The sequence below is a fragment of the Manihot esculenta genome, chromosome 6, assembly GCF_001659605.2.
Source record: "Manihot esculenta cultivar AM560-2 chromosome 6, M.esculenta_v8, whole genome shotgun sequence".
Classification (NCBI taxonomy): Eukaryota; Viridiplantae; Streptophyta; class Magnoliopsida; order Malpighiales; family Euphorbiaceae; genus Manihot; species Manihot esculenta.
Window position 1 is genome coordinate 814,181 of NC_035166.2, and position 129,964 is coordinate 944,144.

General features: G+C 30.4%; 13 protein-coding genes and 1 long non-coding RNA gene across 24 annotated transcripts; 7 read left to right on the forward strand and 7 right to left on the reverse strand.

Annotated features, from left to right (window-relative positions):
• The first annotated feature begins 21,128 nt into the window (after window positions 1-21,128).
• On the forward strand, window positions 21,129-24,167 carry LOC110617756 (probable inactive receptor kinase At1g48480). The gene is made up of 2 exons (XM_021760740.2): window positions 21,129-22,724; window positions 23,264-24,167. Exons 1-2 carry the CDS (start codon window positions 21,368-21,370, stop codon window positions 23,887-23,889), a joined length of 1,983 nt encoding a protein of 660 aa, XP_021616432.1. The 5' UTR covers window positions 21,129-21,367; the 3' UTR covers window positions 23,890-24,167.
• A 10,062-nt stretch (window positions 24,168-34,229) lies between these two features.
• Window positions 34,230-39,740, forward strand: LOC110616586 (vacuolar protein sorting-associated protein 20 homolog 1). Of its 2 annotated transcripts, none has more exons than XM_021759010.2 (6): window positions 34,230-34,602; window positions 37,096-37,248; window positions 37,522-37,674; window positions 38,492-38,575; window positions 39,212-39,353; window positions 39,449-39,740. In XM_021759010.2, the coding sequence occupies exons 1-6, from the start codon at window positions 34,501-34,503 to the stop codon at window positions 39,472-39,474; spliced, it is 660 nt and encodes a 219-aa protein (XP_021614702.1). In that variant the 5' UTR covers window positions 34,230-34,500; the 3' UTR covers window positions 39,475-39,740. The 2 variants fall into 2 exon arrangements, with proteins under 2 accessions (XP_021614702.1, XP_021614701.1); XM_021759009.2 differs by having other exon boundaries at window positions 34,231-34,602; window positions 39,212-39,359.
• Window positions 39,741-40,392: 652 nt separating this feature from the next.
• Window positions 40,393-42,671, reverse strand: LOC110617308 (CBL-interacting serine/threonine-protein kinase 25). The gene is made up of 2 exons (XM_043957458.1): window positions 42,018-42,671; window positions 40,393-40,468 (listed from the first exon to the last, which is right to left on the reverse strand). The coding sequence occupies exons 1-2, from the start codon at window positions 42,521-42,523 to the stop codon at window positions 40,393-40,395; spliced, it is 582 nt and encodes a 193-aa protein (XP_043813393.1). The 5' UTR covers window positions 42,524-42,671.
• A 2,896-nt stretch (window positions 42,672-45,567) lies between these two features.
• On the forward strand, window positions 45,568-51,012 carry LOC110616480 (protein TIFY 6B). 3 transcript variants are annotated; one of them, XM_021758848.2, is made up of 8 exons: window positions 45,601-45,921; window positions 46,016-46,192; window positions 48,315-48,514; window positions 49,203-49,507; window positions 49,612-49,702; window positions 49,780-50,083; window positions 50,210-50,270; window positions 50,623-51,012. In XM_021758848.2, exons 3-8 carry the CDS (start codon window positions 48,320-48,322, stop codon window positions 50,738-50,740), a joined length of 1,074 nt encoding a protein of 357 aa, XP_021614540.1. In that variant the 5' UTR covers window positions 45,601-45,921; window positions 46,016-46,192; window positions 48,315-48,319; the 3' UTR covers window positions 50,741-51,012. The 3 variants fall into 3 exon arrangements, with proteins under 3 accessions (XP_021614539.1, XP_021614540.1, XP_043813851.1); XM_021758847.2 differs by lacking the exon at window positions 46,016-46,192 and having other exon boundaries at window positions 45,568-45,921; XM_043957916.1 differs by lacking the exons at window positions 45,601-45,921; window positions 46,016-46,192 and adding an exon at window positions 46,226-46,486.
• A 1,685-nt stretch (window positions 51,013-52,697) lies between these two features.
• Window positions 52,698-57,730, forward strand: LOC110617569 (TPR repeat-containing thioredoxin TDX). Of its 2 annotated transcripts, none has more exons than XM_021760443.2 (10): window positions 52,698-52,984; window positions 53,074-53,107; window positions 54,280-54,423; window positions 54,527-54,614; window positions 54,971-55,051; window positions 55,176-55,240; window positions 55,378-55,518; window positions 55,589-55,702; window positions 56,970-57,000; window positions 57,252-57,730. In XM_021760443.2, exons 1-10 carry the CDS (start codon window positions 52,875-52,877, stop codon window positions 57,584-57,586), a joined length of 1,143 nt encoding a protein of 380 aa, XP_021616135.1. In that variant the 5' UTR covers window positions 52,698-52,874; the 3' UTR covers window positions 57,587-57,730. The 2 variants fall into 2 exon arrangements, with proteins under 2 accessions (XP_021616135.1, XP_043813497.1); XM_043957562.1 differs by having other exon boundaries at window positions 52,880-52,984; window positions 54,267-54,423.
• Window positions 57,731-62,804: 5,074 nt separating this feature from the next.
• Window positions 62,805-66,375, reverse strand: LOC110616977 (ABC transporter G family member STR). The gene is made up of 4 exons (XM_021759529.2): window positions 65,734-66,375; window positions 65,448-65,627; window positions 64,978-65,246; window positions 62,805-64,549 (listed from the first exon to the last, which is right to left on the reverse strand). Exons 1-4 carry the CDS (start codon window positions 66,091-66,093, stop codon window positions 62,905-62,907), a joined length of 2,454 nt encoding a protein of 817 aa, XP_021615221.1. The 5' UTR covers window positions 66,094-66,375; the 3' UTR covers window positions 62,805-62,904.
• A 1,010-nt stretch (window positions 66,376-67,385) lies between these two features.
• On the forward strand, window positions 67,386-69,861 carry LOC110617310 (non-specific lipid transfer protein GPI-anchored 3). Its single transcript, XM_021760027.1, has 2 exons — window positions 67,386-67,788; window positions 69,725-69,861. The coding sequence occupies exons 1-2, from the start codon at window positions 67,386-67,388 to the stop codon at window positions 69,859-69,861; spliced, it is 540 nt and encodes a 179-aa protein (XP_021615719.1).
• A 1,440-nt stretch (window positions 69,862-71,301) lies between these two features.
• On the forward strand, window positions 71,302-76,160 carry LOC110618169 (surfeit locus protein 1). 2 transcript variants are annotated; one of them, XM_043957190.1, is made up of 8 exons: window positions 71,302-71,394; window positions 71,425-71,483; window positions 71,970-72,198; window positions 72,351-72,466; window positions 73,526-73,764; window positions 74,643-74,817; window positions 74,903-75,186; window positions 75,660-76,160. In XM_043957190.1, the coding sequence occupies exons 3-8, from the start codon at window positions 71,991-71,993 to the stop codon at window positions 75,727-75,729; spliced, it is 1,092 nt and encodes a 363-aa protein (XP_043813125.1). In that variant the 5' UTR covers window positions 71,302-71,394; window positions 71,425-71,483; window positions 71,970-71,990; the 3' UTR covers window positions 75,730-76,160. The 2 variants fall into 2 exon arrangements, with proteins under 2 accessions (XP_043813125.1, XP_021616944.1); XM_021761252.2 differs by having other exon boundaries at window positions 71,302-71,483.
• A 614-nt stretch (window positions 76,161-76,774) lies between these two features.
• Window positions 76,775-90,253, reverse strand: LOC110617711. Of its 5 annotated transcripts, none has more exons than XM_021760677.2 (11): window positions 89,561-90,253; window positions 88,703-88,960; window positions 84,920-85,162; window positions 84,592-84,741; window positions 83,189-84,432; window positions 80,302-80,375; window positions 80,118-80,199; window positions 79,918-80,043; window positions 79,662-79,765; window positions 78,094-78,251; window positions 76,775-77,259 (listed from the first exon to the last, which is right to left on the reverse strand). In XM_021760677.2, the coding sequence occupies exons 1-11, from the start codon at window positions 90,005-90,007 to the stop codon at window positions 77,020-77,022; spliced, it is 3,126 nt and encodes a 1,041-aa protein (XP_021616369.1). In that variant the 5' UTR covers window positions 90,008-90,253; the 3' UTR covers window positions 76,775-77,019. The 5 variants fall into 5 exon arrangements, 3 of the variants coding, with proteins under 3 accessions (XP_021616369.1, XP_021616368.1, XP_021616370.1); XM_021760676.2 differs by having other exon boundaries at window positions 84,920-85,180; XM_021760678.2 differs by lacking the exon at window positions 76,775-77,259 and having other exon boundaries at window positions 78,114-78,251; window positions 79,662-79,755; window positions 84,920-85,180; window positions 89,561-90,252.
• Window positions 90,254-94,590: 4,337 nt separating this feature from the next.
• On the reverse strand, window positions 94,591-99,297 carry LOC110618106. The gene is made up of 7 exons (XM_021761155.2): window positions 99,258-99,297; window positions 98,947-99,049; window positions 98,745-98,864; window positions 96,900-97,060; window positions 96,637-96,726; window positions 96,152-96,310; window positions 94,591-94,844 (listed from the first exon to the last, which is right to left on the reverse strand). Exons 3-7 carry the CDS (start codon window positions 98,860-98,862, stop codon window positions 94,746-94,748), a joined length of 627 nt encoding a protein of 208 aa, XP_021616847.1. The 5' UTR covers window positions 98,863-98,864; window positions 98,947-99,049; window positions 99,258-99,297; the 3' UTR covers window positions 94,591-94,745.
• Window positions 99,298-102,675: 3,378 nt separating this feature from the next.
• Window positions 102,676-103,516, forward strand: LOC110616448. The gene is made up of 2 exons (XM_021758793.2): window positions 102,676-102,938; window positions 102,985-103,516. Exons 1-2 carry the CDS (start codon window positions 102,828-102,830, stop codon window positions 103,414-103,416), a joined length of 543 nt encoding a protein of 180 aa, XP_021614485.1. The 5' UTR covers window positions 102,676-102,827; the 3' UTR covers window positions 103,417-103,516.
• A 699-nt stretch (window positions 103,517-104,215) lies between these two features.
• On the reverse strand, window positions 104,216-105,145 carry LOC110617747 (uncharacterized protein At3g17950). The gene is made up of 2 exons (XM_021760729.2): window positions 104,933-105,145; window positions 104,216-104,846 (listed from the first exon to the last, which is right to left on the reverse strand). The coding sequence occupies exons 1-2, from the start codon at window positions 105,014-105,016 to the stop codon at window positions 104,328-104,330; spliced, it is 603 nt and encodes a 200-aa protein (XP_021616421.1). The 5' UTR covers window positions 105,017-105,145; the 3' UTR covers window positions 104,216-104,327.
• A 3,676-nt stretch (window positions 105,146-108,821) lies between these two features.
• Window positions 108,822-113,129, reverse strand: LOC110616725. 2 transcript variants are annotated; one of them, XM_021759201.2, is made up of 4 exons: window positions 112,812-113,129; window positions 110,069-110,520; window positions 109,769-109,994; window positions 108,822-109,602 (listed from the first exon to the last, which is right to left on the reverse strand). In XM_021759201.2, exons 2-4 carry the CDS (start codon window positions 110,504-110,506, stop codon window positions 109,094-109,096), a joined length of 1,173 nt encoding a protein of 390 aa, XP_021614893.1. In that variant the 5' UTR covers window positions 110,507-110,520; window positions 112,812-113,129; the 3' UTR covers window positions 108,822-109,093. The 2 variants fall into 2 exon arrangements, with proteins under 2 accessions (XP_021614893.1, XP_021614892.1); XM_021759200.2 differs by having other exon boundaries at window positions 110,069-110,525.
• Window positions 113,130-117,333: 4,204 nt separating this feature from the next.
• LOC122723900 lies at window positions 117,334-118,526 on the reverse strand. Its single transcript, XR_006351071.1, has 2 exons — window positions 118,326-118,526; window positions 117,334-118,260 (listed from the first exon to the last, which is right to left on the reverse strand). It is a non-coding gene; the product is annotated as an uncharacterized LOC122723900 (long non-coding RNA).
• Window positions 118,527-129,964: the final 11,438 nt, after the last annotated feature.

Genomic DNA, 129,964 nt, shown 5'->3' on the forward strand with positions numbered 1-129,964 from the left:
AAGTGGATCCGGAGTTCAACTCATCAGAGCTCGCAGATATGGTTAGATCAGCTCGGAAAAAAGCAGGACAGAGCTCAATTGGTTAAAATTATAAGGCGAGCAATCTAAAGTATTTCACACATGATAAAGGAAGAACAGCTTGAGTATGAGAGCGGAACAAGAACTTCATTAAAAGAAAAGTACATTACAGCACGTTACACAGGCCTACATTACAGAATGGAAGACCACCCTTAAAGGATTTAAATATCCGGATACTTCATCATCTACGATTATCACCTACCCTACTATTCTAGTCTTCAGTTTGGAGGACTTCTCGCAGCTCGGAATGTGAGTTTTTCAGAAAAGGCCAAGATCTGTCCCGCTATTATAGGGGAACTGAACAAGTTGATTCCCATAAGCATTTCTCACTGTCCCCCTGGGCAAACGTTCGGTTACCCGAATGTGATGCACGGTACATTCGAACAAGCTCAGATATTGTATGCCGGCCGTGCACCACACATGAAAAACATAAGTCTTCGGGCTATGGCCCCGAAGAGATCGCGAAGTACACATTCGAAGAAATCGCTGGAGACTTGACTGAGTGCAGCAGATCTCAGTCCCACGTAATACTGGTACTTCACACCAAAGGGAATAATAATACTGGTACTTCACACCAAAAGGAACAACAAGCTGAGCGCCGGCACCACTCCCATTTATATCAAAAGAGGACAACAGGGGCATCGAGGAAATTCCCTTTTTCTCTGCGGAAAAAGGTGAAGTTAGAGCGAACCCCTCAATAGCCCAGAACTTCTTTGGAGCCCGGACAACAAGCAGAGGAGGAGGCCGGCCAGACGACCTGGGTAAAGCAGTTTCAGCAGCTTGCCGAATGGTCCCACCCTTCGACTGCCATACCAGAAGGATCTTCAATGCACCATCCAGACGCCTTAGAGGTAACATCAAATTTTCAAGAATTTTGAACTGACCCATTTTTATTTCAGGAACTGCAAAAAGTTTCAAAACAGAGACAAGTCAGAAACAGTTCTCCCTTAAGATGATAAGAGCAAAATCAAAGCAAACCTCTGGGGCACAAGGCAATCTGTTTGAAAAAGGCGTCGAATAGACCTGCCACAGATAAAACAAGAATTTCTCATTTCAACAGAAGGCTCAAGAATGAAGAAAAGCTGGCACTGATATATACTCGGAGCCTGAGGACTTAGCACGAGGCAGAGCTACACTAGACTCTAAGCCAGTGATGTCAGATTCTTAAAAGATATTCACGGGAAAGGAAAGAAAGGAGATGTCCAGATAATGATGACGAAAAAAGCAAAGGCGGCAGAGGACAAGAAGAATAGAAAAAAGACAGAAAGAGAAAAGAGCAAATAGAATTCAGAAACTGCGCAACGACTGAAAGATGAAAGGATGTTATTAAGGCACCTGAACCCGAACAGACGCGATCATAAAAGTTCTTGGTATTCACCCCCTCGGCAGTTGGAGCAATAACCGCCGAGAAGGTGAAGGGGCAATTGATGACCGCTGGATTCCTTCTTCCCTGGCCAGGGGCTTGACCACAGCCCAAAGCCCATGACGTAGAGGCCCACACACCTGATGTACATAACAAGCCTGGCTCATCCAACCCTCAAGGCCGGGCTCGACCCATCCTCTTCACTCAGGCTTAGCGTCCGGCCCAACTCCCGGCCCAGCCCAGGATCCAGAAAAATATTCACTAGGCAGCCTGGCAGATCCGCTTGAACGTACGCACGAGGAGAATCAGAAGCCGTTACGCATGGAGCAGGCGGCTGATACCCTAGTACCTCCGAATCTGCATGGCAGAGACGCGTGGTCCAATCCTGGAGAGACCTTTACACGTCACCAGCGAGCAAGACAATGTATAAAAGAGGAGTCCCCTCCTCAGAAAGCTAAGGCCTTATTCAGTAATACAAAACCCTTGTAAAACCCTATTCTATTGGATCTCAGATCATCAGTATCCATTATGCCTTCCTGAATAACCTAATAAAGCACATTGTGAAGCTCTTTCACTAAATTTATCTTTATGGGAAGTATTAATGACATAAGCAAGGCAACCAATCACTCTAAAAGTGTATAAATAGGTGGAGTGTTATAAAATATTTTATAAAAACAAACCCATCCTAACTATTGCATGAGCATTCTATTTATCAAGTAAGTTGTAGCAAGGAAATATTCTGCCCAAAAATGTTTGGAAAAACTAGATTGAAACCTTATGGCTCTAGCTATCTCTAACAAATGTCTTTGTTTTCTTTCTATAATACCATTTTGTTGTGGTATGTAGGGATATGATCTTTGGTGAATTATGCCAAGAGATGTTATTAGATCAATGCATTTATTACTTAAGAATTCAGTTCCATTGTCAATTCTAATAGTTTTGACTTGAATGTCAAACTGAGTGTTCACCATTCTAAAGAAGCATTGTGAAACAGTAAAGCATTAAATTTTATCTTTAATCATGAAAGTTCAAGTGGCTCCTGTGTAATCATCCACAATGGTAACAAAGTATTTTTTTCTCCTAAAAGAGATTTTATTCCATAGGGACCCCATATATCAACATGAATGAGTTTAAAAGCAATCAAAGATTTAGAGTCACTATGGCCAAAGGCAATTTTGTTTGTTTTGCTAAAAGGCATACCAAACAATGGAATTGTGCAACATTTTCTTATCCTTTAATATGTTTCAGTTTACCCCAAGATGCATTTCCTAGTCTAAAATGCAACAATTTCTTATTTAATTGATGTGTACTAGAACATATTGTACTCTCTTTATTCAAGTTTGCATGTATTTCAAAGAGTAGCATTTACAGAGATATGTCCAATGTCATTTAGGACACTAAATATTACACTAGTAGATAAACTTGACCTATCAACTTTATACAGTCTTGCCAGCATCTTTCCTAATGCAATGACTTCCTTAGTCTGCTGGCCTTGGAATAGACAGTAGCTAGGATAGAAAATAAGTTTCATGTTGGTGGTTCTGAGCAATTTACTTATAGACAACAAATTGTAATGAAAGCTTGACACAAATAAAGTATCATGTAATGAGAGTTTAGGATGTAAAGATATAAGACTAGACTGAAAGACTTTAGTAAAGGATTTATTTGGCATGTGAACAGTGACATTCTGTGTCAAAAGAATAAAAGAGTGAAACATAGATATAGAAGGACACATATGATCAGTGGCTCCTTATCAATTATCCATATATCATTCCCAGAAATTTTAGTGCATGAATTATTAAGAGTGAAACTTACCAACAAAGGAAGCAAAGCTATGACTGGAGGTGTTTCTAGTCTATTGTATTGAATTAATACTAGTAACAGCAGTACATTTTCCCTTGACCAACTTGTGTACCTCTTGTTGAAGAGAATTCAATATACTACTGATTTCTTCAAAATTATAAGATCCCTCAAGACATTCTAGAGGTGTGTCAAATTCATTTAAACTCTCAATATTGCCCATAATCTTAGTATTGTTCCCCTTTAACGGTTTATTGTTCTGACCACTAGTTTTATTTTTAGTCTTAAACCAATCTGGATAGCCTATTAACTTGAAGCAGCCTTTTCTGGTATGACCATCCATGTCACAGTAAGAAAAATGTCTTTTTCTAATGTCATGTCATTTTCTAAATCTTTGAGATTAGGATGTGGTTTGATGTTTATTTAAAAGAACTAAAGATTCATTCATAGTAGGTACAATTCTTAGGACTTGCTTTTTAGACTCAAATTTCAAGACCATGGAATAGGCCTTGTTCACAGAAGGTAAAGGATCCTACATAGGAATCCTATCCTTGACACGATCAAAAGAATCATTCAAGTCAATGAGAAATTGCATCAATTTGTTTCTATTGTGAATCTTGTCTATCTTTTTAGTCATGTCACAGGTATATGGAGGTAAAATCTCCATAAATCCTAACTTATCCCAAAGGACTTTCAGTTTGGTGTAGTAAACAGAAACTGAGAGATTTTCTTGTGACACGGAGTTAATATTTCTCTGTAGCTGGTATATTTGAGTCCTCTTTCGAAACTGAGATCGTGCCGTCTACAAACCCTAATTTTTGTTTGGCATCGAACACTATTCGAATCGCTCTACTCCAAGATCTGAAGTTGGTGCCAACAAGACATGTAATAACTAAAATCATACTTAGATGATTGAAACTTTGTAGAGAGAAAGGATCTCCAGCATTCTGGTCCCACTGCTCTTTCCTCATAGCAATCGTTCAGTTTTTACGAGAGATTCCTTCGGTCTGGTTATCCATGCTCAGATAAGTCTCACAACGAAGGAAAGAAAAGTTTAGAACAAGATCTGAGAAGAAAAGAACGGCGTAGATCTAGCAGGTACATCTGACCCGCTCTGATACCATGTACAAAATAGTTGAGAGAGAAGAGTGAAGAAGAAAAATGATTATCATATATCTCAAAGTAAGAAAGAGATGTATATATATATACAATTACCGATAGCCCTAAACATCAAAAGCAAATACAAAACAGTATCGTATATAGCTGAAGAAGAAAAATGATTCTCATGCATCTCAAAGTAAGAAAGAGATATATTTATATATAACAATGACCGATAGCCCTAAACACGTGAGTAGGGTTTCATCATAAGCTAATACAAAATGATATCCTGTATAGTTGAATAAATAAAACACAAACAATCAAACAAAACATTGTCATATAATTAGTCTTCACAGGAACTATGCCTTCTTTCTACTCTACAAATTGACGTAGCTTTTGCTTTTACTTTAACAACCATCTCGGCTTCTGAAAATGGGCTATGGCTTATCTTGGTTTCCTTTCGTCTTTAATGGTTTTTCTTCTGCTAAGGGTGAGTTTGTTGTAAGAGGAGTCTGTAGATTCCCACCCTCTGTAGTTGTCAACGCTTTCTTCGGGGATCTCAATCTTCAGCCGATTGCTCTTGCAACACTTGGGGGTTCTTAGACCTTGGAATTTCGGATTGTTTCCTCCACCGGTTGAAGCCCCCAAAATATTAGGTAATGGGCTTTTGGATGGGTTTTTTTTTTTTTGGGCCTTATTGTGATGGTGTTCGACATAATGAAGATCTCTATCTTTAGGGGAAAAAAATAATAAAAAAATATGCCATCTTAACATTTAAACCCTCAACAAGCTAAACCCTCGATGGCCCCTGTTCTTCACGTGAAGCCTGCAACTGCAGCAAAAGTGAGAGAGGCTGTCAACTTGAAAGATGAAACCAGCATACGCAATGTCAGACAGGCAGAGATTCTTCCTCTACCAATCAACACCTATGGTGTCACTCTTCTCTTGCTCTCTCCTCAGCTCACTCGGCAGCTTTCCTCGAAAGAAAAACTCTCTCAGAAATCTTCTTCTTTTGCTCACTCTCACACAGCTCCCTTTGAAGCAGACGTTCTCTCCTCTCTTTCATCTCATTGCAGGTTCTTAATTCTGTCCATATCCTCTTCTCTCCATATTTCTCTCTTTATAGACTTCTCCTACAGCGTGATGCAAAATTTTAGTCATTGTAAAATTCTTAAATATGTGTATTTTTTTTTCTCAAAATCATGTAAAAAGGATTTTTAATAAAAAAAAAAAGCACGTACAATTTTTTGATAATATGTGCAAAAATACGTAGATTTTAGTGAAATTATATATAAAAATTAGGATATATGAAAAAGTAAATTATTCACTGGTACACACCTGCATGTTAATTAATGCTTTTAATGATTTTCCTATCATTTTCTGAAAAATTCTTGTTTGGATATTTCTACATTCAACTAACTAACTTTAAATTATTAATGTCTCGTAATTTTTATTATTATTTTTTATTATTTTAAATTTATTATTTATTTTCTTTTATATATATTATAATAATATATAAACATGACCATAGGCTGATTTCGAAACCCAAACTGATGGTTCATCAATTTAAAACTATTTAAGATAATTTTTCTTTTTTAATCATTTTGATCCAGTTATGATTTCATTTTTTTACTGTTTTGATTTTTGTTTTAATTAAATTTAAATTATAAATGGCTAATCTGATTTTTACTTTTTAAAAAAATTAAAAATAAAAAACTTAAATAAAATGTATAAAAACAAATATAAGTCTTAAATATTATTAAATATATTATTTATTAAATAAATAAATTATAAAATATACTATTTATATATATATAAAATAAAATAATATATCTATAATATATAAAATAAAGTATTATACGTACGAAAGTATCGTACATATGAAAGTATCGTACGTACGAAAGTGTTAGAGTCGCTTTTTACGCCAGGCGCCCATTTAATTTTTTTTTAGCGCGTATGTGGACAGAATTGCTAAGTGATTGGGTTTGCTACACTTTATCACATCATATTATTGGACTGAATTTTTTTTTAGTGGGATCTGAACTTATGGACGACTCAGCACTGAATTTTTTTTTAATCGGACCTGGACTTATGGACAACTCAACCTATTTTTTATGTCTGAATCAGAACTCGAAATACTGAATCGGATGATTGAGAAAGATTTCGAATGCTCTGAATCACCGTTATTTTTTTAAATTTGGCTTTATTCAGAGTCATTAATATTATAATATAAAAAAATAGATAATAATTTTAAAATGATGCAGCATGATTTGTAAAGAGATGAATTTAGGTGAATTTCTTTACCCACGCGTGGATAAGAGGTGAAATATTAGGATGTGTTTGGCTGCATTTTTGTTTAAGATAATGCAGGAAGCTAATCTGGCATCATTAATTAAGGCCTGGCCTGAAAGTGATCACAACTAGTCACTGCTGCATTCTTCTGACATTTGCTTATCCAGTTTGAAGAACAGAATAATTAATGAGAAAGAGAGAGAGAGCCATACAAATGTTATTATTGACTGGTTCAGGCTGAGTACTATGTTATTAATGATTACTGTTCAAACTAGAAATTGGTTGACAGTTTTACTTGTTCCTTGAAAGGAAATGATTATTACAATCATTATCAATGCTATTATTTTATATATTTTTATTTTAATATTTTTATTTACTAAATATTTCAATTTTAATAATAATTTAATAAAAATTTAAATTTTAAAAAATATTATTTTTAAATACTTAAATTTTAAAAATATTATTTTTAAACACTTAAATTTTTTTTAAAAAAAATCTACTTTTAAAATACACCTTCAAAACTATAGATTTAATTATGAATTTAAAAAAAATTACTTTTTAATATAATTTTAAAATTATAAACTTAATGAAATTATATTTAAAGGTAATATTTTTTAAAAAAAATTTATATATTTATTAGATTAAAATTAAAATTAAAGTGTTTGATAATAAAAAAAATTAAAATATAAATATGTAAATATGCATTTAGAATATTATCTTTAAAGTCTCAAGTTGAGTTTTCTTTTTTTGTTTTTTTTAAAAGATAAGAACGTTATCATTAAAGAAACCATAAAGGTCCCAAAAAATATAAGTTAGGCTCAAGACATTCATCAAAATAATACAAGTCTTATGACTCGTAAAGATAAAAGCTATCTAATATCGAAAATCCTAAAAACCTAAAAAATACATGACCCTAGTGGCGGAGCCAGAAACTTCCCTTTGGTAGGGCACCACCGGCTGCAACTGCACTGCTGCGACACCACCGGCTGCGCCGCTGCGGCACCTTCATTCCCCTTCAAAACATTTTTCGGTCACCGGTACGGCACGTGCCCCCTTGCCGTACCCTCCCTCCGCCCCTGCATGATCCGAACGTAGATTCGGACAAACACAATATGTATGCCATTCCCCTCCTCTGGTCCTCCGAGGGCCTCTGACCAAGGGATGCTACTAAGAAGGTTGGAATTAAAAAAACTTTAGCTAAAGTCATATAAAACTCACTGAAAACTAGGAAGCTAACTATTAGTAAAGCGCATAACATAAGTCAACTAGACCAAAAGAAGACAGTAACATTAGATCAAGACTCCTGTAGAGAAAACTTGACTTCAGAGAAAGGAAAGAGAAGCAACTTCCACAATCCCCTCAATCAATCACGGTGAGAGTTACCAAACATAAACTCTAGATCTGAAAGAGGCAATGATATGGACATTGACACAACTTTCATCATCCATGGAGTTCACTTGAAATGCTTAAATCTGAAGGTAAAATAGAAAATCAAAATACTTAAAAACCACAACTGACATAACCAAAGAAGGCTTCCTCAATGATGCTCAGCCTCTCAACATGAATGGTTACCATGAATTTTTTATTTATTTATTTTTTAAAAAAATAGGCCGTTGATAGTTGTTACTATTATTTAATAGTTACTAATTTTTTTGACATATTTTGCATGTATCTTTGCTTGTTATAAAATTATTTATTTTTAATAATTTTAAAAATATTAAGATAATTAATTTTAAATATCATTAAAAAATAAAATAAAATTCTATTAATATTATTTACGAGTATAATAAATTTCAAAGTAATAGTAAAAAAATAACCTATAAACTAAAAAAAAATTACCAATTTCAACTCTTTTAGATGGTGAGTACTATTTTTTCAAATTTATTATTTCTAAAAGTATTATGAAGTGTTTTTCTGAAAAATTCTTTTTTTTTCCTTTAAAATGATGATAATATAAGATTTCATAGTACAAATTCCTTAGAGTGTAACTCAAATCTGTATTAAATTTATATAAAAAAATAAAAAAAATAATTAGATATAATAATTTTTTAAAAATTTCTATATATAAGAGTGATATAAAAATAAAAATTAATTTATAAAAATAATGACAGAGTTAATATGATCCTAAAATATGATTGATCTAATCTAATATAGAGATAGTAGAGATTATATAAATTATAAAAATTACGGTCAATAAATGTTATCATATTTTATAATTAAATTTAAATAAAATAATTAATTTAAAATTTAAAATAATAATAATTATTTTTTAATCAATCAAAATAAAAATAATTTATAAATATAATTATGACTATTTTAAACAATTTTATCATTTACTTTTAGCTATTTTTATACAGTGTATAAATTATATGTAAAATAAAAAAATATATTTATATAAATTTATTAATAATAATAATTTAATTAATATTTAATTAAATTATTTTATTTTATTTCTAAGTATAATATTTCAACTAATTTGTATATTTTTATATATGACTTTTTTGTTAATTCATTATTTTTATTTCAAAAAAATAATTCAACTTACAGTAAAATTTTAATAATTAAAAATTCAATGTTAAAAATATCTTCTATAATAAAATTTAATAAAAATTTTTAAATAATAACAAATTATAATTACTTTTTGAAAAAAATTAATTTAAAAATGTTAACAGAATTTTTCTATCATAAAATTTAATCAAAATGTCAAGATATTTCTTCAATCAATTCATTTAAATAAAATATAATATAATTAAATCTAAAAATTTGAAATAATAATAAAATTTTAATTAACAAAACATCATAGAAGAGATTGTTTAAGAAGTCTTAATATTCTTTTTTTTTTCATTTTTATATATAATATAAATTATTTTTGTCTACCTTTACTTACTAAATTAAATAGCCGTTGGGTAAGAAATATCCATTAACTATCAATTTCCCTCAATTTAGGAGATCCATGTCGACAAACAACTATCAAATCACGTTCTTATGATTTAGAAATTAAAAAATAATAGTAATAATTTGCTGAGCTGATCAGTTTTCATTTTAAATTAAAAAAATTAATTGAATTAAATTAATTTAAAATTTTATTTATTTATTTATTTATTTTAATTTTTAATTTTAAGATTTTAATTATTTTAATTTAATTTAATTTTAATAAAAATTTAAAAAAATTAAAATCAAACCGATTAAAAATAATAATATATTATTTTCTATAATATATAAAAATTATATTATAATCAAATTTAAAATATTTTAATTAAATTTTAAAATATTAAAAATAAAATATAAAAAATAAAAAATTTATTAAAAAGTTTCATCAATAAAATTAAATCGAACCGAATTAAATTAGATTAATTCGATCTAAATAAATTTCTGTTTAAAATTGATTTTTTTTATTTTTATAAATATAAAAATCTTAACTTTCAATATATTTGATTCGATTTGATTTTAAACAAAACTGATCGAATGCTCACCTAATTAAATATCGCCTTGAATCATATTCCTAATATCTACTATTCCATAACAAGGACATCAAACAAATTTGCAAAGACAACTCAAGCTACACAAAGGAAGACCTTGAGCTTTCAACTTATTTTATGAAAAAAAAAACCTTAGATGATATTATAAAAAAAATTTGAATTATAATTAAATTATGTTTTAATACAATTTAAAATTAATTTTTTAATCAATATATTTAAGATAATTACAAAGAATCATTTTCCTTCCATGTCAACATCTTTCCTTTTTTTTTTTTTGAAAATGCCAATATTCTAATTTTAATTATGAAAAATATATTCTAGCTAAACTTTAAAAAAAAAAAAAGAGTAATAGCATATCTGGTGAAGTGTGGTGGAAATAAAAAGATGAAAAATTTAAGCATACAAGAAATCAAACCATATATTTTCTTGCAGTAGTCCATCAGTGCAAGAAAATTTGGGAATGCAAGAAATCAAAATGAGCTGGTAGCTGAACTATTCTTGTTTTCTTCTTTTTTTTCTTTTAGCTTAGGCAAACTTTAATTTCTTCCTAAATTCTTGCAATTCTTAAATTGACCCAAATCATGGTTTGGTTTGAATTTTAGAATTAATTTAGCCTAAGGCTCCATTTATCTCATAAAAAATATTTTTCAAAAAAATATATTTTTTGATGTTTGGAACACTACAACATTAAATTAACAGAAAATATTTTTTTAATTATTGAATCTATCAGTTTGAAAAAAGAATAATGTATTTTTTATAACTACTCCTCTCATTGAGTTACTTTCTGAATAAATTAAATTTGACTTAAATTTAAGTCTAATATTATAATTTTCTATCCATGTTAACCCTTTCATAAATGAATTTTTTTTATTGTTAATTTCATATTTAAAATGAAAAAAATCTAGTTTTTAAATTAAAAATTTTATATTTTTAAAAAAATAAAATATGCATATAATTGTCTAATTGAATTAACTTATTTATAGTAAATAATTTATTCTAAATCATATATATACTAAAAAGAAAAGAAAAGAAAAGTGTACATATTAAAAAATTACAAAAAAATGTTCACGCGCAAGAGGAACTGCATGATGACATGATGGGAGAAAAGCAAAAAACTAACTTTTCCAACTAAACAAACAGCTCAAAAAAAAAAAAAACAGCTAATTTATGTAATAATTAACTGGTGGTCGTTGTTGTTTGGGATTTGTCTAAACTAAAGTTTCATGCCTTTCAAGAAATATAATTTCCCTTTGCTCATTTTCTTACCTAAATTTCCAACTTAATTATTTAACCATTTGTTTTTATCAATTTTTTATAATTAAAAAATTATTTTTTTATAATTAAAAAATTAATTTTTTAAGTTAAAATATCTTAAAATAATTTAATTTATTTAAAATTTTTATAATTAAAATATAATAAAATTATTTTTTTATTAAATCATTATGTTCGATATCATATTGGATCTGACTGGTTCGAAATGGAGCTGCAATCAGACCTAAATCAAACCAACTTTTCAACAAAATTTTTTCATTCTCAAGTTTGACTAGCTTCTTCTAAATACCCTTAAAGAATATATTAAACTTGATCTTGACAAACATATTCAATATTATTTTAATAAATAACAATTCAAAAACCAAACTATTTAATATTTTAAAATTTAAAAATTAAAATTTACAATAATTGTGTAAGTTTGACCGAAAAATAAAATATTTTTTTTTTTTATTTTTTTTTTTTATTATCTGTTGGTGATGTTTAACCACTTTTCTATTATAGTGTCATATATTTTTATCACTCAAATTCATATGTACGAATGCATTAAAATTCTTCTCCATATCAAACGGTCATTTAATTTTTTCGCCCATTAAAATTCAGATGCATGTGCGCATATAATTTATCCAACCCAATTTTCACCACTGGATTGAAATTTGTAGCGTAGGAGAAAGATAGGATAGGTCTGAGTCTGTACTTCTCTTATGAACTTGGCCCGACTCCAGACGTAAGAAGTAGCTGTCATCACCATTCAAATCTTAAAATTATATAAGAATTTTTTTAAAAAATTAATAATCATACAGCGCTGAAACCTACTTCATTTAATAAAAAATTAAAATTTTAAAATTTATAGGTTTTATTTAAATAATTTAATATATTAATAAAATAAAATAAAATCTTAGATTCCATTACAAAATATTTTCTTTTGTCATTTTTCTTTTATTTTTTAATTATTACAACTTACAAGACCTGTCCTTGCTCTGATTGGTCCGACTTGGACTTGAAAACTGATGATCGAAACAACCAGACTTCACCATTTCTCCAATAATTTTTTTCTTTTTTTATTTTTTTAATTAGAAAAAGAATCATTCTTAACTATTAATTTATGATTTAATTTAATTTTATCAACTATCAGTTTATACTCATTTACTTTAGTCTATATATATCAGAAAATATTTTAATATTAAAATAATAATATAAAATAAACACATATATTTTTTATTTTAAATTTTAAAATTTTAATTTTTTATTTTAATTCTGTGAAATTAAATATTTATCAGTCAAAATATTTCTTTTTTAATTTAATAAAATTAAAATATCAAAACTACACTATTAGTCTATGAGAAATTTATGGATATAAATATTAATTTTAGTATAATTTAATGATTAAACAATACTATATATTTTAATTATTTTAAAAATAACAAAAAATTATATAGAAAAACTTTTAATTTGATAAAGTCAAAATACATAAACTAAATTATTGAGTATGAAAAAAGTAATTTATCCATTTAGATTTTAATGGTTAAAAGAACTATTTAATCATACCTTTTTTTATTAAAACACATTAAACTTAACACATTAAATTTAATTTTGAAATAAAAAATAATTTTAAAATTAAAATCGAAACATATTAAATTAATTTTAAAATAATTTTGAGTATCACATCATTTTTCTTTGACCACTATGATATTTTTTTATATATTAAACTTTAAAAAATATATAATATATTTTTTAATAAAATATTTATGTGAAACAAATTGAGCCTAAAATAACAACTTCTTTTATTTTTAATCTCAGAAAAATATATTTACATCTAATTCAACAATTAAATTTAAACAATAAAATTTAATAATTTTTTTTCCAATATAACATTGGTTTATGTTAGATAATACATAACAATGGTAAAAAAAAGTAGATCATTTCTTTCGCCCTTCGCAATGGACAAAACACGCTCTTAATGGTCAATGATCATTCATTCCACCCTTCGCAATGGACAAAACACACCCTTAATGATCAATGAAGTGGATCTCAAAAATTTGAATATTGAGCAAATACTCTAATACTTCAGAAGGTTGCAGGTTACTTTTGAGCAATGTAAAGCTCAGGAGGAGGCGTGGTTCATGGCCCCTAAGGGAAGGGAGGAAGTCTCTGTTGATAACTTTTGAGCAATGTAAAGCTCGGGAGGATGCATCACTCATGGCTCCCAAGGAAGGGAGTAAGTCTCCGTTGATACCTCAAGGTCTCGGACAGGGACAATCCAAATGCAGTCCAAAGGGAATGACAAGTTCGGGGAAGAGGAGTCATCAGACGATGCTCCAAAGGACGTCGGCTGGAAGCTAGTACGGGCTGCTCCAAGGTTCCAGGGATGACAGAAAGAGGATAAAAAGACAAGTTGAAAACAAGACCAAAAACCGAAGAAGTAAGGATATGAAGGAGATATCAAAGGTTACTTAGTCTCTTAAAGAAGGGACGATCGAGGTAAGTATAAGAATTACACTCCACTGAATGACTCACGGACACATATTTTAGTGTGGATTAGGAGAAATGACAAGGGAGTTAGATGGCCTCCTAAACTTAACCCTAAGAAAGCTGGAAGGCGAGATAAGACCAACTACTGCCATTTTTATGAAGACCATGGACATACAATGGAGAAGTGCTAGCATCTGAAATGCAAGATCGAGAGGTTAATAACAAACGACACACTTTGAAAGTTTATCAGAAAGAGTAAAAGATATAGGAGGCCCGAGCTTGAGGTAACAATTTCCAAAACCACTCCTGATAGTGAACCTGTGGATGTTATTCATGTAATTGCAGAAGGACCAAATGTTAATAGGGGTGGCAATAAGGAGAGTGTCACAAATGTTTAGATCTTGGGTCAAACTCCAAGTTTTGAAATTGATGAAGATAGACGATTGATTCTTTTATTTTATCCTTAAAAAAATATTTGTGATTTATAAAACTATTATAAAATTAAGATCCATTCTTCAAGTTTTTTTTATATAGCAAAATAAAAAACGTTAGATGGATGAAAGCGTAGAGACAAGAATAAAGGTTATAAGGGGAGTTCCGGTAGACCATCCGAGTGTTAGTCCCACTAAAAGGCCACAAAGCCATTTGGGCATTGGTCCTGCATAACAAGGCATCTCATGCCAGGCCACAAGGCAACTTCAGTCAAGCCATAATCGGAACGTTGGACTGTGAAAGCAAACAAAGAAAGGCCATAAGGTAGTCGCCAAGCCATAATCTGGGCGTTGGACCGTGAAAACAAATAAAGAAAAGCCATAAGGCAATTGCTAAGCTAAAAGATCGAGCGTTGATCCCATTAAACCAAGCCACAAGGCGGGTCATGCAAGGCTAGAAGACCGAATGTTAGTCCCGCTAAATAAGACCATAAATCAGAAATCCATCAAGCCAGAAGACCGGATATTAGTCCCACTAAAATAAAGCTATAAGTTGGGAATCTGTTAGGCCAGAAGATCGGATGTTAGTCCCATAAAATAAGGCCATAAGTCGAAAATCTATCAAGAAAAAATACTGAGTGTTAGACCCACTAAACAAGGCCAGGAGTCGAGAATTCGCCAGGTCAAATCACAATGTGGGTTCTGTCAAACCATAATCTGAGCGTCGGTCCCACTCATCAAGACCACAAAACAGGTTACGTTAGGCCAGGTCATAAGGCGGGTTTCGCTAGACCACAATTCGAGCCAGAAGACTGGGTGTTAATCCCACTAAACAAGGCCATAAGTCAGAAATCTACTAGGCCAGAAGACTGTATGTTAGTCCCAACAAATAAAAGTCTCAAGGCCACAAGGTGGGTATATGTCAGGCCGACCAACCGGGTGATAGTCTCGCTTCATAAAAAGTTTCTAAGGCATTTGATGCTAGGTCTCAAGATGGGTATACGACAGACCGAACAGTCGGGCTTTAGTCTCATTTCACAAAAAGTTTCAAAGGCATTTCATGCTTAAGCCGTAAGATGGGTATACGCTAGGACGACTAGCAAGGTGTTAGCCCCGCTTCACAAGAAGTTTGTAGCGCATTTCATGTTAGGCCTCAAGGCGGGAATATGGCAGGCCGAGCGAAAGTTTGTCTGGGCTGAAAAAATACACGAAATCCTATCAGGGCTGAAAAAGATCGAGGAGCTCGCACATAATAGAGAATGGCCAGAAGCTCGTCAGGGCTAGAAAAGGCTAAGGAGCTTGCACGAGTTAGAGAATGCTCGAAAGCTCGTCAGGACTGAAAAATGCACGGAAACCTATTAGGGTTGGAAAAGCCCAAGCAGCTCGCAAGGTTTAAGAATACTTGGAATCTTGTGAGGGATGAAAAAACACACGGAAACTTGTCAGGGCTGAAAAAATACACGGAAGCCCATCAGGGTTGGAAAAAGCCAAGGAACTCGCAGGGGCTAGACAACCTCGGAAGCTCAACAGGGCAAGAAAGTGCTAAGAAGCTAGTCAAGACCAGAGAATGCTCGGAAGCTCAACAGGGCTAAAGAATGCCTGAAAGCTCAGTAGGGCTAGAGAATACCTGGAAGATCGCCAGGGCTATTAGGACAAGAGAAAGCCTGGAAACCCTCCAAGGCGTTACTATATCGCTCGGATTAATTTTGGCCAGGCACTGGATAAGATCGGGTACTTGACTAGTCGGCAGCATAAGTAATAAGAAAGTAAGGACATCGTGCGCTTAGTCCGGATAGAGGTTGGTTTGGTTCGACGAATTAAACTAAGGTCGCACGATCAATATGTTTTATACACTAGAACTATGACATATTTTGTGACCAAACCACTATGAAAGGTAAAGCGATGCGTGTATGAAAGGCCAACCTAAACAAAGCCACGTGCTCCAGATCATGAATACAACTATCACCTTCGAATCTAAAGAATAGAAGACCAGTAAGGGGACCTCTGATGCTACACAACAATCACCCAAAGCAGGCAGTGAGCTGTCACTATAAGACAGGGTCATGTGGTAAGGATCTGATAAACTAATACTCGGTCCGACCCATAGAAATGGAGGTCTGAACGACCATAGTGCTCGAAACCAAGAGAAAAGAAGACCCGGGTGACTCAGGTCGGTCTTGGGGCAAGTCAGCCTCAGGTTGGTTCTGTTTTTCAGGACTCGCCCTCTCAGCTACAGGGCGAGACTCCACAAAGAAGTTATCATTAACAACTATAATCCAGCAGATCCACTTTATGCCTATAATTACTGGATCTACGACTAATTAGCCGACGAGATCCCTTATCAAGCAGTCAGCCATGTTTTCACCGAATTATTAGAAAATGCTATATTTATCTATTTATCTCTATTTTCTTATAGTATAAAAGGAGAACGATTACAAAAGCAAATATACGCTATTCTCTCACATAACTTCTCTTGAATTCTAAATATTATACTCGACCTTTTCTTTAACTTACTGATTTGAGTGTCGAAATGGCTACCGTAAGTGTCAACCCTCTCACATTATTTATCTTGCAGATGGACTAATCACAGCACAATTACGTTAAACAAATCGGAGCAACAAATCGGAGCGCACCTCCATTTTGACCATAATATCAATTTAGTTTCAACAATACCAATATTATTACACTAAGAATTAATATTATTAAACTATTTTTGAAATTAATGGTTTTGTTTTCAGTGAAACATGATAGCAATTTAAAATCTGACATTGCTTAAAATTATAACAATAAATCTTCAAAGAAAAAAAGATAAATTTTATTTTTTTATGCAACACCCACTTATATTATTGCATTAAAAATTAAAATTTAATGCTATTAAACTATTTTAAAATTAGTAGATGTTATTTTTTAATGCACATAAAATATTAAAAAATAAATAACTATTTAAAAACTCTAATTAAAAATGAATAAAAAAGTCTACGGTATGAACGAACTAATTTTTTTGGTGATAAAATATAAAATTGGTGTGACATGATAATCAATCAAAATAAATTATAAATGATTTAAAATATAAAATTGATGTCATATTATAATTAACCAAAGTAAATTACAAAAGGTAATTATAAGAGATAATTATAAGATAAGGTCACGTGCCAATGATCTGATACGTAGATATATGGTCTCACTTATAAATAAAAAGACTTGAACACTGTAGTATTCCACTTAAACTCATCATCTCTTGAACAGGACGAGATTTCACATAAAATTATCCTTAGTGAATACAATTTAATAGATCTCTATTACACCTATAATCGCGAGATCTCTTATTTACTAGCCGATACCAGTTGAATTTTTAAGAGATTTGATAACCAACTCCATCTTTTTACGGTATAAAAGCTAATAAATACAAAAATTAAGGTACACATACTTACACAACTATTTTTAAGTTCTAAAAAATTCATTATATTCATCAATTTTATCAATTTATCGACTTGAATGTCTGAATGACTATTATAGATATCAACCACTTCACGTTTTCTGTCTTGCACATTGACCTATCATAGTTCAACTCTGTTTCAACCACATCAAAAATTATAAAAAGGAATATTTTTTAAAGAAAAAATGAAATTTGTTTATCAAGTAAACAATTTATTTGTATATTTAATTTTAATTTTAATTACATCACATGCCATAATTATTCAAAAATGATTTACGTATTTGGGGAAAGATGATGGCAAAATTTGTAAGGTGACATTGTTTTAAAATAGATACCTTTTGCCAAGCTTTACTTTTAGCTCAGCTTTATAAAAAGTTGCTCTAACAATGAGTAAGGCTTAGAATTATAGAGATATTGATGATTAAGCATAATGAGTGTTTCCTTTTAATTTTCTGTATGCTATCATAACTAATTTTAGGTTAATTTTAACTATTTTTCCTCAATTTATTATTTTATATATTTAAACTGTAGCCACAAAATCACTCCATCCGCTCCACCACGTATAATAAAGTAATAATTTATTTATTTTTAACAACAAATAAAAAAATACTAGAGTTATAATTATATTAAATATAAAAAAATTATTTATTAAAATATATTATTTTAATAATTTTAATTTACTATACAACTATTATTTTAGTAGTATTTAGATAATAATTTCACTGATTATTATTAAGATATCGTTGCATAAACTTTAAATTTTAGTACCATTAAGTAGTTATATCTAGACATGGTCAGATTCGATTTGAATCGTGAATCAGACCAATCAAATTAGAAATCAAATTGATTAATTGATTTTGATTTTTAAACTAGATCGGAACTTTAGAATAGGGGTTGGTTACAATCCTCTCTTGTGAATCGGAATCGGTTGGTTTAAATCAGTGGTTCGGTTTAATTTTGATTATTTTTTTATTTTTAACATAAATTATTTTATAAAATTATGCTATTTAAAATTGATGCATAACCAAGTTAAATTAGTAAATAATTAAATTTATTTTTATTTTTAAGTTATAAAAATATTACATTTCAATATAATATTATTATTTTTTATCATATAAGTGGGTATATTTTATATAATTTATTTATTTAATAAAATATATATTCAATAATATTTAAGATTTATATTTATTCTTTTACATTTTATTTAAATTTTTTATTTATAATTTTTTTTCAAATCAAAATTGGTTCAATTGTTTATAATTTGAATTGAATTAAAACTGGAACTAGAACCATGAAAAACTGAAATTGGAAGTTGTTGGAATGTAGCTGAGCGACCGAAAGTTTATAGAACCGTAAGACCTCAGCAAAGAACGGGTCAATGGGAAATCGAAGACTCGCCTACAACTGCTGCTCTTCGTAGATTATAATAGTATCATCTGCAGAGATCTGGTCATTCACGCGAACGCTCGAGGAAGAAGTAAAGACACATAAAATCTCTCAAAAAATTTGGTATTTATCGTAAAGATGATCTACTTCTTACTCCATTAATATGGAAGAAACGTTGCTGATCAGACTGTCCTCGCTTTCATGAGCCATTCTTAATGGAACAATGGGTGCATGGACATAGATGGAGCCGTTAGAGAATGAGCTTGAGGTGGAACTATCATCGAAAGCAAGAGAAGAATAGAAAGTATTCTTATTCATCTTAAAAAGAAAAAGAAATAGGAATTACCGTGAAAACTAGAAAATGTAAATGAAAATTAGGAGTGACCAAGTCTTTTACGAAAGTAAAGACGATAATTACGAGCAAAAGTAATATTTATGGAAGAAGGAGTGCCCTTATACGATGGTTTTGATGGTAGAATTTAAAGACGACACGATAAACATGGCAATTATCATTAATGTACAAGAGCACACGAAGCAATGCAAATAGCGAAAGGTAAATCTAAGTTAGCCATGTGATCTAGATTGTGAAGACAACTGTCACATTCGAATCTGAAGAATCGAAGACCAATGGGAGAAATGCTACACAAGAATCACAAAAAATGAGTCATGAGCTATCACCATAAGACAGAGTCACGTGATAAGAGTCTGATACACGGTCCTATCAGAATAAAAGACGACTCGGACACTGTTGCACTCTGTTCTTCATCAAGACTTTTCCTATTTAGGAAAAGCCGAGTTTTTTCATAAAGTTACATTAGTAGACACAATCTAATAAACTCACGTCCCTCTTATGATTACGGAATTACCGATCGCTTAGCTGAAAGAATCCCTTATCAACGAGTCGGCCACATCATTGTCGAATTTCTAGAAAATACTATAATTAATACACCTCCTTACATTATAAAAGTTAATAATCATAGAGACAAATGTATACAATTCTAATATAACTAATTTTGTATTATAAATTATTCCTTATATTTGTCTTATTCTTCAGTTTACTAACTTAAGCGTCCAAGTCAACCACCTCACTCTTTCTTTCTTGCGTGAGATCAACCATAACAGAACTCTATTTCGGTCATATTATCAACATAGTTTCAGAAACATTAAATAAAATTAAATAAAAATATTATTTCATTGATGGAGATAAAAAAATTTTAATAAATTTTTAAAATTATAGAATTAACTTATAATGTAATATTCAAGAAACTAATTAAATAATAATCTCTCTAAAAAGTAAAGTAAAATGTGTTAAATTAAATAATTAAAATAAATATAAGATTGAATTAAAAATTTTACCTTAAAAAATAGAGATAGAAATATTATATCCTAAAGCCCAGAAGACCAAAAATAATCATAGCCACAGCTCCCAACTGTCATTGTTGCTTTTGCAGTAAACGATAAATAAAGAAAAAGAAAATAAAATAAAGGAGAAGGTGAAGAGTTTTTTTTTAAAAAGACATAAAAAAACAATATATTAATTAATTAATTAATTAATCTATCAATTTATAGAAAAGATAAAAAGGACAGAGTTAGTTGTGGTGTCCACTTGTTAATCTTTTATAACATAAAAACATACAGCTAGGGCTTGCTCCTTTCCCCACTCTTATCTCACAACCCTAATTAAATGTTCTAATTTATAATTTTTAAATATAATATAATTTAAAATGTCAAACATAAAATTGAATTAAAAAAATATTTATATTAAAAAATTTAATCCTTTTTACCTAAAATTAATCAAGAACTAAAAAATCATAGAGATTAAAAATATTAATTCTAAAACATCACCAAGGAATTTTATGAATAACTTAGGAATTTCAATTATCTCTGAAGTTGATTTTTTTTTTAAAAAAATTAAATTATATAAATTAATTATAAAAAATAACATTTTTTTCCAATTTTCATATAAAAAATATATTATTATTATTATTATTATTATTTACCTTAGTACTTGGGCATGGCATGCACTCATTGAGTTCTTTTCCTTTTTTGGCCTTTTTCTTTTATCTTTCTCTTTCTTTCAGGTTTCTTATACACTTCATCACACTCTCTCTAACCTTACTCTGTCTCTTCTCTTCCATTGCTGTTCTTTGTTCTTCGTTCTTGTTCTTCTTCTTGTCTCTCTTCGGACAATGTCTATTGGCTAGCCTCAAAAGTTCTATTTTTTTTCTATTACAATCCAACCCTTTTCCTCAGACATCACAAAATGTTTCTAAAAAATCTTTTCTTTTTCTTATTTTTTGTCTTAATCTTCCTCCCTTCCTCAAAACCAGATCTCGCCGCCGACCGCTCTGCTCTTCTTCTTCTTCGCTCCTCTGTCGGCGGCCGCACTCTCTTCTGGAACATATCCCAGTCCACCCCTTGTTCTTGGGCTGGCGTTGGCTGCCAGGGTAATCGTGTTACTGTCCTCCGCCTCCCTGGAGTGGCCCTTTCTGGTCAACTTCCTACTGGCATTTTCTCTAACCTTACTCAGCTTCGTACTCTCAGTCTCCGTCTCAATGCTCTCTCTGGTCAGTTGCCTTCAGATCTCGTTGCTTGTACCAATCTCAGGAACCTCTACTTGCAAGGAAATATGTTCTCCGGTGAGATCCCTGAGTTTCTCTTTACTTTGCATGATCTTGTGCGGCTTAATCTGGGTGAGAACAACTTCACCGGTGGGATCTCCATGGGTTTTGGAAATTTTACCAGGTTGAGAACTTTGTACCTGGAGAACAACCGGTTATCTGGGTCAATTCCGGATTTGAAGATGGAAAAGTTGGAGCAATTCAATGTGTCAAATAATCTGTTGAATGGCTCTATACCTGAAAGGTTTCGGGCTTTTGACTCCACTTCTTATCTGGGTAATTCTCTATGTGGTAAACCTCTTGATTCTTGTGCTACTGATGCAAATGGTACTGTGGTGGTGCCCAGTTCACCAACTGAAGACGCAGGCAATGCCGGTAAAAAGAAGAAGCTCTCCGGTGGTGCTATTGCGGGTATTGTGATTGGATCTGTAGTTGCGTTATTCTTGCTTCTTTTGATTTTGATGCTCTTGTGCCGAAAGAAGGGTAGCCAGAAATCAAGATCCATTGACATAGCGTCGATTAAGCAGCAAGATTTGGCACTTCCAGGAGATAAACCTATTGGGGAGGTGGAGACTGGTAGTGGACACGGTAATGGTAATGGATACTCAGTTGCTGCTGCTGCAGCGGCAGCAATGGTGGGGAATGGAAAAGGCGGAGGAGGGGAAGTGAACGGAGCTGGAGCTAAAAAGTTGGTGTTTTTCGGCAAAGCTTCAAAGGTGTTTGATTTGGAAGACTTGTTGAGAGCTTCGGCGGAGGTTTTGGGAAAAGGAACATTTGGAACTGCGTATAAGGCAGTGTTGGAGATGGGAACAGTGGTGGCTGTGAAAAGGTTAAAGGATGTGACCATTTCAGACAGAGAATTCAAGGAGAAGATTGAAATGGTGGGAGCCATGGATCATGAGAGTTTGGTCCCCTTAAGAGCTTACTATTACAGCAGGGATGAGAAGCTTCTTGTTTATGATTACATGCCTATGGGAAGCTTATCTGCTCTTTTGCATGGTGAGTATTTCTTAGTTTTTCCCTTTTTGTTTCATATCATGTTCAGCTTTTCTATTTGGTGAATGATTGTGGAGATCTCTGTTGTAATTATCTCTTCAATCTGAATTCCTCTGGCCATGCAATGATGGACTGATATAGATTTTGTAATTCTTTTGAATTATGTCTAAGGAGCCTTCTGAGTCTTTTGCCCATGGATTTGTTTAAATCGGCTTGTTTCTTGTGGAACAATGTGGGTTTTGCTGAATGTGTAGAGGTCAATGTAATTTGTCATTTCTTGTTTGATATTTTCTTGAAACTCACTAATGGGTAACTTCAAATATTCCCTTTAGGTGGAGTTATCTAGTTGTGTTCTTGCATTGATTTAATTGTCATGGAATTCACATTGTCTTATTTACATCAATGTTTTGTTGAACTATTCTTTTCATGCTTTGTTTTCTGTAGTTTTGGTCTGTTAGATGACAGTTTTGGCTTGATTCTTTACATTTTGCTTCATTAAATTTATTTTCACCATTGTTCTTTCTCGTAATCCTTGACCACAGGGAACAAAGGAGCTGGTAGGACTCCTTTGAGCTGGGAAATTAGATGTGGTATTGCCCTTGGAGCAGCCCGTGGCATCCAATACCTACACTCTCAAGGTCCTAATGTCTCCCATGGAAACATCAAATCATCCAATATACTTCTCACTCAATCCTATGAAGCTCGAGTATCTGATTTTGGTCTTGCTCACCTTGTTGGTTCTTCCTCTACACCAAACCGAGTTGCTGGCTATCGAGCACCGGAGGTGACTGATCCTCGCAGAGTTTCCCAGAAAGCTGATGTTTATAGCTTTGGTGTGTTGCTATTAGAGCTGCTGACTGGAAAGCCCCCGACCCATGCCCTTTTGAATGAGGAAGGTGTAGACCTTCCTAGATGGGTTCAGTCCATAGTTCGAGAGGAATGGACTTCAGAAGTGTTCGATCTTGAGCTCCTCCGCTACCAAAATGTCCAAGAGGAGATGGTTCAGCTCTTGCAGCTTGGAATAGATTGTGCAGCCCAATACCCTGATAATCGTCCATCAATGTCTGAAGTAACTAGACAGATTGAGGAGTTAAGCCTATGCAGCCTACGGGAAGATCAAGATCAACAGCCAGATATAGTTGATGCGGATGATAACTCTTCGCGATGAGTAGGCTGCATCAGCATCACTCCAAGGATTGTAAAAGGATCTTCATTGCTTTGTTTATGCCCGTAATTATCATGTTTAATCCTGCTCTTGATTCTAGTTCGATATGGGGCTTATCTTCTTTAATTAGAAGCCAACTATCATATTTTTTTTTCTCCTTTTCCATTGTACTAGCTTTCCTTTTCTTTCCTTTTCTTTCTTTTTCATTAATACTTTGAGGAAGATATCTGCTGTATTTGTTCTTGTTGGGTGGTTGTAATTATTACTTTGTTTTTTTTTTCTCCCCTGCTTTTGATGCTACTTTTCATCTGTTTAGATGGAAATGCTTTAGTTGCTTTGAATTGTTGCTTGTGATCTGTTAAGCTTTTCTTTATTGCAAGAAAAAAAAATTGTTAAGATTTTTCTGTCTGTTTACTCATTTATATTAGAAAATTAGCTATGCAGACATGTATGCATGATTAAAATTAAGGATGATGAAACATTCTTAATTGCAACCAAGAACAAGTTTGACATGTTTTGAATTTGAAATCTCAGCTGATGTTTTAAGCAGGCATTTCTGGTGGATATTTCAGAAGTGGGATTCTTTAAATTTTTTTTTTTTTTGTCAAATTTTGAAAAAAAAAAAAAGAGTGGAAGTTTGTGTTCTGAGGTGGATGGTGAAAGCTTTAAGGTGGTGGACCTAACTGTTGGATATAAATAAAAAGTGGGGTCAGCTGTAAAAGGTAGATAATTCTGATATTGTGGTCCAATGTGGAAATTGGCACTTGGCATCCTAAGGCTCAAGGATTTGGATCTTTCTCACATAATTTTTTCTTTTTTTTAAAAAATTATTAATTCATCATTTAATTTTGAAATTTACATTAACATATTTTTAAAATTTTAAAAAATTGATTAATTAGTTATTTTATTAATTTTAACTATTAAATTTTTTATAATAAAAAAATTATTAAATTCATAATTTTATAAAAATATCTACAAATTAATTTCTTTTGCATTGATTTCCTGACTTTTTTTATAAATTTTAACGATTAAATAAATAGAGTTAATTTTTAAAATTTAAAAATATTTTAATATATTTTTTAAAATTGAAATATTAATTAATAATTTTCTCCATACTATAAAAATAAAAACAATAATTTTTTAAATATTTATTAATTAATCTATCATATTCAAAATATTTAAATTTTTTTATAATATTTAATGTTTAAAAATTAATAGAGAGATAATTTTTAAAATATTTTAATATAAATTTTAAAGTTAATGAATAAATTAATAAGTTTTATTAAGTAATATTTAAAAAAAAAAGAAATTGATAAAATGGCAGAAAAGTGGTAAATAGGCAAATTTCCAACATGGGATTTGTGTGGTGGTGTACTATTTTGTCAATTATTGAAAAAATGTTGATATATCACAGAATAAATACAAATATTTTATTCATATAATACTCAGATAGAACTTGGCAAAAGCTTAAAGGACTAATATTAGCAAATTATAGATGTGGTTGGAATTGGGTTGCTTTTGAATTAGCTCACTCTCCATTCTTCACTTTCAAATTTGGGTCAAACCCTGAATGTGGGTCCCGCTGATGTGAATTTGCTTTTATATAAAAAATAATAATTTTATGGGAAAATTACTTCTTATTCCCTGAGGTTTAACGTAATTAACACTTCTGTCCTTCTATTTTGGCGACCCAATACTTAAGTCCCTCACTTTTTCTTCCGTTCAAATTCGTAGTCCTTCCGTCCATTTAAACCGTTTGGTCAAAGAGTCAAAAGTGAGAGGTGATAATTTTTTTCAGAAATACCTTTCTCTTAATGTGAAATTTCTTTTTTTTTTTCTCTTTCATGTTTTCTCCAGTTGCAGAAGAAGAAGAAGAAGAAGAAAAAGAAGAAGTTGCAAAAAAGGTAGGAAGAAGAAGAAGAAGAAGAAGAAGAAGAAGAAGAAGAAGAAGAAGAAGAAGAAGAAGAAGAATAAGAAGAAAAAGAAGAAGAAGAAGAAGGAGAAAGAAGAAGAAGGAGAAAGAAGAAGAATAAGAAGAAGTTGCAGAAAAGGGTAGGAAGAAGAAGAAGGAGAAGAAGAAGAGGAGACATTTGGGTTTGGGTTTAGTGAGGGTTAATTTTGTCAATTCACGTGTCCCAAACGGCTATTTTGGACGGAATGACTACGAATTTGGACAGAAAATAAAGTGAGGGACTTAAGTGTTGAGTCGCCAAAATAGATGGACAGAAGTGTTAATTACGTTAAATCTCAGGGACTAAAAAATAATTTTTTCTAATTTTAATAATGTTTAAATTAAATATTGATGCTAAATTGTATTAAATTAATAGCGCAAATAAAAAAATCATGTGGGATTTTTCTTCAAAACTTATTATTTATTTTAGAATTTATAATTTAATTTTATTTTAAAGAATTCCACATTAATATAATATATTACTGTTTACTAAAAGTAAAATACTATATATACTATTTTAATATAAACTTAAATCATATATCTTTAAATGAACTAAAAATAATAAAAAAATCAATAAAATAATTTTTTTTATATTTTTTTAAAAATTGATTAAAACATATATAATTGAATTAATTAAATAAATAAATTTAATATTATTAAACTAATTTTTATGTATGAAAAATTATTATTTATTTTTTGTCTTACAAAATAAATATAATGAGATATCTCTATAGTTTTAAAAAAGGCTTAAATGTTTCTTTTATCAATTTTATTCTAACTTAAAAATTTTGTGTCAATTTTCACTATAATTAAAATTGAGATTGGAGTTGCTGTTATGGTAATTAACATGACATAAATATTAATATTTTAATTATTATGGCTGATGTGGTTAAAAATTTTATAATAAAAAAAATTTAAAACTTTTCGATTTTTATTAATTATAATCTAATTTTAAAATTTTGTTTGAAGTATAATTTAATTTCAAAGTTTTATTTTAAGTACATGCAGTTGATTAATTTTTAATCTAAACTAGTCAAAATTAATAATTTATTACTTAATATATTAAAATTTAATTAATTTATTTATTTATATATATTATACTAAATAAAATAAATAAATATAATAATTTATCACCTTATGTATTATTTATATTAGTATAATTTAATTATATTATAATATTTTTTATTATTTATTTTATTTATATTAGTTTTATTTCGATTTTATATTAGTATTTTAAATGGTGTACATGTGGTCTGTGCATTTAAGTAATGGTTGAAATTCACTTACGTGGGTTTTACTATTATTAAAATTATCAGTAATACTTCTTAAAAAATACACACAAAATATAAAAAATAATACTAAATAAAAATAATAAAAAGGATAAATAGCTATTATCATTTATTAGAAAATATTAAAAAGCAATATATTAAATTTCACATCAATTTGGATCCAAAAATCTTCAACACTCTTCAATATTCATAAAATATATTACGAAATAATTATTGAAATTTAATAAAAATATGCCTTAATCCCTACTTAAAAATTAAATTAAATTTTTTATGTCAATTAATCTAAAACCTTTAAGTCTTTATCCTATTTTCTTATTTAATTTAAAAAACTTTATAGCAGGCCCATTTTTTTAAAAAAATTATATAATTTTAAATTTTAAATTAATTTTGGTGGGAGTTTGTCTCATTCTAAGTAGGGGTGAGTATTCGGTCGGTTCGATTTAAAATCGAACCGAATTGAATAAATCAAAAACCGAAATTTTAGTGTTTATAAAAATCAAACCGAATCGATTTTGGTCAGAAACCGAATTGAATCGAACAGATCTGATTCGGTTCGATTTGGTTCGATTTGATCGGTTTCAATTTTTAATAATTTTTTTATTTTTTACACTTTATTTTTAATATTTTAAAATTTAATTAAAATATTTTAATTTTAATATGATTTAATTTCTCTATATTATTAAAAAAATATATTATTATCACTAATCGGTTCGGTTCGATTTTTTTTATTTTTTCTGATCAAAATCGAACTAAACTGAAATAACCGAAATTTTTAAAATTAAAAATTGAATCGAACCAAAATATATAAAAAACCGAATCAAATTTTTAAATCAATTCGATTCGATCAATTTTCTCGATTTAAACTAAATACTGCTCGCCTGAATTCTAAGTGTTCATTCAATTGGAATTTTTTATTTAAATTTATCACATAATTAATTCACATGTAAGCTCTGGCTAAAGAAGCCTTCGAAAAAACAAAAAAAAACTCTAGCTAAAGAACTATAACTAACCATATTTAATTCCAGTTAAATTAGTTTTAACCAATTATAATAAACTAAAATAGTTTGAATAAAAAAATATATAATTATAATTGATATGACGATTACCTATTAATTTGTCATTACTTATCAAAGAATAATAAAAAGGGTAAACTGCAATTTAGTCCCTCTGATTTAGTGAAATGTAACCTTTCATCCTTTTGTTTTAAAAAACCTTCAATTTAGTCACTGTGATTTTTAAAAACTATGCCATTGGTCCCTCCCGTTAGATTTTCAGTTAAATCACCGTTAATTTTAATTAAAAAACTAAAATATCCATAACAGCTTCTTCACTCCTGACCTCACCTATTTCCTCCCAAATGGCCACTTCAGTATTCAGGTCCACCACCAAGTGAACCCCATTGCGAAATCCTCTTCTTCCAATCGATTGTTTTCTGCTTGTATTTTTAATTCTCCACGTGTCAATATCCAGTGTACTTTGGGGTATTGCAGAAGAGCTATGTCGTGGAGGAGAGCGACGAGGAAATTGAGGATAAGGAAGGTCCACAAGCAGAGCCTGAAGAGGAAGAAGAGGAGATGGTGATAGTTTTCTTAGCTTGGGATTGGTGTGTACTCGCTTGTTTTGATTGTTTAATTTTGGGTGTACATGATATTTTACAGCTACTGTTTACATCAAAATGAAGAAACCCAATGCTGTCATTCGGGATGCCAATGCTGCTCTTGAGATTGTTGCATTCATTAGCTTATTTGCATAGCTGCTTGCATGAAATCAAACACAGAAGGAGGAGGAGGAGGAGGAGGAGGAGGAGGTCGGGAAGAAGAAGAAGAAGAAGAAGAAGAAGAAGAAGAAGAAGAAGAAGAAGAAGAAGAAGAAGAAGAAGGAGGAGGAGGAGGAGGAGATCGGGAAGGAGAAGAAGAAAAAGCAGAAGAGAAAGGAGAGAGAATGGATATTTTAGTGTTTTTAATTAAAACTAACGGTGATTTAACTGAAAATCTAACGGGAGGGACTAATGACATAGTTTTTAAAAATCACAGTGACTAAATTAAAAGTTTTTTAAAACAGATGGACGAAAGGTTGCATTTCACTAAATCAGAGAGACTAAATTACAGTTTATCCTAATAAAAAATCACAATTATACTGTTTAATTTCTCCTTAATATTCCAAATACTCTTAACATATCTACCCAACCATCCATCCTTTAATATTAGAATGAATATATTTGGTTTAAATTAAAATAATTAATCGAATCATATCAATTTAAAATTTAAATTCGGTTTATTTTTTAATCTAATTTAATTTTAATTTTAAAAAATTTTAATTATTTTATATATTTAATAATTAAAATTAATATAAAAATTAATTAATTATTTTCTTAAAATTTTAAAAATATTTTATATATATTTAAAAATTAAATAATTAATTAATAAATTTTCGTGTAAAGTAAAAGCTACATAATAATTTTCCCTAAAAAAATCATAAGATCTATGCTACTCAAGTTATATTAAAGAATGATCTGAACTAAAACAAATTTTAACTTGGTAACAGTTAGCTTGACATTGATTTTCTAACTAAACGTCAATGATAGAAATGAAGCTCTCAAGTTTGATAAACATGTTACAATCAACTGAAACTGGAAACATAGGAATGTGAACAGAGCACAGTAAGAATCCATTACCTATAATGATACAGAGCACACATCCCAAAGCAGTTCCAATCTTTCAGCTTTTCTTCTATTTCTGCAAGAGGGAGATATTAAATTAGATTGCCATAGGCCCAAATCTAACCAAAAGATGGAACCGATAAGCTGACTAGACATATTATCGAACACGTAAAGGGCATACTAACAACATTCGCAATCATGCATCCTCCAAAAGCCCAAATTGATCCCACAACACATAAAAATCAATTTGTGCTCGTCATAGTGGTGTTAATTATGTGTTTTAATTTTAAATATATTTTCTTATGCATTAAATTGACAAGTTTTACTCCATAATTAAGTTAAAAAATATCAGAATTACTTGATTTTATAAAAATTACTTTCACATAGAATTTAAGAGTTTTGATATATTATTTAAATTATTATATATTTCAGGCATTAAAGGTTAATTCATGTATAGATTTAATTAATTAACCACTTTAAGAAGAGGAAAAATCAACCTTGATCAATAATAATAAGTAAATTATTTAAATCAAATCAATTAATTTTTTAACATAAACGAATATACTAATTATTATTTGTATTAATTTAATTAAATAATTATGTATTTACTTAAATTAATTAGTAATATGTTGTTTTCATAAAAGATTCAATAGACTTCTTAAATTTTTAAAAAGGCAATAATAGATGTGGTGTTCCTCGAAAATAGAAAAAAATTGAAAATAAAAATTAAGATAAAAAAATTAAAAATAAATCTCACAATTTTAAATAAACCTTAATTTGATTAACTTTCAATATAAAAAGTTTATTTAACCTCTAATAGGGGTGTAAATGAATCAAACCGTTCGTGAGCTATTCGAGGTTCAATTCGATAAAAACTCGACCGAGCTCGACTCGATTTCTAAACGAGTCAAGGTCGAACTTAATTTTTAGGCTCGTTTGGTAAACGAGCCAAACTTGAGCTCCATAGTATTCGGCTCGTTAAGGCTCGTGAGCTCGGCTCGTTTCTGAGTTCATGAGCAGGCTCGCGAATAGGCTCGTGAACAGTCTCGTTAAGCAAACTGAAATTACTATCATAAGAGAAATAAACTCAAACTCTGCATATACTTTAATGAGCCAAATCTAAATTTTTTAAAATTCAGCTCTATATAGTTTAGTTACACTCTTAAACTTGCATATATTTGGATCATTGAGATTTAAAAACTCATCTTTATAAGTTTACATGCTAATTTGTAGATATACTTATTTAACTAAAATTATTTTAGTTTTAAACTTATTAGTTTTAAACTAAAATTCATTATACATGTAAATAAATTAAATTACTCGTGAACTATTCGAGACTCAACTCGATTAAAGCTTGACTCAGCTCGATAAAAGCTCGTTTGCTAAACGAGCCAAGCTTGAGCTTCTTAATACTCGGCTTGAGTTCGATATGAGTAAAGCTTGAAGTCGGCTCGAGCTCGAAAAAATTTTAACGAACCAAGCTTGAGCTCTTCAAAACTCGGCTCGGCTCGGTTCGTTTACACCCCTAACCTCTAAGAATCATAATAAAATTGTAGAAAAATAAAAAAAGAAGGAGAAGAGAAGTTCGGCCAAAGAGGAACCGAAAGAGAGTATAGAGATGATGAGAAGAGATGATAGATACCTTTCCTACTTCTAAATCAGCCTTTATATAGATTTTTTCCAAGCAAAAATATAATTATTCACAATAAAAAAGTAAAATAAATCTACTATTCCTATAATAACTCTTATCATAATCCTAATCTAATTGTGTTTGCAGCAATCTAAAACAGTTTTGAACTCTGTACCGCTGGCAAAATACAAATCTTGCAATTTATCCGTTGGGCTTGGGTCACAGCCTTGGAGAAGGTTGTAACTTCCAGTCACAAAAATATCTAAAACAACCTTTTTTGTTTCATTCTCTTATTTTCAGCTCAAAGTCTGGCTAAAATCAAAATATAAATAAAAAGCAATTATCAATATCTAAGTTATAGCAAAATTATGGAATTTAATATAGAAAAATGGTGAATTTTGCAACTCATCAGCAGAAGGCCTAGAGTAGGATTGTCAAGGAGCGAAGGTGCCCAAATTAGCGCTAAGGCTAGGAGCTGAATGCTAGGCGGCCAGGATGATCCCACCTCCGCGCTCATAGGAGCAGGTGTAGAGAGGGCAACATCAGGAAGTACAAAAATCGGTGCAGAAGCAGAAGCATCCAGAATAGAAGACTCGGGCCAAATGCTAGCCAACTCTTTTGTCGTAGGCTGGGGTGGAGGAGGAAGCATGACCACCTTTTTCGTATTGCAGGCACGCTTGGTAGAGGGACTAGTAGCCCCAACAACAACCTTGTCTTTGCCTTTGCAGCAGCACATGCCGCCTCAACAAATTTGTTTTGAGACCCAGCCATATCTACAAAGAAGGGAAAAGTAAGTAAGCAAGATAGCTCGAAATATGAAAATGGCAGAAAAAGAGGTACCCTGATCTTGAGGTAGGGAGGGCCTTCCCCAAGGTTAGGTAGGCCGGGCGGGTGAGGACCCCGAGTCTGGCTTGCTTGCAGATGACTCTACCAAGATAAAATGACATTCCTCACCATCAAGGTGATGCACATTTTCTCTGGGGCTTTAGCCATCGTTAAGAGAAAGGCTAAAGTCTCATCCTCCTTCCTCCTCGGGTGGACCCATTCTTCTTCAATTTCACCCAGTAATTCCAGTTTGTTTGGAGATGCCCAAAACCCCTCGGCGTCCGGTGATAGAGGATAAACATTTTATTTTTCTACCTCTTCAGGGAGGAAGGTATCTGATCAAACATGGTTACGTGTTTTTGACCACTGAAGTATCAAAACTCCTCGCTCTTGTGGGTACATAGCTGGTATAATTGGGAGAAAAGCGCAACGCTCGGTTAGATGTAATTGTATGAGACAGACGAACTGAAAAGCCACCAAAATTCTCCAGCTAGTAGGATGAAGTTGGGCAACTGAAAGCTTGTGGAACCTAAGGACATCCACAAAAACATGAGTCTTTAGGAAATCGGAGACCCGCCTTTAATTGCTCCTTAAAAACAATTATTGTATCCTCAACAGGAATCAAGTCACTCATGCGGACATCTGGAGAAGGAGCAAAGAGGCGAAAAGACTCCCGAGAAATATGGTAAGCATCATAGAGATAGTCTACATCATACTCCGAGAGGACAGATGGAGTCTCACTCAGTAGCTACCTTCATTTCCCGGAGCATCCCTCAACGGAACGATGGGGCTGGTGCTCGGATGGGCCATTAGAGGAGGAGTTGGAGGAAGAACCCTCGCTAGGGGAATAAGAAGTATTTCTCTTCATATTGAAGAAAAGGAAAACGAAAATTACCATAAGGAGTACGAGTTCGTGAGGAGTAAAAACAGAGAAGAAGTTGCAAAACAGTTTTCTCTGAAAGCAAAGGATCACAAGAGGTAGCAAAAAAGGAACTGAGGGAAAACGAAGGACTTTTATAAGACGACTTTGATGGTTGGCTTTAAATGTGGTACAATAAGCAGTGCAGTTATCATGGAAAGGCTAAATAAGCAAAACGATGTGAAAAGCATAAAGTCAATATCAGGAGACCATGTACCCTAAACCTCGAGAGCAGCTATCCCTTTGAATATGAAGAATCAAAAACCAGGGGGACCTCTGATGCTACATGACAATTGTCCAAAAGCAAGCCATGAGCTGTCACTACAAGGCACAGAGCCACGTGACATGAATCCGATAAGTAGGAAACGCGGTCCAACCTGAGGAAAGGAAAACTCGGACACCTAAACACTCGGTTCATCATCGAAGGCCCACTCTTCCCTCAACAGGGCGTGTCTAGGCACGAAGTTACCGTCACCAAATACAGCTCAACATATCTCCATTACACGTGTAATTACTGGATCACTAACCTATTAGCTAGCGACATTCCTTATTGAGTAATCGACTCGCAGGATTATTGGAAAATTCTATATTCATCTATATCATCTTACAGTATAAAAAGAGAACAATTACAGAGATAAAAGATATACTATTCTCTAACACAAAAGTTTTAAGCAATTAATCGTCTTCTCTTAACTCTTCAACATACTAAATTGAGCGTCAAAGTGACTGTTGTGAACACCCACCGCTACCTCACACTTCTTATAAGTTCTAACCAATAATAACACCGTTAATTTCAGCCACATCATCAATATAATATTAGCAACACCAATAATTATATTGAAGAATTTTCTCTAAATGCATTGTTGAAAAATCTATGTCGGACTAAGTTTAGAAGCTATTTTTTAATATATATATTTTTAGATATTTCCAAAGAAAATTGTTTGAGTAAACTGTTTAATTATTTCTAATTCTTTTATAATTGAAATATACTAAATTTAATAAAAAATACGTTTTAATAATTTTTTTCAAATACTTTTTAATAAGCTTCAATCGAAGTAAATTTCCCGTAAACTAGCACTAATTATTGAGTAGTATTTAGCTTTCCAAAGTACAGGCTTTATTCCTCTCCTTCTCCTTCCTCCTCCGTCTGCGTAGTGTAAAGCATTGCTTGTTAGAGGAAGCGAGGAACCCTTCAATTGAGAAAGAGTATCGGTGCAGACAACGTCACAAGTGAAAGAGTTTTGGAGTTTGACCTAGGGTTTGCTCTGTGTTTCCCTTAATTTTCTTTGATAAGGGATAGGATCATAAACTCTTTGTTTGTTAATTGTTAACGGGGAAGAGATGGGGAACGTGTTTGTGAAGAAGCCAAAGATCACAGATGTGGATCGGGCAATTCTCTCTCTCAAGACCCAGCGGCGGAAGCTTGCACAGTATCAACAAAAGGTTATACTCTTTCACTTTAATTTTTGGATTTCTTTTTAAGGATTAATTAGGTTTTTCAATTTGTTGGTTTTTCGAATGTTGAATTTTTTGGTTTATTTGTTTATTATTTGCTTGGTTGTTGTCTTTGGAGAAATTGGAGTTAATTGAATAGAAAGAGGAATGAAATGTGATCATTTGTGGTAAACCTTTCTTATGCTCTTTTTGTTTATTTTGCATGTTCTTCAGTTCTATTCAGAGTATAGAGAGGTTAAGATGATTAAAGCAGAGGAATTTTGGAGTTTTGGGCGACTTTATCAACTGGAGATGTGGATTTAGAGAGTTTCTTCTTTTTTGTTTTTTTTCTCAGGATTACTAACCTGTCTAGTGAGGAATATGTAGATGTGGAAGCTTACAAGATTATCATAATTCCAGTCAATTATGGGAATTCTGAGCTATGAAATCTTTGGTAGGGGCTGAGGATTAATGTATTATAGGAAATATTTTCTTATTACTACTGGCCTATTATGATGATGAAAAAAAGGAGAGGGAAGCAGAAGCTTTGGGAGAAAAATGCTTGGTAATTCCCCTCAAGCCAATTGGGTATATATACTACTTATAAGAATACATACTAGGTAAGACTATAAATTAATTCCTAATTATAGTATAATCATATTCCAATCATATCACATAATCATATCCCTAATTATGTGCACAATCACGACAAATCTAGGCCACAGAAAGTATTTCAACACACTGCTTATAAGAGTTCTGCAAGGTAGAGATCAGTCTTACCTAGTTCATAGTTCCCTTTGGTTCATGTGACGGGTATGGGTACAAGATACAATTCTTTCCCACGAATGGGATATGTAGGGGGTAGGCTTATTTGGAACCCTATTTGGGGTCGCAGTACAGTAGATTACATTAATTAGGATTGTTAGTTTACTGTATATATCAGAAATTAGTTGAGCAATAGAATGCAAAGTATTTGTCTTTAAAAAAAGAGCAGAATACAACTTACATGGAAAAACTTTAAGTAAACAGAAACCTATGTTAATTAAATAAACTTGGCTGAATATATATTTGCACCCCTATACTAATTGAGATCACCTATTGAACACCTGAACCAAAAATTGTAACCTATTCAACACTTGAAATTATAAAAATAAAAATAAAAAAATTAAATACAAATTAGTCATGTTATTGATAATTTATCAGAGAAAAGTAAAAATTGATTATGCATATTGTTTTTGCTAACTATACTATTAATTTTTATAAATTGATAGTGTTAGACAAGTATACTTTATTGTTTTGTGAAATTTAGAGTCTAGTCAATAAAATTTTGAGTACAGTTAACAATAAGATGAACTATTTTTGACTTTTTTTTTCTTTTATAAATCATCAATGATATGGTTAGTTTGTAATTGTTACAATTTTTTGTAAGTTTAGGGGTTCAATAAGTTATAATTTTAGTTCAGGTGTTTAATAAACTAATATGAAATAGTACAGGGGTATAAGTATATATTTGGCGAAATAAACTTTGTAGATAAACATATAGAGTTGGGGTAACTATAATCCATAAATCATTAACTAAATTTCCTATTTAAATAAAATAAGCGTATTGCAGAGATAAAAATTTGGACTGGTAATTTCTCATGTTTTGGTACACAAATGTACCCCATGTTCTGGATTGTGCATTCTGGAATACCATTTGGAGGGGGTTCAACCTATTAGGTAACATTGGTAGAGACAAAATAAAAGGTAGATCAAAGAGTATGCTTGTCTATATGAGTAATTTTTATATGAGTGGCATGAGGATTCTTGCATATCAAACTTGCCTTGTCTATGCTTCCATTCACTTTGGGTTTTCCTTGACCCAGCTTGTGCTCCAGACAGAGTTTGAGGGGGGAAAACCCTAATTTGGATTTTACAGCATTTCTTGATTCCATTGTCGAAACTTGAAAGCTTCAAAGAAGTTTGAAGTCTCAACAATAGCTACATTGCACCTTTCATATGTCTTGGTGGTTTGGATTTAAATACTAGCAAATTGAGTCGATTTCCTTGACAGAAATTGAAGAAGAATATAGTGACCTTCCTCATCTTGCTAATTTCAAAAGGCATTCTCATATACCTAAATGTCCCTGTGGATGACAATCTTGTTTTTCTTCAACTTGTAAATTCTATAACCTTTAGAGTAATTTCTGTAGAAAGCTCCATTCCAACCCCTTCCCAAAAATTATCTCCAATGAAATACATTTAGATCTGGTGTCTGGAAGAAGATAAGTCATGATGAAAAGGTTTTCTGGCATAAAGCTATGTCACATGCTACAGATGGAAAAATATTCGGTAAAGTGGCAAAATCTTGATGATTCAAGGTTTGCATGAATGCTTGCTTTCAAGATCTAAACAAGTCATGATATTTTATTATAACAGTTGGTCCTCAAGGATTCATTCTTTCTAATTATTGCAATATGTAACATATCATGCTAATGCTTCTATCTTCTCTACTTTTTCCAGCTTGAAGAAGTTATTGAAGCAGAAAAGCAAGCTGCTAAAGATTTGATTCGTCAAAAGAGAAAAGATAGGGCATTACTGGCATTGAAGAAGAAGAAAACGCAAGAAGAATTGTTGAAGCAAGTAGATACTTGGCTTATTAATGTTGAGCAACAAGTAAGTAATGATATGACGAATGCAGTTCAGGTCATTCCTTTTTGTTTTATATATTGTTTTTCGTTTCTCTTCCTTTCCCCATATGCTTCTGATTATCAACAAGAATGCAATATTACCTTCCTTTTTGAAAACTCTACAATTCGATTAGGGAGTTTTAGTTCGTTGAAATTAACAACATTTGCCAAGTAGCATTTTTTGTGTTACAAAGATCTTGTTCTTGTTTGGTAGCATTTCTCTACATGCTCCATTAAATCCACAATCATTTTGGTTCAGTTGGCAGATATTGAACTGGCCAGCAAGCAGAAAGCTGTGTTTGAGAGTTTAAAAGCTGGTAGTGATGTAGTCAAGGCAATACAAAGTGAGATCAACTTAGATGATGTCCAGAAGCTAATGGATGATAGTGCTGAAGCTAAAGCTTATCAAGATGTAAGTTTGATATTATATCTGATTGTTGTTGACATTATTGTTGGATTCCACTTTTTTGTTGGAATCCTTTATCTGACAGGCTTTTAACATACTATTATTTGCTCCTAATTATATAAATTTTAATGAGCAGTACATGTGTATATATGTATACATGTATGCAAATTCTTCAGTCCAAAAACATGTTGCGTTTTTTTAACTACCCCAAAATGTGCAAGTGAACCCCTCTTGTTTTATTTTCTTCAGTTATTTTGAACAATTGTTTTATTCAGTTCAGTCTAAAAATATGATAAAGCATCAGTTGGAGTTTCATGTCTAGCTAAACAGTGACATGGCTACCAACACAAAAACTATTGCTGACATGGAAGATGGTGTAACAATTTATTTAAGCAAGTAGGAATGCCAACATCAGCAGAACCCCAAATAACATTGCTTTTGGCATCAACCTACCTGTTCTTCTTCAGCTCATCTAATCTACATGATCCTTCCACAAATCACTTTGTTCCTGCAAATTTCTTCAATCCTCCAAATTTGCAGGAACAAACAGATTTGTGTAGATTTTCTGGAGATGATAATTAGTGGATGTGTGTGTAACTAACAACTAAGCAAGTAGTAGTCTGACATCTCCTTAACTCCATAATACTGTGCTTTGGACATCAAGCTCCCTGTTGTTATTTAGTCCATTTAATCTAATATAGAAGTAATAGGAGCTTTTATCTTCAGTGGCTCCAAGCTTTCATCGCTCCACTATTCAGTTCATTTCTTTTTTTCTTTTTAAAAATTTTTGATATAAGATTCTGAATTTGTAATGGATTTGAAGGAAATAAATGCCATCTTGGGGGAGAAATTATCAGCAGAAGATGAAGAAGAGATCTTAGCTGAATTCGAGAACTTGGAAACTCAGGTACGAGTAACTTCAATTTCAGCAACTGTTTCACAGTTTCTTTTAAGAAAAAATTTTCATTGAACTGCCTCCTGTTCCTTTGTTTTAGGAATTAATGTTGCTAAAGCCATTTATTCGATATTTAAGGGTTTGTTGAATATATCGGTATATAAGGAATATTATCCTACATGCTTAATTCTCTGTCAATCACTTTTGCTGGTTCGTTTATCAAAGGACCATAAGCACATTTTTGTTTATATGTTAATATTAGTGTAGAGATGTTGTGCAGTGGGTTTTAGTATGAGACCCACTTGGTCGGTTTTGATAAGAGTTAGCTGATATAGGATAGCTTTGATGCACTAAACTTTAAATTTATCTGAAAACTAGAAAGGATAGGAATTTATATGGACGACTACGTGAGCTAAGGAATGTTATTGGTGATTGCAATAAGATGATAAAGTCATAGTTTCTGGGGTGCTTGGACTTTGGAGTGCTTGAACTTGCACATTCTGGATTTTTTTATCAGTTGTTTTCTTGTTTGCTGCAAAGATGTGTGTTTTGTTTTATTTTGCAACATTTTGACTGTTAAAGGTCAGGAGTGTGATTCCTTTCCCTATCTTATTTAAACTTATCTAAGCAGAAATTTTTGCTTTTTAGATCACTGTTGAAGACATGCCATCTGTGCCATCGAAGGAAACTGAGGAAGACCTGGGTCTTCCTGATGTACCAACCAAACCACCAGTTGTTGCTGCAGTTAAAAATGATGCTAATATTGCTTCAGCTGAAGCTTCCCGAAAGAGTAAAGGTCTCTCTCTCTCTCTCTCTCTCTCTCTCTCTGATGTTGATTTTAAGATGTTAAAAGAACTCAATAACCTGATGATTTTTGTAATACAGTTATGGAGGAACCATTGCCTGCTTGATTGTGGATTACACTTTAATCAATGCTGAAATTACATTGAGCTGCTGGTCATTCTTCATTTGCTATCTTACTCCAGGTGGTGTTGTGTATACGTATTCTTACCAATTCTTCAATGTAATGGAATTTTGCAATTGTGTGCATGCTATTTTTTTTTAGATTTTGAATCACAATTATACTTTTGACTGTTTATATCAGTAAAATTGTCATATGTTGCCTATTTATATATCAGTAAATTAGAAATCCAAAGCAATGGAACTTTTTCTCTCATTTATGTTTCTTGACTGCTATATTTATTGTATTGGCTGGCTCATAACTAATTCTATGGGCACAGTATGTTAGTGAAATACTGAGCAAATAAATTTCACATTCTAGTAGGAGTTAAAGAACTCTGGCTATACTAAATGAGTTTGAGCTAGAATTCTTAGAAGCAATCTAATATTTCATAGAGTTTGAGTTTGTGTGAAGAGTGCGTAGGGATCAAGTTTCAGTTTGGTTGAAGAATTAGCTGATCAAGCTTCTATTGATCTGAACTTTTTACATTCAATAACAGTTATATTAAAGATTTTGATCAGTTTTCTTTGTTCGTAGTATAATTGCCAGCTTCTTTATCAATGTAAGTGCCACCTGTGTTCACTTTTATTTTACAATACAAATATCAAGGCATTGTGCAGGTGATTTTAAGCTGAGTTCAAAATCAGATTATGTGCTACAAGTTCTGTAGCCATTTGTTTCAATTTAATTAACTGGTGAATGGGCACAACTCTGTTAGAGGTTATCACTTACTACTCTCATGGTCATCTCTGTATGTTTTGAGGGTTTTTTTTTTCTTTTTTTTCTTTCTTTCTTGGGAGTCGAAGTGATTTTAACAAAGTGAAATTTCTGATATTTTGGATTTCACTTCTAGCTCTATGGCCTTTGTCTAAATTTTGTCAGCTAAGGAATCTCTCTTTAGTTTTGTCTCTCTGAGCTTATATTGATTTTTCACTATTCCAGGCCTGGTTACATTGAGCAGAAGTCCAAATTAGCTCTTAAATTTTTCATTAAGGTCTGATTCAACTCCAATTTCATCTTATTGCCTCAGTAAATTCTGCAACTTTATTACATAATGAAATATTATTTTTATAAGGGCAATTGACTTTAAAAAATTAAACGTTTGTGTTTAAAATGTTTCAATTTTGGATAATTTAGTTTAAAATTAAAAAGTTTGCATAAATTTATCCCATTATGAAATTACAATTGGGAGAGTGTTTTTTTATTACAAAGCACTAAGGTGATTTTTTTTTTCATTATTAAATGAGACACATGAAGGATAATTGATCTTAAAAAGTCAAATATTTATATGTTTGAATGATTTTATTTACTTTTGGTAATTTAATTTAAAATTAAAATATTTCCATAAATTTTATTTAAATTAAAAATAAAACAAATAAAAAAAGAGTGGTTTTGCTTGTGGTATTTTTTTATTATTATTAAATATGAAATTCATTTAATATTTAGATAAATCTTCTTAACGAGTATTAAAATAAAAAAAAAATTACTATATAATTTTGTGATGTAAGAAAATTTATTAATTTTTAAAATTCTATTAATTAATTATTTTATTAATTTTAATTGTTAAATATTATTAAAAAATTTAAAATATAGAGAAATTAATTAATTAAAATTTACATATTCAACTGATAAATTTTTTTATTATATATATATAAAGATTAAATAGTAAAATAATTAATAACTAAAATTAATAAATTTTTTAAATGAAAAATAAAAAAATTATGTGATAAATTTTTTTATATCATAAGAATTAAATAAAATTTTTTAAATAAAATTATTTTAATTAATTAAAAAGTATATTAAATCCATCTCATTCCTCACTTTATTTTTCTGAATCTCTTGATTTTCTTTTATATTTACAAATTGCAAATTCTAAAAACTTCCCTCAATTAATAAAAATAAAAAAAATCATCCAATTAAAAAATTTTGGTTAACAAGCAATACAAAATAAATTTGATGATGGATGGATGAAATATAGAACCCAATAAGATGAGAAGAAATTATTTTTGTCTAACCATATGAATTTCTAAATTTAAGAACTTGAGAAGTAGAGCTGATAATTGTGAGGATGTGGGTCACTGAAACGACGAGAACTTAACCTTTTTTATAATAATAAAATATTAATTTTTAATTTCAAAGAAATTATTTATTATATTTAATTAAAATAAAAATTATTTTTTAATATTTAAAATTACAATAATAATATTTTTTTAAGTTAAATTTTATATTTAGAAAAAAAAATAAATTGAATTTATTTAAACTTGGGAAAATTACTTTGTAGTCCCTGAGGTTTAACATAATTAATACTTTTGTCCTTCTATTTTGGCGATCCAACACTTAAGTCCCTCACTTTCTCTTCCGTCCAAATTCATAGTCCTTCCGTCCATTTAAACCGTTTGGTCAAAGAGTCAAAGGTGAGATGTGATAATTTTTTCCAAAAATACCCTTCTTTCAATGTGAAATTTCAGAAGAAGAAGAAGAAGAAGAAGTTGCGTATGAAGAAGCCCGTCGATGCGTAAGTGTTCCAGCAAGGCTGATAGCCTAAAATCAGAGATTTTGAGATCTCCATTTTCATCTAATAACAGATTCTCCGGCTTCAAGTCTCGATGACAAACGCCTCTGCTATGGCAAAAATCGAATGCGCTGGTGAGCTGTTGAAAATACTTACGAGCAACATCCTCTTTGAGCTTCCCCTTAGCAACCTTAGCGAAGAGCTCGCCGCCGCGGACGTATTCCATAACGAAGAAGATCTTGGATTTTGTAGCTAACACTTCTTTGAGCTCAACAATATTTGGGTGTGGAACTAATCTCAGAACAGAGATTTCTCTTTTGATCTGCTCCATCATCCCTTCCTTCTTCACTTGATTTTTATTGATAACTTTGATAGCTATGCTTTCTCCAGTTGCGAGGTTTTTGCCATAGTACACCTTGGCAAAAGTCCCCATCCCCAATAGCCTTCCCATCTCATACTTGTCAAACAGAACATGCCTCTCTTCCATGGCTGAAACCAACTTCTTCTTCTTCTCCTTCTTCCAAATCAGAAATGAGACATTTTGTGAATCAATATGGGAGCTGAGTGGGAGCTCAGTTTACAGAACTAGAAGAAGAAGAAGAAGAAGAAGAAAGAAGAAGAAGAAGAAGAAGAAGAAGAAGAAGAAGAAGAAGAAGAAGAAGAGGGTTAATTTTGTCAATTCACGTGTCCCAAACGACTATTTTGGATGGAAGGACTACGAATTTGGATAGAAAAGAAAATGAGAGACTTAAGTGTTGGGTCGCCAAAATAGAAGGACAGAAGTGTTAATTACGTTAAATCTCAGGGACTACAAAGTAATTTTCCCTTTAAACTTTAATGAAAAGTTGAATAGCTTCCAATAAACAAGTCAATAGAGTGAGGTGGAGCTTACACATCAAATCCATTTTCCAAATTTTGTTAGATTAAATGGTGGTAGGTCCCATTCATGATTAAGCATTTTAAATATTTTTTCAAATTATTTTTTTTAATTTGATTATTTTTTTTTATTGATTCTTCGTATCTAAATTGGTGATTTCTCTGTTCAAGTTGGCTTTATATTTTTTTCTTCTTCCCTGTCAACAAATCATGCATGTCACACGTGTTTAGATTTTTATAATTTTTAATCTAAAATACATATTTCTCATAAATTTATTATCTTTTATTATAGGCTTGGTGGTTGTATTGTAAAATTTTTATATTTTTAAAGTATATTAATTTTTTAAATTAATTTAAAATTTATTAATAAATATTTTATATTTTATATTTAATATCAATTAAATTCAAGTTAAACGTAGGCAGTAAAGGCCAGACAGGTAGGCTCAGATAAACCAAGTTGGCATAATGACGTGGCCGACTTAGTGGAATGTATTTTTAACAAAGTCAAGTGATACTTATTTTCCTTAACAAACTACAATAATTAAAATAGGTTTAATTTTTATGTTTTTTAAATAAAATTTTATTTTTAAGGAAAATTGTTATTTAATTTTTATGATATGATAAAATTTACTAATATATAAATAAATAAATTATATATAATATATAATATATAATATATAATATATAAATAAATAAAATAAATTATATAAATAAATGTCATATTAATTTAATATATTATATATATATGTAATTTTTATATTTATTTAATTTCTATTTAATATAAGTATTTTCCGGTTCCCTTTCTCTTGTCAAATTGGAGGCCATTCAATTTATTAAATATTCATTTTCCTTCTTTTTATAAAGCATATGCTTAAGGTAGGGTCAATTTTTCTGTCTCTTTTTTGTGCATATTATCTTGGACAAAAGCATTTGCCTTTTTCATCACATGCACCTTTTTTTATTATAATACATATTTTTATTTTATAATTCATTTTCTTAAATATTTTTATTATAATATTTTATTTTATTTAAATAAATTTCTTACACAAATTTTATTTCCTTTTAAATGAAAACATTTTTAAAGATAAATAATTTTTTAAAATAAAAATTAAAAAATTAAATTATTGTAAATTTCTTTATTTCAAATATATGGATGAGATTAAACTCTTCATAGACTTATCTTTTAATAACATGATTTTTTTTCCAAAAGAAAAAATCAATAATAAATTTAAATTGTCCCACTCTTTAAGGCTCAACCCCGAGGAGTGCGGACCCCACCAATCAATAATAATGCATGGCCATTGGCCGCTTCAATACACCACGGGCTATACCATCGAGCGTGTTGCAGCGTCACATTTCGTTTTCATTTAAATTAATTATATATTTATTATAAAAAAATACTATTTAATTCTTTAAATATAAAAAAATTGACTAATTAATTTTTTAATTTTAAAAAATAACATTTTAAAAAATTTATTAATTAATATTTTTATTAATTTTAACTATTAAATATTATAAAAAATCTAAAATATTATTAATATGAATAAACTAATTAATAAATTTTTTAAAAATTTAATGAATTAATTAATAAATTTTTTAAAATTATAAAGATTAAATAATAAAATATTTAATAATAAAATTAATAACAACATTAATTAATAAATTATTTATTATAAAAACTAATACTATAACACTTAAAAATTCGTATAATTAATCATTTTTTTGAAAGCATATAATTAATTATTTATAAATAAAAAAATATTAATTAAATTTTTATGCATAAATATATATCATCAACACTCACAAGTGGTCCCCACTCAAAAGAGGTCCCCAGCTCCCAACTTACAAAACGACGTCACATAATAAATTGAGAAAGGGTGGGCCACCACTGCATCGACCAATTGCAAATAAGGATGGCAATCGGCAGGTGCAATTGATAACTAGTCTATTCGATTTTAATATCTGAATTTATTTTAAAATCAATTAATATTTATTCAAATAAATATAAATCTAAAAAATATTTAAAATTTATATAATTAAAGGACACTACAATTTACAAGTAATTTATAATTTCTGAAAACAGCTACAGAAAATAAATATTTCGCACGTGAAATGGTCATTTCAATGAAGACTCACGAGGGATGCCACGTGTCAACGAAACTATCACTGAATCTACCTGTCTGCCTTCTTCAACCAGGGTGCACCACCGAGTATTGCAGTTGTCTCGCGCACGTGCTTTTTATCTACAACACGCGATTCTTTCACTAAATTATTTTAGTAAAAATTATAGTTGAGAAATATTTTTTAATGCATTAAATAATAAAATAAACTATAATTTACCTTGTACAGTTAAATAAATCGATATATTAATCTTTATATTTCTAAAAATTAATTATTTTATTATTATAATTTTCTAAATTAACAAATTAATTTTTACTATAAAATATAATTAAATCCTTATTATTGTATTATTTATTTAACATTAATTTATTATTTATATTTAATTATAATTTTTAATTTTTTTAATATCTAAATTTTTATACTGTAAAATTTTAAAATTTTGACTACTATTTATAATTTTGAATAATTAATTGTTAAAATTATAAGGATGAAAGAGTATGCATATTAAAATAAAATAAAATATATGATAATTTTTGCCGCTCATCCTTCCTTCCTTCGTTCATATCCTTTCCTTCCCTTTTTAGTTTTCATTTTCAACAAAACAAACGTGGTCTCTCTCTCTCTCTCTCGTTTGCTTTCTCTGCTTAAAGAAGTAAGAATCATCTTTCTTTGAGGTCTGTTGAAAAGCTCCTAGGCAAGAGGAAACTCATACGAGAAAAGCAGAGAAAAAAGAGAAAAACTGGGCTCTCGCTTTCGAGTAAGATTATTAGCTTTGTGGGTTTTCGTTCACTCACATGATGGAGAGGGATTTTCTTGGTCTGGGCTCGAAAAACTTTCCGGTTACTGTGAAAGAGGAGGTCACAGTCACTGATGGCTATAAGGAATCGGGTATGCTTTTGTATTTTAATTTCTTCTTATACTTTTTGTTCTTTGTTCTGTTTGTTGCTTTGACAGTTTTGTATTACTGGTTTCTTTTTGGAAGCTTCATATTCTGTCGAATTCTATAGCCTGAAATGCTGTTTTGAGTTTTGGCTCGTTTGGTTGCTGAGAAAGTGCGAGAAAAGAAAAAGACAAAATTCTTGACTTTTACTGAACTTGGGGTTCCTGTCATGGTAGCTATTGAGTTTAATTTAACTCATGGGTTGAGTTCCAAGTTGAGGTGGGTTTGGTTTTTCTGTTTCTTTTTGCAACTACTGGGATTTCTGAAACTTCAACATTTAAACTGGTTTTCATTTCATTTTCTGGTTCTGTCTTTTGTTTATTTTTCTAATAAACCAAGCATGGGTTAAGGATAGTTTCTTCCACAAGAAACCTTGATGATAATATATATTTTTAATTCAAATAAAGACAGATCTTATGCACAAGCTATGATTTCTTTATTGCAAACAAGCAAGCCTAGGATACTTTATGCATGTGAGTTAACATAGGAGAATGGTATGGAATGGCAATGGAGGTTAGCTTTTAACTTCTTAATTTTGATATCTTATTTTAAGAGGAAAAGGAAGTTTTCGTGTGGGTTTTATATTTAAATCTATTATATATAGGTTGAAAAGTTTAATCTATTGATCTCTTAGCATCTACTTTTGTTAATCCTAAGTAAGGGATTAAGAATTATTGTAAATGCTTCACATTCAATCATTTCACTTTTATTGTTGTTTATTATTTTTTCTAACTTTTCAAATATTGTGTTATTAATTACATTTTATTTCATTCCCTTTGTTCTCATCTTTGCATTTCACCACCCTGCTCAACCTTATATATATATATATATATATATTTTTAAAAGAAATAGAGAATTTTGAAAGAGATGTAAGGATTAAATTCTGGTCTCATATATTTTGAGGTAAACCAGATTAATGAGATGAGAGACTATGTTATTGGGGTGGGTACCCATGAGTCAGTTGGTCAAACCGATTGGAGGTTTTGTTATATAGAACTTTTTTTTCTGCTTCAAAAATATTATACTAGCTGTTAGATTTTTTTTTTCTCTTTCTGGTGATGTTTATATATTTATATCTTAAAATTCCTGCTTTTGACTTTCAAGCTCTATTGTGTTGAGATAAGATAACGTTTCTCTAACATGCCATGAGCTAGTCCTGGAATTTAAAAAATGGGTGATGTTGAGTTGCCTTTATAAAAAGAAATATTGATCTTCTGAATGGTAGTGCATGACAGATATAACAATGCATACTGCTAATAAAGTATTTGGCCCACCACAGAAAGAAAACATTACTATAATATCTAACGTGAGAAACGAAATTTAGAAAAGGAAATTTATATATTAAAAGGTACAATATGATTAAATTATGCTCTTATTACAAGGACTCTTAATATTTTAGTATTTGTTTTGTTTTAGAATTTTCAAATGTGCTTGTTCTGAATTGTAGTGCTTGGACAGGTGAAACCAACAACTCTTAAATGGGATAAAAAATTAATCACCATCATCATGTTTTAGAAATCCAGGTTTCTGAGGTCATTAGTTAGTTAGTTGTATTCTTATTGGATTCAAAAAAGATAATAGTATACAGTTTCCATTTGACACTCGGTTATTTTTTCGTTTTTGGCCTTTGACCGAGTGTTCAACCATATTCATTTTACGGTACACAGACTTTCGGGGTTCATGGCTGCCCCTCTCGATAATGCCGTCTCCAGTCTCAGTTATTAAACTGATTTGGCAAAGTCATCACGAATTACTATTTTATTCTATTGTATGGTAAAAGCTTGAGACTTTTAGCTCTTCTGCAGCTTGAAACTCTCTTTTATTTACTTTTATTTTTTTTGGGGTGGTGGGGTTGGAGGTTTGCTAAGGGGAGAACTGTGGACATTGTGTAGCTCATTTGGACCAAGAAAAAATAATAACCATAGGGATTTTCATTTTTTAAATATCTTCATGGAAAGGTGGTACAAGAGGAACAGAGTTTTTAAATCTGTACTGATAAGAATCTTCAGAAATATTTTAATCTCTCTTTAATAGTTCTAGTGTTTGCAAGTTCTTGAATTAAACTTTAGATTTGTCTCTATATAATTAATTGTAAACTATATCAATATTCTTTATGGCATCTAATAATCTTTTGTTTGCCAGATGCCAATTTCCTATTTGGTTCTTTATTTTGAGGCATTTAAATAATCTGTCAAAATATTTTATGGACTCAAGGTGATTCATTAATGTATTTTTGTATGCATGTGCTATGTTTTTATTTATTTTTAATTAGTCTTTCCAGATCTTAAGGTTTAATAGAATCACGGAAACAACTAATTTCCAGTTTCCTTTGATTTTGCAGTTCCAATGAGAGGTTCAGCAATGCAGTGGTCTTTCTCAAACAAGGTTTCTGCCATTCCTCAAATTTTGTCATTTAAGTCTGGTGTGGAAGAAAAGCCAAGAAAGCCTACTCATGATCGCATAGCTTCCTCTGGTTTTATTCCCATTTCAACTGCTGATGCTTTTGATTCTAACCACAAGTCATATAATAGCATGGTTCAGGTTAGTCATTGCTACTATGTGACTCGTTTATTTGGCTTACTTGTATGGTAATTGAAATTTCAAAGAAAAAGTAATAGAAGGATAACATATGCTAATCCGTTTTTCCATATTATCCTTAATAATTGATTATATACTTAATTTCTTCATTTTAACAATTCATGGAAGTTAGTTTAACTTAGTTCAATGGTTAAAGGTCAGATATTTCCAAATGAAATCTTAAAAGGTTTGATTATTTTTTTGATGAAGGGAAACAAGATATAAATACATTGATTACTTTCCTCTTTCTCCTTTGTTTCAAACGTTAATTATCATTTCAGAAAACTATTTAAACACAAATTTTACTGTGAAATTATGTGATTTGAATCGTTGTAAAACTTTTATTTAGAAAGATTCATTTTACAATAAAAGAATTAAATGCATTTTTATAAGTTCATACTCGATTTTATTTTATTTTTATAAATTCCACTATTCAACAAATTTTTTACTTCCATATTGGTGAAAATGAACTTCAACTTTAAGAGGAATGAGTTGTTAAGTTGATGGTTATTACATTATGCAGCCCTGGCTGTGTGTTGAAGTTGATAAATATGTCAATATGAAGTAAAGGGTTAACATTGTTAAACCTCAAGATATGCTTCCTTCTGTTTTTGAACTAATTTCTGCATCATTTTCCATCTAATAATTGCAGAAAAATATGACCCTTGATAAACAAGGCGCAAGACAATACACAATGACTGCATATGCTGCGCAACATGTTGATTCGCACCTGTTCCATCACTCCCAGCAAACGAGGATATTCCCAGTCACCAACCATCAAAATCAAACAATTACCATTTCTCTGAGCAATCCTGTTTTGCAGTCCCATCTTGCTTCCGTTGGGAACAATGTGGGTGGTAATTCAATGAACTCACAATCTCTTGCAGGAGTTCCAAGCATAAGCCCTGTTTCTCTTCATCCCACTCCAAGTTCTATTGTTGGTACCACTAATCTTAGGTATCTCCTTATCTAATACTTTTGCATGCCTTTTTAATTTTTTTATCAATCAATATGCTAATGATGACTGGAATTGATAATGTGATATTGGTTTTCATCCGTAGAAATGGTCCAAAACCCTCTGGGACTCCTGCTCAATTGACCATATTTTATGGTGGTTCTGTGTGTGTTTATGATGATGTTTCTCCTGAGAAGGTAACAATTCTGTATGCTTTCTCAACCATTTGTTTAAAGTGTTGGCTTCTTTTGTTAATTGTCAACTCTCTGTACAGGCTCAGGCCATTATGCTATTGGCAGGAAATGGGTCTTCAATAACTCAGAATAAGGCAGTCTCCTCAGCTCAAGTGCAGGCACCAATCCGTAGCCCTTCTGCTGGTGATGGTTTTATTGTGAACAGAATCTATGCTTCAGCTCCATGCTTAGGCCTTCCAAGCCCCATTTCTGTGACCTCAAGTAGTGCCAACGATTTGGCAACAGGTAAACCAGTTGGAGCATTAGTGTCCGCAAATAACCATATTGAAAGCACAAAGACAGTTAGTTCAGTAGGATCTGGTTCTGCAACTATGATTCCAGCAGGTTGTCTCTAAGTCTGAGCTTATCTGTTACTAATAAAATTCTAAAGTTTTTCTTTTTTGAAGGATTATTGAGTTCATCAATCATGCATATTATGCCATTATAACAATATTATCATTGGATTTGCAGTGGCTGTACCTCAGGCTCGTAAAGCATCATTGGCTCGGTTTCTAGAGAAGCGCAAGGAAAGGTATGTAGTGGTGTCTTTCAATTTGATGGAAGTAATTTGAATTTTAGATAGAACCATCCTTAACTGTTATGAATTGGGTTTTAATTTATATGCAATATATGGATTGTGACCCTGAAGGTGAGTTCATGCTTTTAGGATTTGGATTGCTGTGGGACATGAAATACTGTTGTATGTTTATTTCGTTTCATAATTTGTAGTTTCAATTCTATCTGATATGAGCCGGTGCCTAACTTGCATGGCGACTACTCCATCTTCTATGATGGATCTTTGTAGATTATGGCTGATAAGCTTGTTTGTTTTTCGCCGGTCTCAACTAAAGTTTCTCAGCTTAAATTTATGTGTGTGCATTTAGGGTGATGAATACATTGCCATACAACGTGAGCAAGAAATCTCCAGACTGCAGTAGTGCCACTCAATGTGATAGTGTGAGTTATTCCATCAATTCTCTATCTTCTCCCAGCCATCAATAAGCAGTTAAGGACTGAGAAGATTCAAATTCAGTACCGTGCACTCTAAAATATAAGGGAAGAGAGATCTTCATCTACGTCTATTTTGTTCTTAATTGTAAGTTAAGTTCTTTTTGCTTAAAATTTTTAGGTTTCCTCAATTTTTTGAAATTTAACTTAAAATATATGTTGTAAAAGTATTATTTATTATTATTCTCTTTTTTTTTTCACATTGGAAGATGCTTTTGTCCCATTATTTCTATTCATAGAAAATAGAAATCTTTGTCTTTCTAGTTGATGATGCCTTTTCAACTTAGTAATTGCTTGAGTGGAGGCTTCTTATATGCTAATATTTCAGTAGTTGAATGCATACCTCATTATCCAAGAGGTCAATGATTCAAATAACATCCTCAATCCTTTAAGGCTCAATTCTATTGTATTTGTATAGAACCATGCTTGTCGCCAATATGGGTTTATGTATAAAACAGCTGCAATGGTGAATAGCACTATGGCATAAGAAATTAGAAAACTCACATAGAAAGCTTCCATGTCCATAAAACCACCATCTTCTTTATCACCCTCTAGAACTCTTGGCATGACTTGTGAAGAAAAGCAACTTTTTGAAACTGGAGGTCCACAAAGGAAAGGGTTTCCCTCATAGCTACTGTCGTCAAATGTCCGGAATTGTGCAACCATCTCTGTTTTCTTGCCAGATAAGTTGTTGTGTGCTACATTGAAGACGACTAGAAAATTTAACTGAATGAGCTGAGAGATGTTGCCATTCAAGTTGTTGTGGGAAAGATCCAAGCTCTCAATTTGCTTCAAGTTTGAAAATGATTGTGGAATCGATCCCAGCAAGCTGTAATAGCAGCAATTCCTGGCCTTGCAAATGGTTGTTGGAAAGAATAAGCCCCATTACTGGAACACATCCAACGATCATGTCTTGGGGTATTTTGCCAGATAGTCAATTGTTAGACAAGTCTAAAATACCCAGTTTCCCCATTTTGCCAAATGATAAAGGAATTTTTATAAAATTATATAAAAATAAATTGTTTAAGTTAAAAAGAATAATTCTTTAATTTCAAATAAAAAATAAAATAAATTAAATTTTTAAGAAATTATTGAGTACAAATGGAGGATTAATAGTCCTTAATTTCAGGCTAGTTAAGAGGCAATTTCAATCTCAGATCCTTAGAAAATTTCATTTTGAATACTCTCTAGGCGATACTCTATGGCCAAAACCTCTCTTAATACTAATGACTTGTCAAGAATACATTAAATTAATAAATATTTTATATTAAAATAGAAATATTTATATCATTTTTCACTAATATGATTTTACTTCAACAAAGAGATTAATTCATATTTTTTCAGAATTAAATTATCTAAAAAATATATTTTTTATGCTTAGTTTTGTTTAGAATTATAATGCAAATAAGTCAAAATTAATCCCAATATTTTTTATTAATGACCACAAAAACAATTTTAATTTTTTTGACCAAATAAATTTATAACTTATATTAAAAATCAAATAGGTTCTATCATATTAAAATAAAAATAAAAATTTTAAAAATATTATATTTTTAATTTTATTGTAATTATATCTTATATTTTTTTCAATTAAATTCTATTTTTTAAAATTTGTATCATTAGAAATTAAAGAAATTATCACTTAACATATTATTATTATTGAGCAAATTTCAAGTTAAAATTAATAATAATTTAAAAATTTATAGTAAAATTATTAATTTTTTAAATGTAAATTTTAAAAAAATTAAATTATTATGTTAAATAAATAAAAAATAAAATTAATTAAAAAATAATTAAAAAAGTTGCATGAAATAAGAGATTGTAATCTTAAATTTTGATTTAACTTTATAGTTAAAATTCTTAAGTTTAATTATTTAGGTTAATTCGCGTTATGAAAGAGAATACATTGTCAATTACTCTAGAATAAGATAGAAGGTGGGGGAGCTATTTGTAATTTAGCAAAAATTTGTGCCCCAAGCCCAGGACAGAGAATTTGATTCCAGAAACCAGTGGGTACAACAACTACACAGCCTCCTGCTAAATTCTTCAAGCTTCAAGGCTCCTCTTGAGTCGGCTCTAGATTCTCTCTACAGAAGAAAAGAGAGAGGGAACGGTGCATATTTATCCAATGGATGCCGCTAAGATAGCAGATCTTAGGCACTTTGTTGATCACTGCAAGTCTAACCCTTCTATTCTCCACGACCCATCTCTTGCTTTCTTCAGAACCTATCTTCACAGGTACTTGTTTAGCTAAATCTTTCTCATAAATCATTATTGTGATTTTTTTTTTCTTTCCATTGATTATGATTTTTTCCTCGAATTTGCAGCCTGGGTGCTCGAATTCCACCTCAAACTAAATCGGTGAGGAATGGTTTTTGTGTGATGCTTCCTGTAGTTCTTTAGAAAATTTGGGTTATTTGAATTGATTGTTATTCTTTCCTTTTATTTCAGCTTTTGGATTTGCATTTATTAGTAAAGAATTGAATCTAGTGTGCCAAATTATTGTGATGGGTGGTATTTGACTATTTGATTTGCCAAATTCTTTGAAATAATGGTGCTGTAATTCCAGGTTACTAGGTGGCTGAGACTTTGCAGTATACTACTGTAGAGTTAAGGCTGATCCAAGTTTAAAAGTTGACACCTTTCCTTTGTGAAAAAAGAGAGTTTGCAGAAATTTATGTCACATAATATTCTAGCTGTAAAAGTTGGAATTGTGCAACCATCAAAAGAGGGAAACTCAAACTGAAACCAGAATTCTAAGGGAAATGGGCACTTCTCTAAGTGATAAATTGTTAGCAAAGATTTTCTAAATCTTGAATTGGTTTTACTTGTTTTGTGCATATAGAAATTGGTTTTTCTTTTAGTTGATATTTTCTGTGTGATGGTTCATTATTCACTTGTATGATTATTGAGGACTCTCATATTATTTCTATAAAAATTATCAAAATTAAGAAAAAGTGAAATTTGAAGAAAAATATTAACAGCGTGGAATGGAAACTTGCGGACATGTATTACTGGAGTATTATCTATGCTGATGGCTAAAATGTTGTCCATGTTATTAGCTTTGTGAAGGTACCTTTTGTCAATTCATTTACTTAATTTCTAGAAAAACTGTTTTGTAACATTCGGCATATTGGATGTCAATATAACTACGGTGAGCCATCCCACCAATTAATTTCTATTCTCGCAGAGAATTTTCCCCTCCACACCTTTTCTCTTTGCCTGTAAAAGTAATGCCGTGTTGTTTGTCCTTTACTGCTATCTTTGAGTAGCTCAAGAGCATTTTGCAAGCAATTTGTTTGCTTTTCTCCATTTGGGGATTATGAATTATGAGTGTCTAAATTATATAAATGGCCGTGCTTTTGCTTTTGCTTTTGTGGTTCCAAGGACACTTTTTACGGTTGTTCTGAACTGTTTGTTTTTCTTTTTAGTTACTCCTTTTCTAATTTGCCAAGCATTTTATTGTTAACTGTGGTCCATTTTGCTGCTCATTTTGCAACTAATATCTGCTGCAAACAAGATTTTCATTGCAGGAGGAAGGTGATATCGACATGTCCTACTCTAAGGAAGACTTTAATGACCAGAAGTCACGTGAAGAGGGTGATAACATAATAGAGTCCGACATTGAATTAGATGATAGTGACATTGTGGAACCTGACAATGATCCTCCCCAAAAGGTGGAAACATGATGGAGTCCTGCATTTGAATTCGCGTGGAAAAGAGGCCTCAAATATACTTTATATTTTGGCGTAATACATTTTCTACATTTCTGAATTGCAGATGGGAAACCCTGCTATTGAAGTTACTGAAGAAAAGCAGGATGCTGCACAAACAGAAAAATTAAAAGCCATGGATGCAATCTCTGAAGGTATGTCTGTCATGACTTGTGTGCATATAGGCTACCTGCTTCACAATTGGGCAGGGCTGGGTCTAACCACATGGCCCAAAAGTCAAACCTCCGGATGTTTGTAGTATTTCAATAAGATTGTTGGTAATAGCTTGTAAATCACTGACATGCTCTTTAGGCCTGAATGTAACTCCACAGTCTAGAATCTTTGGAGCACTAGGTGAGTCACAGATTCTAGAGGTGGCTCCCACTGACTTCCTACAGTGTAGCACATAGTTTCAACCTGTGCACAAAAGTCATTGTCTTGTGTCATTAATTCTATTGAATTGAGATTTCTGCTAGTGTTTTTTTCTTACCAATATTTTTTAGTTTTCTAGGCAAGCTTAGTGAAGCGATAGATCACCTAACAGAGGCTATCATGATGAATCCCACTTCAGCAATATTGTACGCTACTAGAGGCAAGTTTTTCCTTTTTCTTTCTCTTTTTTTTTTCTCTAAATGTTTTGATGTTAATATATTATATGTTATTTAATGATGTGCTTATTTTAGTGTTTTGATTTTTTTTAATGCACTTGTTTTCAGCTAGTGTTTTTGTTAAAGTAAAGAAGCCCAATGCTGCAATACGTGATGCTAATGCTGCTCTAGAGGTTAGTCTGGGAGGCAGGGTCCTCTCTACACCTGAGCTTGTACATTCAGCAAAGATGTTTCAGATTCATTAGCAGTGGTGCATCTCTTTATTCTAGAATATTTGACAGACATGATGAGTTAATTGCATATTTTCTAGATCAACCCAGACTCTGCCAAAGGATATAAAATACGAGGAATAGCAAGGGCCATGCTGGGCCAATGGGAAGAAGCAGCAGGTGACCTGCATGTAGCCTCAAAGTTGGATTATGATGAGGAGATCGGTCTGGTGCTAAAAAAGGTAGCTTTCCTTTGTTTATTATGGGGAATGCAAGCAATTGTCTTTATCCTCTATACATTTCTATCAACAGGTTGAACCTAATGCACACAAAATTCAAGAGCATCGTCGAAAATACGAACGGTTGAGGAAAGAAAAGGAGCTAAAGAAGGTTGAGAGGGAGAGACAGCAGCGAGCTGGAGCCCAAGTAAGCAGTGTTAATTTTATTACTTTTAGGTTGCTTTTGTGTGTGTGAGTGTGTGAGAGAGAGAGTAGCAGTTTATTCTCATATAAATATACTATTTTTTCTCTCTTTCATGCATTCTATTAAATTTGGAACAGGCCTAACTCACTTCAAAAGCTAAAAAAGCTAGCTCAAGAGTTAGGCCTTAAAAGTTAGCTCGAGGAGAGGAGTCAGGAGGAGTAAGGAGTGTCTAAATCCCTTATAAGGAGTACATTACCCCTGTCCCAAACTGATATTGGATTCAATACACTCCTCACGTCCAGAAATATACTAAAGCGTGAAACATTTACGGGAGGCTCAAAATCGATGGAGGCTTTGATGCCATGTTAAAGTTAAATTTGGGACAGATTTAACTCGCCCAAAAACTAGTTCAAAGGGAAGGAGTGTCTAAGGCAGGGCACATTACTCATATCCCAAACCGACGTGGGATTCAATGCATTCATTTATAAAGCTCTGTTCTAAAAATGACAGAATTAGGGTCCATGTGGAGAAGGCTAGTAATTTTATTCTTATGCTATTATTTTAAAGTGCCAGTTTTTTTAATTCATTCACAAAGCTCTGTTCTAGGTACAATATGATAATGCAATAAGAAATCCATCGGGATTCAGAGGTGACTTTGCGATTAAATGATCTGACTTCTAGCATAGGAGCTATGCAATTGATGCAAGTGCTATTGCACAATTCTTCAAAGACTCACTTAAATGTTTTAAGAGCTATTGTTTGGGGACCTTTGATAATTTATGCACATCCATTGCACGCGATATCTCAAAGTCTATTTTAATTTATTTTTTTTTAAAGAATTATGGGGGTAAAGGCTATCGTAAAATTCTGAATGGGAGTTCAGGAGTAATATTTGGGTCATTTGTGGCTTACAATAGTTCTAAAGAATTAATATAGCTCTAGGAATTTCATAGGGGATGACAGGTTCTGAAGAATATTTTGTGTAAATTTTGGAATATTTCCTTTAGGAATTTTTAAAAATTGCGATTAGCTGTTGGCATATAGTTATTTCATTTGTTAAATTTTGTTATTGGGAAAGTATGTCCGTCAGTTCAGTAATATTCTGTTGAGTTATATTAAACTATTCATACAGAGCTACCACTACTGCTATTGCTTGTGTAATGGTGATGTTATTTGCATCATCAGCATCTTGTTTTGGTTCCCTTCTCTATGATTTCCATGCTTCGCTGCAGAGAACTACGTTCTAAAGTTGTGTTACAATTTTATGCAGGGACGAGAAGCTTTGTCTGCTTTAAATGATGGTATGACCCGTTTTCTTTCTCTTACTTTCCATCTCTCTCCTCTTTTTGTTATTTTTCTTTATCACATTCATATGCTTGCACACACGCGCAGCAAGCTAGCACACTAATACAGAGCATCAGTTTTCCCCACTAAGGCAACTTTTATCTTTGTTGAATTGAGGTTCAGCTTAATTCCTGAATTGATAAGCTGTTGGTATCGGACACAATTAAATACATATGTAGGTGCTTTATTGTGCTTTTGTCATTGACAGGGCAAGTAATAGGAATCCATTCTGTGAGTGAGCTGGAAACCAAATTGAATGCTGCTTCAAAAACATCTCGCCTTGCAATCCTCTACTTCACAGCAACATGGTGTGGGCCTTGTCGTTTCATTTCGCCTGTTTTTACAAGTTTAGCTACAAAGTACCCTAAAACTGTATTCTTGAAAGTTGACATTGATGAGGCGAGGGATGTAGCAGCGAAATGGAATATTAGCAGTGTTCCTACATTTTTCTTCATAAAGAATGGAAAGCAGGTAGACAAGGTTGTGGGTGCTGATAAAAATGGACTTGAAAGGAAGATTGAACAATATGCATCGTACGCCTGAGTTAACTATCTGTAAGAACCTCACAACTCGTGTTTCTTTTTCCCTTTGTCTATGTATCATTAGTATTTACATATGAGATAAACTTGTAAGAAGATTGTATTGTTTCATAATAAAATGACATGTCCTAAGGTATGTTCTATGGGTGAAAAATTGCATTTGCTCGTGCCATGTGTAAGCAAGATTCTTAGCTGAGAATGTGCTCTGCCCACTGATTGTTTTTTCCTTTTGGGATTTATTTTATTTTATTTTTTTGGGATTCTTAACATGCTTAGCTGAGATTGTTTTCCAAGAACTTCATGAACAGCAGTTCCCCCCCTCCCCCCTCCCTCTCCCCCCTTTCTTTTTCCTTTAATTTAATGGTTTGAATAAGTGTATTTTACATTATTTATACAATTAGTTGGTGCAATAATTTTCCTTTTCAATTGGGTATTTTTACATTCAGTTGTATGTATAATTTTCCCATAATGGGAAAAACTGTGAAGCCCCTATACAAGAAAAATAAAATCAAACTCAATTGGCAGGGAATGTTAAAAAGAAACTATTTCCATCATAATCATGGAATAAAAGAGGGTTTGGCTACTATGTGATTAATCTACTAATCTCTTATATCCTAATCTTGATCGTTCATGCACTTGTGAGCCAATCCATTTATACGGCCACAATGAGAACACACTAGAGAATCATTTAAACCTTTCATCTTCATTATAGAATTGAAAAACTGTTTGATGTCTTCAGCATCGACAAACGACTGTGAGCATCCTTGCCATGAATTGCAATCTTTTTCTTGAATTCTTGAAGCAGGTTTGGAATTTTCTTGAATCTTTAGCAGCCCTAATCGTTTCTTCTTTTCTTCCTCCTCCATGGTAGCAACTTCTGTTGTCAACAACAAAGCTTCATACAAAGTAACCTCCTTGTGAATATCTACTTTACAAGCCTTCAAGACTTCAAAAGATAAAAGTTCAATGTTGTCCTTCCATTCTTCAACATCTGAGATTGGTCGCCTGGACTCCATTGCTGTTGAGAGAAACTTGAGAGTAACCTTCTCTAGTGATCTCTCAAAATGTAGATATTGTGTTCAATTGGTTTAATATACATACATATATACAAAAAATTTGCTATTTAATTTTTATGTTATGTGTATTAATTTTAAAAAAATATATTAATATTATTATTTAGTCATTACTATTTAATTTAAAAAAATTTATTAGTTAATTTTTAATTTATTAAAAAGTCTTAGATAAAGAGGAGAATATCCGTCTAAAAAAGAATCAACTAGTCTCAAGTTTCAGTTTTATAGAAATCAACACGTGAATAATGTTGGCAGACAAAGCCAACTTTATTATACTGTATTATAAAGATTAATTAGTAAGTTTTAAATTAATCGGTAAATTTTTTAAAACATGTAATTTTTATAATTGAGAGGTTAATTAATAAATTTTTTTATAATTTGTAAGTGTAATTTAAATTCTAGTAGTAAAAACTAAAAAATAGAATAAATGTTCGTAACATCACTTCATCATTTTATTATTGATTTTCTAAAATTTAAAAAATAAGGTTTATAAGTTTGTTTAAGAAAAAAGACGTTTCTTTTATCTGTTTTTATCTTATTTACTAGCGACGTCTAATCGCTTTTCTATTACAGTATCATTTATTTCTGTCACTCAGATCCGTACGTACGGAGGTATCAGACTCTTTCTCCACGTCAGACGACTATTAAATTTTTCCGGCGCTAATGCGAATAGGGCTGCGAAGTGACTGGGTCAACTATTCTCGTTCACATCACATCACCAGGCTGGATTACCTCCTATTAGGCTTGCGCTCATAATCCTTTCAGACTGTCCCATGTGTTCAGACTAGAACTAGGACTTGCGATAGTGGATCGGTCTGCCTGAGAATGGCTCGATGGGTTTTGAGTTTATATTCTTTTTCGAGACTGTAAGAACTCGGCGATCATCAATTATTTAATAGAAAATTTTGGTGAGAATATGATGTAGTTTTAATTTAATTAACTGAAATATCTGTAATTATAAAAAAATAAAAAAATAAAATTATTACTTATATCATGGTGTATGAATTAATATACACATCCAATCAATCATGGCTAAATTATTGCATACATCATGGTTAAATTACGTGATAATTATTCAAACTTTGGTTTAGTTTCATGCAAACTTACTGATACATTTTCAATTTCATTTGAGATACTATTGAAATATATAATTTTATCTTTAATTTAAGGATTAATGTTCAATTTCAGCCAATATTTTATCGGGAAATTTTAATTTAGTCTATTTTTTTAATCCAAATTAAATCGAAAATTTCAATATAAGCTCGATATAGTTTTTAAAAAAAATAAAATTAAGAAATTAAGGTTATTAATTTTTGGTTAAATCAAGAAATAAAGATTTTTTTTTACAAAAATCATGCAATTAAACTTTTTTATTTTTATCCTAAATCAAGAAATTTAACCTAATAGTTTTATTTTTTTTTTAACCAACTTGAATCGAGGTTGAAATTTATGTGTTAAAGAAGTTAAAAATTAACTAAATTGAGGTCAAGTATTTAAGATCCGAGTAACATTGATGCTTGAGGCAATGTTGAGAAAAACAGTACTTCAAAAATATTTATCATAAAAAATAATTTGTGTTTGAAAAATAAAAAAAAATATTTTTTACATAAAAAAAATATTTTTATTATTTAATTTTAATTTAAAAATTAAAATTATTAATAAATTTATATATAAAAATATTAATAAGATTCTCGACAGAAAATGATTTTATCTTGTGAAAACTAAAGTCATCCTTAACCTGATTTAATTTTTTAATAGATCGGAGCTTTAGTCTCAACATTGCTTCAAGGGTGTAAATATACATTCTATGAGTTAGCATATTCTCGAGCTGATTTTCTTTTTAATAAAATTAAGGTAAAAATATAAAAAAATACCATATAAAAAAGTATCATAGTATTTTTCACTCAATTTAATTTATTTTAAAATAATATTTGTATTGTTATACCATACGTAAAAGCAGATAATATTTTAATACCGTTAAGAAATATTAACATAACAAATAATAAGATTTAGAAAAAATATAAAAAAGTATTTATGTGAATTCACTTATTTTCACTTTAATACTTATAATTTAATTTGTATCAAAATAGTACGTATAGTATCATACAGTTATTAAAAAAATGATAATTTTTTAACATCATACAAAAATTATAACTTGATAAATAAAATATAATTATTAATTAAAAAAATATATAAAAAAATATCATATAGTTTCGCTCGTATTTATTTTAAAATCCATGATTCAGTTTTTATTAAATCATTATATATTTTTTTCATCAACATTTCTAACGGGTTTAAAAATTATCACTATTTAACCATAAATATTATTTTAATATAAATTAAATCACAAATTTTAAAATAAAAATCCATAAAACTATAAAATATTTTTTTATACTTTCCCAACAACATAGATACTGAATAAGAATCTCCAATAATTTCATTATTGCTTCCAAGAATTTCATAAATAATGGTATTTTTTTTTCCTTTTTATATTTTAATTTAGTGGTTTAAATAACTGTATTTTATATTCTTTATACAATTAGTCAGTCTAAGAAATTTCCTTTCAATTGGCTATTTTACATTCGGTTGTATGTAAAATTTTCTCCTCTACAAATAAATAAAAGAAAAAAAATTAATATTAATATTTATAATATGAAAAAACTCATCACTCTTTTCATTTTAAAAAATATATTAAAATATTTTTAAATTTTAAAAAATTCTGCTAATACTTCTATTAATTTTATCTTTTTAAGTACTAAAAAAAATATAAAATGTCCACAGAAAAATTAATTAATTTATATTTTTATAAAATTAATAAATTTTTATATAAATTAAATAATAAAACATTTAATGATTAAATAATTAAAAATTAATTAATTAATAGATATTTTAATATATTATATATATTTTAATGTCATAAAATTTCATATATGAGAAGAATTAAATAGTAAATTATTTAAAATAAAATAAAATTTTAAAATTTCATTTATTTATAAAAAAATATTTTTTTAAAAAATATTTTTTATATTTTCACTAAAAAAAATTTAGCCTGGGAAAATATTATAACCATGGATTAACAGGTTGGCCAATTGTGATTAATTCTCTAAGAAGAATAAATCTTCACTTCAACTCCCTACTAATCTTTTGATCAAAAACATAATCCATCTTGATCGTCCATGCACTGGTCATGAGCTAATCCAACGTCTCCAAATTTACTGCTAAGGCTATAACAAACTTGAAGATCATTAATATTCTTTCTAAAACTCAAACCTTTGTCGCTTCTGCGGCAGCATTGACGAACAACGGTGACCATTCTCTGCATGAATTTCAATGATTTCTGCTGGAGGAGGGTTGATTTTCTTGAATCTTTAGCAGACGACGTCGTTGTTTCTCCTCTTCTTCCTTCTTCATGAAAGCAACATCTCTTTGTCAACATGAAAGCTTCCTCGTAAATATCTACTTTAAAAGCTTCCACGGCTTCAAGATTAAAATCCTCTTTGCCCTCCTTCTTCTTCTTCTTCCTATCTTCAACACCGGAGATTGATCGCCAGGAAGCCATTGCCGTTGAAAGGAACTTGGAGTAACCTTCTCTATATAAATTCAACGCAGAAGGTTTATGTTGTGTACATTAGTTGATTTACATGTATATATATATATATAGGCAAGTCTCCTCAAATCCTGAAACTCCAGATGGGTCTCATATAATTTTTTTCAGATTGTGATTCACTTATCTATATTTTGGACTAAATGAAGATATAAAGATATTTAATAAAATCATGACATTAATCATTTTTATTTTTTTATTTAAATTAAAAATCAAGAAATTTAGCTTAATTTTTAAAAAATTTCTGACTAAATTGAGTCTAAAAGGAAATTTATGCGTTAATTTAGATAAAAAGCTAATTTGACTAGTTAACCATTTGGGACTCTTCTATCTTCTCCCATTGAGGGTCTGGTGATTCGGTGTGGACAGAATATTCTGTGGTTATAAAAAAAAAAGAAAACTATTTCAAAAATGTTTATTAAAATTTTCAAATTTTTATACAACATTACAAAATGGTAAATCTTATTATTATATATATATATATATAAATCTGACGATTAGCCTCCCGAGTATCAAGAACAACAGGCTAAATCTCATTGTCAGAATTTCCAGCATTCATTACATGCAACTAATATATATATGGATTTTGTCTTCAGTTAGCAGACAAACTTAGATTTGAAACAGAAGCAAAAGCGAAAAGGAAGTTCACTTCCTCTCATTCTTGGAATAAAATCTGATAACCACATAGAAGAAAAGCCTGTAAAGAATTCCCCAAGCTAACAAGATAGCAACATCATACCAAAGATTATCCATATTAATATCCATCGACGACAAGATATCTTCTCCGATCAACGGACAGCTTGCTACGTCTGTGTAATTACTATGCAGTTTGCTGTGTTTGATGTCTCCTAGAGGACCAGGTGAAAGATCTGCAGGAGCTCCATTATAGCATCTTGTTCCTTTGAATTCATTTGACAACATTGCTTCAAATGGGTATTTGATTGCTGATATGTAATGCAGCCATCTCCAGTAGATTGGTATCTGAGTTCTTTTCAGGAAGAATCCACATGTCAAGAAGAAGAGAGCTGTGGTGGCTATCACAACTGCATAGCCTGTGATGTAACTTGGAACAAGAGCACTAACAAGCATAACGTAAGCATTTGTAGTAATTAATGAAGCATAGAGAATGATCCAAAAGTTGATGATACTGCTTTTCAAATGCAGCATGAATCTGGTTATGGCAGCAAATGTGAAACCTTGGATGGCAAAAAATGGCAGATAAACTATTAGAGATGAGATGACATAAGAGGAAGCTCGGTATGCATTGTGAGAAGTTTCCCTGATGAAGATGAATCTTTCTTGGATGAATGTTGGAACTGCATCATTTGAGGAGAAAAAAACCAGACAAACAGCAAAGATATAGAAATTCAGAAGCCTGTTGATGGTTTTGAATGTTGAATCACCCAGGTCCTTGAAAAGTGAAGAGAGAATTAGTGCCATAACAGTTAAAACAATCTCTCTTGACAGGAAAAGCTCAGGAGTTCGAATAACATTGAGTGCTGTCCGCCATGAGAGGACTGCAACTTCTCGCAGCCATGGGTTAGCAAATTTAGGACCGTGTAATGGTCCATCAAGCAAATCTTCATCTTCATACGTGCCAAAATCATCATAAGAAGTAGCATATGAATCCTCCACTGAGGAGCTAAGGGTCACTGGAGCTTTTGGGCGAGAAGGGATCTGTTGTGGAGTTGCATACCGGCTTGAAATTTGACTTCTTGCTCCAGAAATCTGAGATTTTCCAGGAGTCATTCCTGGAGTTCTTGCAGGAGTCCAGGAGGGTGCCCGGCGAGGAGTTCCGGTGACACCATGGTAAATCCAGACTGAAAAATCTTTGTAGAACTGTGAAGCCAAACGTGGTTGATAAACGCCACTGTTCATATGCATTGGAGTAGGCATAGTTCTACGTTCAAGTGAATTATCAAAGTTATCATCTTCATCATTGAAATCAAATTGTCCAGATTCTGTCCTGGAGGTCATGATTCCATTAATGGAAAATGCTTGGCTCCGAAGGCTAATGGCACGTTTGGATCCAGGGGTATTTGAATATGGAGTTCTCGGTGTTTTTGGAGTCTTTGGCGTCTTGGGTATAGGAGTCCTGGCTATTGGATCAGGTTTGATTCCATCTCTCTGATAAAGGACAAGAGGATCAAGTCCAACAGTGGACTCTTCATACTCTTTGATCACATCAAGAAGATACTCCATGCTGGTTTCTCCATCAGGAACTGGCCTCCCAAATCCTGAGAGATGAGCAGGAAGAGCACCTGGACTCCCCATATATATCAGATTTCCCCTGTTCATAGATTTTTTCATATCTTCATCAATCTCAAGCTGTATGAATAGACTCATTTGAATATTGCGGCAATAAAAATCAAGATTTTCTATCCGCTGCTTTGAAAATGTGTCCAAGGCAACCACGATAAATTACTATTTTAAATACTTAAATTGTAGTTATAAGTTCTTAAACCATTGCATTTGCTACTTTACAGCATAGATAACAATTTATTTATTTTTTTATAATGAATAAAAAAAATGCGGCTATAATTATAATCTTATTAAATACAAAATAAATTATTTATTAAATATATTATTATAGTGAAAATTGAATTTTCTTTACGATAATTTAAACTGTCGTAAAACTGTTGCTTTAATAAAGCAACAAACTTATAACCGTAGTTATGATACTACTGCATAAACCTTAAAATGTAGTAGTGATCATACCTTGCAAGAACTGTGATACGATCCAAGAGCATTTGAATCCTGTAAGAAGGCTGATGGATGGTCATCAAGACAATGCTACCGCCTTTAGCAATGTCCTTCACCTTTTCCACTACACTAAAAGCACTTGTAGAATCAAGACCTGAGGTGGGCTCATCAAGAAACAGCAGCGATGGCTTGTGAATTATATCAATTCCTATTGACACCCTTCTCCTTTCTCCACCTGAAACTCCTCTTCTTCCTTCATCACCAATATATGTATGTGTTGCACTCTGCATGTACAATCGATCAGATATCAAAAAAAATTTACCCCCTATCGATGAATTTTAATTCATTGGTATTTGAGTTGTCTCCACACCAGGTTTTGAGTTCGAACCTCAGCCGGAGTTAATTGAATTAAACAAAAAAAATTCCCACTATCTAAAACTTCAAGAAGAAATAAACAAAACAGAGGAAATCTTTTTCTTTTGTACCGTTAAACCAAGTTGGTCAAGGAGTTCATACACTCTTTGTTTCTTCTCACTCCTGGAAATTGAAGAAGGAAGCCTAACTTCAGCAGCAAACATGAAGGTCTCAAAAACAGTCAACATAGGGAAGAGCTGATCATCTTGCATCACATAAGATGAAATCATCTTCATGTAGCTTGTAGTTACCTGCACAACAATACAAGATTCGTTCATTATAATATGAGCAAATACGTCCATTTTATATATATCGAGTTAAAACATACATATTATTAGGTTAAAAAGATGCACTGACCGGTTTCCCATCAATCCGGACAGATCCTTCAAGACTACCTTGCGCAATCCGACCGGCCAAGGCATCAAGAAAAGTGGATTTTCCAGCACCACTAGGTCCCATGATGGCCATAATTTCACCCCTTATAGCTTGGCCAGATATGTCATTGAGAAGATAAGCTTCTTTGGTGATCCAAACACCATCTTTCTTCAGCTTCTTCTTAACACTATATGACACATTTCTGAACTCAAGGCCATGCCCAGGAATGATCTTCCTAGGCTCAAGTGGGACATCATTTTTCTTTGCAGCCAATGATTTGTCTATGTCAAGTAAAGTCTCAAGATTTCTATTGGACTTGGTCCTGTTGACCTTTGAAGCCATTGTGATGAAGAAGAGGAAGCAAAAGTAGGCTAGATTTGGCCTGATGATGTTGTGGCTCAGGCAAAGATGGGTTGTAGTTCGGTATTAAAAGGTGAGAGAAATAACTTGTGGGATGCAGACAAAGTGTTTGATGGTTAAACTCAATGAAATGGGGCTTGGAGTTTTGTGAAGGAAGGAGGACGGCAAGTCCCTCTCCTCCTCGCATTGTTCTTGCCGTTGATTTGCTTTGATTTGGCCGGAATTCTTTGTTGCATTCTACACTGCATATGCAATTCTTCTTTTCCATAAGGATTTTTAAGGATTAATCAATCAATGCTAAATACAATTGACTCCAAAACTACAACTTTAGCATCTTTAATGCATTTTGTATTTGAAGAACTTAGAAATATCACTAATAATAATCACAAATTTTCACTCGGAATTGCAATTATTCAAGATTTAAGACTTCAAAATCAGAATATTTTCATTTATGTTGAAACTCAACAATTTTCTTGTTTGTAATCAAGAAATCTATAAAAATTCAATTTAATTGGTTTTTTTTAAAAAATTTTTATTGAATTTAAAAAAAATTATTTTTTAACATAAAAAATTAGAATTATGTATATTTTATAAAAGATTATTTAAATTTTTTTCTTGCAAAATGAAAATCATTGCAAAGTAAGGGAGAAAGAATTCAAGATAATTAAATTTGATAAAATTTACTTTTTATTTAAAATCAATTCTCATAAAAATTCAAGATAATTAAAATTTTAAACTATAGATTTTGTCAAATATAAATATTTAGAAAAAAAAATTAATTTATTTTTTATTTTTTTTCAAAATTAAAAATTTCAAATAAGAGTTTAAAGCTGTTTCATACAAGATACTCGAACTTGATAATTAAAGTAAAATACTTAGATATTATTAATAATTTTACTGTTAATATAATAATAATAATAATAATTAGGGAATGCCCATAAATCGAGCTATAAAGTATAAATTAGCAACAATTGCATAATTAACCGTAAAATAAATCAGTTAATAAAAAATTTACCAGGATTAAACCATTCTAAATCGGATAGTGAATCGGAGATATAGCAGGATCAAATCAAACATTCTAACTTCTAAAATTAGAATTGTTTCACTATATGATCATTTTCTTATAAAAATCATATGTAAGAGAGAAACATCATATGTAAGAGAGAAACAAAACGTATCAATGAAAATTCTCGATTATTTTCTTTTATTTTCTTTCACTTTCTCTCTTCATTACCAAGATTCTATTTCTTATTGAATTTTCATATATCTCCATTATGAATTTCAAGCTCTTTCTCAATATTTTAGTTATATTTCATTTATATTTTTCTGTTGGATTTTCTCAGAGAATTGAAGAAATAACTGAAGTTTACGGCGATTCTTTATCTCAAACGGTTAATAATATTGTTCAAGAGACTCACAATGGCAGCAGTAATCTTAAAGAGTCGATAGATTGCATGCAAAAATTGATGCCATGTCAACCTTACTTGAAGTTGCCGGAGACGGCACCGGCAACGTGCTGTGTTCCTCTGAAAGATATGATCACCACAGAAGCTCAATGCTTGTGTAGTGTATTGACCAATGCTAGGGTTTTGCAGTCTTTTAATGTCACTGAGGCTGATGCAATGAATCTTCTCAAGGTTTGTGGTGCACAGGCTGATCTCTCCTCTTGCAAGAATGGTATGCTTAAAATGGTTCTATTAGTATTATTATTGCATATATAAATCCAATTAAATATTTATACTTTTACTCGACCGGTTAGAATTCAAAATTTTAAATCAATTAAGTTAACTCAATCATAAAATAAGCTTTCATATAATATAATATTATTTTTTAATAATAAAATAATATTTTTAATAATAATATTTTTTATACGATAAAATTTTATTTTTATATTTTTAAAAATTATTTATTATATTTATATATTTTTTAAATTTTTATAATAATTTAAATATTAAAATTTTAATTTTTAAAATTATAAAAACTAATATTTTAATATTAAATAAGTAATATTTTAATATTAAAAAATAATTTTTTATTATTAAAAATAATTTTTTATTATTAAAAATAATTTTTTATTAAACGAGAATTTATTTAATCGGTTTAATTGGTTGAAAATGAAAAAAAAATGTAAGAGTTTAATTAGATTTATTTTTATTATTTATTTGTTTTATTATTATTATTATTATTATTATTATTATTATTATTATTATTATTATTATTATTATTATTGTTATTATTATATTCAATAATTCAATTTCAATATGCTGCCTATTTGTGAGAATTCGGTTTTGCATGAAATTTAGTTTAGTTATGAACATGGAAATATCTTCAATCTTCCATGCCAGATCTTTTATAGCAAATTTAGGGTTTTTTTTTTTTTTTTGCTTTTTCCTTAGTATTTAGATTTAGACTTTGCAATTAAAAAAAATATTTAGACTTGATTCAAGTTTGATTTCAAAATTGAAATTCAACTGAAACTAAATTGGTCTAATTTAGATTGAGATAAGACTAAAACTCTACAAGTCCGAATTTGAAACTAAAATATTTCTTTTTATAATAAATATTTTAATTTAAAATAAAATTTTAACAATTAAATCAAATTGAATTAAAATTAAAATTAATGGTACGTTGAAATAACAGTGTTAAATCTAAAATATATCGATACTTAATTAAATGTATTTATCATTAAATTATTTTAATTTGACTTTTATAATTATTTTGAATAGCTAAAATTTTAATTTTATTAAATAATTAATATTTATATTTTATAAAATTCAGGTGTTAATATTTACGCATATATGAATTAATATATATATATATATATATATATATTACTAATTTTGTGTTTTATATTATGTACTAATTATTTATTTTTATCTTTGCAATGGATGTAGCAACTTCCCCAACCAGCTCTCCAGATTCACCTCCAAGTAGTAAGTTCCCATATTTCATGCTATTCAAATCCATAAATTTCTTTTTCTTCAAATTGTAAATATATTTATTCTGAATTTCAAAAAGAAAAAATCATAAAAAGAGGTCATACCCTTTTCAAAAAAAAAAAATACAATTGCCTTAAATATATTAGTTAATTGGTGGTTAAAATTTTCAATTTCGCCCATTTATTAATAGGGATGTTTAATTTAACTCTTTTTTCTCTTTTTTCAAATTAACGATAAGTTTCAATATAAGTTTAATTTAACTTCAAAATCAAAATTTCAATTTCAGTTTAATAAATTAATCTAACCCAAAAATAAAAAATAAAGCCCAATTTTTTTTAGCTTAATTTACAAATCATAAGTTAATTTATACTAAAAGTTTATAATAAATTAAGTATTTAATAAATATAAAGAAGAAATTAGGCATTAAGCTATTAAATTTTATTAAGAACTGGTTGTAAATGAAAATTTATTTTTTGAATATTAATTTTAAAAAAATTATTATTTAATCTTATACTATGCGAAACATATTAATTATTCTCTCAATTTTAATATATTCCATGCTATGAAAAATCTATGTTTTAGTATACATAATAAATATTTTTTTTTTTAAAAAAAAAGTTGAAATATAATGTGAAGGAAAGCTCTTAATCAAGTATGTATTAATTTGGTTGCAGGTTCTCTGTCAGAAAAATCATCACCTCCCCCTAGCTCATCAACTCCAGAACGCGGAGGCCATTGGTGGTCTCAACTTGAGAGATGTGGATTCATTTCTATCTTTCTAGTAGTCTTCTTCTTAGCATTATCACCCTAATTTACAGATCCTAAATCAAATTAGATTTTTTAACATTTTATTTGGAAAATAATCTTCCTTGAATATCCTTTTATTTTAATTTCTTTTTTTTTTTCTAATTTTTTCATTTCTTTGCCTTAATGGTTAATCTGGCACATTAAAAATTTAATTGATCTCCACATAATCCTAATGGATTATAGAATAGAATTGAACCAAATGTTAATCAATTTTTTTATCTTCGATTTCATCGAATCAATTTGAATCAATTAACCAAAACCTGAACCTTCTAATTAAAAAACAAAAAAGAAAAACTAAGATTTCTTTTATTTCAAAAAAAAAAAGAAGGTAGGAGTTCTTTTTTCTGGTGGGAAAAAAATCAAACAAAAATGAAATAAAAGGCAAAAAAGAATTAATAAAAAAAAGAGAAAATTGAAAAATGTACGAGCATCTGAATGCAAAAAGCCGTAGAGGAAAAAGGGCAAATTACAAGCATAATCTGCTCGATGATTAGGGTTTTGATATCGGCAACTAAGAGGACTGATTTCGCTATTTAATTAGTGAATCAGTGACGCTTTGCCTTCTTCTATTTTCTCTTTTGCACAATCCCTAAAACTTCAATAAAACCAAAAGCAAATGCAAAATTCTTCTATGATACTTACTGTTACCTGCTAAATCTCTCTCAAGATGCAGAGTGCTGCTCGTTCTGATCCCATGGAGAAGAAAAGAGGAAGCTTTTTTAGCTTATATAGAAGAGGAGGATGGCGATGGGTCCTATGCTCAAAACCCTAGTTTTGAATTTTCTTTTCCAATTTGGATTTTTAAGTTTTGGAGCGCCGAATTAAAACCCAATAATTTAGGGCTCAATTGGGCCTGAGAAATGAAATCTCGATTCTCACTCCGTTGGAGCCCATTTTCAATTAAAACCCCCCTGCTATGACAGTATAAACCCTCGCTCAGGAACTAGTGCAATTTCTCTCTCCATGTTCAGAAAGAATCAGATGTCGGAGTGATTTGATCCTGTAAATTGCAAGAACTAAAAATTTTTATCTTCTTAGTAATGGACCTGCAACAACCAAACATTTTTAAAAATTAGATATTTTTTAAAATTAAAGGATAATTATAAAAATCTTTTTATGAATACAATACACTCTTTACCTAATTAATTATAATTAATGAATTTTTATGATTTTATTCTCATAAAGTCTATTAATTAAACTGTATAATTTTAATTAAAATAATGTAGTTTAAATAAAATCCTCTAATTATAAAAAGATATTTTTGTAACCATTAATTAAATTATCTAATCATAAAAAATATATTTTACATCAAAACTACGTAGATTCGGTGTATTATTTGTAATAACCTAGCATCTAAAATTTACCCAATTCACATTTCTCCCTAGCAAATCACGCAGTAGCCATCATCGCATCTTCAGCCAGAGGACCTGTCGCCCCCCTGAGCAGCAGCACGTCGCGCCAGCACCACCACCGCATCACGCTCCTGTGAGCCGCCGCATCACTGCTTCTCGTGCTCGTGAGCCACCGCACGCCGCACCTCTGCATCGACCGGTCGTTTGCAGCCCACCTCTGCATCGCGCTTCTCTGGATCGCGTCACAAGCAGATCTCCAGTTCAAACGTGATATGTAAGACTCAATTGCTTCTCAAAAAATAATTTACATATTAGACAAAATTACGAGATTATAATACAGTATTCTAAAATCTTAATTTTTTCTTTCACATAACTGAACTAGTAAATTTTCTTTCCCTTCTCTTTGCTGATTGTACTTGGACTCATTTACAACATCCAAACATTTACTTTTTAACAAAGAAAATAAATTTTAAAATAATTTTATTATGAATTGTGTTTGTATAATCTATTTTTAATGTACTTTCTTTTTTAATGCTATTTATATTATATTAATGGTGACTAATAACTGTTTAAAGTGCGCTGAGCTCAAGTAGAGCTTTTCAATTTCGAGCTCGAGCTTACTGAACCGAACTCAGCTTTTTATAAATCGAGCTTGAATAAGCTTGATTTTAATATCTAACTCACGAGTTGAGCTCGAGCTTCTAAATTTTTTTAATAAAAGAGACCCCTAACTAGTACATATTTCTCTCTGCATGTTCAGAAAGAATCAGATGTAGGAGTGATGATGGCTTCTTTCGCTTCCTCCATTTCCAAAACCCTAACGAAAAGGGTCATTGCTAGTGCTGGTGTTGGCGTTGGTGGTGGATTTGAGGCGATTTATTCTCTTCCAAAGCATCAGCTTCCTTCATCTTCCTCGTTTTGTACCTCAGCGGCTGCCGTCTCCTCTCCTGTTTCTGACGCTTCTTCTCCTTCATTTCCTCAACCTCAAGGTCTATCTATATGTATATATATACAAATATATGTGTTTCTGTATTACTTTTTGTGCGTTGATCTTGTATTCATAAGGAGAAAATTTATGAAAAGAGATGAGAACTTCATGAATATGCTAAAATATATATTTGTGGGGTTTTTTGTTGCATAGGATGTAATTTGCAAGAAAAAGAGAGAGGTTCTAGATGGTCTAGATGGTTGCTATTTCTACCTGGAGCGATCACTTTTGGCCTTGGAACTTGGCAAATTTTCAGAAGGCAAGAAAAGGTGAAATTTCTCTCTCTCTCTCTCTCTCTCTCTCTCAAAACAATTAGCACTTAAGTGCGCAATTCAATAAATATTTATTAGTGTTGCTTAGTCGTCATAGTTGTTGTTTATTCATCTTCGAATTAAGTTGTCAACTTTTGTTTATACTTCATTTTGTTATTTCAAAATTTGCAACTTCAATGGTGTTAAGTTTAAGTGGAAATAGCATGCATGTTATCAACTTTGATGCGGATGTATATACTGTAATTAATTTGGTTTGGTTTATCTACAAATTTCTAATGTCAAAGCTGTTTAGTTGATTGCCAGAAAAATTAAAATTTCTGTAGACCTTTGTAGTGTTTCACTGGGACTGTTATATCTATTGAACTTGTAAATTGGGCTGGAAGTTGTTCTACATTACCCTGGTTTATGTCATATAATTGAAGAGCATGATAAAGATTATTTTCCTCTTTCATCTTTAAAAGTCTTTTTAGAACAAGAACTAAGGTGGATTATAACAGTTGCAACTCTGAAAATAGGGAAAAGAACTAATATGGTGGCAATGTTGATGGCCTAGAGATAAGTACAACTGAGTGTTTTTATGTGTATGTTTTATCTGAGCATTAAAATATCTTGTTAAATCTGATTTCTAAGTTGATCGTTCCTTAGTAATAGTACAGTTGTCTCTATCTTACAGTGTGTTTTGACATATTCTTGGGAAATAAATGCATCTATAACTAGATAAATTCTATCACTTAAACCTCAATTATCAGTTTTGCTATTCCATTGCCTCGTTAAATTATGTTGATATATTTTTGAAATTCTTAATCACACCTTAAAATGTGATAGGTGTATGCACCATTTCATTTGATTCTAACACAGTTATTCAAAACAGAAAATTTTCTTTATGCTGTTTCCTTTTAGGACTTCATCATTTTTCTTCAAATTTTATGTATCTCTTTGTCTCAGTTGTAATGGCATGCAACTAACAGTATTATATTTTGTAGAGTAGACCTATGTAGATTTGTCAAGTGGAATCACTAGTGGGACTGATACTTTTGAAATTTATTTTGTCTTTAGATTAAAATGTTGGATTATAGACAGAAGAGATTGACAATGGAACCTATGAAATTCAATGACTTATCCCCATCGAGTGAGCAATTGGATAATTTGGAGTTCAGGAGAGTGGCATGCAAGGGTGTTTTGGATGAGAAGAGATCTATCTATGTGGGTCCTCGTTCTAGAAGCATATCTGGAGTGACTGAAAATGGTTACTATGTCATTACACCCCTAATGCCAATCCCCAACAACCCTGAGAGGTAAGTGTGCTTGGAATTTTTGGTGGTTGTACTGTAGCTTAGATCAATAGTGCAACAGTAGTTTAGGGAATATGATAATCATGGAGTAAGATGTTCATTCCTAAGTCATAAGTATGACAATATTGTATTCTGGATGATGGTTTTGTCAAATAATTGCTAAAGGTATCAATTACAAATGCACATATCATTGACGTCTGAATCTGTTGAGTTATGGTTGTGAACGTGGTCAAATTAACAAGTATTTGCACTTTGAAAGACGTAAATAACTTGAAGTTCCATTTCAAGGCGGCAAATAAAATAACTGACTGCTGAAACTATCACTTGATCAGGCCAATATTTTTTTCGTCCATTAAAAATTAATAGTTTTTCACCCGAGACCTTTTGTTGGTATGCAAAGGCTGCAGTCATCACGAGATAATGATCATGGGAAGAAATTATGAAGAAATGTCTATTTACTTTTGACCACCAATATAACTAGTTTAATAATTACACTTTTTGTTTGATGACATTTTGATGAGTTACTGTCTCGATATCTCTGTTCTGCTAACTCTTTTGAGTGTAGTTCTTGTGTTTTTTTCATATTATTTTGTGGTTTTAATTTTTGGCAACTTAGGCAAGTATCATACATATTCCTATTTACTTGCTTGTACCTACGGTTTCAAACAGAAATAGACAAATGGTTCATATTGCATAGAACTATTAACTAAATTGAACAATAAAACTTCAGGTTATATAATGGGTCAATTTGGCAGACTTTTCTAACGTACAGCCTAAAGGTGTCCAAGCCTGTTTTGGCTATCTTTATTTGTGCTGTTAAACTGAGTGATAGTTGTTGAATTTGTCTTGCAGCTAACAAATATTAGATTATTTTTTTTCAGTGTGCAGTCACCAATTCTGGTGAATAGAGGATGGGTCCCTCGTATTTGGAAGGAAAGATCCTTAGAAATTTCACAAGATGGTGAACCTCCTTCAGATATAACATCCTTATCTGCCCAAGAGAGTGAACGAAGTTCATGGTGGAGGTTTTGGTCCAAGAAGCGAAAAGTTATTGAGGTGTCCCTTGTATTTCCTTAGTCCTCCTTGGTTGTTGCAGCCCATTAACTCAGAAGATGAAATGTTTAGTTCTTGCAATTTACAGGATCAAATCCCAGCTGTCACTCCTGTAGAAGTTGTTGGAGTGGTTCGAGGGAGTGAAAAGCCTAGCATTTTTGTTCCAGAAAATGATCCAAGCTCTGGCCAGTGGTTCTATGTTGATGTTCCATCGATTGCCCGTGCTTGTGAGCTTCCTGAGAATACTATCTATGTGGAAGACATCAATGAGAACATTAGTTCAGGATGTCCATATCCTGTTCCAAAGGATGTGAATACCTTGATACGCAGTTCAGTCATGCCACAAGACCATCTAAACTATACTTTGACATGGTATGCTAGTTCAGTGACTTTGACATCTTTATTTACACATTTCAGCGATTGCTTTGATAGTATTTTATTCCTTGATCTGTACACTTTATCATTATCATGCATTGGATTCCAAAGATTAGAAAGATCACTGAGTTCCAAGTGGACCTAGGGCAGCACCTTGCATGTACTCTCATCTTAGATCTAATCTGTGATCAGGTGTTTGAGGGCATCATACCATATACCTGGCATCCAAATCATGAAAATGTAGTTTTTGTTCGAGGGATATCAAAATATAAATTTAAGTAACGGGATAGGTGTACTTTTCATATGGCATTATGAACATTTTCTTTAATTCCCCAGGTGTACTATGAGAGTGATTTTCAGGGCATGCCTCGCAAAATTGAAAGACAGGAAAAAAAAAATTCACTGAAAAAGATCCAGATGATTTATGAAGCAACTATAATTCCTTCTGATATTGGTTTTATTTTGAACAGGTATTCTCTATCAGCTGCTGTCACATTTATGGCGTTCAAGAGACTAAGGCCAAATAGAAGCCGGAGATAGCGAGTCTGTTGTGTTAGAAATATACATTTTTCTGATCAACTTATCTTAATTTTCATGCAAGAATTTGATCAAAGATCATGGAGCTCCGTAATACATTGATCTGAACTTATGCATCCTCGCGAACTGAAGGAAATTCATTCGCTTCGTCTGTTGAACTGGGAAGTGTTCCTTGAATTTTGCAATTTTGATGATTTGTCATTTGCAGAGATGCAAATCAGTTTAAATTTTTTGGTTAAAGCTGCGCTTCCAGCTTAGGTTTTTTCACCCCACCAGTTGAATTTATATCCGCATGAATAATGTGCATTTTGTTTTAACTGAGATGAGCCAAGATAAAAGCCATGTAAGAAGGTGAGGGCTATCCTCTCTAGTTGACATTTAAGGTCACATGAAGATGTATTGTTGTTCAATAAGCGTTTTTATCTTCAGTAGCATATTTGACAATGTAAAAAATAAAGATATGAAAGAAATAGGGGAGAGAATAGAAGAGAGTTTTTGGTTTGAATATCTCAAAGCAAGGTATCATCATATTTGGGAGATGCAGTACTACTCTAAGCTCCAATTTTAAGAAGGAAACTAAGAAATTTGTACTGTGGCTCTGATTAAGATCGTGGTTCAAAGCCAAAACAGCTGCTCATTGAGAAAGAAGAATGTATATATATATATATATACATATATATTTTATGCTGTAAGAAGTGTGTTTTTTAAAAAAAATATTAAATATTTGTTAATTTAACTTTAAAATAATTTTTAATCCTTTTTAATTAATACATTTAAAGAGCTGTTTTTCTTTCTGGATAGCAATTAAATATATTAGATGTCGCCAATGAGAAATAAAACTGAAATCGGGTAATACCTTATTCAAAATTCGAAGAGTTACAATCATAACGATTTCATCTTTTACTCGAAATGGAATTTGCCAGTTCAAATTCACCCTATTAAGGCGCTGTTCGGCAAGCGTTTTAGAGGTTGAAGGAATGGATTAAAATATGAAACATGGCCATTGCAATTATGGCTTAAACTTATCATCTTGTGCAGACACAAACACAAAACAAAATATCACCAGCTAACCTTAATTTTTCTTTACGTTACTGTACAATTTGTACATCATAAAAGAAAGAATACACAAATAAAAGAATCATAAGCAAGGAAAGCTATTGAATTGCCATACTAAAATACATGAAACTAAAAATTAATTAAATCAAGAAAGAAAAAAATAAAAAAGAAGAAAAGCTACACCGAAAGAATGAACAAATATGAAACGAGTAATATACAAATGACCAGTCCCTACAACTATACACATGTTACGAGCAGAGCAGAAGTAGTTACACCTGAATGAATTGCACTCAACAATGCCAGAAAATTGAACAGACTCTCTTCAGAGAACCACTTGAGCTTCGATGTCAAAGAGCTGCCTGTATTTTCCTTATCAATGGTTGCAATGTCCTTGTGAGCCTTTGATGAGGAACACAATTTTCTTGTAGCATGCTCAAGAATTAAGGTCAATATCAGACTCTCCCGGCTCTCAATGACCTGAGAAATTAGAATTGTAATCTTCGATTAGCATTATTTTCCACCTCCAGTGATTTGTGCCGCCAACTGATGGGACAAGTAAGGGAGATAATAATGGAGAAGAGTGTGAAACTGGTGATAGATTATTCACATCCGTTTATTGTCTAATTTAATGAAATCAGATCCTAAGCCTTCCTGTTTGGGGCTGTGGTGTGGGTAGTCTTTTGACCAAAACCAGCTTCTTAGGAAAGAATGGTCAATCAGCATATTCTAAATAGGAAAATTTCTGTGATACTGAAACCTCATTAATTAGTTCATTGGTTTTGAAAAATAAATTAAAACGTCTCAAAGGTTTTAAAAAATCTACTAACTAATTCTTCGGTTAGTTTTAGCCAGTGTTTTACTATTTAATTTCTATGATATGAAAAAACTCGTTAGTTAGTTTTTCAGTTTTGTAAAAATGACTACTAATTAGTCTTTCCGCATTGAGAACATTTTAGACTTTTCTACAATATTTTAATATATTTTTAAAAATCAAGAGACTAACTAATGAATTTTTCGATATCACATGGACTAAATAGTAATTTTTCTAAGGAATGCTCAAATACAATTCGCAAAAGTGGGTCTAACTTTGCTACAGAATAGGATTAGTTCCAAGGAAAAAATGGGATCTCAAACATCTCGTTCTCTCTCTCAACTATATAAAAATAAATAAATAAGAAAAGAATAGAATTGTATAAGTGATTTTCAGACAGGACCTGAACCGGTTAGTTTGTCACAAAGGAGAAATTGCAGTATAGAAGTAAGAAAATTTCTGCAAATAAAATGAAAGGAAAAGATTAAGTGACAAGTTACCAGCTTAGATACATCAGTGATGCAGCAACACCAATCAAGGGAGAAATATGGGGAGGTAGATGCATCTGCTAAAGGATATTTGAACTGCTTAAGTTCTTCACCACACAGAAAAACATGTGCTCCACTTATGAAAAGTGATCTTGGAAGCCATGATTCCTCTGATTCAAGAGTTTGATCCATGCCATGTGTGAAAAACCCAAAGTTAGTAGGGAAAAAAAGAAAGAAAGAAGTAAGGTATGCACGCAAAATCAACAATCAATGTTGAGGCATCCCACAAGTAGCAGACATTGACAGCACCCTTACCCTTCTCTCTGAATAGGTGACGGTTGTAATGGCTGCCACAGGCCTTAAAAAATATTTGGGCAAGGAATGTTTCAATTCAAAGTTATGCACAAGATATTCTCATCATCCATCTTGATAGATAACTATGTTCGAACAATTGAACAAATAATCAAAGTTACAGTTTTTTACACAGATCAAAAGGTTTATGATTTTTTTTTGTAAGGGAATGAAGGGTTTATGATTAATAAACTATCCCTTACATGTCAGACTTCCATACAGATTAAGCTTACTCTAATTTGTTCGAATTTCATCCAAGCAAAAATTAAGTTTCCATTGAATTCAGCAACTACAATAGAATCAGTGTTATTGATGAAATTAAAAACAAAACTGGATTGATTTTATCAAATCATGCATGGGTGTCTACAATGTTTATCGTTCAAATCATGGATACTCAAGGGCAGGCTAAATTCATTCAGCCTCTCCCCCAATTGCGCCAAGGGCACTTATCGTTCAAATCACGGAATACTCAAGGGCAGGCTAAATTCATTCAGCCTCTCCCCCAATTGTGCCAAGGGCACCCTCTCCCCCAATTGCGCCAAGGGCACCTTGAATATAAAATAAAAACAGAATTTATCTTTTTCCTCTTTTGGTGTAAAAAACTTCAAACCTTCAGTCACTTTTAGTCATAGCATAAAATATCCACAGTAGGTAAGGAAAAATCAGATCCATTCCACTGATTGCACAAATTGTTCAAAAATGATAATGAGGATATACATGTAAACAAACTGCATATGAAAGTTCTCATAATTACAGCCATCACTAGGAACTCATATGATGCACGTTTTGATGATGATAATGTTTGATTGTTTGCCCCTCCACGCCTAACACACATGCCTATTGCCTAATACCAAGACAATCACTTCCATCTACTTTATATTCTAGAGTTCCTCTCCTAAAAATTTTTCGGCTTTGGCTCAGCTAGTAAGTCCGCTACTATGCTTTTTGGCATGCAGACGTAAATCATAAAAGCATAAATCAGCTTAATGAATCATGAATCCCAATAAGTATTCAACAGTTAGAGAAACTTCTATACAGAGTTGATCAACATGCACCATATAAATATAGTATGTCTTTCCTAAATTTTATCTGTTTTGAGATATTTGCAAATCCAAATGAAAAAATGCTAGGTCTGCTTGCTATATAAATATTCACAGGTCCATGAATAGTGGGCCATTTACTAAATTTTATGATAAAATTGAATTAAAAATAATTATTGAGAAGTATACCTTTATCTTTGTCCCTAGAAAGCACCATAGCATATTGGAATATGCTCATTTTTGAACCTCCACAAATTTGTTTCCGAAACAACTCAACCTGAACCTGCTCCAAACTGCCATATAAATAACCAAAATCCCAGTCTATCATATAACAGAGGGAAAAACAAACGTTTTTCAAATACAAAACATGGATATAATTTAAAGCAAATTCAATTTCAACCACATTATACTTCAAGTTATATTTAAAGAGCATGAGATACATTACCTTCTTAATATGCATTTGTCATTCGCTGCGCATGGACCAAAAGCTTGTAGCGTGTAAAGTAATTGTTGTGATTTCTCAATGCTCCTTGTTAGAAAAAGGTAGGTTGCTCCCCTCTCAATGCATACCCTATCCAACAATAGAATGCTAAACAGTTTAGGAAATGTCCAGTGAATAATGATGACAGACCAGAAATCACTAACCTCACAACCTGAAGTCCTAAACCAACCAAAATTTCTTTCACATCTTCAACCCTGTGCCAACCCAGTAAACTCAAAATATTTCCTGCAAAACTTCCAACTTATAATGTTCAACTTCATCCACATAACAATCAAATGACAGTGAATGAGAAGTAGGTCTCCTCTGAATAACTTGATAACAACTAACCTGAACCATCAAATGCTACACCAATGAGTAGCACATACAACTTGTTTGCACTGCTCAGCAACAAAGCTACTTCTCTGCATCAAAGAATAAAAATGCAGAAATTTGCACTGCAACTATTAAAATATCAAGCAAAGATGAAAAACAGATTTTACTAGCAAAGTAAGGTATCAAGCACCCACTTAGTGTCACAGATGCCTCGTAAGTCGCTATAATCTAGATGACAAAAGGCAACAGATACATGCAACCTTGACAATTTTACAGGAGTTACAGTAATGGTATCTCAACTTAGGGGTATATAACAGTACGGCCCTTCATCTTTAAGTTATAACACAAAATCTGATCTTTAATTTAAGTAAAAACTAACAAGCCCCCCTCTGAGCTTCAATAGTCGATTTCTAGGTCATTTTGGGGTAAAATTTATAGGCAGAACTTGAACTTATAAGTATATAACAGTAAGTACCTTAATTTGTAACATGGACCCTCTAATCTTTAATTTTGTTAACACAAAAGTCCTCTTTAAATTTTAGCAGCCAGTTTCAGAGTTGTTGGCATGACTCTTCCATAGGGCAATAAATTTCATTTATCATCTCTTTTATATCCTCCACATTAGTATTCATATATATATATATATATATATATTCTCTCTCAAACCTATTTTTACCCCCTTGTTCTCTCTCTCTCTCATTATCTCTCCTCTCTTTGGCTCACAGTGACAGACTGCCCAAGAGAGGAGAACAATGATAAGCAGATAGGAGAAAAAATAAGGTCAACAGAGACATATATATATATATATTATGAAGGCTACTTGGAGGATATAAAGAGAGGAGGTATAAACTTTACTACATATAGAAGAGTCACATCAGCAATAATGGAACTTGGAAAATAGCTGGTAAAGGTTAAAGGACTTTTATGTCAATTAAATTAAAGATTAGATTAGGGAGTTCTGTGTTATAAATAAAAACTAAGGGACCTTATTGTTTTATATTCATAAGTTCAAGTGTCATCTCTGAAATTTATTCCAAAATAACCTAAAACTGGCTTCTGAAGGTCATAAAGTGTTTTGTGTTGCTTAAATTAAAAATCAGGACGTTTTATGCTATAAATTAAGATAAGGTAACTTACTTTTATATACCCCTAAGCTGGGCCATCAGAGTGAGTAATGTACCCACAATTTTACAAATTTCTCATCCATGATTTACATTCAACTAGTGGTTTATGCAGTGGCGAAACTGACTCTTTAAACATATTAATGTTAGCATTGAAAATTGATTCATTATGTTGATGACTAATAAGCTCAATTACATAGATAGTAAAAGAAGCAATCTGCTTCATATGCTACCATAGGCTTCCATTAATAGAAAGCATGACAAACTTTAAAAATATATTATTATCAAGAGATAAATGCCAAAGAGATTCTATACTTTGCAAATATGTTTGCAATTCTTTCCTATGCTAAAAAAATATCAATCAAGCCCTATACTTTTTAACTATCATCAAATTGTATCCCACCATTAATACAACTATTAATCCACTATTACAGATGTCACGTCATCACCCTGTAATAATGCCACCCAAGCAGGGACAACTGAAAAAATAATATATACCTTATCAATTTTTGCAATTCTATCCCATCTACAAAAATTACTAATTAAACCCTAACACTTACTAATTCTACCCTACAATTGAGAAAACTATTATGATACTACCAAGGGCACCACATAACCATGCCACATCAGCCCAGTCAACCCCTAAACTAATTCCCTAACTTGCATGGCCTAAAATAATCACTAAATCACTTCTGTACCACACTAAGTGCTTGTTGAGAAGTAAATTAGAAATTAATAGGGAATTATTTTAGGAGTCGATCGAAATTGATGTGGCATGAGGCAGAATTGATAAGGATGCAAGAGTTCAGGGTTGACTTGGTAATTTTTATAGCATGGGAGAAAAAAATTGCAAAATTACAGAATTTTTGCTCAATAACAATGTCACAACATTTCCAGTCAACCTCAAAAATAATTTTCTACACTTTCACTCCCTCAAATAATCCTTAATTCACTTCTCAGCCAATATTCTATATTTTATATGAGTGGTTCAGCAATTATTTGAGGGAATAACAATTTAGAGAATTATTTTAGAAGTCGAATGGAATAGATGCAGCATAGTTACATAGTATCTTTATTATGACATAACAATTTTCTCAATAGTTGAGTAGATTTGGTAAGCTTAAAAAGTTCATGGTTTAATTGGTAATTTTTATAGTATGAGGTAGAATTGCAAAAGTTTGAAAAGTACAGGTTTTTTTGGCAGTTGTCCCGGCTCACATAGCATTATTATGTGGCATTGACGTGGCATCTTCATTAGTGGATTAATGGATTTATCAATGGTGATGTACAATTGATAATCGTTAAAAACTACAGGGTCTAATTGGTCTTTCTTTTAGTATGGATTAGAATTGCAAAAATCTACAAACTACATTTTTTTTTTTTTTGCATTTAACCCTATCGTCATCATCAAAAATGAAAAAGAAAGGAATATAAGTAATATAAAGTACAAACATATCCCACCAACAACTTTCTTAACATTGAGCTTCTAGAGAAGATAACAATTAGATCACATAAGAAAGTAAATGCCCTTGTCAATCAATAAGCATGTAGCAGATATCTGGCACGGTAAGGATGCCCATCAAATTCAGAAAACTCAGGAACAGATCAAAAATCAATCAATAATATGGGGAGGAGGCGGGAGAGTAGAGTGTGTGCACGTGTGCAATATCATACTAACTCGTGCATTATAACTATTACAGATTTAAGTATAATGACTTCATATTTGAAAAATTACATATGTATAACATTAATTCATTTTCATGTGAGCACACAATGTTTACCTTTCTTTGTACAAGGATTCCGGCTCAATTACACAATTGCAATGCAGATAATGCCTACAGGTCTCATTAATTCTGGAATCTGCAACATTTGCATTAAAATACTTCTCAACAAAATCATCAGAAAATCTACCAATATTTGTAACTGCTGGAGTTTTAACCGCACTTTTCTGAAACTTTTCCTTATCAGCAATTTGTTTGCCTTGCTCATCTCCTTCATTAGCTACACTAGTATCCATCTCAACCCTTGGTGTTCCTGATGTCCCTGTCTTGTTAACCCAATTCCCTGCTAGTGAAAGTGAAATAACTCTTCTTCTTGGTCCCCTTTTGCTTTTTGTCTTCTCCAAATAATCCACCTCTTCATCAGCAAATTGAGCAATTTCACCACCAGTAGAAGAACTTTCAGTTCTAATCGATGTTTGTAAATCATGTGAATCAAGCAAATACCTTTGATTATCCCGCAGCACTCCGATATTCGAATGCAAGTATTCTTCATTTTTTAACCGATCTTCATGTGCTAAATGCTCATATTCATATATATCATCTTCACTAGAGCTGGTATCACTATCAGAAGAAACCACTGAATAGGAATCTGTAGATAGCTGCAAAATTTCTTCCATCAAGTTGTGGCGATGATGCAGAATGTCCGCCTGATAATGGGGAGGGGACCCAGGGTAAACAGAGGAGAAATGAGACTCTATTCTATCATCTATGACAGTCGATGATGATAGGCTGCCAGTTTCAACAACTCCATGGTCTCCTGGTATGGTTAAACTTTCATGGGAATGAGATTTTTTATACTTCTGTCTTGTTCTCCCCATGTCAGGTAAAGACATACCACCAAAGGAAGCATCAGATTCCAAGCCATCTGTACTAGTTTCATCCCCTGAGGCATAAAGAGAATTACGGGCATTTCTTGAACCTTCACAATCATGCTTGTCGTTTGTCCTTTTCAGATGATTTTCCTTCACATGATGCAATGTGGCTCTGCTATGCATACCCCCATCAACAGAATTCTCAGATTCATGATCCATCCACTCTTTAACATCCCGCAACCAAAGAATAGAATCCTTTCTCTTCATGAGTTCAACTCTGTTAATCAAATCAACTATATCAGCTTCATTATCAGATATGCCATTCTCCTCTTTGCTTTGAAGATCATTATTACATGATGGCGACTCCTGGTCAGAAGAAAAGTATGTATTCTCTTCTCCTCTTTCAATTGCAGCAAGTCGAGATACTTTTCTCTGCATGCAATGTCACAACTATTTAGATCAATAACAACAAAGGAATAGATGAGCACAAAGATATGCACATTATTCATATAACAGGCTCAAGCTATGCCATTAGATATTCAGAACCAAAAGTGACATCCTTCAAATCTGAACTCCAACAAAATCACCTACCTTTTTTCTGATGGTACAACCCTCGTCTTGAGCATCATCTTTTGCAGGACAATAAAATCCATAGCTGGAAGGTCGCTTCTGCCTGCTGGCAATGATAATTTGCCTCTTCCAAATCTCCCTTCTGCTGATTTCTCTGTCATCCAACTTCAACTAACCAGCCGCATACCAGCAAATGGTAGATAAAGTTACAGGTTTAGGAATGATGAATTTAGAATCAAGTAATGTAATACAACATTTTGATATCACAGCCTAACCAAGAATAAATAACAAATGTCCAAGTATAATCCAAGAAGTTAAAATGAAAGATTACTAATAGGCCATTACTTACGGTATCTAAATGAGAAAAATAGCTGAATACTTGTGCTCGATACCATCTAGCACAACACAATGGATTTCCTTCTAACCACAAATTCTGTAGGGATGTGAGGCTTGCAAGGCACTCCAGTTCTGAAAATTTGGAAATAATATTGTAGGAGACATCAAGCCCTTCAAGTGACTTCAACTTTTCAAGCCCACGTAATGTAGTTAGAGCATTGTTCCTCAAGACAAGTTTAACAATATGACATGAGACCTGCATAATCCAACAACACTGGCATATGGGTCTAGTGATAACTCCTAAAGTGAAAATTGATGCTGGAATGAAAACTTTCAGATTCAAACAACAGAACATGTCACTGTACTATTATATCTTTTAGAAAGTTCCATAATAGGATCATTCTGGTAAAAACAATTAAATAAGGCTCCCAAGTTACAGCATTTGAATATAGGAGTTTTTTAAATTAAACAACATACCTGTACTTAAGCATTTGAGATGCATCATAATACAGCAATCAACTTCAGTTTGTGTATTTCAGTTGGTGTATTATAGGGAACTCTTGCCTAGACCCGGTCGATTATGGACCCAAGACACAAACATGTGGATTCCTCCGTATAAAAATTAAATGAGACCCACATGTTTGCCTTGGGTCTAGACTGGGCCTAAGTAAGTTTTACCCATGTATTATTGTCTTTAGAGGCGTGACCACAAGTTAGCATAATCTGGTAGCAGGTAGCATCAATTATCCATGTACCTTGCAAGCAAGCAATATTGAGAGAAAGAGAAAGTGGGAACTTTCTACATGAGAAATTATCAACATGAACATTTTTTTCTGACCTAGTTAGTACTTAATAGTCTAATTTAAGAAAAAATGTCAACAAATAAATTTTCTAAATAAAATTCTCAGAGTCCTTTTGGGTAACCCAAGTTAATTACCAAACCATTTCATGTCACCAAGTACCTACTACTATGGAGTCAAATCCACATGGTAGAAGACAAAAGTTGAAATTAAAGCCACAAATCCATCAAAATATATAATTCCACAAGCGCTAGAACGTGAAGTGTGTTACTTGGACTCATGATAATATTGAATAATACGATATGGGAAATTGTTCAAAAGTAAAACTTGGCTATAACTCGATTTGATCCAAATTCCACACTAGTTGGGAGCAAGTATGTACCCTTTTCCCTCCATTGTGCCCATTTTAGGACTATATAAAACATTATTACTTTGGTTAGTCCTAAATAATTGGGGATACTTGTTCCAGATCGACGAGATATAAGGGATATATAAGGTTTATATATGGCGAGTAAACTAGCATTTTGAGGTAGGTGGAAAGTGGGTCCAAAAAGTTATTTAGGCCAGTTTTAACTGGGTTGTTACAATTAGTATTAGAGCCACTGGACCGGCAAGGAAAAGGATACCTATGGAACCAAGTGCAATCACCCGAGACACTAGCGAACCATAGTACATGAAGGTTCAATTTTGACTTAGTAATTATACTTGATTCAATACAACATAACTGTAATGAAGATGTCACAAAATTGAGTGGGGAATAATGTGGGATAGTCATCCCACATTGACGAGAATTGAGATATAGGGGATACATAGAGTTTCTATACAGCGAGCTCAAACGACTAGATAACTTGATTTAACTATTTTGAGTCAAGTGGAAGGTAGGTTCAAAAAAATTTTTGGGTCAGTTTTAGCTGGGTGTTACAGAAGCTTAAATGAGAACAAATGCACTAGAAAGCAGCTAATATTAAATACTTAAATTTAGTCACAGTCTTACGAGGAGGAGTTCATCTCAACTACTCTATAAAATTTCTCATATACTCTTCCACAAATTTAAAAATGTCTTTAAAATAATTGGTTTGTACCCATATCCAAGTGTCTTTAATCATAAAGGGCACAAGTACTTAAAGATAAAGTAAATATTTGAAACAACCATGGATGCCAAATGAAGCTCTCGTTGCAATATTTTCAACCAGAAAGGCTTGTCATACCAATTACCAAGATCCACTTCTCCATCATAGAACTCATATTACAAGCCATCTTTCTCTTATAGGTTGTGAAATATGCTTGTCCACCTAGGTTGTGACATACATCACTTCTCATGTGCACAGTGCACACCCTCCCTCTACAATATGCCTTATGCAATTAAACTCCACCAGGCTGCTAGGCTATTGTCCAAGTCTCAAAAGGGTCATTTGGGACATCATTATTCACCATTTGTGAACATTAATGCCACAGCCCGCTACATTATCCTATCCCACAACATGCCATCAGTTGTCCTAACTCCCACAAATTATTGGCTTTAATACCATTTATTTGTATTGTGTATGAAGCTCTAATAGCAATCCTTATAAAGAGGAAAACTGAAGAAAGAAGGTCAGTAAATGTGTCAAAACAACCTTCAAACGAAAAACTCAAGCCACTAGGTTGTGAAACTTCCATATCTATCTGTTATGCTAATTTCTTGTATTCAAAGTAGGACTCTAAATTTGCACATACACCCAAACACTAAAATTAGTTATACTTCTATTTACCATTTTTTGAAGTGAGTTCAAGCCCCTTCTAATATATTCAAAAGGGTGCAATTCATTTTAAAAAAAATCATTCTTTCTCACTAAATGATTGAAAAATGTCATCTAGAATTGAAATTTTATCACCATGTATCCTCCAACTTTCAAACACAATTATCCAATTTCATTCTAAAATCCTATTTTCTCTGCTATAACATAATACTCATTAAATGAAATTCATATTTTTTTGGAAAATTACTATTTAGTCTCTGTGGTATGGCAAACTAACTAGTTAGTCCCTGTATTTTCAAAAATACACTAAATAGTCCTGCAGTTTGAAAACTCAACTAAATGGTCCCTTCCGCTAAGTTTTACTACTGTTACTGTTAATTTTTCATCATTACTATTAATTTCTCTCTTTTTTACTGTATAGACTAATAGTAATGATGCCAAAACTTAATAGGAGAGATCTTTTAGTTGAGTTTTTCAAACTACATGGACTATTTAGTGTATTTTTTAAAACATAGAGACTAACTAGTTAGTTTTGCCATGCCGAGGGACTAAATAGTAATATTCCCTAATTTTTATCTTAAAAACCTTGTTTATATAAATTCAGCAGGAAGGCCATAGCTGCAACATAAATAACGCAAAGAAACAATGACCAACCTAGCCGTGGCTTGGGCTTGAGTTTAGCGAAAGCTCACACCCAACTTTAGTCAATTTTGTGATGCTCAAACTGGGATTTCATTACCTGTGTTCCTCCAAAACTTGCTCATCCTCTACTAGTGAACATAAATTCAATAATGCAACAAAGAGTTGGCTGTCCCTTGAACTTCTAGAGTTCTCAAGATTAGGTCATTTAGCTGACAAAGAAATTTAGAATGATGCCATCTAAATAGGAAAAACAGCTCAATTAATCCTTTATGTGGACATTCAAACAAATTAGCCTCTGCGGATTCACAGAGTTGGAGGCTTGGATCCCCCACTAAAGCACTTAACTCCTTATAGGATCAAGTTTCAACATGTTTAGAACATCTTTTTCATTCATGGCATGAATTTTAAATAATTTACTCTAGCAGGAGTGGCTAAACTCTCAAGGTAGATATTGGGATGCATATATGTTGTTGCAACATTTGCAACTGAAAAAGAAAATCTAGCATATAATAAACTGAAAAGTAATTTGTAATGAACACATAAGCGAAAAGATTTTTAAGCAGCCAAAAGCATTTAGGTAAATTACTAGTTAAAGAACAGTTCGCTGAATCCTACCTCAATACAGGGTGCAACCGTTCTCAAATGATTGAACCCAAGGTCCAGGTGCTTCAATTTCGTGCACTTCCATAGATTATCCACCTTTTCAAACTTATTTCTACTCAAGTCAAGAGTTTCAACAGCAGGAAGAAGTTGCAAAGACTCATCCATCAGAACCAAGCGATTCAATGCGCATGATACAAATGACAACCGGTTCCATTGCGGAGACTTCTTTATCTCGGCAATCCTACTCGCAAACACATGCCGTAGAGCATCCTAAATTGAGAAAAGAAGGAAAAAAAAGATAAGTATCAAATACTAATTTGCACATGAAAATAAAATGAAACAAAAGGCAATCGTAACAAAATAACATTATTTAAGGAAGCGTGACCGAGAAAGCAAAAACCAACATCAAAAAAGAATCTAATTAGCAAGAAAAGCATGTCGTTTGAGTGCTCAGTAAATAATGGCACGCAAACTGTGTTTCATTAAGTATAATCGTGACACCTGCCTCCTTCAGATCTTATTAAACAACTGCCCGCCACAATTGATGCCACATGCAGTAACACAACAATAACAAGCAATACATTCGGAGTTTTGGTTTGCTACAATTGAACCCCACTTTCCATTAGAGCTCTATCAAACAATATCCTCTTCTTCAACGGAGCATAACTACAATAACACAAATCTTTCGCTCTTTCTCCCCCCCCCCCCCCCAAGCCCCGGTCAATTGCTTCTGTTTGCATTTACAATAAAAGCCATAATGCATTATCCGATTCTCTGGCATTTCAACTTCAACAGACTGTTATTGCAACTTGGAAGCCAAAACAATAGAATGTTGCACTAGAGAGGAAAAAGGAAACTGCTTAAACTCACAGTCGAATTGTGACAAATGATCTTCTCCAAAGTATGCCTCAACTCAAGCAAACCTCTAGCCGCCGAGGTGGACAAATCACAACCTCTAAGCTCCAAAACCTTCAATCTCTCAAACCGCAATAAACAAAGCGGAGTAGGATCACGAATAGGCGGTGGCAAAACAGAAACAACCTTAAGAGAAGGAAGAAACCTAAGAATACGACGGAGCTGCTCAAGTGCACGGTGGTCACCAAGGTCAGAAATGTAAGCACGAAGATAGTCGACAGGCGCACCAGAAAGAAGACTCTCGAGCTCGTGAAGAGCGTCAAGCCTGGATTGTACGTAGTGAAGACCAGCAGGATTAACTTTAAGAACTAAGGAGCCATCAATCAAAGAGCCTGCATGGTGTTCGACAAAATTAACAAGCTTCTCAAGGTATCGATCTCCGGTAACAATCGCCATGAGCATGAAGGAGAAGGATCAGTGAAGTGGAACAAGGGACATACGAGAGAGATTTAGAGAAAGAATGGAGGCTTGGGAGGGAACGGGGAGAAGAAAGAAACGGCCACGGCCGAGAGTGACAGAGACAGAGACAGAGATAGAGACGTTTCTTCTGAGAGAGTCAAGGAGAGTCATTTAGTTCTGGGGATTGTCTTTGGGGCGTAAATCTAATGATTGGATTAGACTTTGCAATTTGTTTAAAGTAAGTTATTAACTCAACTCCATATCTGTCTATATATAGGATTCCTCAGTGTAAAATTATTATTTGAACCTTATAATATAAAAAATTTATTAATTAATTCATAAATTTTAAAAAAATATTAAAATGTTTTTTCACATTTAAAAACGCTAGTATATTAATTTTTATGTTAATTTTAATTCTTAAATGTTATATAAAAATTAAAATATTTTAATATAAAAAATTAGTTAATAAAATTTTTATAAAATTGAGAAAACAATTAATTAATTTTTTATTATAGAGAAAAATTAATTAATAAATTTTTAAAAAATTTTAACAATATTTTAATATATTTTTTAAAATTAAATAGTAAATTAATAATTTTTTTATATTAAAAAAATAAATAGTAAATTTTCTTTCTTTTTACCTCTTATAAATATATACTTATTATTTTATGGGAAATGTTAGCCAACGTCACGTTTTTGAGTGTCTATATAACACTTTCGTTTTATTAATTAAAATAAAAATATTAATTATTGTAATTATCATTTTTCTCTTTTTATGGATATTATTATTTTTCATGATTATTAAGTATGCATCAATTTTATATCCACTTAACAAAATAATATAAAGCTAATAATATTTGTTAAATTTTTTAATAGTAATCACATTTTTTAGTCTATAATTTATTTATAATATATTCATTTACTTTAATCGATACTATTTTTTTAAAATTATGGATTAATTATTAAATTAAATATTTATTAATATATATATATTGTTATAATTAAGTAAAATAAAAATAATTTAATAAATCTTTTAATTATCATAAAAAATAAATAAAAAAATATTTAATTTATTTTTATAGAGTTTTTATTTATAAAAAAAATAATTACTTTACTTTTATTCAAAAATCATTCTATTAAAACGTTTTAATATTTTGTAGAATCAAACTTTTTATTTATTTTATTAAGAAAAATAACAGCTTTGAATATTTATTTTATTTAGACTTTATAATTTTAATTATATATATTATTTAATTTTTACAATTTAAATTATTTAAATTATTTAATTTCTTCTACAATAATTTAAACGAGTTAAACATTTTTTATAAAAATAAAAAGTTATTACTTACTTAATAAGAACATAAAAATTTATTAGTTATTTTTTTATTTTTAAAAATATCTTAAAATCTATTCATTAATTTTAATTATTAAATATTATAAAAAAATTTAAAATATTTTTTATATAAAAAAATAATTAGTAAAATTAATTAATAATTTTTTTAAAATTATAAAAATTAAATAATAAAATATTTATTAATTAATAGATTTTTTAAAATATTAAAAAATTAATTTTTTATAATTAAATAATTAATTAGTGAAATTTTTATATTATAGAGATTAAATTGTAATTTTTTAAAAAATTAATTAATTTTATAAAATATAGAGATATTTTAATTTAATAATTTAAAATAAAAATAATAAATTTAAAAAAATTTAAAATTTAATAATTTTTTTTTTATTAATTTGTGACAAAATCACATCCGAGTGATCGTGTGATAGAGACACCTGGATAACATGCACAGCTGCATCTGCGTACTCAAAGATTGAGAGATACGTCGTCGTTATTATTAATTAAAATGCTCACATTAACGTTTCATCCAAATTAAACGTTTATTTTACATAAAAATGAGGATAACTCTCTCAAATTAAATGTTTATATTAAAATTAATTCGTCCAAAATTAATTATAATGTGTTTTTTAATGTAAATATTTAAATTTGCTTTCATAAAGTTGAATATTTATATTTAGTGTTTTTAAGTAATAATATTTTAATTAAAATTTTATACAAAAATGTGAATAATAGTATTTTTAATTTAAACATTTATATTAAAATTAATGTAAATAATTTAAGAGTTGTTAAGTTTCTTTTTATGAAATTTAATTTATAATAATATCACACTTAAATAAATAAATTTTATTTAGATTAAATATTGATTTTTTTTTTAATTTATAGGTTATGCATAATCAACACTTTGGCCTCTTTATTTCGAGAAATAATTGATTTAATCATTAACATTAGGTTTCAGCAATATTGGCCTTTATATTAAGTTTTCTTAACAATTAAGGATCATTTAATTCTATTTTCAGAATAGTATTCGATTTAAATTAGAAAAAAATAAAATAAAATTAATTTAAAATTTTAATTTTTTAATTAAATTTATTTTTTATTTTTAAAAATTTTAATTATTTTTAATTTTTATAAAAAAATAATAAAATTAAATAAAATCGATTAATAGTATATTATTTTTAATAATATAAAAAGATTATATTATAATTAAAATTAAAATATTTTAATTAAATTTTAAAATATTAAATAAATATAAAAAATAAAAAATTCATTAAAATGGTCCATCAATCAAATTAATTTGATTAGCCTAATGTACACAGACACTATATTAATTTTGAAGTTCTAACAATAAACCATATACATTTCATTTTGTAATATATTTTTTTTTAATTTTTATTTGAATAATATGAAAGTCAATTTCACCTGTGATGGCTTTTAAATTAATTTACTAACCGACCCTTATTATATATATAAATATATGTATGTATTCTCATGTATAATATTTAATTAATTTTTTAATTTTTTAAAAAATCAATCAAATAATCTATTTGTTTTTTATTAAAAATATTAAAAAATAATTAAATAATAGAAATGAGAAAGAAATATATATTTTTTAATTTAATAAATGTTACAATTAACCAATTAATTTAAAAACCTACTATTAAATAAAAATTATAAGTTCCTAATTTCATAGAATTTAGGATTTATATTATAAAATAAATTTAATTTAATGGATTATATTATAAAATAAATTTTTTAATTTAAAGAAATATATATTAAATTAATTTATTTATAAATTATAAGTTCTCTTATGAAAGGTATCCAATTGTTTATTGGATCAAAATTTAGTTCAATTTAAATGGACCGATCAATTAAGGTTTTATTTATTTTATAAAAAAATATATTTTTATATTTTTTAATATTTAAAATATTAAAAAATAAAAAAAATATTTTCTTAATTAAAGAAAAAAAATTATCTTTTTAACTCTCTTTTTAAGTCATTTTCTGAAATATTTTATTAAGAATTTTATATATAAATTTATTAATATATTTTATTTTTAAAGTTAAAATTAAATAATAAAAAATAAATTATCATAAAAATATTTTTATAAAAATATTTTTTAAATATAAATTATTTTTCACAAATAAACAATGTTTAAATCTTAATTTAAAAATATTTTAAAATTTTATACTAATTAAAATTAATTATTAATACCCATAAATCTTATTAACGAATTTAAGCTACATTGTCTTGTAATAGGGATCAACTTTTTTTTTTCTTATTTTTGGTAGATTATTATTATCCATGCAGAAAAGGTTTAATTTTAATTCTGTTTGGCATTTCTATCAAAACTGTTGACAAAAGTAATATCTCAAAATTATTTATTTAAAATCTTTAATTTTTAATTATAATTTAAGGATTTATTTATTTTTATAGAAAATCTTATGTAAAAAATATTTTTAAAAAAATATTTAAAACAAACTTATTTTCCAAAAGGATGTGTTAATAAGATAGAATTCACGTTGTTAATAAGATTATCAAATTATCAAAATTCAGAATATAATTTTTTTAAAATTATTTTATTAAAAAATTACTTAATTTTTGCCTTAACCAGAAATATAATTTCTTAACTGATTTATTTAAATACTCAGACACCAAAAAAAAAAAAATTTAAAAATTATTTTCCTGTAAAATATTTTATATAGGGCCTAAATTTGATATATTTTAGCCATAAAAACTCCAAAACAGTAAAATAGCCTTTTTTAAATGCAGGTTTTTTTTTCCATGCAGCAGTTCCAAACCATCTTTTTACTTCACCACAATTACAACCAGAGCCAAATTGTGAATTTAAACCTCAATTTCAACCATCTACCTGTTGGTGAAATTCAATTTTAGCCCTTCTTTTTTTTTAATTTTAGTCCAAATCAGCATGAAAGTTTGAAATTAAGCTAAAAAATGAAGATAAATAAAAAAAAATGAAGGAATTTAGTCCAAAAATCATGAAATTTATATTATGATTATTTTTTTATTTAAGTCAATAAATTAAGAATTTAGATTTTTTTTTTTTGGCTCAAATTGAAACTTCTTGACTAATTTGGAAAAAAAAAGAAGTTAAATTTTAGACTAAATTAATCCTTTCCAACAACTACAGGGTGAAAACTTAGCATTTAGCCTCCCAAAGCTACTGGACCTCATAGTACTATGAAAGAAACGCTCAATAATACTGCAGCTACAAAATTACACGCTAACAAAAATATGTACATTTCATATTCAGAAGGTAAAATTAGGGTTTTGTAAATAGATTCTCTCATAGCAGTAGCCAGTAGGCAACATAATTGATTATCATGCACGGATTTTGATGGACATGAAGCTTAATTGAGCTAAGTTCATATTCAATTAATCTGCTCACCATTGGCTAGGCGTTTCTTCTCTTCCTCCACTTGTTCAAGCAATGCTTCTAATTCTGCTTCTGTCAAACCTTCTAACCGCTTCTGGAAAACCACGGTAAGATCCAATTTTATATTAGAGAGCAATATGGCAGGATATTAACCACAACACATCAGATTTTATTCAAGAGACAGGAACACGAATATTATACATATAGCCTCAGTTTTTTCTGCAAACAAATTGAGCCTGACTTTGATAATTTCAGCAAGAAGGGGAACTCAATGTCAATCTAAAGAAAGGGATAACGTTCTTGAAGAGTGCCAATCAAGATGTGTGATACGATATGTCAATCATTAGTAATCACAGCAATTCCACTTAAACTGATATGGTGCACGAAATGTCCAACTGCTTTCCTCTTCAACGGCGTTAAGCGAAAATAAAGTTACATGTATAACCAAGCTCAAAACTATCATAATAACTCGGATTAACCAATTTGAACCCAGTGAAAACAGTTTAGAAATCATTTGGACCAGTTAGAGTTAGGCTCTTACAGCGCAAAATGCAATTTTCATGAATTTTCCATGACATGGTTTTTGCAAATATCGAAAGAAGTATACACCCAGATTCTAGGTCTCACAAGAATGTGGTGAAGTGACTTCCTACACAAAAATTTGAGGAAAACACAAAAAAGTACCATGTTGTTCGCATATTTTTCACTTAAAGGTCTAATGTTCACTTCATGACAAAGTAGTACCCTATGTTAACACAACGTTAGCACAAATGGTGCCATTTTCGAAGACGCCAACTCTTTCTTGCTAATGTGGCATTTTATAATTATTTTTGATATTTTCTAATTCTTTTTAATAAATAATTTTAAAATGCCACATCAGCAAAAACAGACGACGTCTCCCAAAATGGAGTTATTTGCTAACGGTGTACTACTTTGTCACAAAGTGAACCTTAGATCTATAAGTGAAAAACAGGCAAAACCACAAAGTATTCTTTTGTAATTTCCCCTAAAATTAAATAAATAAATAAAAAGCACGCCCCCATTGCATGAGACGCCCCATTTTAGCATTTACATATGCACCCTTTGCCACTCTTCTTGACAAAGTGCTGCTTCCAATGTGAACTACTGTTTTCTAAGTGACTTCCTATATTTTCTGACGCCATATAGATTAACACAAAAACAAATGGCTAAAATATAGAGTTCTGCAGAACACTATCAAATATTCAAATCATTTTGATTTTCCACTGAAAGTGATGCAACTTCAATGACTATGCTTAAATGTTCAGTTTCTGAACAGACTCAGAATTTTAAAATACATAATAACATAGCATTTGCTTAATTAATTCACAAACAAGTACTAATTTTCCTAGACATGGGAAGACAAATCCAAACAGACTGTACCTGCATGACTTTGTTTTCGTAGTCGCGCAGTTGTTGAGCATATGTCATTTCCTTGTTTGAGACCCTAAAGATATATGTTGAAATCCATCCAACTGTTAGGCCCAAAACCAGTACCAACTGAACAACATTCCCTGCTTGTAAAGAATCCACTCCAGCAAACTGCAAAAAGCAAAAACAATAACAGAAATTAAGGTTACTTGAAGAACAATGCCAATGCAGTAATTTCCCTGTAATTTGGTAAAAGAATTCAGGCAAATGTGTGGAATGAAGAAATTAACTACCATAGAATATAGGTAATAATGAGAGATTGGCTACATCAAATATTTCACTCAGATATCACTTCATCAGTTCCTAGAGCACTTATTTAGATGTATTTAACCATAGTTTCTCAGTCAACAGAGAACATCAAATTGGAACATCAATAAAGGAAAGCAGAAACAGAGGAAACTGTAATCCGGAATAATAATATAAGAAAGGAAGGATACCTCCAACCCACTTTTCAGTCCAATGCCTAGAACGGTAACTCCAACTCCAATCAATAAAACATCCTTCCTAGTGTATCCAAAAGGCGTCTGCTGCAGGGTAAAAGACGAGAGCAAAAATGTCCACTTCAATAGAGCAGAATAAAAGTGATATTTGGGATCTAGGTCAATAGAACTAAATTACAAGAAACGAATTAGACGAAAATAATCACAAGACATCAATGGGAAAAGAAACAATTCCATTCACACTAGCCGCTCGTACATGCCTTGCCTTGACCAGAGGAACCATCTTCATTGCTACTGGAGTCTGAGGAGCTGCTACTTCTAGGGATAATAAATTTAACTTTCTTTGACATCATTCTCCTGGATCCTTCTCTTGGAAAAGAGAATGTGACCCTTCTATAGAAGTTGTTTGAAATTAATCTTCCTGGATAATTCAATTGGTAAATATAATCAGATAAGAAGTTCCTGAGTTAAAGCAACAATGGAAGCCTTGATGCAAAAGTAATAATTATTTTGCTTAAAAATATCAACTATGATTATCAACAAATAATTGCATAATGCCTAGTGAAGTCAGCATGAAAAGTTAGAAGAGTTCATAAGTCGCTCAAGCCATAGGCGAAAACTCAGTTTGGCAAAGACATGCCTAAACTCTTTAAAGGCTTGGCTTGCTCATTCCTAAACTATAAAATCTACATTTTACTTCTAAAACCAACTACAAGCATATAGTCTTTGCCATTTTTTTTTAAAAAAAAATTTATTCAAAGCCCTAGTCATGAAATATAAAGGTATTTGCATCGTTCCGCATATAAAAGAACAAAGTTTAGTAAATAAAGGATAGACATCCAAGCAACAAAACTAATTACATTACATTACAATCAAACTACATAACAAATTAACAATATGATGGCAAAATTGTGAGCCTCTGGAAAAGTTTTCTGAACTCCATTACTCTTATGATTCAAGCTATGTTTAGACATTTTAGTAGGTGGTTCTACTTCTACTGCATTGTATTGGAATTGGATGGAGAACCTGAAATAAAAAATCATTTGTGTGAGATTCTCAGACTTGGAGTATGCGGATGACTATCAGTTCGAATTTGTGTATTGAGCTTGGAGTTGCTTTACCAAAAATAGCTTAAGCCAATTTGGCTTGGCTCCTCCTCGCTAAATATTTTCTTCCAATTCTTTGTTAGAAACTGATGTCAGATACCCCAACACTCCCCCCACAAGTGCAACTGGACTAGATTTAAGTTCAAAGGTCCAGTTATCACTTGTATTGCGTGTGATAGCCCATTAAGAGCTTGACGTCTTCTTTTTCGGCTTGGCTCTACAGGTCTAGATCTTTTTACTAGCACATGAAACCACATAGGTTTGGCCCACTGTGGCATTGCCCACCATGATTTATCTATCCTAAAATATGACATGATCTAATTCCATGTGAATTCTCCGATCCAAGGGTGCAAATAAATATCATTTAGAGTTTTGGTTGCCTCCACCAAAATGGCTTAAGCCAATTTGCTTACTCCTCCTTGCTACATATTTTCTTCCAATTCTTTGCTATAGCTGATTTGGTACATTATATCAATTTGAATTGGATATTTTTGTTCAAATTGTATAACAGAGAGTTAAGCCTATAAAGAAGTTAAGTAAGATACACATTTTCAACAAAACTGTGTGTCTGAAATTACTCTTTTTTCTCCAGTAAGTAATAAAAATTCATCCACAAACATTTTTTGGTTCATACTCATTAGTTTATTCGGCTAAGAAAAACCTAGGATTTATCAATCTTATTAAACTTATTTCAAACAGTAAATCAAATTCAATCCATTCATCTAAAAATCTCTGAATAGCAAAACTTAACAGTTCCACTGACCCATTTCAAATACTGCAAATTGCCATCAATTAAATCCTTCATCAAAAGCAACTTTAGTTAGTGAAACTGAAAAAAAAAAAATCTTGCAAAGCATCCATCAACCTAGCACCATAAAAGGATTGAAAAGGATAACAATTGAACGATTCAAAGCAACCAAGCCCCTTAATCACCATAAGAGAGAAAGGAAATCACCAGAATTGAAGTATTGAATAGAAACCATAGAGAAACTCACTCACCTTGGAAATCTCGAGCACTCAAGTGCAATAATGGAATAGTTGAAATACCCACATAGGAAATTGCTCTATTTCTGAATAAAATGCTGCAATTTGAATATCCATGCAAAAGAGAAGTCATACCTGCACAAGACCAGTGATCTCAATCAAGCTAAAACTCCATTAAAAGGGGGAAAAGAAAGGGGAACAATTCATACTTCACTACCTGGATGAGGATTGAGTAAGAAGTGAAGGAGTAGCTGGAAGTGATCTCGTCCTCTAAAAGTCCCTCGCTTTATCTTGTAATTAGCTAGTATTGGATACTGCCGCTAACGAACAAAGACAAAAAATACTAGGTCATGCAAAACGCCACGTCGTCGAGTATAAATCATGTATGCTAAGAAACATAAGCTTATTTCTAGGATGCCAAGAGATGAATTTGGCCCATGATTTTCTAATAGCCTAATCTCTCGTTTTTTTTCGCCAGCGTGCAGTCTTTCTTTATCTCTATGAATGGAGGGGGTCTTTCTCTTCTACCTGAATGTGGGTTTGCTCTTCCTTCTTCAAATAGAGATTTCTTGATCTCTATGAATGGAGGGGTCTTTCTCTTCTACCTGAATGTGGGTTTACTCTTCCTTCTTCAAATAGAGATTGTAAATAGTTATTGATTTTTTAAGGTACAGATTCATGCTTCTTACTGAGAGCCTCTAGTGTTTTTGTCCATTGTTTTGACACCCAAATCTTTAGCATAGTGATGATTTGGGTGGCTTGTTATCTCTTTCCGTTTTGGTTCTTTGTAGTGCTTTATATGCATGTTTTAAAGAGGAGGATCTATATGTTGTTGAAGGAGATAGGAGGTACACCAATGTCTAGAAGCATAGTAAAATGTCATCTGCAGTACTGTTGGAAGTCTAATCTTCTCCCTTCATGGTTTTTTCTTTGCTCATGTCATGATCTTTTGCTTCTCTCTATGCTACTAGGTTCTCTAACCTATAAAGGAATGCTTGCCAAGAGGACTATGAATGATGGACTTTTCTTTTGAGTTACCAAATTCATAGGCTATGGTTGCATGTGCTTCTTGATGCCTCCTCTGTTCCCTACTTAAAAAATTAACAAACATTTTAAAAATAACATGTTTTAAAATTAAGCTATATTATATATAAAGACTAGTAATATAATATATTAGAAAATTGAAATAAATCATCCATGTGGATCAATCTAATTCCATGCATAATCTTATGAAAAACATCCATAACACAAACTTAATTTCCCTCCCTTGTGATGCTATATCACCATCTCGCTCAATCTTGCTACTCGACAATTGACATCACATGCTTAATCGTTCAGATTCTGATTATGGCTAAACTTTTAATGATTTGGGTATTTGATTGTTAAAAAAAAATAAAAAAATCTTTTGATGATTTGGGTGTTTGATCGTTAAAAAAAAAAAAAAAATTATGCCTTCGTCACGTCTTGTAAGTCTTATTAGAAAAAAACATAAAATATATTACGTCACTCAACGATACACATTCATCTATCTTGAATTTAAATTTAAAAAAAAAATTATAAAATATTTTCAAAATTCATATTATTATAAAAAAAATTTGAATTTTTAATGTCAATACCTCTTTATTAATTTTATATTTATAAATATAAACAAGTAAATTTCTTTATTCCAGTATTTATTTAATTGCTTTTATTTAATAAATTTATGATTTTATTATTTAATTTAATTTTATGTAGACTATGGATCATCCAAGCTCATTGCCACTTGTAAGTGCACAAACACCAAAATAATTCACTGGTTAAACTTTATATAAACTATCTTAATAAATAATTCTTAATTTAGATCTCATAATCTCAACGATTTTATATATATATACATATATATATATATATATATATATATATCAAATATAATATTTATAATAATTAATTTAAATTATTTAATAATTTCATCAGCCACCATAATTATTTATATTTCATAACCTCAATGATTTTATATATATATATATATTTATAGACCAAATATAATATTTATAATAATTAATTTAAATTATTTAATAATTTTGTCATGGTTATTAAATAAATAGTAAAATATAGTTCTGTAGCTGATTTTACATACTCTCCCCATAATTTGAATTATGAGAAATAAGATATTCTATTCCTTACATTTGACTTTTCATGGGAAACATAAAATAATTTTTGAAATCAAATTATAAAACATTAATTATATGAAAGAAAAGAAGAACTAGAAAATAGGGGAATAAAATAAAAAATAGTATTAAACATAAATTATAAGAATTATGGAATAATTTGATAGCTAGCAATAGCAATGGATACCTACCATATATACCAAGGCAAAGATTCCATATCTCAAGATTTCCTGAGCAAATATTCTTTAAAATCTCAGAGTTTGTTTTTATTTATTTTAAACTAATTTTAATATTTTTCTGGAAATACGCATTTCCAATAAATTAATAGCCTTATATATGAATTATTTTTTTTTAATTATTTCATACTAAAATTTAATTTTGAAATATTTTAATTTTACATATAATTTTAATATTAATGAGTTAAAATTTAATATATTTGTTCTTTCTAATACACACAAATAAATATGGTTGTTGTGTATTTATTTTTAATTATGGTGAAATAAAAAGAATTCGAACATGCATAAAAAATTTCGAGATTATTATTTTTAGTTATAATTTCTCTTTTTTATTATATATATATATATATATATATATATATATATATATATTATTTTACAACTGGGCGTGTCCATATACATATGTTAAATTTAAATTAATTTTTAATTAATATATTTATTGTGGTGAAACAGACATTTAAAAAATATAAAACTAATATGGAAAATAAAAAAATACAATTAATAGAAAAATAAATAAGGAAGTTAGGTCAAGAGCACATATCACAGATAAGATAGGAATATTAATAGAGCTATGTCCAATCACTAGTTTGGTAGAGTCCTTAAGTCAAGAGTTTGATTGGTTGAAATTTAAAAATCCATTAAATTAAATTAGTTGAAATTTATTTTATTTTTTATTTTATTTAATTTTTATTTTAAAAAATTTAATTATTTTAATTTAATTTGATTTTAATAAAAAATTAATATAATCAAATTAATCAGTGATAATAAAATATTACTTTTAATAATATAATGAAATTAAATTATAATTAATATTAAAATATTTTAATTAAATTTTAAAATATTAAAAATAAGACGTAAAAATTAAAAAATTTATTAAAAAATCAAGCCCATTAAACTGAATTGAATCGATTTAAATTAAATTGATTTATTTGATTTAATTTTATAAATATTAATGAAGTAAATCACCACCCAACCCAATCTTTAATTCATGTGCTTAACTAAATAAACAATTATAACTCAAATAATCATTTTTAAAAAAATCAAATTAAGTGAATCAATTGTTAGGGTGACTGGCCTGTGCATTGTCTCTTCATGCCATTGGATGGATTACATAGGGCTTCCTTGGGTAAGTTAATTAGTTAATACTTTTTTGACAAGTTTTACTTTCCAAAAATTACCAAATTGGAACCAAATAAAACCTAGATATTATAAATTAACGCGTTAATTTCTCTCCCAGCAATATGAAATTTAAACTTTAAGCTGAGTAATTTTATCGATTTATAAAAATTTAGAGTGTAATTAATAAAATTTCGATTTAATTTATATATATATTTTTTACAAATTATTAATAAATGGTTAATATGTTAATCTGTTGTGATTTTTATAGATTAACCATCCTAGATTGTTAAAGAAAAATGAATTTCACAAAATTTTGCATTGCACTATAAATCTATATTTGATCAATCTATGGTAGTATGAAAAATTCATGCACTTATGTGCATGCCAATCAATGCCATAATTTGATCTCAATTGAATAATACAGATTGCAAGAGTGAGGACAACTTGCCTAACCTTAGACATGGACCCCTCTCTGTGTCTCTTTCTTAACTACCATCTCTTCTCCCAACTTAAAACTCATCCATGGATTCCCACAACCTCCACAACCCTCTCTTTCTCTCTCTGTCTCTGTAGATCTCTCTAGAATATTCATATTCATGGGGAATGCAGCTTCTTGTGCTCCTTCAATCATCTCCAATGGAGTAGTAAAGATTCTCCACTTCAATGGTTCCATGAAAATCTACATAAAGCCAGTAAAAGCAGCAGACATAATGCTAGAAAACCCAGGAAAATTTCTCAGTAAAAGCAGCAGACATAATGCTAGAAAACCCAGGAAAATTTCTTTGTAATTTCAGCAGTCTCAAAGTTGGCCAGAGAATTTATGGTGTTTCAGCTGATGAAGATCTACAGAGACACCAACTTTACTTTCTTCTTCCTATGAAGTTGCTCTACTCTGTTCTTACACATGATGAAATGGCTTCTCTCACCTCCATAGCAACAGCCAAAGCTTTCAAGAACAGTAATTTGGCTAAGATTTTTCCAGTTTTTAGTGAGTTTTGTATCTTTCAAGCTTCAGAGATGAAGAGAATGGATCATGTTGCTGCTTCAACTCCATGGTCTGATCATAATGATGCTGCTGCTGTTAATGATGATGATGATGAGTCAAAGGTTGTTGATCAGAGATTCTTCAAGCAAAGATCATGGAGGCCTGCTTTGGAGACCATTGTTGAAACTCCATGCATGTAGGCCAATCTCATCCATGTTACAATTTTTTTTTTTTTTTTCGAAAATGGTCCAAGTCAGCTTTTTGAACTTTTGATCAAAATTTAATTAAATTCATTTATTTTAAGATGAAATAATTTTTAAATTAATAAAATATTTTTTATATTTAAAAATTTAAACTGATAATCTAAATAAATTTAAGAGATTTTAGATTTTATATTTACATAAAAAAATGAAAAATGCAATTTAAAAAGAAATTATCACAAAGAAATATATATTTCGGTGGTTAATAAATTTGAATAATATAAAGTTCATAAATAATTAGTAATAATTACTGTCGGAGTTACTATAGCATAGCATCAATACATGTGTCTGTCACGTGCTTTCTGTGAAAAGTAACGAAAAGTCATCTCTCCTATTTTCTCTTCTCACATTTTATGCATTTTCCTTCTAAAATCATGAAAAGAAAATGTAATAACACCTTCAATCAAATCTTTTAATAAATTTTTAATTTAATTTAATTTATTAAAAATTTACCAATTCAGTTCAGTTTTTCTTAGATTAAAAAAAAAAAACTCAACCCATTACTAAAATGTTGTGTTTATAATTTATTGCTGATTTAAGCAAAGTACTAATGGCAAAATTTTTGAAATTTTAATCGAGAGTAGTAATTTTATTTTAATAATTGTTAAATATCAAATTTAAAAAATTAATTTTTATATTTTTTTAACATATCTAATATTTTGTTTAATAAATAAATATGGAAAAAATATGATATTTATGTTACTAAGAGTTTCCTCCTTGTTTAAAAAAAAACAGAAAGTTAAATTTCAAAGCAGATCATAAATTAAATTAATTATAATAAGCAGAATAATTAAATCCAACAAAATTCAAAAAAAAAAATTAAAAAAAAATAAAGGCTTGGAACTTCTAATTTATCCGACTCCACCACTACAGATCCCTGTAAGTGAAACCGGAAATCTACAAAGAATCCCAGCCGTAGATGTTCCATCATCAACCTCACCGGCCGGAGGCAGAACCCTCCCATCGGCGAACAAAACCCGTCCATTTACTCCATCCCTCGGCGGCGCTACCATCGCGCCTTCAAGCTCCGCCGTAGTATCACCGTAAAAAGCTCCATCTCCAAACCTCCGTTCAACTTCCAGAAACTCTCCAAGAGAAGCCGACTTTACTTCCCCATCACTACAAAGCCTCCACCATCTTCGACGCCGCAGTAGTTCCGCCGGGACTCTTTTATTCTTCTTTTTCTTATTATTGCGATTTATGCCAGTGGACGAAGACGCGGTGGCAACGGCACCGGCACCGGCACCGGCACCGGCAATAGAGATCGTATCACGTGGCTGAGAGGGTGTTCTGAAAGTAATGGTAGTGGAAGTGACGCCCATGAGAGTGCCTAATGTGGTGCTTCTATCGTGGAAGAAAGAACCTGTGGACTGTAATTCAAAGGAAAAAAAAGGCGAAAATTAAAGAAATTGTGATTGTGAAGAAATGGGCAGTGGGAGAAAAGTTTGATGGGTACCTCAGTGTCGAGATCGGAGGAGGAGAGGGAGGAGCTGGTCGGAGAAGACGGCGGTGGAAGCGTGTCAGTGATTGGATCTGCCATCGTTTTCTCTCTGCGTATGGCGGTGGATGTGTAGGCGAGCAAGAGAGGAGCGGGTTTATAATTTTGTAAGTATTGGGGTTGGGGAGGAAATGGATGAGAAAGGCTTAGAGATTTGACATTTGAAAGTCCAATGAAACTATTTATTTAAAAAAAAAAAAGAAATTTTTTGTGAATAAATTTATTAATTATATGATAAATTATATTAAGCAATGAGATGTGGTAGTAGAAGTTAATTTTTAAAAAAATAAAAAAAATCCATTTCAAAAAAAATAATAAAAATAAAAATAAAAAGTATCACATTGATTTTTCATGTTAAAATAATATTTATAATTTGTATTATTAATAAATAATAATAATAATTTTCAGATAATATTAAAAATATTGATATAAAAATTATTATTAAGTATATTATTTAATATAAATTAAATTATATATTTTAAAATGAAAATTATTAAAATTGTTGGATATTTTTATATTTATTTTCTAATTAATAATTATATTTTATTTAAAAGTTTTAGCTTGAAAAAGAATTGAATTTATTTTAATTTAAATGATGAATTTTAGTGAAGAACTTTTTATTTTTAAACTAAATTGAGATTAAATTAAAATTTATATTTGATTCGAATAAAAATTTAAAAATAGCTAAATAAATATAGGAGTGTAATTCAACATTCTGATTATTAATTATATTAAAAATAAAATTATATAATTATAAAAGTTTTATATTTTCTGATTTAATTAAATATTATTTTTTATATATTAGTATAATTTAATAAAATTATATGTCTTTAATTTCAAACTAACTCATTTAATATTACTACGTAGTTTTTATTATGCAATTAACTGTTATTATAAAACAGAATTACGTAATAATAAAAAAAATTACGTAATAACGTAATAAAAATTTGATAAATCAATATGCGGTCCCATTTATAGAAGAAAAAAAACTCGAATGATCATAATACTTGGAATTAAGAGAAAAAAAATTCAGACACTTCAGGACAAATCGGTCTTAAATCGGATAGATTCACCCTCTTAGTTTTAAGATGAGACACCACAAGAAATTATCATTAATAGTTACAATCCAGCATATCTCCTTTACGCTTGCGATCACGGGATTCTCGACCAATTAGCCGGTGAAAATTTTTTACCAATGAACTGGTTATATCATCGCTGAATTATCAAAAAATATTATATTTATCTCACCTTATTTCTTATGGTATAAAAAGAAAATGATTACAGAGACAAATGTATACTATTTTTTCATACCTGAGTTCTAAAGATTATATTTAGCATTTTCTTCGACTTACTGGCTTGAGCATTGGAATGATTGCCGTAAACGCCAACTATCACAGCACAGTTTCGTTGGACCAATCGCCGCACAACTCTATTTCGACCATAATATCAATTTATTTTCAGCAACATCATTTGGTTTCATTATCGAAAAATTCATTAAATCCTCTCTATTTATTTAGATTACAATCGGTCTTCTACTATTTTTCTTGTAAAAAGAAATCTCTCTTCTTTTAAAATGGTTGGTAGTTTACGAGCTGCCGCTAAAATTGCTACCAATGAGAGCATCATCATCTTTTTTGCCCCGGCAGTGGAAAATCAAACCTTTAATGGTCAATAAAATAAAATTATAATCATATAACAAATTTGCTTTTACATATATATATATATATATATATATATATATATATATATATATATATATATATATCAGTCTGAATATACTTCAGTAATACAAAATTTGAATATGTAAATTATTTTTTTTCAATAATATTAAAAAAAAAGTAAATTAGTTTTTTTTTTTAACAATAGTAAATTAATTTTTTCATTAAGATAACACATATTTTTATTTAAACTCAATAATGTAATTCATTTATTTTGATCGTATCAAATTGAAGGTATCTCTTTTCATATTAATATACAGTGTAATTTTTTTAATTTATGATATGAAAATAATAAAATTAAATATTTTATTTTCAAATAATCAAGAAAGATAAATGTTAGTTTTTTATATAATTAGAGGGTGAAATAGTAATATATCTTTAAAAATATTTTAGTTATTTTTATGACAATTAACGGGGAATTGATAGAAATTTAAATAAAAAACGTTTAGTTTAATGGAGTTTAAAGGTTTAAAAAGTTTATTAGTTAGTTTTTTTTATTAATTTTAATTATTAAGTATTTAAAAAAAAGTTTAAAATGTTTTTAATATGGATAAATTAATTAATTAATTTTTTAAAAATTTTAAAAATTAATTAATAAATTTTTTAAAAATATAAAAATTAAGTAGTAAAATATTTAATGGCTAAAATTAATAGAAAAAAAAGATATTTTAATTTATTTTTTAAAATAAAGAGATTAACTAATGAATTTTTTTATATTATATAAATTAAATAATAATTTTTTTAAAGTTAATCGTAAAAATAAAGTTATATATAATATAAATTTTAATATAATCATAAAAACTAAAAGATAATCTATTCTTAAAAAAAATTGTTTATAGAAGAAACGACCAAAAACATCAAAATAGCAATTTCCATTCTTATTATTTAAGATTTATTCCTCCATTATCTTCATTAAACTAAAGTTCTCCCCTTAAATATTCAAAAACAGTGTATTTTTTTTCCATCTTATGACATCAAAATAAGAAAAAAAATATTTTTTTAAAAAAATCAAGAGATATAAATATTAAATTCATTAATATAATTAAAAAGTAAAACAGTAACATAATATGAAAAATATTTTAGTTATTTTTTATGATAATTAATGATGAACTGATAGAAAAATAAAAAAAATTAATTCAACGAAAGTCAAAATATGGAGATAAATAATTAAATTTTAAAAATAAATTTATAAATAATATAATTTTTGAGAATAAAATATAATCTATTATAAAAAAAAATTATCCCATAATTTGTTTACAGAAGAAAAAACCAAAAACATCATAATATCAATTCCCATTCATATTGTTTAAGATATATTCCTCCACTATCTTATAATTAAATTAATATTCCTCTTTATATTTTAAATGTTAAAGTATGCTCCATATGAGGACAATTATTATTGTCTTTGTTTCATTCGTTTCATATTTTTTATATTTTATTATTTTAAAATTATTATTTATTTTTTATATTATAATAATATAAAATATTTATTATAAGTTTATTTTATTTTATTTTATTTAAAAAAATTATTTAATATTTTAAAATGAATATAATTAAAAAAAATAATAAATGCAATTAACAAAAGGGACTTTGAATGTTAATCACAAACAAAGGCTAAACAATCCCATTAGTTCTTTTTTTTTTTTGCTTTTTTCCTTTCTCGTTTGGGTTGCTGCCGACAATACATCATTGGTTAGAAAGAAATTCATAATATGACAAGGTAATCAATTAGGACTTGGTTGATTAGAGCATGCAGATTAAGTAAAATTTTTTCAAGTAGAGTAAAAAACTCTAAATATTTTATTTACATTATTAAGCTGCTAACTTCCTAGAAAATACAAATATTTAATTTAATTCAATTTTTTATTTAAAATAAAAAAATTCATTTCTTTTTTAACTAAAGTAAAATCATACATAATTTTATAAAAATTTATTAATTTTTTATATATATATAAAATAAATCATAGCAGAGAACATACGATAGCAACCAGCATCATATTCAGGGATTTGACTACTTATAGAAGGAAGACAGCCAAACCCATTTAGCATAGCAAATGGGTCTCTGTCTCTGCGTAGCCTACTCAAACAAACAAAACTTGAAAGAAATTCCTCGGAAAATGAAAGTCTTAGCAGAAACAATGGCACCAAAGATCCTCCAACTAAATAGTAAGGTGTGAATATGATTCTGTAACTTTTGTCAAAGTATACAGTTGCTCATAAACTTTTGTATACAGCAAGCAATTTTAAGATTATGATCTACCAATATAATTCTATGATATATTAACAAATTAAAAAAATACCGATGTACAACCCCCATCAAGATCAATTTTAACAATTCTATACGGCCAATGATCTTGAAAAGAATCCCCAATTCTGAATCTAAAACCCACAATAAATCCATCTACATAGCTGACAGGTCGCGAATATAGTCTTCCCACATATTGTTCGCAATAGAGTCACGCAACTGTGAACTATACTCAAGCTGTTCTGTCTCAAACGCGATGTCCACAGCCTGGTTCTCAACTGGTATCATTGACTGTTCTACCTCTAATGGGGGCAGTGATTCTTCGATTTCTAGCATGTTATCCTGTTCATACATTCTAAAAATCAAATCATCAGGTTTCTCTCTGCGGATATAATTGTGTATCGCACATGCTGCTACAACCAACTTAACCTGTGTTTGTAAAGGGTAAGGAGGAGCTGACATCAATATGGGGAACCGTGCTTTTAAAGCACCAAAGGTACGATCAGTGGCATTTCTTAATAAAGAGTGCCTTTGATTAAATAGTTCTCTAGGATCTTGAGGATGATAACCACTGGCATACTCATTTGGGTGATGAGGAATCCCATTGTATGGGCCTATGAAGCCTGGCATATTTGCATATTTGCTGTCCAAAATATAGTACTTGCCTGCACCATTAGAAATATTCACACGACAAAAGGAGTATAAAAATCAGACTTCAAGAATTAGAATGTGTCAAAATTAGATATCCTTGAATATCTTATAGATAAATCCCTCCTCATTGGTAGCCAAATAACATTAAACAAGCCATAGTGTAAATGGTACATAATATACCTTCAGGGACCTGCAACTTGTTGCGCCTTGTAAGAGCTGAGTTCAGAACTCGCAAATCTGATGCTGAGCCTTCCCAGCCAGCCAGAACATAATGGAATTTCAGATCAAATGAACAAGCTGCCAGAACATTTTGTGAAAGTAATCCATTCTTGTTACGGAAGGGGCCCTGTTCATCCACACCCACCATAACAGGAATGTGTATGCCATCAACTGCTCCCACACAATCCTAGTTATAAAAGTTTCATAGTGAGATAGAGATAACCCTCAGAGAAGAGATCAAAATCAAACTAGAAAATGTACCTTAAAATACGGATAGAATCTAGGATCTCCCAAGATTTCTGGTGGAGCATCAGATCCTGGAGGCTGAAAGAAATCTAATGAAATTGCCATAATAGCATTCAAAACATTGTTGAAATGACGACTAATGGTTTCTCCTGAATACCGGAATAACTCTTGGACAGCTCGAGTGCGTAGATTATGGCCAATAATGAACAGGAATATGGCTAATTGCTCCTCTATCTTGATTCTATTTGTATGGCGTAGTAGGCCCTTAGCTTGCAAAATATCACATAACTTGTAGAACACCTGCTTGTCCATGCGGAAATTTTCCAGACAGCAGTCACTTTGACCACTTAGTACTTCATCTACAAATTTGGTACCATTAGCTATACTCATACTTAGTTCTTTTGGCATATAATTCCCAAAAACACCATCCTTCTCCTCATCAGAGCTCTCCATGGCAAAATTAAACTCTGCACTGAATAAAATATACACATCAAATTTGTTGCCAAGGTTCATACTTTAATATTACTAGTAAAGAGAAGGAATTATGCACAAACAAATAAAATGGAAGAAAAGCATAACGGACTTATTTACAACGGAGAAGAAACTATACAACAATAGAGTACCAGAACTACACAACAACAGGGTAGCAGAGGTTTGTCTTTCTCAGTATTTCTCTTGCTGATCCTTCTATCTGAAATTCACTGTATTTTCTCCCTCTTTTCTGTATTACACTGATTTACCAACTCATCTTAAAATAACTCTCCATGTTCTGAACCCAATCACATGACCTTATAGAAGGACCAAGGACTACAAACAGATTCAGCCAATGTTATCTTAAGTTTGGGCGGGAGCATACACTTTGAATTTTAAATAGAAGGTCCAAAAACAAATTTATTCCGCACCACCGCGAACCCCAGTTAGATTCAGATATGATACACTTTTTAGTTATTGGGAGAATGCTGATCGACCGCTCTTGCTCTGAAGATGAACAGGCTAAGCGATCTGCCGAAGCTGTGGGATGTTCTTTTCTTCTTCTTTTTTTTTTTTTCTCTTCAGAGAGAAGGTGTGCTACTGAGGATGTAAGCTAACCAAATGATGTTGCCACTTTCTAAACCTTTCTATCCCCAGATTACAATATATAATAGATATAAGCTACTAACTAACAGTTTTAGCCTAATTGTCACTTGTCAGTTGTCATGGGTTCAATATACAAGGCCTCTATATCTTTACACTGGATTTACTACAATATTTATACTGTATAGTGTATATACAGTATCCACACAAAAATTCAAATTAATTGCCCATCAATGAATATCCAATCTATAGTGCAACAGTCTTCTCATAATTATAATTAACAAAAGATGGCACTTACAATCTAGATGAACAGTAATCAACAATCACAATCTGAAAAATGTGAATCAAAGAAAAGTTAAGGCACCAAGCTAAAAAAATGCATCTTACATGTCTGAGAGTTTATTTGTATTTTTGGGAAAAAAAAAGGAAGTTACAGGCTTTATCAACGGTTGAGAATGGGATATCAAACCATTAGGACAAGTATTTTTCATTACCTAGCTGTAAAGTAAGTACTGGGATGCATAATCCAGGATTAGAGTAGAGCTGATTATTTTTAATAACTTTACAATCAATTGATAATTCACAATTATATAGGCTATCTAACATAAAAATTTAAAGGAGGTACACCAACAGGAAAATAAACCGAATTTTGAATGAAAAAAAGGTGCTAACAGCCACAAGCCTTAGACTAGTAATGTCAAAATATGGAGTCAAATAAAATACAAAAACAAAATAAGATGTGAGAAGGGACAAACTTTTATCCCTTCAAGCAAAATGTCTAAGCTGGATGACTTTGACTACAGGAGATTTGTGATGAGGTAGCAGCAGTGGCAAGAGATGGGCAACAAGCCATGGACATCAAATTGAAGAATAAGGGACAAAGAAATTCCATTCAAAAGTTTGAAGATAGTGTAAGTTTCAATCATAACTGGAAACAAACCACTTCTCGGTCTTCAAAATAAGGGCCAAGGTATGATATCAGCCATTTCAAAATTCTAACATTTCCATTTCCTCTTAGACATTTGAAGCAATTATTCATCGTGTAAACCCAATGCAACAATCTTACATACAGGGAACCGAGGAGTAACAGCAAATAATCCCTCTTTGAAAAGGAAGAAGACATCGTTTAATGGCAATGCTAAAGTATCAACTTCTAAAAACCTACCCTAGAAAAACTGGATGTCAAACAAGATAAAGCAATCAACATGACATTATTACCAAATTCCACCTCTAACTACTTGAACACTTAGGAAAACTGTATCCTATTCTTTAGCCTAAGTATCTATTGCTACTAGTAGTCCATAGGTATGTTAACAGTTTTTAATAAAGTTTAAGATTAAAGTGGTTCAAAGATAACGATCATTAACACTTGCAGATACTAGAGAGGACGTTTCAAGTTAATAGCAATGGATCTCTCTCTCTTTTACCAAAGAATTACATGAACTTTTAAGGCTCAAAAACATTAGAATCCACTCCAATTAAGGGATTAACATATCACAGAACATGTGGTCATTACAATCAAGTGATTAACTCCAATGAATCATTTGCAATAAGACATATAACCATTATAAGAGAGATGCCTGTGTTAAATGGGTGATGATCTAACAGCAGGTAATGATAAGCTCCATTACCAATTAATAATCTACACATCAAAATCATTATAACACTGTCTCCAAAGTGATACCTTAAACTGCTGGAACTTCAATCTTCCAACCGTCGCCGGAGCCAAAGCTTGAGGAAGCGATCAAAATTCAAAACAGAAAGCGAGATATCTGCGTCATTTCTATCGTCTGTCTATGCTGAAGGAACCCAATCAAATTCCAAACGGAAGTAGGAAGTAAACCGCCGGAGAGTCAATGTCCGACCCTCTCCGTCACCGAAGTGTGTGAGAGACTGAGAGAGGAGGAGAATGAGAAGTTGAGAGCAGCAGGTGTAAGCTTTGAATGGAAAAGAGAATTGGAAATGGGAAGTGGGAAACCCAAAATGGCGATTGTTTGAAGCTTTCACTCTAAATCTCGCAGTTTCCAGGGAATTACTATCAAGTCCCTAATTTTTTAGTAAATTCATTAATCACTCTCTACTTAAAAATAATTTAATTAAAATGTTTTTATATTTTATAACATTAAATTATTTAATTCTTCAATCAATAAAATTATTACTCAATTTTTTAAATTTCAATAAAAGCAATTAGATATATATAATATATATAGTTAAAATTATAAAAATTAAATTATATAAATATTTAAAACAACTAACAGCTTTTTTTAGAATAAACAAACAATTTGATTTTATTAAAGTAGTGATTTTTAATTAGTAAATTTTTGAAAAATTTAGGTATCTAATAGTAATTTTCTAGAAATGAAACGCGGCTTGTACGGGTCTTTCTCTCGGGTTTCACCCGAATGTGGGGTCCGTCTATCCGGTTTTGATTAAATTTCGATATACTCGATATGATACGCAGGGCTCAGCAGTTTTAATTCAAATAGAAAAAATTGAAGAAATTGAATTAATTGAATTTTCTAATTATTTTAATTTAATTTTTAATTTTAAAAATTTTAATTATTTTAGTTTGATTCGATTTTAATAAAAAAAATTAAAAAATTTAAACTCAACTATTAATAATAATAATATGTTATTTTTAATAATATAAAGATATTAGATCATATTAAAATTAAATATTTTAATTAAATTTTAAAATATTAAAAATAAAATAAAAAATAAGAAAATTATTAAAAATTAAAATCGATTAAATCGAGTTGAATTGAACCAAATCAGATCGATTTGATTTAATTTTTAATTAAAATCAATTCGATTCGATTTTTATAAATACTAAAATTTTAATTTTCAATTTATTGAGTTGAATTCGATTTTAAATGGAATTAATTCTCTTCAATTTCATGTTTGATTTTTTTAAAAAAAAAAGCTACTTGATATTTTTTTATATATTTTTATTATTTTTAATTAGTTAAAACCTAGAAACTTTTATATCTTTTTAATATATATGAATTATTTCCCTTTTAGAATATATTTGTATTGTTTTCTAAATCATAATATACTTACATCATAAGTTATAATATAACAGCTTCTCCATTTCATCCTCAGCTTCTCTCTATCTTTTCTTTCTCTAAAGCTAATGTCTAGTTTTGTTGCCTTTATCGATCAGCAATATTCCAACTACTCTCAGCATCGACTTCCCCTATTTAACGAGTGAATTTTTTCTTTTTACCTTTTAAGTAAATGTATATAGCACCTTTTGAAATCTTATGCTATTTTGGCTTTGCCTTTTTTTTTTTCTTTCCTTATTTTAATTACTAAAGCTTACAAGTAAAAGTAAAAGAAAAGTTCTAATTGGAGTTTTATCAAACACATTATAATTAAAAAAAAATAAGTCTAAAAAACTCGATTTCATTTTATACTAGCCTTTAATATAAAGGGTTGTAACAAATTATAAGAAAAATAATGACCTATTAGCATTACAGTAACACAAATTTAAATCCTAAACATCTAATAGCACAATTCAAATAAAGACCAAGTCTGATAAAGTATTTGACTATAGTAACAACCATATATTCAATTTCCAAAGATGATATAGTAGTAGATTGTTGTTGCTTTGAACTCTAAGAAATACCATGACACACAACCTGCTGTAGACTTCTAAGAATCAATTTCGCTTTCTAAATCACTGTCACATAAATCATACAACTTGAAGTTGATATTATGTTTGTATCAAATCCCTAAAGAGCTTCTTCCCTTAAAACAACTTAGGATCCATTTTGCAGTTTCCAATGATGCTTGCTTGGACTTTTGATCACTCTAGCAGTGGAAGCTCAACTTGACAGCTGGGAAGAATGGAAGGTATAAGTAGATGGTGCATTCGATAACTCCGGATCCAGCATAGGAATAATTTTGGAAGGACCATATAGGATAAAGCTTAGATATGCGATAAAATTGAACTTTAAAGCCACCAACAATGTTACCGAGTATGAAACCTTACTCATGTCACTCTTGAATCTTGAAAGAACTCAAGGCAAGTCACATTGTAATCTACAACGATACTCAGCTGGTAATCAACCAGTATAGTGGGAGTTACCAAGTAAAAGACTCCAACAAAATATATATGAGCTTCAAGTTAAGACATTCCTCACAAAAATACAATCAAGGAGGGGTGAGTGCACAATTATCCAAGTTTCTCGATTCGAAAATGACGATGCTGATTGTCTGGCTAAATCGGCAGCAATTGGAAAGCAACATATCATGCAGCCAATTCCTTTTGAGAGAGTGGATGCACCAACAGTGGACCAAGAAGAAGCCTTATTTGTCGAAGCTAAAGAAATCTGGATGAGCCCAATCTTTCACTATCTCACAGATGTGTCTCTCTTGGACAATAAGTTAGAACTTGGAAGGATATTAAGGCATTCAAGTATGGACTTGTGGAGGGTTGACTTTACCGAAGGTCATACATGCAACCTTAGCTAAAATACATCACATACGATGAAGGGATTAAGATCCTCCAGGAGATTCATGTAGGTTTATGCGGAAGTCATGTAGGTTTATGCGGAAGTCATGAAGGGGCACAAACAATTGCAAAAAAATCCTTCCACCAAGGTTCTTTTGGCCAACAGTGGTTAAGAACGCTAAAAAGCTAGTACAAGCTTGCACCAAATGTCAGCAGTACAATGTCATTACATGATCACCAGCCGAAGGATAAATGGCAATCGACAGCCATAGCCTTTCTTCTAATAGAAAATTGACATAATAGGACCCTTCTCAAAAGTAGAATAGTAGAAGCGTTACGTGATGATCACAATTGATCATTTCACTAAGTGGGCAGAGGCAGAGGCCACACCTAAAATTATCGCTAACAGGGCAATATCCTTCTGCTGAAGATTCATATTTAGTAAATTTGAAATACCTTTGGTCCTGTTCATAGATAACATAAAGAAATTCACAAGTAGAAAATTTAAAGATTTTTGCTTAAATTGGAGAGCTAACCTCAGATTCACTTCCGTTTACCATCCACAATCCAACGGTATAATCGAAGTCACCAATAGAACAATTGTGCAGGGACTGAAAAGAAGGCTAGATGAGGCTAAGAAAAATTGGTTGAAAGGGCTATCCAGTGTCCAATGGGCCTACTAGACAACACCACGGACAACAATGGGGGAAACACCTTTTTCCCTCACCTGCGGAACAGAGGCTGTGATTCCCGCAGAATTTCAAGTCCTTAGCAAAGAACAGCTGATCCTGAAGCAACTAGCAACCAGAAGATTTATATTTCGCACTAGATCAGTTGAAGGTAACAAGGAATGTGGCGTTCATTCACATGGCAAGGTACAGTAAAAAATGACAGGCATTCAACGCAAGAGTCAAGCATAAAAGCTTCATGGTAGGAGAACTAGTACTACGAAGAGCAGACTTAAAAAATTTGGAGCCAGGCAGACTTTAAAAAAATTGGGAATGACCCTTTCGAGTCACCAAAATAGTGCGACTAGGAGCTTATAAAATCGCTGACCTAAACAGCAAAGCGAAAGCAAGCACTTAGAATATTTCCAACTTAAGGAATTTCTATCAGTAAAGAATTTCCATACAACAGTTTTCGTTTTTTCTATTTTCTTTTGTCAAACACTTAGTTATTATTTCCTTCTGTATTTTCTATTCCCATAAAAGAACAGATTTTTTATAATTCATTATTAATGACAACTTAAAAGGCAATTCACTGCCGAAGTCCACAAGATATGATCGTCAAGAACAACCTAAAAGGCCATTCGTTGTCAAAGTCCATAAAGTGATAAGATCGTCCATACAACTTAAAAGACAACTCACTGCCAAAGTCCATAAGGCGATATGATTGTAAAGGACAACTTCAAGAGCATTCTCCAAAAATACGACAAGATGGCATGATTGCGTCACTTAAGGAGGGATTAAACAAACGAAGGATCAAAACCTTCATGGCATAAAAAGGTAACCATAGCTCCCTCACTATCGTAAAGTTAATTTTTATTTTCTTTTCTCTTTCTTCTTTCTCCAAATGAGTAAATTGCAACTCCAAAGTCTAAGACTTCAAATTCAGATCACAAAGACTAGGACCTAAAATTTTGCCTTTCAAACAATGATACGATAAAGAATTCGAAATGGCTAACCCATTCCCGAATCTAGGGGAAGTAAATCCCTTGCAACTATAATTTTTAGAGAAAATATAACATGCATTAAGCCGAATAATAGTCTTCATTCATGATAAAGTTCATTTATTACAAAAGATAGCACAAAAGGCCATTACAAATAACAAAGAAAGCATTCTACCAAAATACTATGAAAGCTTAACTATCACCCTGAGACTCTCCAAGCATAGCTTCCAGCTCATCAAAACTATCCCCATCTTCATCCTCATTATTTGCACTAGGGAAAAAAGATTGACTAGGCATAAGGTTGTGCACCCACTCAAAGTCTTGGCCAGAATGACATTTCTCCAGTTCCTTCACCGCAGTCTCTTGGAAGATGATATATGCATCAGGAGAACGATCGGCAGCACTATCCGTCTGTTACTGAAGATCCTTTGCCTTCTTCCTCAATTCCTCAATTTTTTATAATCCTCCTCTTATTTGTTCTTCAAAATGGCATTATCAAACCCAAAAGAACTATTTAATTCTTCAACAAACTTGATCCTTGACTTGCCATTTTTTAGCTCAGTATTGAGCATGGTGTTGGCCATCTGCAACTTACCACAGAGCAGTATCGCTCCCTTACAGCATGCATAGTAGAGATAGACTATAGGCTTAGGGACATAGAGCAGAAAAAGAGATCATCATCCACATCTCAGTACAGATGTTCTCGATCAGCTTCATAGTACACCCTCTTTCTAATAGCACCAGCCAAATGGTAATTATCTTCAACTGTGACTTGACTATGAATGAAGGCATCAAATGAGGATGACAGAGGCTATTCTCCATAGGCCGCGTTCGGAGTAGGATCAGGCTCTTAAGTATGTAGGAGCACGATTTTCCTTTGCAGAGAAGCAAGAGCATGTTGAGATACGGCAACTCTTTCTTCCCTTTGATGACTTGAGTTAGCAACTGGCATCTTTCTTTTCACCGCCACCCTTTTGACCATCTCAATAACCAAGTCACTACCCATATCTGCATCCAAAAAAAATAAAAAAGTCAATAGAAATTGAAAATAACAATAAGTTTTAACTTTTTACCTTCATTATCAGAGTTAGAATCTTCTATCACTATCATCTCAAACCAGCGAACCTCCTCCGTATCAACATAATCAATCTCAAACTTATCCGATTGAAATATTAAAAACTCGTGTCTCAGCTTCCGTCATCTGAAGCACATCTCAGAATTTTTGAACTTGGATAGGCTAGTTTTTAGGGACAGATTCCTAACCTGATTATTACTATCACCATTATTGCCACTACTGCTACCATCACTATTGCCGCTACTATATTACCACCTAATTATTACTATCACGATTATGGCCATTGTTACTCCTGATTATTACTATTATAAAATAAAATAAATTAAATATTAAAATAAAATATTTAATTTTATTATATTACTTATATTTTATTTTGCAACCAAATATAATAATATAATAAGAATTGCATTACATCATTTTATATTACTTGATTAATTATATGCTTTGTATTACTCATACCAAACATAAATTAAGAGCATTTTGATAAAAATGAGTGCAATAATTGAATTATTCATTGATTTCTTTTTAAATTGAAAAGAAAAAAAAATTAATGATAGAATAATTAACGGACTTATCTTTCTTAAACATCATAAATTTCACATTATATCATAATATTTAATTTGGTATGCCAATTAGAAGCAAAGCATTTAACTATTGAAAATATAATTACTAATTTGTAATGCCCAAAATTACTATATTATTAATATACTCTTGTGTAAAAATCGGTGGTTATCCTTTATTTTTTGATAATTTAATTATAATTTTATTTTAATTTTTTCTTATAATATATAATATGTCATCTAACATATGGTTTATCTACGTATTATAATCCAAGTTAATTGCGAATTTGACCAAATTTAATTTTAACCCAATGTTTGGCTAAGTCTATATGCAATTATGTTCAATCATAATTCTTTTTGTGACTATGCAAAGGTAATTTGTATTAAAAGTTCAATGAGTTAAAAGAAGAAATAAGTCTAAAAGATGCTAGTCCAATCCACAATCCATCAGCAGAAGTCCAATCCACAATCCATAAGCACAAACCACAAATAAAAAAAAACAATATTTCTATTTTGAATAGCTTGAAAACCGTCTGACTACCGTCGGCACGGTCACCATCTCCATTATGAAAATCATATCAATACATGAATTTTCTCCAGAAAAAACAAAAGGCTTAAATTGTCGACAAAGAAATCACGTATAACGAAAAGCAACCCGATAGAGCCGATGAGAGTATAAATTATTAATCGGAGTCGTGTGATCCTGAATTCCCGTCATGGACAGGCAAATATTTATTCGATTTAATTTAAAATAGAATTAAATAGAATTAAATAAATTAAAATTTAAAATTTTAATATTTATATAAAATTAAATCGAATTGATTTTAGTTAGAAATTAAATTAAATTAAATTAAATTAATTTAATTTAATTTAATTTAATTTGATTTAATTTGATTAATTTAAATTTTTAATATATTTTTTATTCTTTATTTTTAATATTTTAAAATTTAATTAAAATATTTTAATCTAGCTAATCTATTTATATTATTAAAAATCAAAATAAAATTTTAAATTAATTCAAATCAATCAATTTTCTTAATACCGAATTCTAACCACCTTCGTCATGGACATGCAATATTTCTCCTGTTGTGCAGAAATGAAATCATATGGATGAAGACGGATTGAACGGTAGCCATAACTAACCAGATCCGAAGACCCAACAATCATAATCGGATCCAGACAAACCTAGCTAAACTATACACTCTGGATGAAAAAAGATGCAGAGGCAAACACCTATTCCCTTCCGACAAAACAAAACTCCACCGTCTTCGCTCTGAGCTCTCTCTCTCTTTTTTTTTTTTCTTTTTTTTTTCTCTCTCTCTTCAACCACTATTCTTTTACTGTTTAAAAATTTGATAAACAATTTTAATGTTTAGAAAATTGTTCTTAATTTTATTAATATTCATTCAAAACTACTGTTATCCTTTCCTTTTATATGGAATCCACAAGTTATGTTTTTTTTGTTCATTGCAAGGAAAAAAAAATGAATTTTATAAAATTATACATAATTTTAATTTTTTGAAATAATTTTTTAATTTAAAAATTTTAATTTTCCCATTTAAAATAAAAAAAAAATCAAATGAATTTGAATTATTGCAATTTTGATTCTAAATAAAAAGATTTATTTAATTCTATGAAAATTTTGCGACATTAATTCGATAATTAGACTATATTTCTCATTAATTTTTTTTATTTAAATTAAATAAAAATTTTGATTATATTATATTCTGCTAAACATAAGAGTTCTATTTAACCCATTTTTTAGAATTTAATTTTATTTCTGTTTTTTCTCGATATATTTATCAGACTAGTATAAATATTAAACATATATTATAAAATTCACATTACTGAGATTAATATTATTAAATTATAGTTAATTAAATTTAATATTTATTTTTTAAAAGAGTTTAAAATTTTATTGAAATAAATTGAGAAAGTATATATATTCTTGTTATAACAAATAATTCAATGATTTTTTAAATTGAGATAAACTTTAGTAAAAAAAAAATATTTAATTGAGTGTAATATTCAAGTCAGTTTGATTTAAAATAAATTTAACGAAATAAATTGAAAGTTAAAATTTTAGTATTTATTAAAATTAAAATAAATTGATTTTGAATAAAATTATTTTAAATTAAATTAAATTAATTTAATTTAATTTCATCGATTAAATTTTTTAATAAATTTTATATTTTTAAATAAAAATTTTAAAATTTAATTGAAATATTTCAATATTAATTATAATCTAATTTTTTTATATTATAAAAAAAATATATATTATTGCACACTAATCCGTTCGACTAAATATTGTTAAATTTTTATATTGATTTTAATCAAATTAAATCACTAAAAATAATAATAAATTAAATTAAAATTTTAAATTAATTTAATTTAGTTAATTTTTTTCGATTTAAATTGAATATTGATAATTCCTAATAACTAATATAAACTCAATACCATATGAAAATAAATTTAATAACCATTACATAATTGACATTTACAAACAAATAATCAATGTTTATATAATAAATATAAGAATTTATATATAAATATTTAATTTAATGGTTATCAAATTCATTTTAATATAAGCTCGTGTTTCCTTACTATTTTTAACTTTTTTTCATTAATTATTGATTTAACAATCAATATAAATAAATTTTACATTTTTTTATTAATTCAGCTTGGTTTATTTTTGAAAATTATGATATTTATTTGTTTCTTAATAAAGAAAATACTCACTCTATTTTTTTCATTCCTCATTTTATTTTAAGCAAATGGTATTTTATAATTATAATGTTCTATTAAATATTTAGACATTTTAATTAAAAAATAATATAGTCTTTTTATTTTTATTTTTTATTTTTATTAAAATTAAAGGCCACTTGTTCAAGGAATGAAAGGCCACTTGTTCAAGGAATGAAAGGCCACTTGTTCTAATATTTTCTCGAAATATAAATAATTAATTTATTGAAAAAATAAATAATTAATCGTTGGGTTGATGGGGGCAAATTTAATATTTCAATGAGGCAATTCCTCAATATTCCCAAGAGATTCTTTTGAATTGATAACTTTTTTATCTTCTTCTTCTTATTAAACTCTTAATAAGACTAGGCAATAATTGCTTAACCTTCACAATTAAATTTAATTATATAAATAAAATAATAAAATAAAGGCATTTAATAATTTTTAAGAAGAGATAATGATTTCCAATTATTAAATTCTATTTTTTTATTATAATCAATTCTTTTTTTATTCATTAAAACAAAATATAAAAATTGTTTATAAATATTTTAATGTGGTAACTGTTTTAAAATTATTATTATTAAATAATTTTTTTATAGTGCAATAGCAAATAAGCTCTTGAGAGGACATATATTTTATTTAAAGAAAAGTTTCATCTCAAGTTTGGATTTGGAGACACAGCTGGAATTAAATAATTTTTTTAAAAATAATTTTATAATAATTATTTCAATAATAAAAAAAAAAACAATGTCCATGTAAATGTTGACAGTCTACTTCCATTTATAACATTAACAAATAAAACAATTATGTATTATATCGGTGGTAAGATGATGACCATTCGCTTGATTTGATTTAAAATTAAATTGAATTAAATTAATTAAAAATTAAAATTTTAATATTTATAAAAATCAAACCGAATCAAATTTGATTAAAAAGCGAATTGAATCAGTCTAATTCGATTCGATTTGATCGATTTGAATTTTTAATAAGTTTTTTTTTTATTTTTTACACTTTATTTTTTAGTATTTTAAAATTTAATTGGAATATTTTAACCTTAATATGATCTAATCTCTTTATATTATTAAAAATAATATATTATTATCACTAATCAGTTCGATTCGATTTTTTCGATTTTTTTCTAATTAAAATCAAACTGAACCGAAATAACTGAAATTTTTGAAATAAAAACTGAATTGAACCGCAATAAATAAAAAATCAAACTAAATTTTCAAATTAATTCAGTTCGATCGGTTTTTTCGATTTGAACCGATTTTTAATTTATTCATTTTGATTTTTTCAAATTTATTCATTTCGGTTCAATTTTTAATTTTAAAAATTTCGGTTATTTCGGTTCGGACTAGTTTTAACAAAAAAAAATAAAAAAATCAAACCGAACCGATTTAGTGATAATAATATATTATTTTCAATAATATAGAAAGATTAAATCATATTAAGGTTAAAATATTCCAATTAAATTTTAAAATACTAAAAATAAAGTATAAAAAATAAAAAATTTATTAAAAATTCAAATCGATTAAACTAAACTGAATAGAACCGAATCAGATCGGTTCAATTTGATTCAGTTTTTGACCAAAATCAGTTTGGTTTTTATAAATACTAAAATTTCGATTTTTAATTTATTCAATTCGATTTGATTTGAAACCGAACTAACTGAATGATCACCCTAAAAAACAAAGTAAAAGTAAGACTATTTAATTCAATTCTTTAAATCCTAACATAGTAGTTTGAATTTTTCAATTAATTGTAATTTTATCGAAACTTTATAATTTGATTTAAAAAAATTACTAAAATCTCATATATCAATACAATTGACATTTTTTGATTCTTTATATAGATTGCACTTGAAAAAGATATTTTTTGTAATTTTATCGAAACTTTATAATTTGATTCTTTATATATAATTTTTCTAAAAGAATATTACAATAATATATTTTAATTAGTTAATGATGGATTTACTTTTGAATAAACAAACTTATATTTCATATGAGAAACCATATAAAGAATAAAATAATTTTTTTTGAAAAAGACAATCATATAGCCCTGTGGAATTATACATACTCCTTTAAATTGAATTTTAAAATAAAACAAACCAACCATCAATTTTGAAAATCTAGACAATTGTGTTAAGGTTTAAATAGTTGGATTACATCACTAAAATACATTAAAATTTTGATTTTTTTTAAATATCAGTAGACATTGAATTATTATTTCAAAACTCCAATTAAAAAAATAAAAATAATTTAAATGAATAATATCGAAATTAAGTATTTATCGAGAGTAAGTGTTAATCGAAATTGTTATGTAAAAATGTATTAGTAAAAAAGCGTTCTGCATTTAGAAAAAAACTGTCGGCATGAATAGGGTGAGCATTGAGTCAGTTCTGTTTAAAATCTAACCGAATAAATTGAAAATCGAAATTTTGGTATTATAAAAATCAAATCGAATTGATTTTGATCAAAAATCGAATCGAATCAAACTTGTATAATTCAGTTTAATTTGATTTGATCGGTTTGAATTTTTAATAAATTTTTTATTTTTTACACTTTATTTTTAATATTTTAAAATTTAATTAAAATATTTTAATTTAATATGATTTAATCTCTCTACATTATTAAAAATAATATACTATTATCACTAATAAGTTCGATTCAATTTTTTAATTTTTTTTATTAAAATCGAACTGAACTGAAATAATTGAAATTTTTAAAATTAAAAATTAAATCGAACTGAAAATGAATAAAAAAAATCGAATTGAATTTTTAAATTAATTTAATTTAATCGAATTTTTTAATTTAAACCGAATACGGCTCGATTCTAATCATGAATATGGATTAGTTGAATATAATTTGGATGGCTTGGGTGGTTCTATAGTGTATGGAGTTGTCAAAGTTTCTTTTGTGTTAGTAATGTGTGGTTAGTTGATTCATCTTTTGCATTTTCTAACTTTTAACACTATTCTTATTTTTGAAGCCACTCAGAAGCTTCTCACATTGTCTTTTTCTTCTTTTTCTTTACTTTTTACACTTTCTTAATGCAATCCAGCAATTTGTGTTTCCCACTCACAACCAAACAAAAAGTAATTGATTAATTAATTCATAAAATAAAAATTTTATAAATGCAAAACAACCCACATTCTTTCCATGCCTATATGAAAAATATTAAATTAATTTAATTTGATTTGATTTAATTTAATTTTAATTAAAATTAATTAAAATAAATTAAATTAATTATTAAATCTTATCAAAATTAGAATTAAAAAATTTTAAATAAAAAAAATATTTTTTAATTCTTGTAATTGGAATAAAATTAAAATTAAATTATATTTTAATTTTTAATATAATTAACAGATCGATATTTAATTTTAAAATTATTTATAAATTTATTATTTTCTTACAAAGATAATTAAATTTATATTTGATTATAATATATATGTATAAATAATAAGTCCATATTTAATAATAATTTTTCTTCAAATAATAATAATATGTAGCTTGCGGTGCTTAGTCCACTGGAATATGCAAAGTAAAATTTATTAATTTTAAAAAATAATTTAGTAATAAAGCATTATAAATATGTTTGACATTATTAGAACTGTTTGTTGGAAAAAAAAAAACTTTCTCAAATATAATAATTAGAAAATATAAAAAATTAATGTAAAAATTATTTTTAATATATTTGTAATAAAAATATCAAAATAACAAAATATATTCTCCTAAATTATTTTCCTAAACATCTAAAATTATATTTTTTATAGAAAAAATCTTTTAATCATTTAATTTTAGTGTCAAATACGTTCTATCCATGTATAATAAAATATAAATTTTATTTTTTAATTATATTAAATCCGCCTTTTTATTTATAAAAAACCATGCTTTTTCTTTTTTTTTTTTTAAGTCAAAAAAATAAATATTATTATCTTGAATTATAATGCTCAAACAGACATTCAGACATATCAGCCTAGAGTTTAAAACGATCAAAACGAATAGACTGTCGTGCTAATAGATAAGTAGCCTTATTCGCACTACGTGTAATCCAGCATAACGAAATATTTGGATAAAAAAGCAGAGTATCTTTACAATCCGAAACAATAATGTCAAACTCAAAAAAGTTCTCTAAATTTGAGCGAAATGCGAAGAATAAAATCTAACTATCAATGAAAATACTTTCAGTCTGCAGGAAAGTATCACGAGTATACATTAAATATTGATGTAAGGTCAATGTCTCGGCAATAGCAGAACAACAATTCTCAGTATAACCAGAAATTTTCTTTTGAAAAGAAATTATGAAAATAATTATATGCAAGTGCGAGAATAATGGCGCGAGGATTTGGTCAACTGAGCCACATTCGCAGTTGCCACCAGTAGGAAAATAATTTATTTTTTATTATTTAATTTTAATTTTAAAATAAAATATATTAATAAATTTCTACATAAAAAATTTTAATAATAATTTTAAAGTGTAAAAAATAATTTTTGCTTTTAAAAGTGAAAGTTATTTTTTTAAAAAAATAACTTAATTTTTACTCTGATCATGATAATATTTTTTATTAATTAAATTTTTTAAATATTAAAAATTATAAAAAATTATAAAAAATATTTTTTAAAAACATCTCCAAAACATTAAACTCAATTTCATTATTCAAAAAAATGAAATCACTAACAACTTCATTATCAAATCTAGATTGATAATGTTGTTGATGCAGAGGCTGAAGCAGTTGTTTGTGCAAGCCATTGTGTTGTGGACATATCATTACTGAACAAGTCAGTTAACATCCTAATTTTTTTTGTAGTTAATTTTTAACACATGGCTTTTATATAAATAAATAAGAAAGAGTTTAGCAACAAGTCGATTGACATTTTAATCTTTTCATTACTTGCAAAATAAGAAAAAACACTGGGGGAATTGGTTTGGCAACCTCTCTGATGTTTAAGTCGGTATGAGTACTAAATAAATAATCGAATTGACTATTGAGATAATAGCATACCTAATTATGGAGGTTGTAAACTCTCTATATGATATATTGAATAGAGTTTGAATATTGTTAGAAGTGTATAAAATAATAGAGTTATATCTAGTGTAAGATGTAGAATCATATATCTTCTTATATAGTCTATTGGATAGAGTTTGGATATTGCAAAAAGTGTATGAGATGATATATTTATATCTAGGGTAGGATGTAAAATCCTATATAAGATAGGATAAGAAATCTTAGATAAAATAGGATGTAGAATCTTATCGGATCAGGATAATATTTTGATATGGATAATATCCTATTATTATTAGAATTCTACCGCTTTATTAAGAATTTGACGTGATTTAGATTACTAAGATCTGAATTTAATATATTTTAATATTGGTATATGTCATTATTCCTCCCTCTAGTTTTCAAATGTTTAGGTTTGATACTGGATAATTCTCTTTGACGAATTTATCGCCTTGCGAGGTTTTGGCGACGAAAAGTCTCAATGGTTCACTTTGATGAACTTATCGCTTTGCAAAATTCTAACAATGAAATGCTTCAGTGATTCTCTTTGACGAACTTATTGCATTATGGAATTTTGACGATGATTCGCTTTGGTGGTTTTCTTTGACGAAGTTATTCCCTCGGACAGGAGCAAACCAGATGTAGTCCAAAGGGAAGGACAAGTCCAGGAAAGAGAAGCCATCAGATGGTAGTCCGAAGGACACTGGTTGGAAGCGGTTACGGGCTGCTCAAAGGTGCCGAAAAGGATATAAGGGGAACAAAAGGACAGGTCAAAAGTAAGGCCAAAAGCCGAAGAAGTCAGGGTATGAGGAAGACCACAGAAGGTATCCAGTCTCCCGAGGAAGAAATGGCCGAGGTAAGTATAAGAAATATACCCCATTGAATGACTCACAAATGCATATTCTAATGTGGATTAGAAAAAAAAACAAAAAAATCGGGTGACCTCTCAAACTCAACACTAAGAAAGCTGAAAAATAAGACAGGATTAGATACTGCCATTTTCATAAAGACCAAAGACATGTAACGGATGAGTGTCGATAATTGAAATACGAGATCGAAAGTTTAGTAGGAAATGATATACTTCGAAAGTTCATCAGAAATAGTAGAAAAGATAGATGGTCAGAGTTTGAGGTAACAATTCCTAAAATCACCCTTGATAGTGAACCTGTGGGGGGTTACTCATGTGATTACAGGAGGACCAAATATTAATAGGGGTGACAATAAGGAGAACATCACAGATGTCCAACTCCTAAGTCAAATTCCGAGTTTTAAATTTGGTCAAGCCAGACTACCGAGCATTGTATTTTATCCTTAGAGAAATATTCGTGATTTATGGAAATGTTATAAAACTATGATACATTCTTTAAGCTTCTTTTTTATAGGAAAATCAGAATTGTTGGATGAATGAAAGTGAGGAGACAATAACAAAGACCACAAGGCCTTGGGTCTCGTATATAATCCAGGCATTGGTTCGCAGAAACAAACATTCATAAAAGGCCACAAGTCCATTCGAGCATAAGTCCCACATAAAATCTGGGCATTGGTCCGCCGAAATAAACATTCATAAAAGGCCACAAGGTCATCCGGACATGGATTCCGCATAACCAGGCATTTCATGCCAGGCCACAAGGCGGATATACGCTAGGCCAATCGAGTGTTAGTCCTGTTTCACAAAAAGATTCTAAAGCATTTGATGCCAGGCCATAAGGCGGGTATATGCCAGGCCAGAAGACCGGGTGATAGTTTTGTTTCACGAAAAGTTTATAAAGCATTTGATACCAGGCCATAAAGCTTGTATACGTCAGGCCGGCCAATTGGGTGTTAGTCCAGTTTCACGAAAAGATTCTAAGGCATTTGATGTTAGACCATAAGGTGGGTATGAGCTAGGCCACACGATTGAGAGCATTGGTCCCATCTCACCCAGAGAATCACAGACATGTGTACAATCACTCACGAAAATTTAAAACTTTTTGGAAGGAGGTAAATGACCAAAAGCTTGTTAGGGCTGGTCAGGAAGCCTGTCCAGGCTGTAAAAATCCAAGGAGTACGTTAGAGCTGAGAAAATGCTCGAAATCTCGCCAACACTGGAAAAATACACGTAAGCCCATTAGGGTTGTAAAAAGTCAAGGAACACGTCAAGACTAAGAAAATGTTCAGAAACTCATTAGGGCTAGGAAAAATAGACATAAGCCCGTCAAAGCTGTAAAAGGTCAGAAAGCCCATCAAGGTAAAAAGCCAAGGAGCACGTTGAGGTTGAGAAAATGCTCGGAAACTTATCAAGACTGGAAAAAATACGCGTAAGCCCGTCAGGGCTGTAAAAGGCTAAGAAGCTCGTCAGGACTGGAAAAATACTCAGAAGCTCGCCAGGGATGGAAAAATGCAAGGAAGCCCATCATGGCTGAGAAAATGCTCGGAAACTCGTCAAGGCTGTAAAAATACACATAAGACCGTTAGAGCTGTAAAAGGTCAGGAAGCCCATCATGACTGTAAAATGCTAGGGAGATCGCAAAGGGTAGAGAATGCCCGGAAGCTAGTCAAGACTGGTCGGGGTAAGAAAATATTTGGAAGTACTTTAGGGTTGAAAAATGTCTGGAAGCTCGATAAGGCTAGAAAAGGCCATGGGACTAATAAGGGCTAGAAAATGCCCAGATGATTCCCAGAGCTAGAAAAAGCCTGAAAACTCGTCAAAGTATTACAATATCACTTGGATCAGTTTTTGTCAGACAAGATATTGGACTTGACTGGTTAGTAGAGCAAATAAAAAGAAAGTAAGGACATCGTGTGCACAACTCGGACAAACAAGCTACATGCCTCAAATCATAAAGACAACTGTCACTTTCAAATCTAAAGAGTTAAAGACCAGTGGGGGACCTTTAATGCTATATAAGACTCACTCAAAGTACGTAGTGAGTTATCACTATAAGACAAGTTACGTGGTAAGGATCTGATAATCCTATACGTGATTCTGCCCATAGAAAAGAAGACCCGAGCGCTTCAGCTTTGCCTTAAAGCAGGTCGGATCCAAGACGAACAGATTCACCCTCTCAAATTCAAAGTGAGGCTCCATAAGAAAGTTATCTTACAATCCAGTAAATTCCCTTCATGCTTGCAATTACGGAATTCTCAATCAATTAGCTGGTGAAAATCCCTACTAATAAGTCGGACACATCATTGTCAAATTATCAAAAAATATTATTTTTATTTTTATTTTTTTACAATATAAAAAAAATAATCACAAAGAAAAATATATGTTATTATCTATCATAAATTCTCTTAAATTCTCAATATTCACTTTATTCTTTATATTATTAATTTAAATATCAAAATAAT

Excerpts from the sequence above, each read along its gene's own strand:
- LOC110617756 (XM_021760740.2), top strand. The coding sequence starts at position 21,368 with ATGTTTCTAAAAAATCTTTTCTTTTTCTTATTTTTTGTCTTAATCTTC. Across the intron at positions 22,725-23,263 it reads CTTATCTGCTCTTTTGCATG|GGAACAAAGGAGCTGGTAGG; the intron begins GTGAGTATTTCT and ends CCTTGACCACAG.
- LOC110616586 (XM_021759009.2), top strand. The coding sequence starts at position 34,501 with ATGGGGAACGTGTTTGTGAAGAAGCCAAAGATCACAGATGTGGATCGG. Across the intron at positions 38,576-39,211 it reads TCGAGAACTTGGAAACTCAG|ATCACTGTTGAAGACATGCC; the intron begins GTACGAGTAACT and ends TTTGCTTTTTAG. Across the intron at positions 39,360-39,448 it reads AGCTTCCCGAAAGAGTAAAG|TTATGGAGGAACCATTGCCT; the intron begins GTCTCTCTCTCT and ends TTTGTAATACAG.
- LOC110617308 (XM_043957458.1), bottom strand. The coding sequence starts at position 42,523 with ATGGAAGAGAGGCATGTTCTGTTTGACAAGTATGAGATGGGAAGGCTA. Across the intron at positions 40,469-42,017 it reads ATCGACGGGCTTCTTCATAC|GCCTGGAATAGTGAAAAATC; the intron begins GCAACTTCTTCT and ends CAATGTAACCAG.
- LOC110616480 (XM_021758847.2), top strand. The coding sequence starts at position 45,828 with ATGATGGAGAGGGATTTTCTTGGTCTGGGCTCGAAAAACTTTCCGGTT. Across the intron at positions 48,515-49,202 it reads CATATAATAGCATGGTTCAG|AAAAATATGACCCTTGATAA; the intron begins GTTAGTCATTGC and ends TAATAATTGCAG. Across the intron at positions 50,084-50,209 it reads TGCAACTATGATTCCAGCAG|TGGCTGTACCTCAGGCTCGT; the intron begins GTTGTCTCTAAG and ends TTGGATTTGCAG.
- LOC110617569 (XM_021760443.2), top strand. The coding sequence starts at position 52,875 with ATGGATGCCGCTAAGATAGCAGATCTTAGGCACTTTGTTGATCACTGC. Across the intron at positions 54,424-54,526 it reads ACAATGATCCTCCCCAAAAG|ATGGGAAACCCTGCTATTGA; the intron begins GTGGAAACATGA and ends TCTGAATTGCAG. Across the intron at positions 55,703-56,969 it reads AGCAGCGAGCTGGAGCCCAA|GGACGAGAAGCTTTGTCTGC; the intron begins GTAAGCAGTGTT and ends AATTTTATGCAG.
- LOC110616977 (XM_021759529.2), bottom strand. The coding sequence starts at position 66,093 with ATGGCTTCAAAGGTCAACAGGACCAAGTCCAATAGAAATCTTGAGACT. Across the intron at positions 65,247-65,447 it reads TTGACCAACTTGGTTTAACG|AGTGCAACACATACATATAT; the intron begins GTACAAAAGAAA and ends TTGTACATGCAG. Across the intron at positions 64,550-64,977 it reads CGTATCACAGTTCTTGCAAG|GGGAAATCTGATATATATGG; the intron begins GTATGATCACTA and ends ATCTATGAACAG.
- LOC110617310 (XM_021760027.1), top strand. The coding sequence starts at position 67,386 with ATGAATTTCAAGCTCTTTCTCAATATTTTAGTTATATTTCATTTATAT. Across the intron at positions 67,789-69,724 it reads TCTCTCCTCTTGCAAGAATG|GTTCTCTGTCAGAAAAATCA; the intron begins GTATGCTTAAAA and ends ATTTGGTTGCAG.
- LOC110618169 (XM_021761252.2), top strand. The coding sequence starts at position 71,991 with ATGATGGCTTCTTTCGCTTCCTCCATTTCCAAAACCCTAACGAAAAGG. Across the intron at positions 73,765-74,642 it reads ATCCCCAACAACCCTGAGAG|TGTGCAGTCACCAATTCTGG; the intron begins GTAAGTGTGCTT and ends ATTTTTTTTCAG. Across the intron at positions 75,187-75,659 it reads CTAAACTATACTTTGACATG|GTATTCTCTATCAGCTGCTG; the intron begins GTATGCTAGTTC and ends TATTTTGAACAG.
- LOC110617711 (XM_021760676.2), bottom strand. The coding sequence starts at position 90,007 with ATGCTCATGGCGATTGTTACCGGAGATCGATACCTTGAGAAGCTTGTT. Across the intron at positions 80,376-83,188 it reads GAATCCTTGTACAAAGAAAG|AGAAGTAGCTTTGTTGCTGA; the intron begins GTAAACATTGTG and ends TCTTTGATGCAG. Across the intron at positions 79,766-79,917 it reads GACAAATGCATATTAAGAAG|TTTGGAGCAGGTTCAGGTTG; the intron begins GTAATGTATCTC and ends TTTATATGGCAG.
- LOC110618106 (XM_021761155.2), bottom strand. The coding sequence starts at position 98,862 with ATGACTTCTCTTTTGCATGGATATTCAAATTGCAGCATTTTATTCAGA. Across the intron at positions 97,061-98,744 it reads GAGTGCTCGAGATTTCCAAG|GAAGATTAATTTCAAACAAC; the intron begins GTGAGTGAGTTT and ends TGAATTATCCAG. Across the intron at positions 96,311-96,636 it reads GACTGAAAAGTGGGTTGGAG|TTTGCTGGAGTGGATTCTTT; the intron begins GTATCCTTCCTT and ends TGCTTTTTGCAG.
- LOC110616448 (XM_021758793.2), top strand. The coding sequence starts at position 102,828 with ATGGGGAATGCAGCTTCTTGTGCTCCTTCAATCATCTCCAATGGAGTA. Across the intron at positions 102,939-102,984 it reads AGCCAGTAAAAGCAGCAGAC|ATAATGCTAGAAAACCCAGG; the intron begins ATAATGCTAGAA and ends AAAGCAGCAGAC.
- LOC110617747 (XM_021760729.2), bottom strand. The coding sequence starts at position 105,016 with ATGGCAGATCCAATCACTGACACGCTTCCACCGCCGTCTTCTCCGACC. Across the intron at positions 104,847-104,932 it reads CCTCCGATCTCGACACTGAG|TCCACAGGTTCTTTCTTCCA; the intron begins GTACCCATCAAA and ends TTTGAATTACAG.
- LOC110616725 (XM_021759201.2), bottom strand. The coding sequence starts at position 110,506 with ATGGAGAGCTCTGATGAGGAGAAGGATGGTGTTTTTGGGAATTATATG. Across the intron at positions 109,995-110,068 it reads GATTCTATCCGTATTTTAAG|GATTGTGTGGGAGCAGTTGA; the intron begins GTACATTTTCTA and ends TTTTATAACTAG. Across the intron at positions 109,603-109,768 it reads CAAGTTGCAGGTCCCTGAAG|GCAAGTACTATATTTTGGAC; the intron begins GTATATTATGTA and ends CTAATGGTGCAG.